This window comes from Calliphora vicina, chromosome 2 (genome assembly GCF_958450345.1).
Source record: "Calliphora vicina chromosome 2, idCalVici1.1, whole genome shotgun sequence".
NCBI lineage: Eukaryota > Metazoa > Arthropoda > Insecta > Diptera > Calliphoridae > Calliphora > Calliphora vicina.
In genome coordinates this window covers 97,535,541-97,679,719 of record NC_088781.1, presented here as the reverse complement: position 1 = coordinate 97,679,719, position 144,179 = coordinate 97,535,541, and the positions used below count along the sequence as shown (strand labels likewise).

The 144,179-nt window shown below is 31.1% G+C and overlaps 6 protein-coding genes across 8 annotated transcripts in view; 3 read left to right on the top strand and 3 right to left on the bottom strand.

The window, feature by feature from the left end:
* The window catches only part of LOC135951755 (uncharacterized), a 4,330-nt gene extending 2,228 nt beyond the window's left edge, over positions 1–2,102 (bottom strand). Inside the window, exons 1-2 of one of the 2 annotated variants that reach the window (XR_010575993.1) lie at positions 837–2,102; positions 626–784 (exon numbers count right to left, since the gene is read on the bottom strand). Coding sequence is in view for 1 of the 2 variants with exons in the window: in XM_065501454.1 (XP_065357526.1) it covers positions 640–1,680 (1,041 nt within the window). In the remaining variant the exon portion in view is untranslated. Of the gene's footprint in view, positions 1–625 lie in introns of both variants that reach the window. The other variant, XM_065501454.1, reaches the window with a different exon arrangement.
* A 23,202-nt stretch (positions 2,103–25,304) lies between these two features.
* Ufd4 (ubiquitin fusion-degradation 4-like) lies at positions 25,305–65,498 on the top strand. Of its 2 annotated transcripts, XM_065502622.1 has the most exons (10): positions 25,305–25,695; positions 35,099–35,170; positions 47,016–47,155; positions 47,220–48,954; positions 51,112–51,379; positions 53,741–53,959; positions 54,600–54,635; positions 56,617–61,334; positions 61,402–62,402; positions 63,520–65,498. In XM_065502622.1, the coding sequence occupies exons 3-10, from the start codon at positions 47,016–47,018 to the stop codon at positions 63,800–63,802; spliced, it is 8,400 nt and encodes a 2,799-aa protein (XP_065358694.1). In that variant the 5' UTR covers positions 25,305–25,695; positions 35,099–35,170; the 3' UTR covers positions 63,803–65,498. The 2 variants fall into 2 exon arrangements, with proteins under 2 accessions (XP_065358694.1, XP_065358695.1); XM_065502623.1 differs by lacking the exon at positions 54,600–54,635.
* Positions 65,499–83,994: 18,496 nt separating this feature from the next.
* On the top strand, positions 83,995–88,181 carry Mdh1 (malate dehydrogenase 1). Its single transcript, XM_065502676.1, has 2 exons — positions 83,995–84,136; positions 86,772–88,181. Exons 1-2 carry the CDS (start codon positions 84,134–84,136, stop codon positions 87,768–87,770), a joined length of 1,002 nt encoding a protein of 333 aa, XP_065358748.1. The 5' UTR covers positions 83,995–84,133; the 3' UTR covers positions 87,771–88,181.
* Positions 88,182–90,613: 2,432 nt separating this feature from the next.
* LOC135951748 (ubiquitin thioesterase otubain-like) lies at positions 90,614–91,954 on the bottom strand. Its single transcript, XM_065501448.1, has 3 exons — positions 91,777–91,954; positions 91,358–91,657; positions 90,614–91,297 (listed from the first exon to the last, which is right to left on the bottom strand). The coding sequence occupies exons 1-3, from the start codon at positions 91,852–91,854 to the stop codon at positions 90,887–90,889; spliced, it is 789 nt and encodes a 262-aa protein (XP_065357520.1). The 5' UTR covers positions 91,855–91,954; the 3' UTR covers positions 90,614–90,886.
* Positions 91,955–96,129: 4,175 nt separating this feature from the next.
* REPTOR-BP (REPTOR-binding partner) lies at positions 96,130–98,165 on the top strand. Its single transcript, XM_065500636.1, has 4 exons — positions 96,130–96,290; positions 97,532–97,613; positions 97,683–97,804; positions 97,924–98,165. The coding sequence occupies exons 1-4, from the start codon at positions 96,240–96,242 to the stop codon at positions 98,023–98,025; spliced, it is 357 nt and encodes a 118-aa protein (XP_065356708.1). The 5' UTR covers positions 96,130–96,239; the 3' UTR covers positions 98,026–98,165.
* Positions 98,166–113,687: 15,522 nt separating this feature from the next.
* LOC135950741 (uncharacterized) lies at positions 113,688–136,820 on the bottom strand. The gene is made up of 3 exons (XM_065500273.1): positions 136,724–136,820; positions 114,482–116,107; positions 113,688–114,367 (listed from the first exon to the last, which is right to left on the bottom strand). Exons 1-3 carry the CDS (start codon positions 136,818–136,820, stop codon positions 113,916–113,918), a joined length of 2,175 nt encoding a protein of 724 aa, XP_065356345.1. The 3' UTR covers positions 113,688–113,915.
* Positions 136,821–144,179: the final 7,359 nt, after the last annotated feature.

The window sequence follows — 144,179 nt, the reverse complement described above, 5'->3', positions numbered from 1 at the left end:
TGCTTTGATTTGCAAATATCTGCGTCATGTCTGACAACAATTCACATTAAAAACGCTTGACATAAACACATGATGGCGAAATAGTTGTTGTAAATTCAATACATATTCTAAAAAAAAAAACTTTTAAGTTAATCTTAATTTTGTTGGTAATGTTCTGCACAGTACTGTATATAATTTTCAATGCTCAAGTTAAACATTATAAATGTTTTCTTTTAACAACATACATATGATTTTAAATAAACTTTTTGCTAACAGTATTCTGGATACAATTTAACTTTGTTCCAATTGAAAAATCAAAAGAATAATTTGTTAGATTCAAATGGTTATCACATAAATTTAAACGATTCTTCTCGAAAGTACATGCATACTAATTTTCTAATTTGTTTCACATTTACACTTTTATGCAGAATTCTTGATACGATTATGTTTTTGCATACGAGAGACCGTATGCAATTGTATAAATAAATTTCTAATACAAAGTTTACTTTTTTAACAAAGATTTTGTTTGATTAATAATAGATAATACATAGTACATATGTTAAATTGCTAAATGTTAATTTTTGCTGGCAAAAAAGAATAAAATACACACATTTGACACAAAACCCCAAAAAAAACTCACACATACATTTTCCTATTTTCTTATATATACATCATTTCAGCCATTGAGGACATCTTTTTTGGGATGTGCACGAAGGTATCAAAATAGCTGGCCAATTCATCAATGGTCACATCATCACAGGAGGCGGCAGCAGCTGAATTTCCAGCCTGTTGTGAACAGGTTGTGCTGCAACGAGAATGATTAGAAGCATGCTCTGGTGACAAATTGCTAACGTTACGTTGCTGTAAACTTGTGCTGATAATACTAGACCCCAATAGGGGAGGCGGCTGTAACAATGGCATGGCGTACGAATCAATTTGATTTTCATTCAAATCTATTATTTCCGGAGATGGCGATGATAGTGTGGCCGTATTGAGTATTGGTCTTCTATTGTTGCGCAATTTATTACTTTGTATTTTGGGTGTCTGTATAGTGGTGAAATTCTTAGAGTTTCGATTACTCAAACTTATTTGGTTGAGTCTTCCACTAAAGTCTACATCTTCTGATAATAGATTGCGACACTCATCAATCAAATCTCGAAAATCGGACATACCTTTGTTAGTCAAAGGACCATCATTGCCAGCAGCAGCTATATTTGGATTACAAGAAGCCAGTAATTTTCTTCTCACATTCCAATGTGGATGTAAGCAAGTCTGTAGAGCTTTTAAAACTGGTTCCCGCAGTAAAACTTTACGATTTCCTGGACCACCCGCCGATGAAGTGACGGACTTTTTCAATGTTTGTTTGAGTACTCCAGTTGGTGCCGTTCGTACGCATTCAGCCGTTTCTGAACCAGTGTTTGATGTAGTATGTTTCAATTCATCCAAAACACTTTCCGAAGCACGGCGATAGCGACATCGTCGACAGTTAAGGGTGGATGTTCGAGTGACGCTTGAAGATTGCGATTGTTGAAATATTACATTTTGCTGGACTTTACTCTCTGGGCCTGTATCTTTGAGATCGTTCTCGAAAAAGGGATTCAACTGAACTGGCAAATTACTATCTAATAATTTAACTTGTGGCAATATTGGTGTAATTTCCAGTTTATCTAGTTCTTCGGGCAACTCATCCTCGGTAGCCATGACAAAATTGGCAATTTATTGAAACCTAATTTTAATATTCTTCAATATTTTGTTCTTGATTTATGCGGATTGTTTCTAATCTTGTTGATGATTTTAGTGTTTCAGTTGGCGTCCTTGAAATATGTGTACAGGAAAAAGATTCTAAATTTTGTAGAATTTTTACAAACTATTGGTGCTCTTTATATGCGCATTTGTTTTTCTTCTTTACAATTTACACTGTTTATTGAGATTTGTTTTTTAGTTGATCAAAAGAATTTATTTTGGAAATGTGAATATTGAAAAACATATAATTAATACATATTTTTATTTTTGTATTCTTTCAATGATTATTTTTTTCTATTTTTCTTAGTTTTTCATTTTCGATACTTTTCTTTTGTTATTTGCTTCGTGTAGTAGTGTGACAGTTACAGGGTTGTATAAGGAAAGCATTAAGTAATCTACTGCGCAATAGGTGGAAAATGTCTATAATGTAAAGTGATAAAAGCGACATCTAGTAGGGATTTTTATTGTTGTTATTTTAATTGTCAATAGAGGGCGTATAATCTAGATAAACGATTAGAGAAGTGTTGCCAATTTCTGATTACATCTGCACACACAAAAATAGTCGAGCTTGCATAGGTAAATTATTTCTATATGAAAAACTTAGTTTGGTTAATCTGATGGAGTACCATTCAAAACTCAAAGTGGAGTACCATTATCACTCTGAATTTTAATAACAAGGTTTAAGCGTTCCAGCTTCCTATATGAAAATATAAGTCGACTAGGGACTTGCTTAAATCGATGTGGGACAACCTGGCAATTTAAGAGTCTTGTGACTCCGCCAACTAAACTAGCGTTTACACATGCAAGTAACAGTTCAAAAAAACTCAACACATTCATACTTTTGCACTAACACAAAACTCTAGGTAACGTTAAATTCCAAAAAAATAGTTTTATTATTTTATTAGATCTTCGAATTTGTTTGTATAGAGTTTTTTACTGTTTAGAATAAAAAACATTTTTTATACACGTTTATAAATTCGCAGAAATACAGACAGACTTTATAATGTACAAGACAGTTGATGTTAACTCTAACAGCGCTTATAAATAATAAACTCGCTGACGACTGCAACCTCTGCCACTTTTTTAGACAATGCCATCTGCATTTGAGTAGCCTAGATTGTTCGTAACGTTCAAACTCGTTTATTCGAATTATGGAGCTTTCGATATTAATGTTAGCAGCATAGTGTTGCCATAATTATAAACAATGCTAATCAACACCATGATATCAACATTGTTGATAAGTAGAACCTTCTACTGATGGAAATGTTTATAAACGCGATGAGTGTTGCTGACAGTTGCTACAGACCGTTAAATTCAAATCGCTAATGCAAATTCGTAGCAATATAAAATATTTTATTAATTATTTGTTGTTCTAATGCTTTAGAATATACAATATTTTTGGTTTTTCCATCTGGTGCATAGACCTATAAGTCTATGGGTCATCCCACTCGCGAACATACAACTGAAAGCTGTCCATGTGAAAAACATGGATTTTCTATATTTAGTACAGAAACTTGCAAAGACTGACCTTGAACTTTATTAACTGACATTGCAAATGTTAGGCGAATAGGAAATTGTAATCGCTTAAAATCAAATGGCATTTCCGAAGTTATCATCGGAATATGTGTCAGCCAGGGATGTTAAAGTTGGTACAATTGTACTTTTTTTGGTACATTTTGACCTTCTAAAGTACCGTGGTACTACCGCGTCTCATTTGGTACAATTTAAAATATTTTATATAAACAACTTTTACAAAAACCACAAGCAATTTGTAAACATAATATCAATATTGATATTGTTAAAGAAATTAAAGAAAATTAATTAAATTGTTAGAAATTAAAGATTATTAAAGTCAACCTTAATAACGAAGTGCAATTGGTTCCATAAATTTACTCCTGGAAATGTTATTTCAAGTAGTATTGTACGTCTACTAGTAAAAATGTTCCCGAATGGGAATTGCAAATTTTGATTCAATCAATAACACAGGTAAACAGCAAAAAAGGCGTGAATAACCACTATATAGATTTGATGCACCATTGCTAATTAAAGCTAGGTACTCTGTTCAAAATTTCGTGCGAAATGCTGTCAAACTACATATAAAATATTTGGAATGAAATATATGCGAAATAATTTCGCAAAAGCAGTACTCTGTTTTTATTGTGGAAAACACGTGAAATACATCTGGCAACCTTATTGTTCCACACGAAATAACATACGCAGCACTTCTTTCGCACGAACAGCTAGCTGTCAAACAGCATGTAAAATTGTTCGCATGAAAAACCATAGTTTTTCGCAAATATGAACAGAGTACTAAGCTTAAGTACAAAAATGGTAAAATTTTTCAATTCTATGGAGTCATTTTTTTTTTAAATTTTTAAGTAAAATTACAAAATTTTGTTAGACGTTTCCTCACATAATTAATGACAACTCAAAAACGGTTAGTCCGATTTTATTAAAATAAATTAGAAAATTTGAGATTTTATAACGGAGTTATAATGACAAATTGAAGCAAACAATATATTTTTACGTGAAAATAGCAAATTTTTTTGTTTTAAAAAACTCATGAAAAATCGAAACTTTGAGTGGAAATTTTACATTTGTTTTATTATTTTCACGTAATAAATATATTGTTACGAAATTGTACTTGAATTCAAATACAACGATTTTAAGGGCTGATTTAAAAGTAGCATAATGCTTTCAAATAACAGTGCTGTAGTAGCAAACTGTAACATATCTGTGGGCATTATTAGATAAAAGCTTTCAGTTGATTTGATCGTAAGTTGGTAACGCTGTATTCGAATTCGAATATTCAGTTAAAGAACATTGTAGAAAGTAAACCACAGATGGCGTATGTATTAGTAAGATATAGAATATTCGAATTTTGACCGTTAAAGAACAATCTAGAGTGCAGATGGCAGTGTTATAAATAGTGGCAGAGGTTGCAGTCGTGAGTGAGTTTATCAGAGACGCTTTTCGAATAAACATCAACTGAGTGCCTTAAAGGGTGTTGTGTTTTTCAAGTAAATTCGTGTACATTATAAATTGTGTCTGTATTTCTGCGAATTTACAAACGTGTATAAAAAACATTGAGTGACTATTTAATTCTGCTGTTGTTGTACATTTGAATAAATAAAGAGTTGTTACAATTTTCAAACTACTAAACGGCTTTTATTTGCAATCAAAAGTATCCGGTTTATTTAAAGGAAATAAACCAAACGTTTTGAAAATGTTAAAACGTAACAATTGGTGTCAGAAGTGGGATTGCAAAATAATAAGCATGAAGTTTGAGGAACTAGAACTTGAACAACTCAAGAAAGAATTGAGTAAGTTGGAGCTACCAACAGCAGGCAATAAGGCAGAATTGCAGAAGAGGCTGATAGACGAATTCAAGCGGCGTGATATTGACATCGGTACTTACGAATTCTAGTATAAGGAAGAAATGGAAGTTTCTACCCGTTCAACAACGAGCAGCATGGATTTAAGCACAATGTTTGCTGCTATGATGGCACAATTTAAAGAATTTCGAGAAATTTTTAAAGTAAATAACGAGAAGCTTCTAGCTGAAGTTAAAGAAACTTTCAGAGTAAACAAACTTCTAACAAAACTTCAAGAATCTTCTAGAGCCACAGATAAGAAAATTCAGAAAGTGTCTGATGTTATTAACAACAGAGTGGATGGCATTGATAAAAAGGTGTCGGACTTGAATAATGTTCAATGTCAAGAAGAGGCAGTTGTAGTGGCTTTAAATGAGAAACAATGTAAAACCAAAATTAAATGTTATAACTGTGGTAAAATTGGTCATATTCAGCGAAACTGTAGAGCACCAAGAAAGCGAACCAGATATGTTTCACCATCAAGAAATAACCAGCTGGCGAATCATCAAGCATTACAGGAGCCACCTTTAAAAAGAGCTAGCACTGAGGCAGAGGATTTGGTATGGGCCCGTGAGGAAGTGGAGGATTGTATAGACAATGGTTTGTTGGTGTTGGAACCAACGGATGTGAGAAGTGGCCATGTAACAATGGAGGCCCTCGTTGAACAGTGCAACGACAGAATGGTTCCCGTTGGAGTGCTTGGTCTGTCCCGCAGAGAAAAGATCATCAGGCCGGGTTCCAAGTTGGGTGAAGGTGCTTCAGCATAAAAAGAAATGCATGAACTCGTTCGAAGACGAATTAAAATGACAAATGACCAAATGAAAACCAGATATAGCTCACAGCGTAATAAGGGTTTGTCATCCAAATTAAGGAATCACTGCAAAGGACCACATAGTGTAGTTAAGAAATTAGACGACATGGTTTATAGAATACGGAAATGTGGAAGACCGATATCGGGAATTAAAGTTGAACATCTGAAACGACTAGCAGCCTATGGGAGAAGTGAATCTATGCCTATTCGGGACGAACAGGCTTAAGCGGGAGGCAGTGTTACGAAATTGTACTTGAATTCAAATATAACGATTTTAAGGGCTGATTTAAAAGTAGCATAATGCTTTCAAATAACAGTGCTGTAATAGCAAACTTTAACATATCTTTGGGCATTATTAAATAAAAGCTTTCAGTTGATTTGATCGTAAGTTGGCAACACTGTTTGAATTCGAATATTCAGTTAAAGAACATTGTAGAAAGTACACCACAGATGGCGTATGTATTAGTAAGATCTAGAATATTCGAACTTTGACAGTTAAAGAGCAATCTAGAGTGCAGATGGCAGTGTTATAAATAGTGGCAGAGGTTGCAGTCGTTAGTCGGTTTATCAGAGACGCTTTTCGAATAAACATCAACTGAGTGCCTTAAAGTGTGTTGTGTTTTTCAAGTAAATTCGTCTACATTATAAATTGTGTCTGTATATCTGCGAATTTACAAACGTGTATAAAAAACATTGAGTGACTATTCAATTCTGTTGTTGTTGTACATTTTAAATAAATAAAGAGTTGTTACAATTTTTAAACTACTAAACGGCTATTATTTGCAATCAAAAGTATCCGGTTTATTTAAAGGAAATAAACCAAACGTTTTGAAAAGGTTAAAACGTAACAATATTTTTGTTTCAATTTGGTATTATAACTCCGAAAGTACTGAGCCGATTGAAATGCAATATATATCGTCACCTAATATGCAAAACAACGTATCATCAAAAAATTCGAAATTGATTTTATTATTGATTACGATTCACTACATCATATTACATACATATGTGTACAAAATTTTAAACTTTTACTATCAAAAATAACCAAGTTATAACCAAAATTGAAACTAAAGTATCATCAAATACATATATGATTTTCTTAAACAAAATAACGTATACGCTTTGAGTAATTAATTAATAAATCGTTTTTACCTTATTTTAGGTAGTATCCTAATTTGTTTTTAATAAATTTGTTGCAATTGAATATTTTTTGCAGTCTTAATGAAAATTTCATGAAGAACCTTTTTTAGTTTAAAAAAGTAGTTGTTAGTAATTAAAATAAAATAAACATAATAAAACTAGCTGACCCGGTGCGCTTCGCCACCCCAATTAGAAGAAAGAAATAGTACTATCAAGTCTCACTTTGTGAATCTAATTGTAAATGTCTAATTTCATATTTCTGGGTCCATTATTATAGAAAATGCAAAATGTGTTCCTAATTTTAAATTTTTATGTTTATTATTATAAAATATTCAAAAAGTACCATTGCAATAAGGAAATAGTACCATTGATTATCACTTTTAAATTCGCATTCACTAAACCATAACCCGTCAAGCTTGAATTTTAGATTTGTATATCATTTCCTATATTATCAACTAATTTTGTTTCTATAATACTTAAGATTTAATAAATTATCACAAAACCGAAACCGATCGGTTTTTAATTTTTTAAAACCGAAACCGCGGTTTTGAAATTCTTCGATTTTTTGGAAAGTCTAGGTCCATTATTATAGGAAATTCAAAAAAAGTACCATTCGAATATATAAAAAGTACCAAAAATCCCCCACTTGTGGTTTCCCACTCACTCGGGTCCATATAAGCTTAATTTCATGGCTTTAGGTTCATTGGTGTAGAAATTACAAAAAGTACCATTCGAATAAAGAAAAAGTACCAAAAAGTCTCCCCTAGAATTCTAACTCACTTAGGACCATGTATGCTTAATTTCATGTTTTTAAGTCCATTGCTATAGAATTAGAATAAACAAAAGGTACCATGAGGTATCCGCTTGAATTTTCAATCACTTAGGACCATATACGCTTAGTTTCATATTTAGAACCATTATATTATAGAAAATTCAAAAAGTACCATTAGAATATAGAAAAAGTACCAAAAAGCACCCACTTGTAGTTTCCCACTCACTCGGTTCCATATAAGCTTTATTTCATGTTTCTAGGTTCATTGGTGAAGAAATTACAAAAAGTACCAATCGAATAAAGAAAAAGTACCACAAAGTCTCCCAATAGAATTATCACTTACTTAGGACCATATATGCTTAATTTCATGTTTCTAAGTTCATTGTTATAGAAAATTCAAAAAAGTACTATTAGAATAAACAAAAAGTACCAAAAAGTCTCCCCCTAGAATTCTCACTCACTTAGGACCATATATGCTTAACTTCATATTTCTATGTCCATTATTACAGAAAATTCAAAAAGTACCATTCGAATATACAAAAAGTACCAAAAAGCAGTCACTTGTAGATTCCTACTCACTCCGGTCTTAATTTCATGTTTTTAGGTTCATTGGTGAAGAAATTACAAAAAGTACCATTCGAATAAAGAAAAAGTACCAAAAAGTCTCCCCCTAGAATTCTCACTCACTTAGGACCATATATGCTTAATTTCATGTCTCTAAGTCCATTGTTATAGAAAATTCAAAAAAGTACCATTAGAATATAGAAAAAGGACCAAAAAGCCCACACTTGTGGTTTCCCACTCACTCGGTTCCATATAAGCTTTATTTCATGTTTCTAGGTTCATTGGTGAAGAAATTACAAAAAGTACCAATCGAATAAAGAAAAAGTACCAAAAAGTCTCCCCCTAGAATTATCACTTACTTAGGACCATATATGCTTAATTTCATGTTTCTAAGTCCATAGTTATAGAAAATTCAAAAAGTACCATTAGAATAAAGAAAAAGTACCAAAAAGTCTCCCCCTAGAATTCTCACTCACTTATGACCATATATGCTTAATTTCATGTTTCTAAGTCCATAGTTATAGAAAATTCAAAAAAGTACCATTAGAATATAGAAAAAGGACCAAAAAGCCCACACTTGTGGTTTTCCACTCACTCGGTTTATATATAAGCTTTATTTCATGTTTCTAGGTTCATTGGTGAAGAAATTACAAAAAGTACCATTCCAATAAAGAAAAAGTACCAAAAAGTCTCCCGCTAGAATTCTCACTCACTTAGGACCATATATGTCTAATTTCATGTTTCTAAGTCCATTATTATAGAAAATTCAAAAAAGTACCATTAGATGAACAAAAAAGTACCTATAGTACAGTTCTCACATTTTGGTACCTAAATATTATCCCCTATTCCTAACACTAACTTCACTCAAATAAATATCAGCTAACTTTAATGTCGATAACTGAAATAATTTAAAATTTTAAAAAAGTACCATTAGGAGAAAAGTACCAATTTCCCTTTCTTACTTACACACCCCTCAAGTTTGAAATTTAAAAATATTCCATTTTGCCAAAATTGTTTATGCTATAGGCATGTATCAAAATATTAAAATCTGTGTTAATGTGCCCAAGAATAAATATGTTTTAAAAAAAGTACCAAACTGTTTACCCGGATTTGGCCCAATATACACCTTGGTACTCGAGTTCCAAATAACACGCTGTTAGTTAATTTTTGTATGAATCCAGGAACCAACGTTAAAAAAAATTATCAAAATTGGCTTAATAATTTCAAATATAATGTATTTTCCCTATTTTATCCCCTTTTTGGTACCTTTTTTATCCCCATTGAGGTGGTACAATTTCATTCAAATAAATTTCTGTAACGTGGTGGGAGCTCATAATAAAATATTCGTATGTCTATGTCAAATTATAGAAAAACTTATTTTATGAAAAAGTACCAAAAATTAACACAATTTTTATCCCTTAAAGGTTTGAATTTCCAAAAAGTACCAAACTTATATTTTTTATTTTTTGTTAATTAAAGAATACGATTTAAAATTTGTTTCTATGTTTATTGGTTTAAAAGATACATAGGGTGCAAAAAAAGTACCAAAATACAGTTTTTACCCGTTTTCTCCCCTAAAAGTTTCGAATTTCCAAAAAGTACGAAACACCTGTCAGCTTATTTTTTAAATGGAGTAACATGCTATTTTAAGTTTTTTTGTATCTTTATTAGTTTTGAAGATATAAGGTTACCGAATTTACCCGTTTTTACCCTTTTTTACCCCCTAAACGTTCGAATTTCCAAAAATCCCTTCTTATCGGATCGTTTTGGGGAGGGAGGAACCCACAGTTAAAATTTCGTGATTCTAGCTTCAGCCGTTTGGGCTGTGCGATGATGAATCAGTCAGTCAGTCAGTCAGTAACGTTACTCTTTTATATATATAGATTAAAGATTAAAAATGTATATATAAACTGCTTTTATTTAAAATAAAAAAAAATATTTTTATTTAAGTTTTTATTTTTTCATAAAAATTTATATTGATGATACGTTTTTTTGTTTCAGAAAATAACAATTCAAAAAAACGTAAGCCGCGTATCTTAAAGTGTGCTTTGAAAAAATATTTTTTTTTCATAAAATATGTTTCTAGAGTAATGTAATTCAAATTTGAAAATTTTGTTTCAATATCTCAAGTAGTTTTCATATTATATCGTTTTTTGCTTCTCCTATAAACTTATGAAAAGTGATGTTACGTCATTTTGCATTTTAGGTGACGATATGTATGTTAAAATTAGTACATAGCATGGGGAAAATTATTTCAAAATTCAATCAATCGAATGAAGAACATTAACTGCTCAATTTTATGTATATCAAACAAAAAACTAAAATTTTGCGAATATGGGCGAATTCACTTAATTGTGTATAAATTCGAAAATAATGGTTTTTATGATATATTTCTCATGTTGTTTCTATTATACGTGGCTTTGTGATAAAGCATTAAACCTGAACAATTTCTGCCGTTTCGATTTTTCATGAGTTTTTGAATACAAAACTATTAGCTATTTTCACGTAAAAAATATATTTTTCCTAATTTGTTATTATAAATCCGAAACTACTGAGCCGATTAAACGGAATATAGGTTATGTATATTTAAATTTTTTTATGTTTATTTTAATAATATCGGAGTAACCGTTTTTGAGTTATCATTACTTATGTGGAGAAACTTATAAAAAAGCACAATTTTACTTAAACATTTTTTTAAAAAAATCCTCTACATAGAATTTACAATTTGGACCATATTTGTAGTACTGGACCACGATACATCAAAATTTTGTAGTGGTTTAAAAATCCTCTAAATTATTTTCCGATTTTGTTGCCTTGTGTAATCAATTTAGAGCTTCAGCTGAAGTCAGTAAAAAATTAAAGCATTTGTAGTTTTTGGTCGGTAGTAGCTAATTTAATCTATGTTAATGTTAAGTTTAGTTTTTTGTGTACAATTGAATTTTTATGTAGATACTTTTTAATAAACTAAAAAAATGGTACCGCGAAGGTCCAAAAAGTACAATTTTTTTTGGAGGGTGGTACAAAATTGAAAACTTCATTTAACATCCCTGGTGTCAGCAATACAACTGTCCCTTTATATATCCCAGTTATAATGGTAACCTAGATTATATTGTTCATTAATTTCTTTACCGTAAGTCGAGTGTCATTACAAAGCCGTGGTGTATTAAAGCAATTCTTAGCGGTTTAGCCTCCTATAAAGTACAAATACGCAAACAATCTTACAAACAACAAATTCACATTCACTTTTATATACTACTAGCTGAACCCGGTCCGCGTTGCTGGCACTCAGAAAACATCTGTTTTATATTGCATCTAGATCTCGATTTAAATATACAGTGTCGGACAAAGTCTGTGATTCAATATTCAATGCTGGTTCAAATGAATTTAAAAATTCAGTACGATAATTGACGGCTTGTTCTTCGTTCATTACTGTGTCAATCGATTTGTATTTTATTGTTTCGCCAGGCAGTTTCAATTGAATTTTGTCACTGAGCTTTTTAACATCATAAGTTTTTGGTGCCAAAATTGTACGTTCCCACAGCCAATATGAATTTTTATACCCTACACCACCATAGCGGGGAGGGTATTATGCGTTTGTGCAGATGTTTGTAACGCCCAAAAATATTAGTCTAACACTTACCTTAAAGTATACCGATCGACTTAGAATCACTGATTCTGAGTCGATTAAACGATGTCCGTCCGTCTGGTCGGCTGGCTGGCCTTGTGCGCAGTGTACAGGTCGCATTTTTAAAGATATTTCGATCAAATTTGGTACATATTAATTTTTCGGCCCAAGGACCAAGCCTATTGAAAATGGCTGAAATCGGTCCATTATTTCACCTAGCCCCCATACAAAAGTCCTTCCGAAATTGGACTTTATCGGTCATAAATGTTTAATTTATATATGTATCTCCACAAATTCCGCTCCAAATAAGTTTTGTATAAACAAAATTCATGTCATCAAATTTGGTTACGATCGGTTCATAATTAGTCATAGCTCCCATATAGACCCGCTTCCGAAAATCACTTTAACGTGCATAAATCTCTTAAAAATGTTGGTATACACATAAGATTCAAGATAGTTAACTTTCATATAGACATAAATCACACGACCTAATTTCATGGTGATCGGTCCATAATTGGTCATAGCTCCCATATAAGGCCCACTTCCGAAAATCACTCAAAAATATAAATTATTGAAATTTTAAAAGAAAAATGTTTTTGCTCTTTTACTTAGTGTAGGGTATTATATGGTCGGGCTTGACCGACCATACTTTTTTACTTGTTGTAGTTGGTTGTAAGACTTGGGAATACCATATCGTCAACGGCTTTAATATTCATTTGGATTTGGCAGAAGTTAAGGAACGAAATCTCATTTGTGGCGGGATAAAAAGTTGAAGGAACTTCGCATCATCATTGAGAAGCGGGAGCAATAATCCAATTATGTGGTACATTTGGCTTTGAACTTTTAGGTGTGCATGAAGCAGACGTCATTTGAAAGCAAAAGTTGCACTTTTAGATATTTTGAAGGAAGTGCTTGAAAATAGGATTGGCGCCGGAAATGTAACTTAGATATTTGCTCAATAATTGGTGGCAGAATAACTTTACCGTTCGAATAGTACTCTTCAATGTAAGCAATGTCATTGCGCCAATCAGTAGGTCCTTAAGATTCATGTAATCATCATACTTGTTGTAATAAAATGCCGGCAACATTAAATCGATTCTTTCTCTTGATCGAGGGAGCGATTGGATTCTAGTCTTTCGATATGCTGTTAAGGTGTCTCTGCAGCTCTCGATGAAGATGCATTGCGACGCATTTGCCGAAGCCGTGATTCTCGTTCTCTTTCCGCTTCTGCGGATCTAGACGTAGAAGCACTTTATTAAAAGTGAAATGCGGAGAGTTATTTAAAATATACTATATGTATACTCTTCACCATGAGTGGCAAGGGTATATATAAGTTTGTCATTCCGTTTGTAATTTCCACAGTTTTCATTTGCGACCCCATAAAGTATATATATTCTGGATCGTTATAGATAGCGGAATAGATATAGCCATGTCCGTCTGTCCGTCTGTGTGTTGAAATTAACTTTCCGAAGCTCCCAAATAACTTACATACACGATTCATACATCAATATCACCGGCACGGTCGCTATTTAAAATCGAGAAAATCGGTCCACAAATGGCTGAGATATAAGGAAAAAACTAGGACAACCTCGATTTTTGACCTATTTTTTACCTATATCTTGATTACTAAGTCATTAATATAGACAATATAGATATCTAATGATAGATATTTCAAAGACCCTTGCAAAAGGCTTTTCTGAAGATTCCGTGAAAATTCCATACGAGTCCATACGGAACATACATACACACATCCATTTTTAAACGACCCTCCGCCCACAGACCAAATATAAAAAATCTGACTATACAGTGTTACACGCTGGGCTATTCTGAAGATTCCCTGAAAATTTCATCAAAATCGGTCGAGCCGTTTTTTATATATATAAGGAGTGAGATCGAAAAATTCTTAACACACGTTTTTCATTACATTTTTTAACCCAAGTATTATTTGAATTTTTTTTTGATCAAGTTACCTTTGAAAAACATGTCAGTTATTATGTGTAATGTCAATTATATTAATTTTTTTGTTAATCTGATTAAAATGAGTGACCAGAAAAAAGTGCGTACTGAAATTATTAAATATTTTCAACAAAACCCAACTTGGTCTTACAAAAAGTTGGCCAAGCATACAAAGGTCTGCCGTCAAACTGTTTCCAATGTTATTAAACAGTACCGGGAGAACTTGTCAGTTGATAGAAAACCTGGTTCAGGTAGAAGGAATGGTCCACATGATGTTTCTAAAGCCAAAAAAATAGAACGCATTTTCAAAAGAGCTCCCAACACATCCGGTAGGAAAGCAGCCCGGTTAGCTCAGTGCTCGGACTATTTGGTACGAAAAGTTAAAGCTAATGCAGGTTTAAAAACATACAAGGCTCAAAAAGTTCCTGACAGCAACGCTACTAAAAATTTAGAGGCCAAAAACAGAGCACGGAAATTGAAGTCAAGTTTTATAAAAAAATATTCTTGCTGCATAATGGATGACGAAACGTATGTTCTGGCAGATTTTTCGCAACTTCCAGGTCAAAAATTTTATGTTGCTGATGCTCGAGGGAATGTTGAAGAAAAGTTTAGGACCCAAAAGCAGACAAAATTTCCCAGAAAGTTCTTGGTATGGCAAGCAATATGCAGTTGCGGCAAAAGAAGCCACTCATTTGTTACAACGGGCTCTATAAATACCGAAATTTACATCAAGGAATGTTTACAAAAAAGGCTGCTTCCATTCATAAGACTTCATAATGTGTCCACTTATTTTTGGCCTGACTTGGCATCCTGTCACTATGGCAAACAAGCCCTTGAGTGGTACAAGAACAATAATGTGGTATTTGTACCAAGAGAGGCAAATCCTCCAAACTGCCCGGAGCTAAGGCCAGTGGAGAGATATTGGGCTCTTGTTAAAAGAGAATTGAAGAGTACAAAAAAGGTGTCCAAAAGTGTGGTAGATTTTAAACGGAGATGGACTACATGTTCGAGCAAAGTGACAGAAAGCACTATAAAAACGTTAATGGAAGGGTTTCCGAAAAAGGTTCAAAATTTCATCACTAGTGATTAAAACTATAAAAATAATTTTTTTTGTAAATTGTAATAATAATTTCAATCAAATAAAAAAAAAATTAAAGCTGTAAGTTTAGTGGTTTCTTTTTTATAAACATATATGTATGTTAAGAATTTTTCGATCTCACTCCTTAGATGGCATTTGCGGTATAATGTGAAAATTTGATTATTCCACGCCCCTCCACCCATAGACCGAAAATCAAAAATCTGACTTTACAGTGTTACCCGCCAGGCTATTCTGAAGATTTCCTGAAAATTTTATCGGTCCAGCCGTTTTTGAGTTCATTCGGAACATACATACCGCCAGGCTATTCTGAAGATTTCCTGAACATTTTATCAAAATCGGTCCAGCCGTTTTTGAGTTCATTCGGAACATACATACATACACACATAAAAACATCCATTTTTATATATATATAGAAGATAGATATACTATTTGAACTTATTCATTATTTTTAAACAATTATTTTTCTATTTGACACATATGTATTTGTTGTTAGTCCAATAAAATGGAGAAAATCTGGAAATATTTGGATCCGCTGTTATCAAAGAACTGGAAATTTGACCTTTGGGTCAAAATAAGGAACATCAGAATTCATTTTAGAGGTCCTTGGGCAAAGTTTCTTATTTTGATCCCTAGAGTACGATTTTCCTTGTCACTAGTCCACACCCCTTGTTCCGATCAGCCCCGTTTTTGGTGAAACTTCATGCACTGATTACAAATTGACTCGTATAGACTTAGAAGACTGTCAAAGTTATAGTTCTGCAGATATTCGAAAATTAGTAGGTGGTGTCACTGCACTCTATATTGCTCTTTAACTGTCTAGAGCTTACTAATACATACGCCATCTGTGGTGTACTTTCTACAATGTTCTTTAACTGAATATTCGAATTCTAATATACGGTTGCAGCAAACAGCGTTGCCATACTTACGATCAATGGTCAACTGAAAGCTTTTTATTCAATGTTAATAATGCCCACAGAGGTGGCATGTTACAGTGTCCATTGACATAATGTCCATGGACATTATGTCACTCCAAAAGATGACATAAAGTCCATGGACATTATGTCATTCCGGTAGTGTCACAATGTCCATGTGTAATGTATCGTAAAGTCCATGGACATTATGACACTTTTGGAGTGACATAATGTCCATGATATTTAAAAAATAATTTATGCATTTATGTTTTAAATTAACTTCAATCGAATAAATTTGACAAAAAAAGAAAGTTCAATAAAAAATTTAACTCCAAAAAATTTTGTTTTAATCAGTTATTTACAAGAAAGGTTTTATTTAGCGAAGCCGCCTGCCGAGTTCTATGGAGGAGAAAGTCCCAAGGCCGCCAAGCAGAAAAACTTTATTTGCAGAAAAACTTTTTTTGCACTCAGTAGCATGGCGAGCAACTATTCGGGGCCGCTCTTAGGGGTTTTCTCCTCCATGGAACGCGGCAGGCGGCTTCGCTAATGAAGCTTTCTAATATATGAAAATATAAACTGTTACTGGGATCTTGATTTGTTCCAAAAATTTTATAAAAATGAGTTTATCTAAAAAAAAATTTGGTCATTATGACACTTTTAAAAGTGTCATAATATCCATAAGCAAAGTGTCATAGTGTCCATGGACATTATGACACTACCAAAATGACATAATGTCCATGGACATAATGTCACTTAATGGGGTGTCATGATGTCCCACATGATGACATGCCACCCCCACAGATATGTTATTGTTTGCTATTACAGCACTGCTATTTGAAAGCATTATGCTACTTTTAAATCAGTCGTTCTAGATGTACGACCTTCATTTTAGATCTCGGGCTCTTTTCTTTCTGTATTCTGTACACCACGTCGTTTAATTTCTTAATCACCTTGTATGGTCCGTCCCAATGGGTTTGTAGTTTTGGAGACATTCCTTTCATACGTTGTGGGTTATACAGCAGTACAAGTTGGCCTTCATTAAATCCCTCAGAATTCGCCTGCTCGATCGTATCTGGTTTTCATTTCGTCGCTGGTCATTTTTATTCGTCTGCGTACGAATTCGTGAAGTTCGTTAAGGTCATCCTGCCATTGGGAAGTGTTTTCATTATTTGATGAGGGCTTAATACCGGATTCTAAATCACCAGGCAACTTGAGTTCTGTCCCGAAGACAATTTTTGCAGGTGTTTGATAGGTCGAGTCATGAACAGCTGACTTGTATGCCAATAGAAATGTTGGTATGTGTTCATCCCAGTCCTTCTGGTGTGCACTGACCACTTTTCTTAAATATTCCTCCAGGGTGCGATTGAATCTTTCGACCATGCCATCAGATTGAGGATGCAGTGGCGTTGTTCTGATTTTTCTTATTCCGTACAAATCGCACATTTCCTTGAATACGGCGGATTCAAAATTTCTACCCTGATCCGAGTCCAACTCCAGTGGCCATTTTCTGAAATAATCCATAACCACTAGAACGTAAAGGTTTTCAGCATCACTGACAGGGAAAGGGCCTGCTACATCCATCGCAATCCGATCGAATGGCGCTCCTGAGTTATACTGCTGAAGTTGTCCACGACTTCTTCTTACTGGGCCCATCGCTGCTATGCATTGTGGACAATTGGCTATCCAATCGGCTACTGCTTGCTGACAACCCACCCAATAAAAACGTTGTCACACCAAGATGACCACCACTGGTACCGTCATGAAACTCTTTCATTACTTCGTTTATTTTAGAGGATGGTACCACAATTAAATTTGTCACTGTTTTACCGTCAGCACTTTCGCATATGCGGTATAAGCAGCCATTTAACAATTGTAGACTATTCCATAGGGCCCACTATGATTTCAGCAGTGGACTTTCGGCCGATATTTCATTGCGGGCTGGCCTTCTGCCTTCTTCTTTTGCCGATATTATTTTTGACAGTATGGGGTCATTTCTCTGCGATACAGACCAATCTGCACTGGACTCTATATGCATTAGTCGAACGTCAATGACACATTCCTTTTTCTCGGCTTTTGCGCAATGCTTGCATTCCATGTTGCAAGGCCTTCTTGAGAGCGCGTCCGCATTGCCGTGTTTCAAACCCTTCCGGTGCTCGATGCTAAAGTCATAGCTCTGAAGCCGCTCAATCCAACGAGCCAGTTGCCCTTCAGGTTGTTTAAATTGCAACAACCACCTGAGGTTGCAAGTGCTGACCATACAAATACTTGTGGTAATGCTTTACACACTCTAATATTGCCAGGATTTCAGGTCGCGTTAAGCAGTAATTTCTCTCAGGCTTGCAAAGTATTCGGCTGTAGTAGCCTATGACCTTTTCCGTTTATCACCTGCGAAAGCACACCGCCTATTCCGTATCCACTCGCATCGCTGTCTAGCACAAACTTTACCCCTGGGATGGGATATGCCAAAATTGGTGCTGTACACAACAATTCCTTTAACTGAAGGAATGCCTGTTCTTGAGTTTCACTCCACAGCAACGCTCGCGACTCTGCGTTAGCTCATGTAGGCTTGCGGCAACACTGGCAAAATTCGGTACAAATCGTCGGTAGTACGTGCAAAGGCCTAGAAAACTGCGCAATTCGTGAAGATTTCTCGGACGAGGCCAGTCCTTTACGGCTCGTATTTTATCCTTATCTGTTGATATGCCGTCTGCTGTTACGCGATGCCCTAAATACTTAACTGCTTTTTGGAACAATGCACATTTCTTTACGCTAAATTTTAGTCCAGCCGCAGCTATTTAAGAACTTCTTCAAGGTTTTTCAAGTGTTCATCGAAAGACTTCCCCATGACAATTATGTCATCGAGGTACTCCAGGCAAGTCTTCCAGTGAAGTCCTTTCAACACATGTTCCATTAAATGCTCGAATGCGGCTGGAACATTGCAGAGTCCAATGGGCATCACATTAAACTGCCATAATCCATCACTAGCACTAAACGCAGTTTTCTCTTTGTCTTTTTCTTTGTGGAGAACCATTTTGTTACAGCTAATGTGTCCAGGGTGTCGTCAATTCTCGGTAGCTGTCTTTCTTGGTAACGTCGTTCAGCTTTCTATAATCGACGCAAAATCTAGTGCTGCCGTCTTTCTTTTTAACTAACACAAGGACTTGAAGATGGTTCGATTACTCCATCCCGCTCCATTTCGTTAACCAGCTCCTTCACCTCACTTCGTTTTGCTAGAGGAATACTTCTGGGCGCCTGCTTTATGGGCCTCGCTTCTTCAGTATTTATTTGATGCCCATTTCCCCACATGTTCTTTGGTAGATTTATTGGCAGGTTCCGGGTTTTTCTCGCAATCGATTACTGCCTCTGCTGGTTAAGCACTCTTACAGGAACTATTTTGTTGTTGCAGGGTTTAACAAGGGCTTTTGCTGTTATAAGATCACTTTTTATTTCTGCTGGTTCTACCAACCACAAACTGTTGTCATCACAATCTTGACATATCCCATGTCAAGGGGTATTTCCACATTTCGCCAAATCATAACTTTTTGTCCCATATCCAAAGTAATGCCGTGAGTAATCATGAAATCAGCACCAATGATTACTTTGTCCACAATATCGGCAACAATAAATACATGATTGACGCTAACATTGGCAATGGTTACTTTCACATTTACTTTACCATAGACTGTGGCTGGCTCCACAGTAGCTGTGCGCAGACTTACCCCACATAATGGTTCAGTTGTGTTCTTGACTAAATCGGGCTTGACGATGGACTGCGACGCTCCTGTGTATATAGTAAAAATGTATCCACTAGCCGTAATATTGCTATTTTTCTGCTGCATTACTGATATTGAGATTGTGGGGCCCTCAGATGTGGGAGCTAGCTCTTGCCCAATAGTGGTAGCTCGTTTTAGTTTAAAGGTGATTCTTGTGACGATTGATGATTTGACGGGTGGTTGTTTCTTGGAGGCGAAACAGATCTGGTTCATTTTCTCGGTGCTTTGCAGTTTTTATAACATTTTATTCTGACTTTGCTATGCCTCTCATTAAAAGCCTACAAGACCCTTTTTAATTCGTCGACTATATTTCTCTCATCTTCAACAATAACTTCGATATTGCGCACCTTGCATATTTGCGGCTTTGAAATTATTTTCGCCGTTTCTTGTGCCAGTGCAAATGAGACGGTTTTAGCAAATGATGGTTTAGGTGTAGCACAAACCACATGTTTTATTTCAGGATCGCGAATGCCACTAACGAATGCCTCTATCTTGATATGGTCCAAAAATGGGTTGTTTTCCCTTGGATGAGTAAGCTGTAGCAAACGTTCGATTTCCAACGCAAAATCTTGTAGCGTCTCATTGGGTTTCTGCACTCTAATTCTTTTTTATGTTCGCCACCGTACTTACGTTGTAGCGCCTCCATTATGTCATCATAACAATTTCTGTTGCTCGCTGGCACGCTTTCAAGAACTACCGCTGCATTTCCTTTTAAGGCCAAAATCAACTCGATAGCTTTTTCTTCGTCTTTCCACATGTTTCTAATGGCAACCGTATCAAACTGGAACTTGAACACATTAAATGGTGTGGTGCCATCAAAACTAGGGGCCTTTATTCTACTAGAGGATTCTGGAATAATTCGTACCGGTCCATCTTGGCATTGAAGATTATTAACCTTTGTTTCTAGATCATGCAGTTTTTGATCAACACCATTTTCTAAATTTGACACCTTTTTGTCAATGACATCCACTCTGCTGTTAATAACCTCAGACATTTCCTGAATTTGCTCATCTGTAGCTCGAGAGGATTCTTGAAGTTTCGCTTCCATTTCAGCTAAGTGTTTGATAGTTTCTTTGACTTCAGCATTAACCTCAGCACGAAGTTTCTCGTTGTAGGCAAGAAGTTTCTCATTGTTGACTCTAGATGTTTCTTGAACTTCTTTAACTTCAGACCTTCTTTAACCAACAACGAGAAGCTGTTAGCTGAAGTTCGAGAAACTTCTAAAGTAAATAACGAGAAACTTCTTGCTGAAGTCTAAGAAAATTCTAAAGCCAACAACGAGAAACTTCTAGCTGAAGTCAAATAAGAATTTCAAGAAACTTCTAGAGTCAACAACGAGAAATTGTTAGTTGAAAATTCAAAACCTTCAGACGAGAAACTTACAGACAAAAAGGTGTCCGACTTAGAAAGTGGCACAGTAACACGAGATAAAACCAATCAAGAGGACAAACAGTGTACAACTGTCGAAGAAAAAGAATGCGTCATTAATGTTCGACTGTTGCTTGCGGATTTCAGTGACGATTGGTGTGTGGCACATAGAAATGACCCCTTACTGGCAAGAATAATATCTGCTAAAGAACAAGACAGAAGGCATTGCCGCAATTAAATCTCAGGTGAAAGTCCATTGATGAAATCATATTGGGCCCTATGGAATTTTCTACAGTTATTAAATGGCTGCTTATACCGAATATAGGAAAGTGCTGACGGTAAGACGGTAACAAATCTAATTGTCTTCTAAAGTAAACGAAGTAATGAAAGGCCATGACGGTCTCAGTGGTAGTCATCTTGGTGTAACAAAAACACTAGAAGAGATTAAGAACATTTCTATTGGGTCGGATGTCAAAAAGCTGTTGCCGATTGGATAGCAAATTGAACACAATGCATATCAGCCAAAAGTCGTGGACAGCATCAGCAGTACAACTCGGATGCCCTATTTGAGTGGACAGCAATGAATGATGAATCTGAGTCCAGGCGGATTAAAATACCCAACAACAAAATGAAAGCCAGATACGAAAGAACTGTGAATTCTGAAGGATTTAACAAAGTCCAGCTTGTACTATTTTATAACCTATAACGTATGAAAGGACTGTCTCTCAAACTACTGAAAGATTCTAAATTTCTTATTTGTCTTGCAATAAAATTAATGCAAAAATGCAATGAAATATTTAAAAAACGTCTTAATAAACTAAAAACGTTAAAACTTATGGCAATGTTTAAAATCTTATTTGCAAATAGTGTCGTTAATCAGGAATTGTTTTCGTGAATTAGCTATTCGCAAATAAAAAATTAATTCACTGTTTATGAGGCAAATTTTTATAATTGCAATATTTTTATTTGCGAATAAGCCGTGCGTATAAACGTAGTATCTCAAGCTAAAAATATCCAAAAAAACTCAAGAATGATACAAAAATAGATTACGCATTGCGCATGTTTTTATACCCTTCACCTTCTTGAGAAGGGTATATATAAGTTTGTCATTCCGTTTGTAATTTCTACATTTTTCATTTCCGACCCTATAAAGTATATATATTCTGGATCCTTATAGATAGCGGAGTCGATTAAGCCATGTCCGTCTGTCTGTCTGTCTGTCTGTCTGTTAGTTGAAATCAATTTTCTGAAGACCCCAGATATCTTCGGGATCCAAATCTTCAATAATTCTGTCAGACTTGCTTTCGAGAAGTTTGCTATTTAAAATCAGCAAAATCCGTCCATAAATAACGAAGATATGAGCAATATGGATATCTAATGATAGATATTTCAAAGTCCATTGCAACGATGTAGATAAGGCTATAGTAAGTTGGACCTACAATGGGTCAAAATCGAAAAAATATTTTTTGACCCGAATTTTTTTTTCATCCAAAAATTTTTTTTGTCATACATTTTTTTTTTTTGGAAAATTTTTTAAAAAAATTTGAAAAAAAACTTTTTTAAAAAAAATTAAAAAACAATTTCGAAAAAAAAAATTTTGAAAAACAATTAAAAAAAATAAATTTTGTTTACCTAAAAATATTTAAAAAAAATTATTTTAAAGTATAATTTGATGAAGGGTATATAAGATTCGGCACAGCCGAATATAGCTCTCTTACTTGTTTATTTAAAAAAAAATAACTGTTCAATGTACTACGTCACAACAGCAATACAATTTTCAATATTTTATTTTGAAAATAAAAATTGTTAAAAAAATATATAAAAACGTGACAAAATTGTGTTAAAAATTTAAAAAGTGTTTATATTGCAAACATGAAATGCATTGTAAAAAATTGCAATAGCACCAACAACTCTAAGGCGTGCGAAATGATTTTTTTTTTATTTCCAACGGACCCAAACATTCAAAAGCAATGGTTAAGTTTTTGTTGACGTGGAAAAGAAATAAACAACAAAACTGCATATGTTTGTATGCTGCATTTTCAACCTAACGATGTTGTAAATAGGTTGCAGTTCGAAATGGGTAAGTACTTACATAACATTGACTTTTAAAAGTATTTATAAAAATCTGTATTGTCCCAAGGGTTCGCTAAAAATAGACTTTTAAAACCCGCTCCATCAATAAAACCAGCCTCATTTCAAAATAAAAAACTATGCGAGAAACGTGCACCTAGAATTGAAAAGAGGGAAAACAAAAAAATGGTTGCATCAATTCCTTTAATTTATACAAAATTTTCACTGTTTTTTATGTTTTACTTTTGTTTTTTTCAAGTACTAGGCTGATGTGACGTACATGCGCAGAACGAAAATTTTTTGAAATACTGAATGCATAATATATTTTCCTATCATTCTTGCAAAAACTAAGCTAACAACAATTTGTAAAAACTTGTTAGTTTCTGTTTGTAAACATTTGATTAGTAATGTCCATTTTAAAAAACATTTATTTTGATATACATATATATGTATGTATATCCCACTAAGCGACCAACACCATCTTAAAGGAATAGACCTAAACTTTCTTCATAGAAAAAAAATTTAAAAAGGGCTTATTTTAAAAAAAAGTCAAACAAGTTTTTGATTTTGCCAAAAAAAGAAATCAAAAATTGTATATCTTGAGTTACAAAACATTTATTTTGATATTTATTCCACTCGCATCCCACTAAGCGACCAAATAAGACTTAAAGGAAAACAACTAAACTTTCTTTTTAGCAAAAAAAAAAATTAAAAAAGGGCCCATTTTGAAAAAAAAGTTCGAATTTGCAAAAACAAAATCAATAATTGTATGTCTTGAGTTAAAAAATATTTATTTTGATAGATATTTGGGTGTTTTATTTATGTTACCCAATTGAACAAATTAAAAAGAACTTGATTTAAATTTAATTGTTTAAATTATTTTTATTTCATTAATTTAATTCTATGATTAATTCTTAGTTTTTTAAAATAGATATAAGGAAATTTACGTTGTTTAGTGTATCGCTGCCGACAGAAAAATATATCAAGGAAATTCAATATTTTATGCAAGTGCATGTCAACATGTGGTTTCTTTGTTTTTGCATATTGTAGCCCGTTTCTGTATTTCTGAAACGATTGAATTGTAACAAAAACAGTGTAAATGAAACAAAATATGTTTTTTCTCGCACAAGTGCTTCTGTATCTTGAGTTTGCGAGAATTGTCTGTCATTTAAATAATTTTCCAGCAATTGTTGGAAGGATGTGAGAAAAAGTGTTTCTGTAACAATATTTTGCGAAAAGTTTCTCACAAGAACTGCCAAAACAAGTCACATTTGAAATTGGTGTGAGAAAAACTAAATTTTAAAAAATATAGATATTTTTAACTTCGTATGTATAAATATGGAACCCAAATCAGCCGAAAATGTAAGTAGCACAGAGTTTGAATAAAATAATTATATATACACATTTAAGTACACAAAAATGTGTTTCTAAATTATTTTTTAAATTCAGCAGTTATAAGCGCCACACTATACTTTTTGTTTTATATTCAAATGATGACAATCAATAAAACACAATTGTTATATTTTGGCATTTTAAATTTTTTAGCCTTTCTCTGTTTTCGTTTTATTATAATTTCTTTCTATCGTTGAAGTTTATCTTGCATTTGACACTTAATTACTGGAAATATTCCAATAAGAACAGAAGGGCCCATTTAAAAAAAGTCAATAAAGTTTTCGATTTCGGAAAAAAATATTAAAATTTTTTTATATTTTTTCGAAAGATTGAAGAAAGAGCTAAGAACAATAGGTAATACATTTCATCCCGATCGGAAGAAATCGATTTCAAAAGTTGCTTCACTTGATATGAAATGCCCCATTTGTCTATATAAACTTTTATATGCATATATTTTAGCATACACTAGAAAAAATGCAAGTGTACCAAATTGCAGGCTATTTTATTTCTGTTTTGTGTACATATTAAGTTTGAGCATACTGTTGCAATAAAATATTTTTGATCAATCTATTATCGACTATTTGACCATTTTTTAGTTAATCGACGTTTCTAATTGTTCAGCAAAATAGAAATATAGAACCCTACAAATCACTACAAATTGTAGCGCCAACTGGTGATGAATGCCGAAACTAAAATTTGACACATACAAGAAGAGTTCATTTCTACTACTATATTTTACAACTCGCGTCAGTGAATAAAGAATTTTTTTCTGTGCTACTGAAAAAAAATTTTCCAATTCGAAAATTTTGTGAAATCGTGCTTTGTAAAAAAGTATTTTAAAAAACGTGTGTTATATATGCGAACTCCTGAAAAATCAATAATCATTGTTAAATAAAAATTAAATACGCAATTGAATTGCAAGGAAGGAAAAACGATTTTCTCTGAAAGTTCCCAAATCAATGGTCTGATAAAAGTCCACATAAGGAAAAGTAAAATAAAAAACGAAAAGAAACCCTATTATACATTTTCTTTCTGCGTTCAATTTGTAACACACATACAAAAATTCGAAATAAATCGAAAAATTAACAAAGAAAATGTTAGAAAAACAATAAATATTGGTGAGTAATTTAAATGGTGACAAAACTGTAAAATAAAGTTATTTATGTTGAATATTGATAAAATAAATAGAACTAGAAAACATTTTAGACCTTAATTATTTCGTTTTTTTTTTCATTTCATCACTGCTGCCACAGTGATACCCCATTGCCCCTTCGCTATGTGGCAGAAAAAATAATAAGTCTCAGTTATTTTTTTTCTTTCTTTACTTTGAAGGGAGAATCAAAAGACTTGATCCCTGTAACAAGTGCATTGCTAGTAAACACTTGAATGTTTTATCGATAATTGTAGCATTTTTAATATACATATGTTCTATGTATGTACCTATAAGCACGCCAATTTGTTTTGTGTTTCTCATATAGAATAATTTTGTATTTAATAACATTTATTTAATAAAGTAAAATTCATTTTTTTATTGGATATTTTTTTTTTACTTGTCTACGGCAATTAAAACACATGTACATACATACATACATAAGTGTGTATATGCAGTATTACAAGATTTATTTTACTTTCTACCCATCCAACGTATGTACATTATATACATATGTATGTCAACTAAAATGCAAATCAACGTAACAACAAAAAAACCAAACTCAAATTTTTGATTGATAATAATGAATATTTTAATAAATAATACAAAAAAATAAATAAATTCTTTGTGCGGAAATCTGTTTTTCATTTTGATTAAAGATCTAATATGATAAATTCATTTTATTATCACTAATACTCTTCAGTTTGGAATGGTTTTATTCCAATCTCTTAAAATCATTGAAATAATGTTACGTTGTTTTGTATTTTAGGTGACGATATGTACATTGTACTTAGTGTGTATGTATATTTATCATTACAATAAGTCAAAATACCGTTACACAAATAATAGAAATTAGCATAACCACACTTATAGAGGTGAGTATTTCCATGATAAAACCTAATAGATTGCATAGATCATATCTAGCTATATTCCTATTTTCGCCTGAGACCCAGTGCAAGATTCCAGTTTTGATCCGTCAGAAATAACTCCGAAATCTAAAATCGTTACCCCGTGCTCTAATGCTAACCTTAACTTTTAAAATCTTGAGACCTTAATTTTAAGTTTCAAAATATAAAAATAATACTTTTATTTTGCACAACACTGTATCTAAACATTTTGTTAATAATTTTTGTAAACTTTCTCATTCATTTAATTTTTCATATACATATAATAACTAAAAAAACATCGACTATCTCTGTAAAACAATGTTCATAAAATAAACGACACATACAAATCATACAGTCCCACTTTCATAATGTCTGGTTAACGATTCTCTTTCTATTTAAAACAACAGTATTAACTCTATCGGCATATCATTAGAATACCAAAAACCAAACATTAATTAGTGTTTTCAATTTTAAAACAGTGTTTTCTTTTGGATTTATGTCAACCATGGTTGGCGAACGAATAACGGTATCGTTTGCTAAAAATTTCAAAACTTCCCAAGCAGAAAAAAGTCGTTGCAATATTGGTCAATATCGTCACAGTATAATGTTGTATCAAATTAGCAATATATTTATAATATTGAAATGATAACACCAAATAACCATATTCCGGATCACATGCTAATTTAAGACGAATATTCTTATTTTGATTTCGAATGTTGCTGACTGCCTTACATTTTCCTCTTAGTACTTCGTATTTATGAAACCTCTGATATTCGACAAAACAAAATAAACGAACGTTTGCTTAGTTTTGTGTATGTCCGTCTGTTTTTATTTTTGTGCCTTGTTTTCGCTGTTAGTTTGTAGTCTTGTTATTATTTTGTTTTGTTTTCGCCATTGTGGAGTACTTTTTTACATCTGCTTGTTTTGTATTTGTCATTAAAAACACAACTTCGAAATATTTTTTTTAGCAGTAGACCAACACTTTGCTTCTTTCCGGAGCTAAAATCCAAGAAAGTGGAATTTTGGAACATATAATACTAATCGCGCTTCAAATCCTAACGGAGACAGCTTTTTAAATATCATTTCAGGGACAGACTGACACATTAGTCTTTCAAAACATATAATAATATTTTCAAACATGGTCATGTGTTATTCTGCACTTGTTTTTCAGACTATTTACCGGAATTATGGTTTGTGTGATTGACAAACAGAAAATTAATGATTGCATATTTTTGTTTGTATTTATGAGTAAATGACTGGCTGACCAATAGTTAAATAAATAACACAAATAGGTATACTGTACAAAAACAAAAGTATTGTATGTTTGTAAACACTGCGCATTATACAAAAATCATATCGTTGCAATATTATTTTATCATATTTTAATTAAAAATGTATGAATATTAACCATATGATATTCAAAAACCATGTAAATTGTGGGAATTGGTACGTGGGCTTTTCTTTAAGCATAATATTGTTAGAATTTATTATGGCGCTGATTTGCTGCTGTCAATGAATGAATTTCAATTCTGATTCTTTCTCATCTCTAGTACTGTATTTAAACATTGATTTTGTTTCTTTCTTTTGTCGTTATTGTGTAAAAACCTGAACAAACATACACACGGTATGTAGTGTATTTTCGTTTGTATATTTTTCTCTTTAAAATTGTTCGCATCATGGTTTTGGTTAATTACTGCGTACACGTCAACGCTAAATGTTTGTGTGTTTTTATATACAGTACGGAGTAAAATTGTGTTTAACAACACAAAGTGTATGAGGTTTCATGATTCATGAGTCTATCATCTGAAAAGTTTTATATTTCTTTCTTTCCTTCAATACAGCTTTTTCTTAAATTTCTGCTGCATGCAACATAAAGCGATTTACTTTTTGCTTTCTATGTGTGCTGTTTATATCATCAAAATTGTACTTATAAACCGAATTTAATAAACACCACCGTTTGTAATACATCGAAATAGTGGTCGCAGACCCACAAAATTATATATTATCTCTGGTTCATTATAAAATTCTAACGATCGGTCCCTCTATCCGTCTCTCTGTTGAAGTTACGATAGGTTCTAGAGGGAAGGACAGAGGAGGATGAAATTTTCACCAATTATTCTCTGTTGAAATGATTGAAACTGAATGAGACTCAGAAAATCGAATAGTTATTTGCTAAAATCTAACTTATGTGTGGAAAAAGTGTTGGATCAAAATATATAAAGTGCATTTGATTGGAGCTTAATTTGAGGATAGTGCGTAGATATTGATTTGATGACTGTGATAAGTATCTTTCCGGTGAATATGTCATTCTCTCATAAACTTATCCTACTTGTTTTGACTATTGTTGGAATCACTTATGATATTAGTGTTTGAGTATTGGACAGTAGTGGTTAGTAGATATTCACCCTTTTGATGACATTGTTTTTCATATAGGTCCCTCTATTGTTTATATCCCTGAAGTTGGTACAACAAGATTTTCCAAAAAACCGAAGAATTTAAAAACCGCGGTTTCGGTTTTAAAAAATTGAAAACCGATCGGTTTCGATTTTTTTCGGTTTTGTGATAATTATTAAATATTAAGTGTTATAGAAACAAAATCAGTTGATAATACTTGAAATGCTTTACAAATTAAAATTCTAGCTTGACGGGTAGGTATTCAAGAGGATAAAGGAAAATTGGTACTTTTTTAACATATTAAATTAGATAGCTAATATAGATTAAAATAATGAGTAATTTTTCGTTCTTCAAAATGGTACTTTTTGAATTTTCTATAATATTGAACACAGAATCAGGAAATTTCTTTGATTTAAAACTTGATGGGGTTCAAGTGTGGAAAATTGGTACTTTTTCTTCTAATTGTACTTTTTATTATATTAAATTATTTTACTTATTGTATCTTCATAATACTTGGCTGATATGTTTCTTAGTAAAGAAATAATGAATATTGAGTTAACAAAAACTATAGTATTTTTTCTATTCAGTATAGAGTGTCCAAAAAACCGGCAAATTTGAAAAACCGGTTTCCGGTTTAACCGAAAAAGTGTGTTTTTGAAAAAACCGGTTTTGATTATTGCCTTTTAAAAAAACCGATTAAACGGTTTCGGTTTTTATCTTCAAAAAAACCGGTTAACAGGTTTATATTAAATTTTTATTTAATATGAAAAAGGTCTCCTTAAATTTATTTTTATTTGTGGACGCTAATAGGAAATGTGTTAAGAATTGTGTACTAAATCTTTTACGAAATATTGTCAAATGCTATAATTTTCTATAAAATAAATCACTATTTTTAAAAATGGTATCAAAGTTTTTCATATTTATGATTGAATGAGCTTTAGAAAATATATTTAATTAAAACCGGTTAACCGTCTTATAAAAACCGGTTTGTCAAAAAACCGAAAGGTTAAAAAAACCGAAACCGGTGGAGTTTACAAAGATGAAAAAACCGGTTGACCGGTTTTCGGTTTCGGTTTCGGTTTTGGATACTCTAATTCAGTACCTTATTCATAAACAATTTTTTAATTTATCAAAGGTTTATACATGATAAAAATATAGAAGGTAGTTTCAATCAACATTTTTTTTTCAAATAAGGTTTTTTGAAGTTTCCTTATTTTGTGAGCATTATAAAAAGCGTTGCCACATTCCTAAAAATGATTTTTATTTTAGAGAAATTTTTTACAAAAAATTTGTAATTTATAATTTAGTATTTAAATAAAAATGTAGTAAGTATGTTGTGTTGGAAGTTAATGGATCAATTCCTAACATTCGCTTACTTATAATTAAAACACGTTGACTATTTTTATAGGTATATTAAGTAAGAATTTTTTTCATTTTTTTATTACTATGAACATATTTTGTATCTTTTAAATGGCGGTTTAAAAACCGAATTCGAAAATATGTTCTCCCAAGATAAAACCTTTTAAAAATTTTTTTATCCAAAATTACATTAGTATATAATTTGGGCTACCTTCAAAGAATTTTCATTAAATTTTAAAAAAAATTGAATTTAAACGTTCCAAAAGGCTTAAAAAACTGGTGTTTGGTTTGTATAATCCACAATAAATTTGTAAGACCCATTTTTGAAATAATGTAACCGGCAAAATTTTCCAAACCGTCAAATTCTATATCATTTAATTTATTAATACTGTCCAAAAACTGCTCAGTTTATTGATATTCTATAATCTATAAGTATAAAATACGATCAAAAGTTATTTGCCTCAATTTGTTCTTAATCATCTATTGGTATTTGATTAATTGGGGTAAAAATTTTTCAAATTAATGAAAATTATGTATTAATTTTTTCACAAACTTCAAAGAATATATGGGAACATTTTTAATTAATATGGTATTACTATTTTAACGAAAACGTCAAAATCCTTAAGCATGTCAGACGTAGAATTTTAAAAAATAAAGAGAGAATGAAACTACCTTCTATTTTTCTACTATGGGTTTATATATCAAATTTTGTATGGAAATGAATATGGGGGTAAGTCTTAAGGCTTCATTAGTCTTTACTTTCCGTAGCTGTTGCGTTCTGTTCCGTTCTGGATTTTACTTATGGCAGTTCGTTGTTCTCTGAAAAAATATATAATTTTTCTTTTGATTTAACACATAATTACTCTTTAAAACACATTAACTTACCTGGCATTCCCATTTCCTTTGATATTTTCGACCAGACGGCTCGTTTTTTCCAAATTTCTATTAAATTTCACAAAATCAATAAATAATTTTTTACTTTATTTGAAAAGCCGCTGTCACTTACAATTACGTAGACAATTTTTGTTTTTAACAGGTTCGTCCGGAACAGAATGGAACAGCACAGAAAAACTAACTACTTATACATGTTTTTCATGTACAAAAGAGAAACAGCTGATTCGGAACGTAACTGAAAGTAAAGACTAATTCTGCCTTTACAAAAATAATAAGTTACAAAAATAAATAAACAGTCATATAAAGTTTAATTTTCAGGAAATACTCGTGTGATCAATATTTTTAAATAAGTTTGTGTCATTCTATATTAACAGGTTTCCTTGCCTAGCCTGCGGAAGGTAGCCTGAATCAATTATTGTAATACAATTTAACAAATTTAAAGAGATCTTAAGACATTTTTACATCGATTTGTTTGTAGAGAACTTGTGTGAATCATTGGATGAACAAGTTTGTTTTTCATTTCTAAATTTTTAATTTTTCTACTGAAAATAGATAAAAAGTAAAAACCGAAGAATAATTGTCGGTTTCGGCCTCGAAAAACCGCGGTTTCTGTTAAAACCGAACACGAAACTCTAGTATCAACTAATAGACACTCAGTGACTAATACAAAATAATATAAATCATGATTTATATTCTTTGTTTGTAGGTTGTACTAAGTACCTTGCATTCTCTTTTATTTGGTTGATTTTTCTGTTACACGTATATTTCTTTTCCTAGTGGACACTAGTTTTTCTAATCAAGTTGCTAATCAACTGATATCAATTAGAGAATCATTTTCTTAATTAATGCGAATAATGTTTTAAAATAGAATATGTTGAAGTTTAAGTTTTGAAATATATAATTAACCAAATCGGGTGAACCAGATAAATGTTTTTATACAAAATTCTCAAAAAATAGTGCCCGTACGTTGGTGGTGTGTATATAATATTCGACACAGACGAATATAACACTCGCACTTGTTTTATTTAAAAAAACACGACTGGATTCGACTTTATTTAAACTAATTTTGGAGCAGTATGCTTAGTTAAGCATACTTTCCAGAATATATTTTATAAAGCTCCGTTAAGCATAGTTTCCCAGAATTTTAATAAAATTTTAAAAGACCATGCTTCATTTTGTAAAAAGATATGACAAACCTTTGAATAAATTTATAAATTTCTTGGTTAGAATTAGGGTTTTTATCCCGGGAATTCCCGGTACAAATTTCCCTGGAATTTTGCCAATTTTTCACTACCCGATTCCCGGGATTTTTAGCCGGGATTCCCGGGAATTAAAAACTGACGAAACTGCAAAGAAAACAAGTTAGAACTCTATTTTTTTTTTTAATAAAAAGGGAAAAGTTTTTTTTACAGTTTTTCGTTTATACCTCGGCAATAATAGACCGCTTATTATTATTATTTATTTGGGGTTTTTCGAATGAACATTTAAAAAAGCATATGGAAAACTGCACGATCTAGAAATAAAGGTGAATAATCTTCAATGCCAAGATGGACCAGTGCGAATTATTCTAGAAAACACTAGTAGAACAAAGGCCCCTACTTTGAATCCAATAATTTGTAAATTTTCTAGATCAACATAAATTTTATCTCTTAACTATTCTGTTAAATGTATTGAATTTCGTAATAATTTTTTTTCAATTCATTTTGAAAATTATTAAAAGCTGAATGAATAAAAAACATTTAACTCAATTTGTAGTAGATTTGAATCAACAATAATTTAATCATTCAAAGTTTGAAAAAATTCTGTTATTAGTTAACTTCAAAATTTAATTACGGATTAAGATTTTAGTGAATTAAGCTCAAATTGAATTAATTAATTAATACGAAGCGCTATATACATATAATGATTATAAAACTAAGTTTTTATATGAAATTTTGTTATAATATTCATAGTATTATTATGTATTTCGGGAATAGCCGGGTACCCGGGAATGTAGAGAAAAATTTTACCGATTCCCGGGAATCAAAAAATGTCGGGAAATTAAAAACCCTAGTTAGAATTCATAAAAGATACCCAAAAAGTGTATGTTATCCTGGCCCTAGTTAACAACAACTTAAGCGTAATCTGACAACTTAAGCAATAATCCTGAAGGGAATATACACGGTAAATATTGTTTATAGCAATAACAAAAATAATCCTTTGATTAATTCTTATCTTATTTTGGGCCAAATACCCAAACTTTTATATAAATAAAATATAGATTCTTCAATTTTAAAGGTAAAACAAATACGTTATCGCTGTTAATTCTTTAACAATACAATAAATCAACACAATAGATTTTTCACTAAATTGTTAATATCTCCAAATAGGATTTCTAGTCTTAAGATGTAATGATAAAATTGAATCGATATTTCTATTGATTTAAATCTTTTGTTCCCCACTGTATATACTTACATACACAGTAGTATATAATTTTTGTCGTTATAATTATAAGTTTGTGTATACAAATGTACGTATGTATATTTATGTATGTATGTATGTGTGTATTAAATATTTCTTTGGACGTTTGTTGATTCGAAAGTCAATAATTGTTATTTTGAGTGTTGTTATTTTTAATGTCGTTGGACGTTTGTTAAAATACATGTTTGTACGTGTATGTACGACTTAATATGTAGTACATATTCACACCAATTTTTTCAACAATTTTCTTATGAAAACATTTTTAAGTTCAAAAAAAAGTTTAATTTTTATTGTGTAAAATAAAAAAAAACTAGACTAAATTAAACAGCTATAACTTTTAGGAAATTAAACACTACAACACCTAAATAACTTACAAACATGATTGATACATCAATATATCGTGAATTCTCTCGGCTCGGTTGCTATTTAACATCTAGAAAATCGAAAACGATTACCTCGTTTTGTTGTGTTTTTACTAAGTCATGTAAATAGATAATATAAAAAGCAGATAAATCTTAAATTCTTAAGTATGTACATATGTATGTTCTCCAAATGTATTTTCTTTTTTTTGAAAATCTTATTCACTAACAAAATAGAGAGAGCTACTTATTTTCTTCTTAACCAAGGGAAATTTATTTACAAATAGTTTCAATTCTTCAACAATTATAACTCTACAAAAAACAACATGGATTTTGTTTTTGTAACCATATTTCTTAGCTGTTAAGCAGCTGACTGCAAAAATTTAAAACGGGGCTGAAATTAAATAAAGACGTTAAATTTGCTTTCAGGGAGTACAGCAAATCATTTTATTTATATTTTTATGTATATACCTATGCATCTTTATTGTTTTATACGATCACTTATTTACTTTTCCACTGTTTTAATTTTTTCTTAAATGAAACAAAAACGTCATATTTAAATGTAAAAAACTTTGACAGATAGAAGTGAGAAAACAATTCGAACAAAAAATAGTCTACTGGCTTTTTAACTTCACCAGTAATGAATTCGCCTTGGTCTTAACAAATATGTAAAACATAGACAAGGAAAATGATGTTGCTTGCTATAAAAATAGGCCCTCAAATGGTTGAGATATAAGCAAAAAACCAGGACTACCTCGCCAATTGTTTAAATATAACTGGATTACTAAGTCATAATATAGACAATATAAATAAGTAATGATAGACATTTAAAAGGCCTTTCCAACGTCGTACATATCGCCATAGTAATTCGGACTTGTACCGGTCCGAATGTAATTAATTTGATTGAATTTAACGAAAATTACAAAGTTTAAATTCTATTTTAGCAATAAATAGTAACTATTACCAACAATAAATAGTAACACACATGAACATAATATATATATTTTCTTTATTTCAGATCAACAAAAAACTCGATTTGATTTGAAAGTCATAAGACTTACATTATACCGGCATAAACTAAAAAAATACGGTAAGTATTTTCTTATTTAAAAATTGTATTTAATGTTTTATTTTGTGAACATAAAAAATTTTACTAACGCCATAATAGTATCAAAGCTCTATACAATCTATAAGTTACTTGCTGAACCCGGTCCGCGTTGCTGGCCTTTAGAAAACATCTGTTTTATATTGCATCTCGATCTCGATTTTAATATACAGTGTCGGAAAAAGTCGGTAATCCAACCTTCAATGTTAATACATGTGGTGGCTGGTTCCAATGAATTCAAAAATTCAGTAGGACAATTGACGACTTGTTCTTCGTTCATTACTGTTTCAATCGATTTGTATTTTATTGTTTCGCCAGACACTTTCAATTGTATTTGGTCATCGAGTTTATTAACATCATAATTTTTTGATTAAAAGTAGATTTCATATGGAAATTTCTTATTCATGCACTAATATGCAAGAGTAAACAAAATTGTTTATCACATACCGAAAAATCTGACTATACACTGTTACCCGCTGGGCTATTCTGAAGATTCCCTGAAAATTTCATAGAAATCGGTCCAGCGGTTTTTTATATATATAGATGGCATTAGCTGTATAATGTAAAAAATTGATTTTTACACGCCCCTCCGCCCACAGACCGAAAATCAAAAATCTGACTTTAGAGTGTTACCCGCTAGGCTATTCTGAAGATTCCCTGAAAATTTCATTAAAATCGGTACAGCCGTTTTTGAGTTCATTGGGAACATACATCCATTTTTATATATATAGATGTAAAATATTGGTATGAGAAAATTCGAAAATCTTCTTTACGAAAGCACCGTATGGACCTAATGTTGTATTTTAGGTATCTAAAACCATATTCAGAAAATTTCCTTTCCAATGATACCAGTTTGGAGCTAATCGGTTGGAAGGTTTTAGAGTCTATAACGGACATAGGTAGAAACATTTTTTGTATTTTATATATATAGATAGATAGATTTGCATAGCCATAAATTATTCGGTACTCCCATAAATGTATATCAAGCTCTTTTAAATTTTTTAAGGGAATATAGCTTACCATTATTTTACATTGTTTCGTGAACTCTGTATTTTGAACTCAAATATAAAAAAATTTAGTCGCGAATAAATCAATTGATATATAATCAATAAATAATTATATTTGTTTTTTGAATACAAATAAAAAATGCAATAAAAATTTAATATAAAGAGATAAACTGACTTTATTTCTATTTTTGGTTATATACACATCTGCTCAAAATAATAGATACACCAAAATTTATTTTTTAAAAACGAAAAAAAATAATGGTATATTGTAAAATTATAAAAAAAATTCAGTCGATTTTTATTTATAGTTAAAAGGAGAGTAAAAAACAAAAACAAAATATTTCATAATTAATAATAAATATTATAAAGTAAATTAAATTTCTTAAATTTCGAAAAATTTGGTGCTCATAATAATAGATACATTTTTAAAAATTCTTATTAAACAAAAGCTAATAAATTTTATCTTAAAAAAATTAGTTTATTATTAAAGTAAAGCTAGTATCCAGTATATCCACCTTTGTTTTGTAAAACTTTCTCCACTCTTCTGGGCATACTGGATATCAAGTTCTGACACTTCTCCAATGGAATCTCGTACCATATTTTTTGCGTTTTCTCCCATAAATCGTCTTTATTTTTGAAAACTTCCTTCGAAAGCCTTATCTTTAATTCACTCCACAAGTTTTCTATTGGGTTTAAATCAGGGGATTGGCTGGGCCAGCTTAAAACAGGTACGTTATTCTCCAAGAACCAGTTTTTAACTAATCTTGAACTATGTTTTGGGTCGTTGTCCTGCTGGAATGTCCATATTAATGGCATATTTTCCGATGCATATGGAAGCATTACGTTTTCCAATATGTCTCTATACCCACTAGCATTCATGGTATCTTCTATTCGGAATATCGGACCAACACCATTCCATGAAAAGCAACCCCAAACCATTATGTTTCCCCCGCCATGTTTTACCGTCTTTTTTGTAAATTTAACGTGGAATTCTTTTCCTTTTGGTCGGCGTACATTTCTTTGGCAGTCGTTTCCAAACAAATTTATTTTTGTTTCGTCGCTCCATAAAATATTTCTCCATTTTTTTTCGCCTTCACACCCGGACCATTGTAAGTGCTCTTTAGCAAATTCTAATCTTGTCTTGATATTTTTTTGGCGCATTAGTGGCACTTTTCTGGCAATTCTTCCCGGCAATTTAGCTTGTAAAAGACGACGACGAACTGTTTGTGGACTGATTTCGTTACATAGCTCCGCAGAAATAGCTTTCGATGATATGAAAGGGTCTTTTTTAACCATAAGGACGATCCGCCTATCTGTTTCTGGACTGGTTTTCTTTGGTCTACCGCGAGTTTCTCTTTTTTGTTTTTTAGATAAAGCATTTTGGACAAAATGTAAAGATCTTCCTATGCTCTTTGCTATTTCCCGTAATGATTTTCCTTGATTTCTCATCGTTTGAACAATTTTTTTCTCATCTTCGGTACAATGATGATTTCGTCCCATTTTCTTCAAAAGAGTCCTATTTTTTATAAAATTGTTGCTAAAATTTAAATTATACTTACTGTTTCACGTAAATAGGAACAAAAAATTGCACAACAAAAAAATTGTATATAAACAAATTACAAATTACTGATGTGTATCTATTTTTATGAGCAAATAATTTTTTGTAATTCAAATAAATTCGTTTTTAAAAATCAACATGAAAGCAAATAGTTGCCAGATTTTTGACTGACATGACATTGCCAGATAGAAATTTTAATAATATGATGTATTCTTAACGCTTGCGAGGAAATTTTCAATGTTACCGCCATTTAAATTTTTTCCAATTAGGTGTATCTATTATTTTGAGCAGATGTGTATGTACAAACCTGACACCATTTGTCATTTGTATTGAAATGGCTTCAATTTCTATTAGATTTTGTTATACCTTCGTTAGATTCCAATTAATTCTGTTTATTCGCAAAAAATAATTTAATTTTTTTAATTTTGAATTGGCAATGTTTTGCTTATTAAATCAAAAATTAAGTAAAAATATTAATTAAAACTTGAAGAACACCCAATAATCAGCCTTATCATGTAAGGCGTAGTCGTTTCATTAATCTAGTAAGAAACAGTCGTTGTCGTAAAACGCCTACGTCTTATATGATAAGGCTGAATATTATACAAAATTCAATTCCACGTAAGGTGGTTTTATTCCAAAAATTTTCGTTTTATTCCATGTGAAAATACTAATAATAATTCCAATTTCGATCGGAATAGAATTCTGTGACTATGAACATCCACGAGTTTTCGGAATAATTTGAATAAATTATAATATAAACGTTATAAATATAAATTATAAATAATCGTTACCACTTAGAGCTAGTTTCTGGGATAAAGATAATCTACATTCTTCATTTAAACCTAAATTAAACTAAAAATTGTGTTTCTCACTTATTGTTTATTTACTTTATAATCTCGGTTTAACTGAGCATCGTTGGTGAGTTAAACCATTGCACGGTGGTCAATTCCGGCCAAAAATTTATAACTTCTTTATTTCTTCATAAAAATGTTTGAAATTTGGTATTTGTATTAAAAATAACATAATCAACCGATCGATAAATATTTCGATGTTCAAGTACAGGGTTTGGTCAAAAAAGCATGGACGTTCTAAAAGTATCAAAAAATTTCATATAAGCGGCTGAAATTTATTCCAAAAATAAAGAATAAAATATGTGATCAAAAAAAATCGGTCATTCAAATTTCGGATTACATATAAGGGATTATGGACGTTTTAAAAGCATCGAAAAAATTAGGTTATTCATGTAAATTCCTGAAATTTAGTCCAAAAATGAAGAATAGCATAAGTGATTGAAAAAAATGGTCGTACAAATTTCGGAATACATATACAGGGTTTGGCCAAACAAACGTGGACGTTTTGAAATTATCGAAAAAGTTAGGTTATTCATATAAAATTTGAAATTTGGTGTACATTTAAAAAAAACACAATTGATCCATCAGTTTATAATTAAAAATAACATAAATGATCCATTGAAAAAATTTCGACATACAAATACATAGTTTGGCCAATTCAGCATAGACGTAAATAACTCTCAAACTTACATCATTTTTGAAATTGACCAAAAAAATACAAAAAAAATTTCTAAAATATGTAGGCACTGAAATCGTTCTGGTTATTAGAATGGCAAATAATTGCAGCTGAAATTTATAGTACTTACTCTTGATACTTTACAGCCATGGTAGGCGTTCATATTGTTCAGGTTTCGATGATTTTCGTCAAACAACCCGAATGTGAACAAAAGAGCGTAAAAATACACACAATTCATTCAGTTTCTTGATGTTGTTGTGGATATTTTATTTTTACCCAAAAGAGCACACAAATTAAATGCCTCTTTTTGCCTAACAATGCTTTACAGTATTAGATGTAATTTACACTTAACCTCTAATAGCCCCTTTAAATTTTTGTTCTGGCCTTTCAAACTTTTTTTTAATTTAGTTTTTATAGATTTTAAACTAGTTCCAAATCATTTCAATTTTATATAAAAATAACATGCAAAAACTCATTAAAAACTACGTAGAATGTTTAACTGCTAACTGTTTTATAAAAGCATGTGCTAATTTGCCAAAAGAACTTTAAAGAAAAAAGCACAGGCTACTTCAATTCAAAAGTAAAAAAATCACATTTTCTAATATTAATTTTACAGCTCTATAAATAACCATATAGTTACTTTATAGCCAAAATAATTATGATACTGTATATTCTGAAGTGTTAAAGGTATTTATAGACGGCAATACTGAGTATTAATATTTGTCAGATACTCAAGTATCATAATATAATTTCATCGTCTAGAAAAAATTTGTATTAGATTTTCAAAAACTACGAATGATTTTTTTGATTTACGGTCGGTATTCAATATTTGTTTAAAACAATTCAAATACTTTTTATTTTCATATGTATCGGGTATGTATTTATAAATACAAACAAAAATGTCAAAAAATATAAAATAAAAATAAAGTTTGCAGAAAAATATCTATCAACAAAGAAATAAAATATTTGTAATACTATTGTGTAAACAATAAATGTTTTTTCGAAACGATTTTTTGAAGTACCGAATGATTTCAATAATATTTTAAATTTGAAAAGTGTTAATACTCAGTATTGCCGTCTATAAATACTTTAAGAAACATTTACCATCAAAATTTTATAAAAATTAAAAAAAAACAAAAATTATAAAAACTAAAATACTAATTTTGTATTCCCGAATAAACTTTTAACCAAAAAAAAAAAACATTTTTGGCCGGAATTTACCACCGTGCTTTGGTATAAAATACCAAAACAGAAACAGATGAAACATAAAATATACAATTCTCTTTCTCTTTCTCAAAGCTCTTTCTTTTGATTTGCTTTATTATCATAAATATAATTTTTAGTATACATTTTATATACTTTAATGTCACTTTTTCTTTTACAAAAAAAGTTATGTACGCGGTTGCTTCTTATAAAATTTTAAGTACTGCCATATTTATATGAAACATTTTTGGGAATACACATGTGCATTCCTGCTTACAAAATTAATCCATTAGTGAGAAACACAATCATTGTTTAAATCCCGGCAACATATGTTTCAGGTTTAATATAACAGCATGTTAAGCTGATTTTAACTGACAAATAAGAAACTAGCTCTAATTATTTTGAATTTGAATTTTTTATATATTTTTGTTTAAAAAGCTTAATTTAATATTTTTAACGCCTTATGAGCTAATTTTAAATAATGAAAACATTAGATCAGATATGTTATTTATAATGTTATTTCAAAAAAGCAAACAAATATGTTAATATCTAATAAATTGTACCATTTGACAATATTTCGTAAAATTATAAAATAATAAATAGATCCTTAAAATTCAAAAATGTAAAATTTCCGAGAATTGTGTACTAACATATTTCTTAGTAGCGTCCACAAAATTGATATAGAATTGCAAAACAATAAGGATTACATTTTAATATTAGTACTTAAAGGTAAATATAAACACATTATGTAAATTAGACATCAAAGTTATGGTTTTAATGACAGGAATGAAATTGCATGTGGAATGAAATTTCATATTTATTGCAATTATTTATTTCATTTTTTTGGACACTAAATACAATGTAGTCAAAACATTTTGAACATCAACTGCTTTGCTACATTAGATTAAACTTTAAGCAACATAAACACTCCGTCATATTCATAAACCATTTTAAAATTTAATGCTTTATAGAACAAAATTTGTTTTATAAAAATTGATTATGAAACAGACAATGACATTTTATCTGAGAAATAGTAAATAATTAACCTGCTGTTAACACTAGCATAGGTTTGATAATTTTAATAAAAAAAATTATATTTTAGCTTAAAGTTTTAGAATTTCTAGGTTCATAATGAGCTATGTTTATTTATACATTCGAAATTTATATTTATTCCTACTGTTCTGCAGAGCCAGTGAGGTGAAATCTGTTAAAATTGTATATAATTTTGGACAGAAAACTTTTAATTTTGTGTTTTATTAAATGATTTGTGCTATTTGAATATGATATTAAATGTCTTTCAAAAGAACTGCAACTTGAATACATTTAAAAAAAAGTTATGATTTTTTATATTATTGATATTTTGTTTCTTTCATAAATCTAAAATTCGAAATTTATCCAAGAAATACATAAAATTAATGTTCCACACTCAGTTGCAATTCACATTTGAGAATAACGTTTTTAAATAAGTTAAGAATAAAGGTATTTTTGAAAATTAATTCCCCTGATTGTTGACTATTTTCAAATCATTATCAAGGAGTTTGATTTTAACTCATTCTCAATTTGATATCAGAAGTTTCTTGGGTATGTATATATATTAGCACAGAGTACCTAGGAATACCATACAGATAGGTTTGTCATACGAGCCACAGTGTAGGAAATGAAAAAAATTGGAAATAAATATGTATCTTCTAAACGGATAGTCCGATTTTCGTAAAATTCCCCATGACTCACTATGGTTCCAAATCAAAATCTTGTTGGACAAAATTATTTGGCGCTCTTTTTATAAAGAATTGGTGTCTCCGATTCCAAAAAAAAAAAATTTGAAAGATCAATATAAACTTTTTTTCAAGTTACAGTAGACTCTAGATATATAAAAATCATTAATAAAAAAAATTAATAAAATACATTTCATCAAATTAAAAAAAAAATTATTTCGGTGGGTGCTGGCGGCTACAATTTTTGTTTACAAATACATTCCCTAGAAGTTTCTTTAAATGATATATACAGTCATTGGACGGGCTTCGGCGGTCTTCTTTTTTGGCAAGCTATATAACTTTCTTAAAAAAAAAATATCAGTATATTTGAGACACAAGTTTAAAGGAAAATGGACAGGCCCATAAATAAAAGATATACACTTAATAAAAGTATGAATTTCTATATGGTAAAACAATTGAGATATATGTAATTTAGTAAAGTAAATTACTAAAAAAATTAACGAAAATATTATTCAAAATTGTTTGTAATTCTGGCGTTCTGTCGAGAAAACGAATTGTCAGCTTCCGAAAAAACTTTGTTTTTCCAAATTCTGAAGATACCGATTTTCATAATTTTGTCCACCTAGATTTTGATTTGGAACCACAGTGTGACTGGAGGAATTGTTTATATTTTGAATTTGAACTTTAAACACTAAGGGCCACAAAGTGGGTATAAATAGAATAGAACCACAGTGTGACTGGAGGAGTTGTTTATGTTTTGAATTTGAACTTTAAACACTAAAGGCCACAAAGTGGGTATAGAATTTACAAGAATAGACATACAAAGCATATATCCTTATAGTTTACGAGGTATTTGCTTTTGAAAATTTTTGGAATTAAAAAGTTATATTTTATTTTTATCTCCCGATATTTTTCAAATATATTTATTTAGTTAACAACAACTTTGTAAGTACATATTCACAAAGAAGAACTATTTCAAAAACAATACTGAGTGAAAAGTTATGTGCATTTAAATTAAAAAAAAATAAAAAAATATTTTTTGCGAATTGTTTCCAAATAAGTACTTACATTAATTTTGAGTTATACAGAAAATACTAACGATAAGGTGATGTGTTAATATTTTTCTCACTTTGGGAAGAAAAATAATTTCAAAATTTGTATTACTGCCAGGTTCAGAGCATTCAGAAGTAGACGTATTTTTTATGTATATTTAAAATTTATGCCAAATTTTCTCTAATCGCATAGCTGCTTTCTTTTGTCTGGCCCCAGTACATTCAACAGAGTCAAAAGTCTAAAAAATAAAATTTTTGGGATTTTTGAAAAGTTTTTTGTGAATTGTGGGATTCTCAATTCCCAATTTTTTTTCCAATTTTGATTTTGCGAAAAAAATACTTTTTTAAATTTTCTATTTAAAATGCAAAATTTGGAGTAGAAATCAAAGATTGTTTCGATATTTAATATCGAAACAAACTTTGATTTCTACTAAATTTTTTAGAATCTTAAACAATTTCATTTAATACTTCACACAAATGGATATAGAATATTTAATTCTACACAAATTGATTTAGTTTGTTTTTAATCACTTCAAATGAAGTAAACAAGGTTTTTCTAAATGCGTATGTATTTTTAGTTTGTCAAATTATTTTTTCAAAATCAAGAAGTGTTTGCCTAATATCAAGGCAGTCAAATAATATAATCTGCCAATCCTATACACAACGAAATGAAATAGTTGATGAGATGGCGAAAATAGCAATTCATATTGGTATCTCCTTAATATCGAGATCACCCATCAGTGCTGGGTGAATTTCGTAATGGCTTATGCAATGATTGGAATGATAAGTTTGTCGAAATCTCTAATCACAATAGCAAGTGTTTTGCTGAAATTATTCCGTCTGTCCTGGATAAACCGTGATATTTTGGGTTTAATATGTGCCTAGGGTTTGGGGTTTACCGGATTAATTAATTTCCCGGGAAACGGGAATTCCGGGAATCCCGAAAGAAAATTATTTTATAAAATTGTGTCATTTTATTAAAAAAAAAAGAAAAACAATACATTACAATTCAATTGTACCCACATAAAACCAAAAAAGTTTGTTAAAGTTTGAGTAAAAGAGCAATTAAGTGGCACAAAATTTTATAAATTGTGAACGTATCTTTATAATTCGATGTCGATTAATATGTTAATGGGATTTTTAATGCACTTTTTAGATTCTTTCTTTCGATTTTTATGTTATATGTATGTCCGTCATAGAACTATTTTTTTAAAAAATTGATTTGTCAAAATTACTAATGCATTCAATAAGTCATTCGACGAGAAAACTCTTTCGCTTTAAACATGTGTTGGCTTTATCGTTATTAAAGCATTATAAAGACAATCAAAATGTATTCTCCGATTGCTACTTGCTGCAAATAAATCTAATTCCCGCTTAAAAATTTCAGCATTTGATTTTAAATGTTTAGGGCTTTCCTTTTCAATATTGATTGAATATTCTAATTGGTTTTTAAAATTTTGCTCCATTTGTATTTCGGAAACCTCATTATCAACGCTTTGAACAGATGAGGGAACATTGTGGTCAAATAGATAAATTTTTAACATTGTGTTTTTATATTATAATTTATCTTATAATGTTGAAGTTTTTAGGTTTAATTTAATTGAATGAACCGTTTTTTGAGAAATCGTAGAATTTTTAGATAACTGCTGTTCATAAAGAGTTTTCATTATAGCATCACCTATCAGAAAAATGGTTTCATTTCGGCTTAATGCTTCTACTGTATCCTTAGTGGTGTTTAAAACCTAAACTAACATTTGGAACAAGCAATTCATCAAGTAGAGTTGTCATATTTAAATAAATTAAAGTATTTTTAATTAACTTTAAATTTCCCGTTATTCCCGGGAAAAAATTTAAATTTCCCGGGAATTCCCGACAATAAGTTTTCGGGAAATCCCGGGATTTCCCGGACCCCAAACCCTATATGTGCCCTAAAGATATTAAGACTATTAATAGACTTCTGTCCATAGACAACAACTAGATAGGTAACTGAGAGCCAAAAACCTAATTCATGAGAATGTATTTCATGTATTTTGTTATTGTATCACCCGTATGTGTGAAAAGAGAGTAATTTTTCCATATATATTACTCTCTCCTTCCGTTCTATGTGTTTATTCTATGCTTCTGTCTGTTTAAAAGGTTATATGTGTAAATAACAACAAATTCTTCAATGATTCTGCCTAAAGTTATTTAAGTTCAGTTGAAAAGACTCCAAACCATTTGATTTTTTAATGCTCGTAATTTAACAATATTATAACTAGACATCCTTTCTTCAATTTAATTACGGTAATTTGCAAGTACTGCTTGGAACCACAAATCTCCAGTTTTACCAACTTTTAATTACGTTTTTTTTACATTCATTTATTTTTATTTTACAATACAACTGAGCCTTATAAAGGCCATATCGCCACCTAAAATGCAAAATAACGTAACAACATTTCAAAAATGTTTAACGTGATGGGCAAAAATTCATTGAAGACTTAAAAGTATATATGATATAAATTTAATTTCCCCATTTTTATAATTAAACAGAATGACAAGACATTTCCAAATTAAAATTTAGTTATTTTTGTTTATTATTTCATTATATATCAAAAATTCGGTTTTGACATTTTGGTTGTTATATTATTTTTCATTTTATGATGCCACTATTGAACTTAAGATAAAATAACTTTTCTAGTGAGACAGCCTGGCAATTTGAATTTTCACTTGCCAACTTGAACACTGAAAATTTTCCCGTGTACGAATAGCCTAATTCTGTTTTCATTATTTTGCCAATTAAATACAATACAGTGGACGTCCAGTAGTACGAATTATATATTGTCAGGCCCTTTCGTAGTACCGAAAAATTCGTATTATTGAACAATTAATTGTTTGTACTTAAACAGGCATGAAAGAACATACTAATATGTATGTACATATAAAAATTTACATACTTATTTAAAAAATCCGTCATTAAACATTGACGTTTATTACTTTTTAAACTGATTTCTACAGCCTTTTCATGAAGACTTCTCAATAATAGTATTTTCGAGGTTTCAATGTTGTTCTCAACAGCACATTTAATACTCTTTTAACAATTGTATTCCATAACGCTTTTTAAATTTTGTTAGCCAACCATCACTGGCTTTGCATTTTAATTGTTCTCCACCGACTGTGATATGGAATTTTCTTTGTGCTAAAAACCACTAGTAAAGTGCTTCCTCCATTTTTTTAAATTCACGACTTGTAAGTCTATACCGATTTTTTAACGAACTCATTGAATTATCCAGCAGTTGCGTTTTTTGTTTAATGATTGTAAATATATTGGATTTGGATAATCCATATTTATTTGAAATTTCAAACAACGATGTTTCATTTTCGTGGTCTGCTATAATTTTTAATTTATCTTGCAAAGAAATTGTCTTTTTGTTACATTGTTTTACTTGCAACGTTTTGACAGTTAAAAACACAAAACACTTTTCAAAATAAAAAAAAACTTCACAATAACTTCGCTAAACGTGGATGACCGCGAAAGAATGAAGTAAAATCATAATAAAAACTTCATTCATACGTAAATAAAACAAAAATTCTTATAACAAACCACCATTCGTACTATCGAATAGAAAAAATGCCCATTTAGTAGTCAATGCAAAAATTTTGCCATTCGTATTATTTGAAATTCGTAATAAAGAGCGTTCCTACTACTTCAAAATTTTTAATTATTATTTTGTTGTGTTTATTATCGATAATATATTTGATTGAAACTTTTCACTTGGGAATCAATTGCAGATGGGAGACGTTGATCCAGAGACACTTTTGGAATGGCTCTCAATGGGCCAGGGAGATGAGCGTGATATGCAATTGATTGCCTTGGAACAGCTTTGTATGCTTCTATTGATGTCTGATAATGTGGACAGATGTTTTGAGAGGTAAGTTTCTAACAAAAATGTTCATGCATTTGAAATTGTATTAAATATAGGTTTTTGGTTACAGTTGTCCGCCACGCACTTTTCTACCAGCACTTTGTAAAATATTTCTCGATGAGTTGGCACCTGAAAATGTTCTTGAAGTTACGGCTCGTGCCATTACATATTATTTGGATGTATCTGCCGAGTGTACTCGTCGTATTGTAGCCATTGATGGCGCCATTAAAGCTATTTGTAATCGTCTAGTAGTGGCAGATTTGTCTTCACGGACATCCCGTGATTTAGCTGAACAGTGCATCAAAGTGTTGGAATTGATATGTACTCGTGAGGCTGGTGCTGTATTCGATGGCGGTGGCCTTAACTGTGTACTCTCCTTCATACGTGATTGTGGTTCGCAGGTGCACAAGGACACTTTGCACTCTTCCATGGCTGTGGTGTCACGTCTTTGCACTAAAGTTGAACCTAATACTCCCTGTATACAGAATTGTGTCGAGAGTCTTAGTACTTTGCTACAACATGAAGATCCTATGGTGTCCGATGGAGCTTTGAAATGTTTTGCTTCAGTCGCTGATCGTTTTACTCGCAAATGGGTAGATCCGGCACCACTTGCAGAATATGGCCTGGTAAACGAATTGCTTAAGCGCTTAAGTAATGCCGCAGGGCCAGTAGGAAGTTCACCAATAACTTCTACGGGTGGAACAACTCCAACAACGGGTGCACCTTCATCATCCGGAACTCAGGGCGAAACTTTGGCTGCCCCAGTTGCTGCACCCATCCAAAAAGCTCAAACAAATGATACCAGTCGTTCATCTCAATCAATATCAACAACAATTTCACTATTGTCCACTCTCTGTCGTGGTTCATCTTCGATAACACATGATTTACTACGTTCTCAGCTACCAGATGCTATTGAAAGGGCCCTCAAAGGGGACGAGCGTTGTGTCCTAGATTGTATGAGATTGGCAGATCTGCTGCTTTTACTACTTTTCGAAGGCCGTCAGGCCTTGAATAGAGTAGGTGCTGCCGGTGGCCAAGGTCAACTGGCCTCACGAGCCCGTCGCAATGATTCCACGGTAGAAAGAACACATCGTCAACTTATCGATTGTATCCGCTCTAAAGATACTGAAGCGCTACAAGAAGCCATTGAATCTGGTGGAATCGACGTAAACTGCATGGATGATGTGGGTCAAACACTTTTAAATTGGGCTTCTGCTTTTGGCACCCTAGAAATGGTTGAATATCTATGCGAAAAAGGAGCAGATGTCAACAAAGGTCAGCGCAGCTCATCTCTTCACTATGCCGCTTGTTTTGGTCGACCTGGCATAGCAAAGGTTCTCTTAAAATACGGAGCTTATCCAGATTTACGCGATGAAGATGGCAAAACTCCATTGGATAAGGCCAGGGAACGCAACGACGACGGTCATCGTGAAGTAGCTGCTATACTACAGTCGCCTGGCGAATGGATGGCAGCCGGACATAGTCTTGTCAACAAAGATGGCAGTGAGGATAATGCAACAATTGAGCCGCGTGGTGATCCCGAAATGGCACCAATATATTTGAAATTATTTTTGCCCATGTTTTGTCGCACTTTTCAAGGCACCATGCTTAGCAGTGTACGTCGCGCCAGTTTGGGTCTAATTAAAAAAATGGTTCAATATGCACAACCTAACGTCCTTAAAGGACTTTGCGATACTCAGCAGGATTCCAGCAATTCTGAGGTACCAGTCCTTGTCACCATTAGCACAAGTGGCAATTTAGGCACCCTACTGGTGGAAGTTGTAGCCAGTGTTTTGGATAATGAGGTAAGTGAAATGAGGCCAGCACACACAATGATTATTCGGTTCATTTACTTTAAAATAAAAAAAAGGAAAATCAAAAACTATACACACACACACACATACATACACATTACTCATTCCATACATTTAGATTCGTTTTAGTTTTTATTTTATTTTGAAGAATTTAAATCTAAATCAAACAATTATATTACTATACTACTATATATATAGATAAGCTACAGTTGGCCAACGCAAAGACTGTCTTTATGCAACGGCATGTTAAAACCTGCTCGTACTACAACAGGGCCAGCAGATCCACGCTTTATAGTGCCCTTGGAGCCAAGAACTGATTATAGGGTAACGAACGATTTCTGTGTGTTTAGGGTTACAAAAAATCATGGTCTCATTTACTATTAATACTTTACCCGAAGACATCTTTCTTGTTGTTGTTGAAAATCCATTTGAAGAAATATTGTTAAAAAGTAATTTGCAATGAGAGTTCTAATAACAAAAATGCATTGCATTAATAGATTCACTTGTTGTGTTAATGGCCAATTAAAAATAAAATTTTGCTTGTATTATGCCTGTCTTTCTCGAAACCTCTTTACATACAAACCAAAATACAACATGCATACATATATGTACTCGTATTACATATTTATTTGTACCCTAACACTGAATTAAATAAAATGCATCATATCGTATCGTACAATTCGATCATTTACACCTAGAAATTTTTTCAAATCGATGAAATATTCAAGTACTATAGAAGCTATTTAAATATTTGAAGAAATATTTACGAACATATGTCATATTTACGAACACATGTCATTAATTGTTCAACGTAAGAACAAACACATTTGGGGCTTTTACGTTCTAAAACACATACACGTAGCGCTATATAATTATTATGTTTTCTTACATACATATGTACATTAAAGTGGGTCGAAACACAAAATTTTTTTAGTGCTCCCCCACTAAAAATAACTTTGACATATTTTTATAAGGATAACCAATATATTTAATTTTTTGCAGCAACCTTTAGTGATCTAGACCATTTTGAAAATTGGTCCTGCTCACTAACGGTTATCGAAAAATACGAAATATCTCGGTAATGTTCTTAGAAATTGCCAAAATTCATTTTCAGGGGGCCACTAAATTTTTTTCTGAAACGAACCACCTTAACATACAAAGGTACGTTCACATTGGACAAATATTTGTGGGAATATTTTTGGCGAAAATTATTTTTTATTTATTTTTATTTATTTTCAAAAAAGTGCCGTATGTATTTATGTATGTACATATAATTAAATTCAATATGAAAAATAAAACTAAATATAACAATATATAATATAAAGAAAAAAATATGAAATACTCTATTACTATAAGCACAAACTAACCGTTAACATAATCGAGAATAATTGTTTGGGTGTCTCTAATAAATTGACATAAAATAATCGAGTATCCAGGTGTTGATTACTGAATACCTACCATTTCCTAAAATAGTCAAAAAGTAGTACTCCATACTTTCAGAGTTGTATTTTTCAAAACAAAAAATTAAAAATCGAAAATTTATCGAAAAGGAAGAATTTAACAAATACTTCCATTAAAAATATTAAATTTAATGAAAACTTAAAAAAAAAAATTATTACCAAATTATAATAAGAATTAAAGGAAATTATACTTCAAAAAGTAGATTTGTAGCAGTTACTTTGTGTTATATTGTGAATCTTTTGCTTAATGTGACCGTACTTTTTGAGGTATTTAATCCGCAACAAACTTATAATTTAACGAGATCATAAATTTAATCATTTCATTTTTTTTATTTATTTATTTTCAATAACCTAGCCTTATCGGTTATAAATTCCTACTTAAAAAATGGTTTACATTAAAAAATTTAAATATAAAATAAATTAAATTAAATAATTATTATAAATAATTTTATATTCATAATTCATTTTATAAGTTTCTTTTTATTTTTTTTTGTGTGAATGTGATTTAAATATATGTTTTTACAGTTTAATTTCTTTTGACTGCTTGATTTGCTTTTTCTCCTTATTCCGTGTTAAATGTATAAAATATATTAATATATATATATTAATTTTTGATTTTCCTTTGTAAAAAAATTTAAATTTTAATGTATTTTTAAAATGTTTGTATGTTGTTGTGTTTGTTTCACAGGACGATGACGATGGACACCTTGTTGTACTTACAATAATTGAAGAACTTATGAGTAAAACTCAAGATGAGTTCTTGGATCATTTTGCCCGTCTGGGTGTATTTTCCAAAGTTCAAGCTCTGATTGAGCCAGATAATGAAAACGAAACAGTGAAAACAACTACAATAACTGCTGTATCAATGACTGTCACAACTGATGAACAAACGCCAGCAGTTGGAGGAGTTGTTACTGCAGGTGGAGTTGCGAGTCAACTACAAAGTTTAACAACAGGTATATATATTTTTTTTAAATAAAATATTAAAGATTTGAGTATAAAAAGAAAAGCGCAATACAAATTTAGGTCAACTCAATATGGATGGATAGCAAAAAACAGTTTATTTCGTTTATTCTACATATAATTTATTTTTAAAATTTTGTCCAATTGTCCAATAATTTAAAAATTTTTTTCTACAAAAATATTTTTGTATTAATAAAACTAATAGTAAAAAATACATTTTAAATTTGATTTAATTTAATTAAATCAATTTTTAATTAATTCTAGCTGTTGTGTTCATATTATTTTATTTAATTAATTAACAGTTAATATTAACAATAATTATTATAATAATCTTTAAATTCGTCCATTTATTTGGAGGTAATGAAAGTGAACATAAATGTCAAAGTAATTTTTTATCAAAAATTGTTTTATATTACGTAACCACTTGGAATATGTAAATGTGATCTTAATTTTAATTTGTAGATTTATATAGTATTTATTCCCGGTCAAATACACATATAAACATAAAATGGTCGATATCTTAAAAACTCTTTAGTGAATTTATAATATTTGGTCAGATTCGTGATCATTATATAATTTTAATATGAAACTGAACTCCAAGACTTGGTACGTCTTTGTTTTAGAAGGTGATTTTACTTATCGTGATGATAACTGGCATGTCAATGTACACAATCGGTTATATATTTGTTATATATATTCAAAGACGCTTTATGAACCGTTTCTACTGCGAGCATAAATACCAGTAAATTATTTGATTTTTTTTTTTTATTTATTTTTCAACAACCATAAGCGGTTATAAATTTCTACTTAAAAAGATAAGATAATGAAAATCATTAAATCCATTTATCAATTAAAAATTAAAAGTTTAGGTTTGTTGCAGATTAAGCAGAACATTAGGTTCGGTTCTGTAATAAAGTTCAGACTAGACTCTAATGTTTTTGTTGTCTTAAACAAAAAATAATGTAGTTCACTGGTGTTTACTCACTTTAGAAGCAGATAGTATATAGGATCACTATATTTTAGATGAAATAATTCGAACATTGCACTATCTTCACAGGGTTACGATTTGGTCGCAAAGTCAACTCCAATGACGAATATATCATGTATTTTATGTGCTAATCAGTTCCACTTTTTTGACTCGATGTTGAATAAAGAGTTACTTTGTTTATAACTATCTGATAGAATTGTTGCTGTGCGAATTTTCTTTCGAGCTCACGCCATGCCAGAAGTTGCAAAAACAATAATAATTATTTAATTATAATCGACACCTTACTATGCTTCATAACGGCCGACGGAAAATTCAACCGTTGAAAGGCAGGCACACTAGTTATATCTTCAGTTCAAAGTTCTGGTATGGTTTTTCGACACACTAACTTATGACCAGATCATCAACTAACGTCTACTTCTACTATTATAACATTAAATCGGCTCGTATTTCAAACCCGTAAGGATCAGTCAGTTATCCTAGGGACAGCGACGATAAATGTAATTAATTCGGCTACGGAATGCTATCTCACTACTGAGAAATTGCGAAAAATATGATTCCATTTCTATCAATATCCAGCCTGTTGATATTCATGTTGCGGCGTATTTATATCCGCATATTAAGTTACTGGAACAGAGAACGCAGAACTTTCTACTAGACCAAGCGTTTTGATCTGATTATTATTATTATTTTCACTATCATAAATTAAACACAAATTAGTTGAACATTTTAAATTACTTTTATATCGTTACCTTAATATAGAAAGGTTTTTTTTAAGTGGAGATTTTTTTTAGCTAAATATGATATATTAGCGGACCATTTATCGAAATAAACGAAAATCTAGGGGGTTATTATGTAATTCTATTCGAATCGAAACACTTTCGAAATACAATGTATAAAGCATACAAATTCGAACGAATTTCTTTTCGAAAGGAGTTGCATAATAACCCCCTGGACTTACAACAAAAACACGAGTTAGGGCCTTTCAATATTACATTCATAATTATTAAATTTGAAATTGGAAAAAATTGCTTTTTGAAATATATTTACGTTTTACATAAATATTATGATGACTTTTTAATAATGCTAAAGAATGAGTGAGCAAATTAATAAAACAAAGGTATTTGTGGTATATTCTAAATGCATATACATATCATTTTATTTGACATTTTTAGAAAGTGATTTGAATGAGAAACTTTTACAGATATTATTAGTTCATGCTTTTCTTTGGTGAATATACAAATCTTGTGAACTTCAATATTTCAAGTAACTTTTTATTTTAATTTTGAGGTTTAGTAATTTTTTGCACCATAATTTCCATTGACATAAATGTACTGTAATTATTAACTTTAAGCTAATCTTGTTACAGATGATGTTATGGAAGACGCTAAAGAAATACTGCAATGTAAAGCCTATCATTGGCATGAATGGAGTATTTGTCGTGGTCGTGATTGTTTATATGTGTGGTCTGATTCAGCTGCATTGGAACTATCGAATGGCTCAAATGGCTGGTTTCGATTTATACTAGATGGTAAATTGGCCACGATGTACTCGAGCGGTAGTCCTGAAAATGGCAATGACAGTTCAGGTATGTAATAAATGCATGTTCTCCACATAAATTATGGACAAACAAATAAATTATTCGTTATTGCAATTTTGGAAATAAAATTAGAATACGTATTGAAATTTTCTAAATTTAATTGCAATATTTCCATAATTTGCAATTTTTTGAAATTTATTTATTATTTGTTCATAGCTTTATGTTCAATAAAATTTTTATGATGTCCCCTTGCAAAAATTAAGTCTAGCTTCAAATTCATCCAACTTTTAATTGGTCTATAATCACATTTTTATTGTGTTTTGTAAATTTTTTTGTATTGTTCTAAGTCATAAAATGGTTTAAAAGAAATTATTAGTGCGTGTGTTTTAAATCAATGTATTCATTAACTTTATTTAGACAATGTTTCGTTATATCCTGTAATATGTTTAATTTATAATTATCTTTATTAAAAATAGCCAATTGTATATGATTGTACGAAAATTATGTCAAAATATAACGAAACTACTGAATGGATCTTTTTTTTGTTTTCAATTTATATTAAACGTATTTGGTTGTTTTGGTTGGTTTTCTTTATGTTTAACTTAATTAAATTCAATTTCCTTTCTAATTATTTTTTATGATTAATTTTACCTTATACTGTGCAATACCTATCTTTATTATATCTTAGGGAGGGGACGTGGCATGGATTCTTCCAATAGTGAAGGTGAGATCTTTATTTGGTTTAAATTGGTTTCTTTCCTATTGTTTCATCTTATGTTTTGCTTTAATATTTTTACTTTGTTAACAATTTTATATATATGTTCTTATTGTTTTAACATCATGTTAGAAAATAAATTATTAACAATAAAATGGCTTGAATTAACACCTAAATGTAGTTTTTTGCTGTTAGAATTAAAATTAAAAATGAATTGTAATTACTAATTATTAATAATAATAATCTCATTCAACATAACACCATATAAATTATTTCATAAACTTAATTTAAATTAACATTTTTTGTAAAGAAGCTAGCACACTTATTCTTCCTATAAATATGTTTTTATAATATATCGATTTGAATTGGTATTGAATTTGAAAGGTTTATTTGATTCAAATCCAGAAAGATATTAAAATAAATTTTTCTCTAATTAGAAATAAAAAAACACGACTTAGGCCAGGTAACTTATCAACATTTTAAACATAGTTAAGGCATAATACTCAATAAAGATCAAAGGTGCGCATGTCTGGCTATCACAGGTGACTTTGGCAGCACCCCGCAGGCGGCCTTGAATATAATCCTAACCCTACTACCTATTGAGAATTATGTTGAGAGTGTCAGAGTGAGAGTCTTCTTTGGTAAAACACTTGCGGGCAGGTCACACTAGGATACTGTATGAGGCAGGTTTTATAGGTCAGGACATTATTCCATCTGGAATCTCTGAATATAGGGTCGTGACCTTCAACTTCGGTGCAACACCCCCAGTAGAGTTTCCAGTAGGGATAATTGGGTTGGATCCGATCATCTGTTCGATGGGTGCGCAGTTTTCACTGACGAATCCAAGATGGACTCTAGAACAGGGGCCGGTGTTTATTTGGTCGACAATGATATTAAGCGTTCATATGGACTCTCTAACGAGTGCAGCGTCTTCCAGGCAGAGATCTTCGCGTTCTGGAAAGCAACAGAGTTGATAAAAGCACACGTCAATAGAGGGTCTGTAGTGACTATATACGTGGACAGTCAGGTGCACCTAAATCCTGGATCAGTAGGACGGATTGCAAAGTGTCCAGGGCCTTGTGGCCAAAACTGAATGCAAATGCAACCAGAACACTAATAGAGTTGGATAGGTATAATCTCAGGATTCACACACACTTCTAAGAGAGGAGCTAGAGACAGTAGAGCAAGTGCAACTGTGCAACTGGTTATAGTGTCACAGACTTAGGTGGCTAGGAAATAGGCAGTGAACTGAGCAACATACTAGGTTTCATTAAGTTACGTTCTACGATTCCAAATCCGTAACAAGATCTTTCTTTTCACCATGCGGTTTTGGACTCTTCTTATATTCTTAATATATCCTCACAGTTATATATATTGAAGGGAATCACAATGGACCCCAAGGTCTCCGAGTGGAAGTGCACATAATGTACACCCCTTCCTAACCTAACCTAAGGCATAATCAAAGTTTAAATATATTTTTTTCATCCAAAAAAAAAAAATTAAACATTGATTATGCTTAACTATATTTAAAATTTTGATAAGTTGATAACCCGGCCTTAAATATTCATTCATTAAAAGTCTGATATTTGATATATCAAAATGACCAATCGGCTCCTTGTATTGCGCATTCATAATTAGTCTTTAAAAACCGTTGAGTGGGGTTTCATATACTGTCAAATTGTTATCGCATTTAGTCTCGGTGAACAGTCTCCCACAATATTTGTGTTTCTCGACATGTAGACTTAGCCTTTCCTTTCGAAATAGTTTACTAATACATTTTAGACAACGTAAACAAATCGTATAATATGGCAAATGGGTTTGAATTTATTTATAAATAAATTATCTTAATTAAATAAACCTTTAAAATTTCTTTTCATTACATATCTATAATTTCAAAAGACGATATCTTATTGAAAACAATTCAAATATTAAAACTATAAGAACACATAAAGTTCTTAAAAATAACTTAAAAAAAATGCTTTAATTTTAGAAAATCGTGGAGAATTTTTGGAAAAACTCTTACGTGCTCGCTCTGCGGTACGTCCTGGCACTCCATCTCAGCCCATTTTGCCAACGGTCAGCGTATTACGTCTAGTTGTTGGCAATTGGGTATTGCAATCTCAAAAACAGAGTCAGTTGCAAATACACAATACCGAAGGTCATCAGGTTACAATATTGCAAGATGATTTACCTGGTTTTATATTTGAAAGTAATCGTGGCACAAAGCACACATTCACAGCAGAAACCACATTGGGACCAGATTTCGCTACGGGCTGGTCTACAAATAAGAAAAAGAAGATTAAAACTAAAACTGAAGTTCAAAAGACTCAGGTTAAAAATATGGCTCGTGATATTTACAACAAATACTTTAAGGCTGCCCAGGCAGTTCCACGTGGAGCTGTGGCCAAATTAACTAGTATAGTGAAAAGAATTGAAATTGCCCTGGAAGAGCAACGTTTGCCTGGTCAGACCGTTTGGCAAGATAAATTACGTGAAGCCCTGAATGAGTTGTCACAACTTCTGCAAGAGGACGGTGTTGTTAGCGCTTATGAAATGCATTCATCTGGTTTGGTACAAGCCTTGGTTGCCGTACTCTCTAAGAACTACTGGGACAATGGATTGTCTCGCACTAAAATGAATAAATTGCAAAAACAACGTGTTGCTATATTTAAACAGTGTATTCTAGAACGCAACGAATTAAATACAAAAACTAATAATACCGCCTCCATTTTAGTCCAAAAATTGGTAGCCGTTCTAGAAAGCACCGAAAAACTTCCTGTCTTTTTATATGATGCCCCTGGTCCTGGATATGGTTTACAAATACTTACAAAACGTTTGCGTTTTCGTTTGGAACGTGCGGCTTGTGAAACTACACTTTTCGACCGTACCGGCAGAACATTAAAAATGGAACCTTTGGCCACAGTCGGTCAACTATCAAAATACTTACTGAAAATGGTTGCCAAACAATGGTATGATATGGATCGTAGCACATTTTTGTATTTGAAAAAATTGCGGGAACACAAACAAGGCATGGTATTTAAGCATCATTATGATTTTGATGAAGAGGGTCTAATATACTACATTGGTTCGAATGGCAAGACATGCGAGTGGGTAAATCCTGCTCAATATGGTCTTGTTCAGGTTACATGTTCCGAGGGTAAAACTCTGCCGTACGGAAAGTTGGAAGATATTCTATCTCGTGACAGCATTTCAGTAAATTGTCATACCAAGGATAATAAGAAAGCTTGGTTCGCAATCGATTTAGGTGTTTACGTAATACCCAATGCTTATACACTACGCCATGCACGTGGTTATGGGCGTTCTGCTTTGCGTAATTGGATGTTGCAAGGATCTAAAGATGGCGTTAATTGGACCACTTTAGTTACACATGCTGATGACAAGAGTCTTGTAGAGCCCGGAAGTACATCAACTTGGCCAATAGTATGTGCACCTGATGAGAATCAAGGTTTCCGTCACATACGCATTCAACAAAATGGTCGTAACGCATCTGGCCAAACACATTATCTGAGTTTAAGTGGTTTTGAAATTTATGGTCGTATAGTCAGTGTATGCGATGATATTGGTAAAGGTTCGAAGGAAGCTGAAGCTAAAATACGACGTGAACGTCGTCAAATTCGTGCTCAATTGAAGCATATAACCACGGGAGCACGTGTCGTGCGTGGTGTCGACTGGCGTTGGGATGATCAGGATGGTGGCTGCGAGGGCACTGTAACCGGTGAAATTCATAATGGTTGGATAGATGTAAAATGGGATCATGGTGTTCGAAACTCGTACCGCATGGGTGCCGAAGGAAAGTACGATTTAAAACTGGCCAATAGTGAAAATATTTCAATGTTTGAAGGTGGAACAGCAATAGCCCCCATTGCAACTAGCAATAGCAGTAAGAAAGGAATCTCCTTGAACTCAAGAAAATCAAGTTCAACTCCTTCGCTGCCAGAAGCAACTGAAATTAATCGCAACTCCGAAGGGCCACCAGATCAAGCTGCATCAGCAGACAATCTTGCTTGGAAGCAAACAGTGGAAGCTATAACAGAAGACGTATTTTCATCGGCCAAATCTCAAATGCTAGCCGGTGGTTCTGGATCAGGTGTCGCTGGCGATGAAAACCAGGGAATTCAAGGTAAAAATACATCATCAGGTGCGGGCGGAGTGCCAGTGGGCAATACTTCTACTTTACTTAGAGAACGTGACAACATTACAGATCTATCAACAATAAACAATTCAATGCAAGCAATAAATGCAAATGTAGCATCTGATCTTGCTACAATTACAGAAAATTTAGCTATGAGCGATAATCCTCCACCCAGTGGATTGGCTACCATCACTAGTGCTGCTACAGGTTTTGGTACTTCGAATGCAAACAGTAAAAATGCTCTGGCTGCAATATTTGGCAATGTTAGCTCATCAGGTTCAGGCTCTGCTACGGCATCAACATCATCCTCTTGTGAAGCTAACAATAAGATGAATGCCAACAACTCGGCCGCAAGTGGAAGTATTAGTAAAGGCCTTTTAGTTAATTTACGCTCTGGCTCTTCAGCTAGCCAACGTGTTTCCCAATTCTCGTCTGAGGCCCTCGAAATGATCGATAAAATGCGCGATGGGGTTGATATGTTACGGAACAACACTAATAATATTTTGGCATCGGATATTCTGTCATTGCCAGGAACAAATTTACTTGCTGCTGCGTGTGTGAAGTCAAATAATCCTAGAACTGGCGATATGACTGACAACTTGAGTAATCTTAGTGTTGATTGCCCTGGTACAGCTAATGATACGACAGTTGTTGTCGAGAAGAATTGTGGTGGTAATGATACGCACGTGGAAAGCGGCGTTTATAATGAACCTTCAGGCGGTGGCACAGATGCGGGCAATGATTCACAGGCATCTGCACAGAACAGTGAAAATAATGAGAGCGAAGTCTCTGTGTCAGTTTCCAATCAAATGAGTGTCAGCGTACCAAATTTGACTACCACTTCGGCATCAGAAACACAATCGCAGTCGGAGACATCTACTCATACTGGTTTATTGGAGACATTTGCCGCTATGGCACGTCGACGTACGTCTCAAGGAACTAATTTACAAAACAATCAAATTATGAACTCAACAAATGCAAATTCAAATGAACGAAATAATCAGAATTCTGGCGGAGGCTCGAATTCTTTCTTCCCCAGAGGTCCAAATTCCGTAACGAGTTTGGTGAAACTTGCTCTTTCGTCAAATTTCCATTCTGGTCTTCTCAGTACAGCACAGAGTTATCCAAGTTTATCTTCTAACAATGCAGCTAATACGGCAGGATCGAATGCTAATTCTGGCACAGGAAATACTTCGGCTGGTCAACAAGGACAAGCTTCTATAAACCCAGCACTTACCATGAGCCTCACTTCAACATCTAGTGACAGCGAACAGGTTTCTTTGGAAGACTTTCTTGAAACCTGTCGTGCTCCAGCCTTATTGGGAGACATGGACGATGATGACGATATGGACGAGGACAACGATGATGAAGAAAATGAGGATGAATACGAAGAGGTTGGAAATACACTTTTGCAAGTAATGGTGTCACGCAATCTTTTGACCTTCATGGATGATGAAACATTTGAAAATCGTTTGGCTGGTGTCACTAAACGTAAATCATGGGATGACGAATTTGTTTTGAAACGTCAATTCTCCGCATTGATACCAGCATTCGATCCCAGACCTGGTCGTACAAATGTCAATCAGACATCAGAAATAGAAATACCTACCCCCGGAACGAGTGCCGAAGCAGCCCGCACAAGCGAGCAGGAACCGATTCAACAACCAATTTTGGCTTTGTCTCTACGTGGGCCTGGAATTGGAGGTGTTCCTGATGTTGAAATTGAATTGGCCAACAATGATTGGACGATTTTCCGTGCAGTTCAAGAATTATTACAAGCTTCTCAACTAAGCAAGATTGATAAGTTCCGCAAAACTTGGGAACCAACATACACCATTGTGTACCGCGAGCTACAACCCACCCATAACCAAGATGCTACTGATGCAGATGAAGGAAACAACACCCCTGTTGTATCCTCCAAAAGTGGTGCATCCACATTGTCGCCAAATTCTCCAGTACGAGGTGAATTTATTACATCGGAAAATGTTAATTGCACTGTAGAAGATGTATTGCAACTCTTGAGTCAATTGAATACTTTAAATCAAACAATTAAGGAAGCCACTGAATTGAACGAAGGCTCTACTAACAGCAACACCACAATCCTACCAGTGGACATTTTCATGAGTAAGAAAATCACAAATAAATTGCAGCAACAAATTCAAGATCCATTGGTATTATCGAGCAATTCCTTGCCAATTTGGTGTGAAGACCTGAATCAGTCATGCCCGTTCCTGTTTCCGTTTGAAACACGACAACTATACTTTAATTGCACTGCATTTGGCGCTTCTCGTAGCATTGTTTGTCTTCAATCTCAAAGGGACGCTACCCTCGAGAGACAACGAATGCCAGGTTTGAGTCCACGTCGCGATGACCAACATGAATTCCGTGTAGGAAGACTTAAACATGAAAGAGTCAAAGTTCCTCGTGATGAAAACTTGTTGGAATGGGCCATGCAAGTCATGAAAGTACACTGTAATCGCAAATCTGTTCTGGAAGTTGGTTTTATGGGTGAAGAAGGTACAGGTCTTGGACCTACTTTAGAATTTTTCGCTCTTGTAAGTTATAAGTTTAATATTATTTAAATTCACACAGAAAACTAAATTAAAATTCTTTAACTTTTAGGTTGCTTCTGAATTACAAAGATCTGACTTGTGTATGTGGTTGTGTGATGACGATCCATCACAAAGAAGCGAGCTAATAGAAAAAATTGAAAAGGAAGGGGAAATTTCATCAGCATCCCTTAAAGAAGCCAATAAACCTATCGGTTACTACGTTAATCGACGTGAAAGTGGTCTTTTTCCAGCTCCATTGCCTCAAGACTCTGAAGTGTGCGATAAGGCATCAAAACATTTCTGGTTTTTGGGCGTATTCATTGCAAAAGTTCTGCAAGATATGCGATTGGTGGATTTACCTCTATCAGACTCTTTCCTACAGCTATTGTGTCACAACAAAATCTTATCTAGTTCCACTCCGCATAAAAGTTCCAACACCGCTTCAGAAGATTTAATGGCGACATCGATAATGTCAGAAGATTCCGAATTAGCAGACACTTGTTCCAAGTTACTTGGTACCGATTATCGTTCCGAGACCAGATGGTACGACGGAATATTGTCATACGAAAATCTTGCCGAAATCGATCCCATACGCTATGAATTCATCAAAGAGTTGCAGGATCTTTTAGCTCGCAAACAATCCATAGAATCTGATCTAAGCCTTACAACCGAACAACGTCAGACAGCAATTGCTAATCTCAAATTACATAGTAAAAATGGCACAGAAGCTAATCTAGAAGATTTAGCTTTGACCTTTACTTATTTACCAAGTTCATCTGTTTATGGCTATGAATATGCCGAATTAGTACCGAACGGTGTTGACATCGATGTAACTATCAATAATTTAGAAGAATATTGTGAGTCCCTGATAAGCTTTTCCCTACAAGATGGAATTGCAAAACAATTGGATGCATTCCATCGTGGTTTTTGTGAAGTTTTCCCCCTACAAAAGTTGGCAGCATTTAGTCCAGCCGAAGCTCGTATGATGATATGTGGTGAACAGCATCCACAATGGACCAGAGAAGATCTCATCAATTATACAGAACCGAAATTGGGTTATTCTAAGGATAGGTAAGTAGATTGTTTTAATTTGAATTAAGAGTGGCTCTTTTAAATATCAAACGAAATGTATTTAAGAGTAAACTTTGGTTTATTCAGAAAGTGGTATCCTAGAAGTGGTAAAGTCATTAATTTGCACTGATTCCTGACTACGCAATGCAAATTAGTTTGAGAGAAGTCGAAAATTTAAAGTATATCGTCTTCGCGTGTATTAGTTGAAATAAGTTGGTCCATCCAGAAATTATTCTTTTGTGGATGGTTCAAATATTATTACGTTTTTTAAATCATGTAAATTAATATATTTATTTGGAGGTATTGATAATGGACCGGAATGTATGGGTTTCTTTTCAATATGACTTGTATATGGTAAAAAATATTTTATATTTTACGCTAGAGTTTGGTTGATATAAAAGTGACATTGGTTCAAAATACCTTAGGATTGTTATTAAGATGACGTATATACAGTATTATTCCGAATATCTAGAAAACACTTTAGTAAATTTAAAACATTTTGTCATAATTTTCACGAAAATCTAAGATATTAGACCATTGTTAACAATAGATTTGCTTCGTATTCTAGTGTTACGATGTGTGTACACTGAACCAAATTTCTTATGAAAATATCCTTCACTGGCAACACTTGTAAAATAACTCATGTTCGTTTTTTAATTTCGGTTTCACATGTATAAGAAACTCACACATAGACGGTGCCCCCGGGCGTACTGCTGGAGACCAATGTATTAGACCATCTGAATGCATTTTTGATCGTTTATTTATTTATAAATTTTTCGGATAATCTGTAACTAGTCAATATAGCAAATGTATTTCAAAGGCATTTTCACGCAATGATCGACAATGTCCAATTTCGGGCAAAATATCATGAAAATCCTAATAAAGTACAACATATATAAAAGTAGTGTATAAACAATTTGGTCACATATTAAAGAGATATAGGCCAATTTTTCACAAAAAACCGGACGGTCAGGTCTAGCTTTTATATTACATCAATGACACAAACTCTTATTTGTTTTAAATTTAATTTTGTTCAATATACATACATACATATTTCTTATTAAAAATTAATTTTAAAAACGAAACGAAAAATATAATATATATTTATTTCTTTTAGTCCCGGTTTTCTACGATTCGTTAATGTTTTAATGAGTTTGACTGGTCCGGAGCGTAAAGCATTCCTACAATTTACAACTGGATGCAGTAGTTTACCACCTGGAGGTTTGGCCAACTTACATCCACGCCTAACAGTGGTACGCAAAGTAGATGCTGGTGATGGTAGCTATCCGTCGGTGAACACTTGTGTCCACTATTTGAAATTGCCGGATTATCAGACCGAAGAGATCATGAAAGAACGTTTACTAACAGCGACAAAAGAGAAAGGATTCCATTTAAATTAAAATGTGAATAATCAATCAATTATATTTGATTCTCACTTTAATATTTATTATTATTTTTTTTTGTTTTGGTTTGTTTATTATTAATCTTTTATCAATGTAATGATGATGATGTTTGTCTTATGTATATCCTTCTTCAGATTATTATGATATTAATAAGAAATTGTGTTGATAATACTAAAGCAATGAACACAATGAAGAGATGATGCATTTTTTGGCACACCGAAGAAGCATAGAAAACAAACAAGAACTAATAAATTAAGATTTGTTGTTTAAGTTGATCCTACTTCTTCTAATACTATTCACGAAATTGAAAATATGTTGATTTTCATCGTTATGATTGTTTGTAAATTCAAAGCAATTTATTGTTGATTTACATTTACCCCTGCTCTTTCTTTTTTTTTTGCTACATCCCCAAATAATTTGGTTTATGTTGTTTTTATTATTTTTTTTATCATTGTTAATTTTTTGTCTAATATTGTAATAACAACTGTAGTACGAGTATGTTCTATCCTCACTCCAATAAAAGTAAGTACGTGGTGGGTAGAATGGAATTGTTGGACACGATCTGAAAACAAATACGATAATTTTTAATATTTAGTACTAATTACTATAATAAATAAAAAAAAACTTAAAAGCAAAATTTTGTTAACTATTTCAGAAAAACAAAAGCAAACACAACAACATCAAACAAACATTTACTATTATTACTACTACCACTTACCTACTATAGAATAATATAAAATTTTGAGGGCAAAAAATGTTTGTGTTTCTTATAATATATTTTAAACAAACGAAAAAATAATGCAACTTTTATGTAAATATTTGAAATAAATTTAATTTATTCTTATATCTCAAGCTTATATTTATATACATACATTAATAATGATTAAACTTACATACACACACAAGTGAAGAAAAAACATTAAATTAAATTTTAAACAGTTTTTAATAAAACCCCCTGTTTTATTCGAGGATTTAAAAGAAAATACATAACTACCAAAAAATTAAAGAGACATTTAAGAAAAAAAACTTATAGCTAATTTACAACAACATATTTACATATTTTTCACCTTTAGTCATAGTTTTGCAATCATTAAAAATTAATGAAATATTTCAAGTTTATTTTGTTATACGATGCATTCGACAACATAAACGAAATTAAATTCAACAAATATCAATGGAAAGGGAGAAGAAGAAGATAAGATTATTAGTTAATTGCCTTTTAACATAATACATATATAGTTTAAATATGTTTCAATCAGCCTTTACTTCTTTTTCTTCTAATAACTCCCTGTTCATATTACATATATTCATTTAGTATCATGTGTAACATAATATAAAAAATGTATTTCATACCACCATATTAGAACTAATTTGGTAGGATCTTTAACAAAAATAAACTCTCATCCCTTTTTGCTTTTAAGCTTAAATTGATTTAAATTTAATTTGCGTTTTTCTTAGTCAATACACGTTTAAAATTACACACTTAATTTGACCATCTGTCCTTGGCTTGATTTACTTTTTATGTTAACTGAAGTTAGTTTTAAAATTAAATTTTGCAAATAAATGAAGCTTTGCTTTTTGTCTTAATTATTCACCATGTTATCGTATTTAAATAATTTTAGTTGATAAGTGTATTTTTTAAGAGTTACATGAACATGAATCGTATAAATAAATCTTATTAAAATCTCTAAAATTGCCTTTTTTAAATGGATCTGAACAAAAATCAACATGTTCTGTCACTCGCATAACATTTGCCATTGTGACTTGTTATTTTTCCTATAATGCTAGATACAAATATTAGAAAATTGAAAAATTCAGAGAGCAAAACGCGTAAGTTCCAGAACAAGCGATTTGACAATCGTGCGAGTATCAGAACTTATCTGAAGGTTAGGGCAATTAACTGTATGAATTTACAAGACCCAAAACTGCTTATCCATGATTTCTTAGAGGGTTGATAGAATTCAGAGAAATGTCATCTTTGCCCAAACTCATTGAGCTTTGGCATGTTTATAAATGTCACTATCACTTCAATCCAATTAAAGTGCAACTCGAAAAAATACATTACTCCATGTTGCCAACGACCACATAATTCATGGGCATTTTCGACGTTGTCACCATCTTACGACACAACAACTGCTCAGGTCTTATTAGTCATCGCAACTGGTCCCCCAGCTTCATAGCGAGTTGTTGTAATACATAACCAAAAAACATAAGCACAACCCATCCCAATATAACACCACCAAATCTTGTACACACTCCACCTTCAGTATACAACAGTCCACGTCCACTACAATGGGCTTCCGGGAATTATAACATCATTCGGAGGAAAAAAGTCTTCTATAATTTTTTAATTCTTAAAAATTTTTTATATTTTTGAAAAGAGGACATAATTTCCTACACGTTGATATATAATATGTATATCTTTTCCTTTTCGCTATTGTTAATGACAATCCCACAATTCCCAAAAAACTTTCCAAAAATCCCAAAATTGGGATTTTTTGATTTATTGAAGGCACCAAGCACGGGGCTATGAAATCCCTTTGCACAATATTGAAGAACATATTGGGACACACAAAACATGTCTTAATTTTTTGAAAGCAGCTATGCGATTTGAGAAAATGTTATCTAAAGTTGAAATTTATATAAAAAAATAGGTCTACTTCGGAAGGCTCTGGACCACGCAATAATACGAATTTTGATATTATTTAGCTTTTATAATATTTCCCGCGATGTTGAGAAAAATATATATACACTATTTATCTTTTTATTATTTTCTGTATAATTTAAAATTAATGTAAGTACTTTTTTCAAAAAAAAAAATGGCGAAAAAACGACTTTTTTATTTTTTTAAATTTGAATGCACATAACTTTTGACTCAGTAGAGGTTTTTAAACAATTCTTTCCTACTATTATTACTACATGTCTTGTTAATTCAAAAAACTCGGGAAAGAATTGGATCCGTTATTAGCAAAAAACCAGACAAAGGTAGGTAAATAAAATAAAATTTTACTTTTCAAAAGCGAATAACTCGTAAACTATAAGAGATAATATATATATATCGGATCGCAAACAAAAATTTGGCATCAATTTTAATTTTTGATATAAACTTAATCTTATCAACACCTCTTCTATGGCCATGGGAAATTTTATTAAAATCGGGCTATTCGTTTAGAAGTTACAGATTATTTCCACTTTTTTTTCAGATCCCCCACTGTGCGTCGCTACTTGCCCATACCACCTGGCAAATCCAGACAGCATTGAACTCAGACCACATTCCCATCTTCAATCCAGCTAATGAACAAATTGTACAGTTGAAGGCAGAGATTAATAATCTCGTAAATGAACATCGCCGCAACAAATGGTTAGCCCATTTCGACCAATGTACATCTAGTTTGAAAATGCTTTGGTCTACTATTAGAAATCTATCTGGATCAACAAATAATAAAAATCTCTCCGCTGTCACCTTTAACGACATGCAATATACAGATGCCAGGAAATTTGCAATTCAGTTCTGCCGACAATTTGTTTAACGCCCCACAGTGTGGCAAATTTAAAAATAGCGGCCAAAACTCTATAACTTTTAACACAGGCGGAATTTTTTAATGTTTGATAGGTGACTTGTTTACCCTTATTTTGGTATATTAATTTGTATATTAGGTTGTGGCGGAATGTAGTTATGATTTCTAGAAAAGTGATAGTTATTTTCTGAAGAATTATTAGCCATAATTTAAGTTAGAATTTTTTTTTTTGCAATTTGCATTTGAAATTTATAACAAAAAATTTAGTATTTATTGTATTGTATAACATAAAAACCTTTCTGAGTCCATATTTTTGTCGAAAAGTTTTATAAGAAACTAACTTAACCCGGTCCGCGTTGCTGGCGCTCAGAAAACATCTGTTTTATATTGCATCTAGATCTCGATTTAAATATACAGTGTCGCACAAAGTCTGTGATTCAACATTCAATGTTAATACGTGTGGCATTCCGGCTGGTTCAAATGAATTTAAAAATTCAGTACGATAATTGACGGTTTGTTCTTCGTTCATTACAGTGTTAATCAATTTGTATTTTATTGTTTCGCCAGGCAGTTTCAATTGAATTTTGTCACTGAGCTTGTTAACATCATAAGTTTTTGGTGCCAAAATTGTACATTCCCACAGCCAATATGAATTTTTGTAGTTGGTTGTAAGACTTGGGAATACCTTGTCGTCAACGGCTTTAACATTCATTTGGATTTGGCAGAAGTTAAGGAACAAAATCTCATTTGTGGCGGGATCAAAAGTTGAAGGAACTTCGCATCATCATTGAGAAGCGGGAGCAATAATCCAATTATGTGGTACATTTGGCTTTGAACTTTTAGGTGTGCATGAAGCCGACGTCATTTGAAAGCAGAAGCTGCACTTTTAGATATTTTGAAGGAAGTGCTTGAAAATAGGATTGGCGCCGGAAATGTAACTTAGAAGCAGCTCAGGCGGCTCAATAATTGGTGGCAGAATAACTTTACCGTTCGAATAGTACTCTGCAATGTAAGCAATGTCATTGCGCCAATCAGTAGGTCCTTAAGATTCATGTAATCATCATACTTGTTGTAATAAAATGCCGGCAACTTTAAATCGATTCTTTCTCTTGATCGAGCCATTCGGGAGCGATTGGATTCTAGTCTTTCGATATGCTGTTAAGGTGTCTCTGCAGCTCTCGATGAAGATGCATTGCGACGCATTTGCTGAAGCCGTGATTCTCGTTCTCTTTCCGTTTCTGCGGATCTAGACGTAGAAGCCCTTTATTAAAAGTGAAATGCGGAGAGTTATTTAAAATATATATTTTTTTTAATAGATTTCATATGGAAATTTCTTATTCATGCACCTAATATGCAAGACAAAACAAAATTGATTATCACAGATCAAAAATCAGATTTTACACTGTTAACCAAGAAGATTCCGTGAAAATTCCATCAAAATTGGTCCAGCCATTTTTGAGTCCATACGGAACATACATACACACATCCATTTTTAAACGACCCTCCGCCCACAGACCAAATTTAAAAAATCTGACTATACAGTGTTATTCGCTGGGCTATTCTGAAGATTCCCTGAAAATTTCATCAAAATCGGTCCAGCCGTTTTTTTTATATATATAGATGACATTTGCGGTATAATGTGAAAATTTTATTATTCCACGCCCCTCCGCCCATAGACCGAAAATCAAAAATCTGACTTTACAGTGTTACCCGCAAGGTATTCAGACGATTTCCTGAAAATTTTATCAAAATTGGTCCAGCCGTTTTTGAGTTCATTCGGAACATACATACATACCCAACTACAAACATCCATTGTTATATGTATGTAGATATACAAGGTGGCGCAAAAGTAATCCTCCTATCAGAAAATGCTATAAATTTTGCGATTGACCCCTAATGTCAGTTCTGTTTTGACATTTGTGTAGTAAACACATGCGAAATACATGTTAATAAACTTTGGCACAACGTGAATTTCGTCGCAGATGAGTGATGAGGCCCATTTCCATCTTAGCGGGTACGTAAATAAGCTAAATTTACGCTTCTGGGACACCCGCTCAAAGTCACTGTATGGTGTGCTGTTTTCGCTGGAGGAGTCATCGGACCTGTTTTCTTCGAAGACGTCGCGGGCCAAACGGTTACAGTGAATGGTGAGCGCTACAGAGCAATGATCAACGAGTTCTTTTTGCCGCAACTTGATGAATTGGGATTGGAAAACATGTGGTTCCAACAGGATGGTGCAACGGAACACACTGCACGTGCCACAACCGATATGCTGAAGGATGCATTTCCCGTGCGCCTTCTCCCGTTTTGGCGATTTGCACTAGCCAGCAAGATCGCCTGATTTGATCGCTCCAGACTTCTTTTTATGGGGCATTTGAGGTCACGGGTTTATGTCAACAAGCCTCAGACTCTTGCAGCTCTTAAAGACAATATCCGTCAAGAATGTGAGGACCTATCGCCGGAAGTTTTGGCCAAAGTGATGGAAAATGCCATAAAAAGGGCTCAAATGACAATGAACTGTGGCGGCGGCCATTTACATGACATCATATTCTCGACTTGATGTAAAAAAATTAAAAGACCAAATAAAAATAATCCACAAGAAGAATCAAAGTTTTTCTTTTTTTTTTAATTACAGCCGAAAAACATCGGAAGTTTACTTTTGCGCCACCTTGTAGATATTTTATTTTCCAATAAAATTTAATAAATAATGATAACAGTATTAAAGAATTATAATAATAACAAGTATGAAAGTATGGTCCGTCAAGCCCGACAATATAATACCCAAAACTAAGAAAATGAGCAAAATCATTTTTCTTTAAAATGTGAATAATTTATATGGGAGCTATGACTAATAATGGACCGATCGCCATGAAATTAGGTCATGTGATTTATGTCTATATGAAAGTTATTTGTGTTGAATTTTTTGTGCATACCAACATTTTTAAGAGATATATCGCACTTGATCAACAAGAGGGTATTAATTCAAAATTTTAAAATTTTCTGTAGAGGATAAAAACTTTTTGTGGTTACATTTTAAGAGAATTTGAAAATCTGAATACATCATAGTATATAAATTCCATTTAAAAATATAATTACATGTTTTTTGAGTTAATACCATTTTTCTGAAAAAATGTGAACAATTTTATTATAAAAAGAGTCACATTTCGAATTAAAATCATAAAGTAAAACACATTTTATCGACAAAACAGTATCAACTCAAAATACAACCAAATTTAAATAAAACAATTTGATTATTTTTCAATTGAATAAAGGCTCAAATCAAAATAATACCATTTTTATGAAAATATGGAATGCATTTCTATTTCAACTTTTGTATTAACTCAAAATAATACCTTTTTGTTGATATAAAAGTAGTCACTACATTATCACTAAGATGATCTCAAATGTGTTTTCGAGATGAAAGAGTAATCGGAATACGTTGAAATGTTTACAGTAGATAGATATTGATGTTGTTAGTTGATTTCTTGCAAAAAGTAAAATTTTAAAAATGTGGAGTTGATCAAGTGCGATATATGGTGGCATCATACTTGAGTCAGAAAAATTGATCAAGCTCAAAAAGAGCAAAAAAGCGCAAAACGAAATAGGTATGTTAATAAAGGGGTGAGTAAGTACTTTCAAATGGCTCTAGGCTTTTTACGAAATATTAGGAATTCCCTAAGGTTCTATTCCATCAAAACTTAAGTTTATGTAAAATTTAACACATTTTTAAAAATAAAATTCCTTCACTCCCATTGAAGTCGAAAACATTCAGGGTTATTCCTGTTCTCACTTTCACCATTCACCTTATTTTTGAAAGTACAATTACAACAATAGTATTTAATTTTCTCAGAATTTCTTATTATAATTATGTACACGTAATTTGTTTAACCTTAATTATATAATTTTCGAAATTTTATTTTATATTATATTGTTGTAATTATGCTTTCAAAAATGGGGTGAATGGTGAAAGTGAGAACAGGAATAGCCATGATTATCTCCAAATCAAAACCCTCTAAAGCTCTTGGTCCTATTGGCATCTCAATGCTGATGTTAAAGAATCTTGGTGAAGTAGCAATTGAATATCTCACCCAGCTTCTCGAACTCTCGATACGCCAGTTTGTGATTCCTGATATTTGGGAAGTTGCGCGAATTATTCCCATTCCAACGATGTCAAACGCTGGTCTCACTTCCTGAACCACCCCAAGATGTTTCGATGGCGTCGTACGCAGGTGACTGTACAATATTCTCAAAAAATAGCGTGTAAATCAAATTCGCGTAAAACGAGGTCCTAATTTAGAACGAAATGCTTTTGTGGGGCCAATAATTTTTTATTTCGCGTAAAACAATACATCAGTCACATAACAAAAAATAAATTGGGACCTAAATATCGCGTTAAATAGAAAATACATATCGTCACCTTAAATGAAAGCGGACGTAACTACATATAAATTCAAAGTCGAGTTTTTGATTGATTGAACAATTGCCAAGAATACTCCATTATTATTGATTTTATAACGTATCCTGTAAAAACAATAAAAAAGTAGTTACGTCCGTTTGCATTTAAGGCGATGATATACTTTAAGTAAACATATTTTATTTGTACTTTTAAAAACTTACTTAAAACAAAAGTAAAGTAAAACAACTCAACTAAAAAAAATATTATCGAAAATTAAGGAAAAAATTTCAATTAAAAAAAAACAAAATATTCTAATACATAAAACAGATCAAAACATAACAAAAAATTCATGAAAATTAACGATGTTTTCAAAAAAAAATCTGTTATTCGCTTGTGCTTTTTTTCGTTTCTTGTTGTTTGTTGCCGCGTTATATAAAAATCGTGTAAAAAAGTCGCGTATTTGAAAAAAAAATGGTTGCTAATTTGAGTTCGCGTTATATCAAATTCGCGTAAATAAAGTACAGCGTAAATGAAGGCTTACCTGTATCACCAAAAAAGTCTCCGTACAGTTAACTATTTTAAGGCAAGGAATCCTAATATTAAACTTAATTGCATTTAATATGTGGTAGGTCCTCCTTTCTGAGCAATTGCTTCATTTTAATGGCTGTGAATGGAATGGACCAGCTTTGTTGTTGTCAGGGAATCCAAAAATAAGTAAATTTTAATGGATAGAAGGAAAATTATTATTAACTTGCAAAATGAAGGAAAAAAATCTAACCGAAATCAAGGATATTGCAAAAAGACCACGCTCTTCCTTTCAGTACATTATTCAACAGTTCAAAAACACCGGAACAATGGCAAATAAACAAAGAACTGACCATCTAAGAAAAATAGACCACCACTTAGAGAGAAGAATTGTACGATTTGTAGAATTTAATCCAAAAATGAACATGTGTAATTGCGGGAAACTTGAAAACTAGTGATGAATTAACGGTAAACCCCCAAACTGTAAGAAACGCTCTTAAACTAAATGGATACAATGTAAGTCGAGTAAGCCGTAAGAAGCCCCTTGTTCGAAAAGTAAACATGAAAAAGAGATTGGATTACGCTATCGAGCATATTGATAAAGATTTTTTATTTTGGGATCGAGTTATTTTTAGCTATGAAAGTAAATTGAATGTTTTTGGTTCTAATGGAAGAAAAATGGTATGGAAAAAGCCAAATACTGAAATGGATCCGAAGCATTTGACGCTAACCGTAAAGCATGGAGGAGGTAACGTAATTGGTTGGAGTTGCATGGCTTCATCTGGGGTGGGAAATCTTTTTTTTATTGAAAAGACGATGGATAAATATGCATACCTTAATATATTAAAAGAAGACTTAAAACAGAGTTCTGAAAAATTAGGCTTGGGACGTTTGTATTGCTTTCAACAAGACAACGACCCCAAACACACCTCTAGATTAGTAAAGGAATGTCTTATTTATTGTCCAGTAAAAAATATCAACACAAAAAACGTTTAAAACATATGGTTGCAAATGCAAACAAAACTAAAAAGTTGAAAATTAATACAATTTACATGTTTTGCAAATAAAAGAAGTAAAATAACACAAAACAAAAGTTTTAAATTGTTTTATAATAAAATACATCTTATTTTTACAAATTGTTGTTCACGTACTTTTTTTGATTATTTTTCAGACTGAGAGTAATTTATTTTTACTCTCTAAAATAAAGTTACTGGACATTTTTTACTGGAAGTACGCGAACACACCTATTAACGAAGTAATAAAAGATAATATAATATTAAAAAAATCACCTGGAAATGATTCAGTTACTCCTACTATGATTAAAAACCTACAGAGTGTGACAATAATTGTGTTGTCTATAATATTCAATGCGATCTTTAAACATGGAGTTTATCCGACAAATTGGAAATTTTCTCAGATAAAATTGATACCAAAGCCAGGTAAAGACTTGACCGTACCAATCTCCTATAGATCAATAAGCTTACATCCTTGCTTATCGAAGCTATTCAAAAAAGTGTTCCAAAGGAAACTCGAAGCTATTCAAAAAAGTGTTCCAAAGGAAAATCATCCCAATTTTTTTTTGTTTTGAGTTTTAAATCATATGGCGGTGTATACAACACACAAATTGCCAGGTTATCCCACTAGCGATTTATTTTATGCGATGATAGGAATCATCACTGATTCTGTGTGACTCCGTAAATAAACTTTGGAAGGCGTTGTCAAACGCCTACTTCCACAGATTACTTTGGTGTACGTGAGGGGTTGTGTTCTAAATAATTTGGAAAAAAAGAAAAAAACTTGTAGTACAATCAAAGTAACGAAGCCATTTTGCATTCCTTAATGATGCCATTTTTAAATGAGAAAAATATAATCCTAGTTCATCAATTAGGTTTCCGGGAACGCCATGGAACAGTCGAACAAGTTAATCGTTTAACCGGAGAGATAAGAAAATCCTTTGAATTAAAGAAATATTGTTCAGCAAGCCTTCGATAAAGTATGTTTGCTGCCACCATGTACCCATAAACTATTGGAATCTTATCTATCGGACCGTTTATTCATAGTTAAGTACAACGATTGCGTGACGAAAGAATATATGATTGGAGCAGGAATACCACAAGGAGGTGTTCTTGGACCTACCCTCCATTTGATTTACACTTCTGATTTGCCTACGAACGATATATTACCTATTTCTACATTTGCTGACGACACCGCAATTATTGTGGAAACATGGTTAAACAAATGGAGAATACGAGTAAATGAGTTAAAAAGCTAACATGTTAGTTCACACTGAGGAGAAGATGCTGCGCACCTGTCACACTTAACAATGTTAATATACCTCAGCCCGATTATGTTACATACCTTGGTATTCACTCATATAGAAACCAAGAGACTTCACATGAAGTTAAAAGTATCTAGCCATCACTGGTTAATCAGTGATGGCTAGTGATAAGCCTGGACTATAAAGTCACAAAATCAATTTGGACATATGGAATCCAATTGTGGGGAACTGTTAGTAATACCAGTATTGAACTTATACTGAGAGCCCAATCTAAACTTCTTAGGACCATGACGGGTGCATCATGGTACATAAGAATTGAGAACATCCACAGAGATCTAGAAGTACCATTGGTAAAGGATGAATTTAGAAGCGTCCGTGAGATATACATATATCAAAAAGTTACAAAGCCACCTGAACCCGCTTGCTAGACTTAGAGCTAAACGCAGTCGAGACTTCGCTTTGCAATTAAATATTCTGTTGGAATTTGTGTTTCCGATAGATTTAATAGTATGTACACAAGAGTGGGTCAATTTTTTTTCTCGACAAAGCGGTTATCAAAATCGTAATCTACGATGAATTCTAAGAAGTTTTGCCAAAGAAACCATGGGTCTAAAATCATGATGGAGCTTCCCATTTTTAACGCGAAAATTTTCCTTTCGTATTTTATAGTTTTGTTTAAATATGCTATTGAGCCTTTTAAGAAACTTGAATGTTTGGGCTTTTTTAAAAGGAAAGAAAGGCAAAAAAGATTAATCTTTGCAAATGGAGAAGAATAACAATAAACTTCACAAGAGGAAGGTTACAAAATCTCATATTGTGGTTGAGCTAGAACCTAAAACCGATCTTTTGGGTCACAGTGGGGGACAAGAAAAATAAAATAGGTGCAAATAAATTTGTAAGTTCCAAACCGATAATCCGATTTTAATAAAATTTCTCACGACTATAGAGGAGTTGTTACTGAGCTTAAGTTTTAAATTTGGACTTTCAACAAAAAGGTGGGGCGGAGCCTCAAGGCCCAAAATTGGGGTGTCTCGGGTATATTAAAAATTAAAATGATGCCAAATTTTTGTTCTCTATCCGATTGGAAAGATTTGTACATATGTATGTAGAATCTACAAGAAGAGAGCTGCAAAACATATTACTATAACTATATTTTATACTCTATAGTTTACGAGATATTCTCCATTGAAATTTAAAATTTTATGTTTTTTACCTGGTCTGTATTTTTGCAAATAGCTGATCCAAATCTCTCCCGATTTTTTTCAAATATATAAGCCCATAATCATAGTCAGAAATAAAGTATATTTTTATTTGTTATGCTAAACGTCAAATTAATATCAAGAGAATTATTTATCAGGTATACACTTAAATTGTTAGTGTCAAGACAGAATTCTCAGTGCTTGAACATATTTTTATGGATCAAATGTTACATCGTCTTGATGGTAACTCATTTTTACATTCAGCTCAATCAGGGTTTCAATGTGGCTATGGTTCCAATACACTTCTTGTTGGTTTAATGGATTCAATACGAAATTTTGTAGATAAAGGCAAGAATGTTGTTCTTATCTCTCTTGATTTATCGAAAGCGTTTGAGAGGGATACATTCAAGACTTGTGGTAAAATTATTGCGGCATTTTGATTTTTCATTTTTGGCCTGTAAGCTTATATATTCTTATTTATATGGTAGAAGCCAGTAAGTCTCGGCTGGAGACTCCAATTCCCCAATACTCCGTGCAGTAAGTGGTGTACCCCAAGGGTCTGTTATTGTGCCATTACTATTTATGTTGGACTTGAATGACCTTCTAAAGATAGGAAATGGTCTGCCTTGTAGGCTTTTTGTCTATGAGATGATGTTCAGTTTCATTACTATGCCATTGAGAAGGTTATATTCACTTGATATATATTTTCCATTTTCTATTAGAATGCGTGTCGCTAATACTTTATTAATATTTTGCTTTATAAATATTTTGTATTGTATAGAACAGAGATCGAAAATAACTCGTCCATATATCAAAAACCCAAATTGTGATTTATATTTTTGTGATAAAAATCACTGAAAATAAAATGTTATAAAATGATTTTAATTTAACCCTTAAATACCTGAAATTGAAATACATGTAATAATGCTAAAATAATTTTGGTTCTAGTATGTTTTTGGGCTGATAAGCACGAATCTATTTGCCAAAAAGTTGATCCTGGAAAGCACGAGGAGCAAAAAGAGAAAGACCGTCTATAGACGGTGTCAGTGGTTTAACGAAACAAAAAGTATAAAAGAGTTGTTATACTTAATTTCAAAAATGATCAATTTTATTTCAAATTATTGCTTAAAACAGAAAAAAACTTAATTTTAATAGCCTATATGTTATATTAGGGATATAACTTTTGACATTTTTTTGCAAATATGCAAATTGGCATAGCATACCACGGTATTATTTTTTCGCGGTTGTTAAAAAAGTTCACGCACCAAACGCAATAAAGTTTTTTATTAAATTTTTTCAATTATTTTGAAAAACAATATATTTTATTTTAATAATAACTGCTGACATACTTCAAAAGATAATTTTTAAATAAGGGAAGTATCCCTCACGCAAAAAAAAATATGAAATTATTTATATATTTTTCACAGAAAAAAAATTTGGTTTATTTTAGAAATTGGTGTTGGTGCGTGATGTTTTTGATTCCAAATGACCTAAAAAAATTATTTTCATTACTAATACAACATTGGCCATCACGTGGTGATATGCCAAAAATTTCGCCAAAATTAGTTATATACCTAATGTTATATTAAGCTTAGATATGGTATTCTTTAAATCAATGTTTTGCTTTTCAAAAACATATGTTAATATTACACATAGTTCAAAACGTATGTGTATCAGATTTTTTACAATATTTACACGATTTTGTGAATGGTACTTGCTTTGAGTTAATTTCGTTTAAACTGGAACTAGTAGCTACTGCTATAATTGCACTATATGCTGGCATAATTTCATCGCATTTATAATCTGGATCTTCAATATCGTCATCGAAATCTTCATTAGTATCTTTGAAATCAACATAATTTTCAATTGACTACATCAAATCTGCTATTTCTTAATCACTCAATCATAAAAGCTTAATTTTTAAGACAATTTTTCTAACTTATTAGTAAAGAAGACTAAACAGAATGTTAAATTTTTGAAAACACCTACATCTACAGACGGTGTTTTCAAAAACCACAATTTGTCAATAGAGCAAATTAAAATTATATTTTTTTAAAGTTGAATTTTCACAAAAATCACAAATATTTTTTTTGTATTTTTTCACTAAAATTCAGATTGAACCTGTTATTTCTGCCAAACTTATTTATTGAGCGCGCCCAAACTGGTACCGGTTGATAGGTATTTTTATACTGAATAAAAAGTCTTTAGTTGTAATGTTGTAAAAAATTCAGATTTTACAATAAATTGAATTTTTGGAAGACCTTCTATAGAAGATCTTAGGTGTTAAATGGTTTGGTATGACCTTTATTCGTTTTTGTTGTTTTTTAATGGTTTGGTGTGAGATAAACAATTCATTTGTTCTTGTTCTCAATAACTGTTACTTTCTCTTTTATTTACATACAAAACATATTATTAGTAATTATTAACAAATTATGGAAATAATATTGTTACGAAATTGTACTTGAATTCAAATATAACGATTTTAAGGGCTGATTTAAAAGTAGCATAATGCTTTCAAATAACAGTGCTGTAATAGCAAACTGTAACATATCTGTGGGCATTATTAAATAAAAGCTTTCAGTTGACCATTGATCGTAAGTTGGCAACGCTGTTTGAATTCGAATATTCAGTAATAGCAAACTGTAACATATCTGTGGGCATTATTAAATAAAAGCTTTCAGTTGACCATTGATCGTAAGTTGGCAACGCTGTTTGAATTCGAATATTCAGTTAAAGAACATTGTAGAAAGTACACCATAGATGGCGTATGATCTAGAATATTCGAACTTTGACAGTTAAAGAGCAATCTAGAGTGCAGATGGCAGTGTTATAAATAGTGGCAGAGGTTGCAGTCGTGAGTGAGTTTTATCAGAGATGCTTTTCGAATAAACATCAACTGAGTGCCTAAAGTGTGTTGTGTTTTTTTCAATTGAATTCGTGTACATTATAAAGTGTGTCTTTATTTCTGCGAATTTATAAACGTATATAAAAAAACACTGAGTGACTATTTAATTCTGTTGTTGTACATTTTTAAATAAATAAAGAGTTGTTACAATTTTCAAACTACTAAACGGCTTTTATTTGCAATCAAAAGTATCCGGTTTATTTAAAGGAAATAAACAAACGTTTTGAAAAGGTTAAAACGTAACAATATGATAAGTATGAAGTAATGAAGTCTGAGTAACAGAAATGAGATTTTTTTAAATTGTTATTAATCTTTTGATAAATTTTATATATTTAAACGTTGATTTGCATCAAATATATTTTTGCGATTTATTTCATGTTCGCAAATAAAAGTCACAAGCTGACCTTTACGAAAAAAATAAATTATAAATCACTCATCCAGATTATTTGTGTTTGTTTCTTTTCCGTTTCTCTCAACCCCAAACCTAAAATGTTCTCGAATAAATCACTCTCTCAGTGATATATCACAAATGTTTAGAAATTACAGTTTTAATTTTAAAATAATACTTTTTATTTTTGTAAATTTCTAATTGTTTTTTTATTTGTAAATTTCTAAATTTATCAAAGGTATGTAAAACAAATTTTGTATGGAAATTTTGTTTTATAAATTTATTATGAATATGGGGGTAAAAATTTAATATACCCTTACTAACGAAATTAACGCGATGATATCACATGTTATAAGATGTCCGCATAACAAAATCAACAATTTTTAAAAATTCAAAGTAATATAAAAAGTCTCTTTAGCTATAAGTCCCCTTTTACAATGCCTCTTCAACACCTCGCCCACAAACTTTGTCTACTTTTCAATTTCTGCATTGTAAAAGGGGACTAAGGAGAATACCAAACAAATTGACCTTATATGGGAGCTATGGTCAAATATTGACCGATATTCACACAATTTAGTAGTATCATTTGTGAATATACTACCAATCTCTGTAAAATTTTAATTCGATAACGATATTTTTCAGATATTTATGAAAATTAATGTATTTTTTGGAAGCGGTCCTTATAACTTTAAACTCAGGGGTTTATAGATTACCGCCTTCGCTAAAATCACTTTTTCTGTATATTAAAATTTTCTGAAGTACTGTCATATAAATTCAAAAAGGAATTTTTGGTTTACAATGTTAATAAATAGTTCCATATTATAAATCACATTAAAGGTATTTTGAAGCACTATTCAATGATACCCATAATGATTAGATCAGAAAGTTTTAACATTTTTGTGCTTATAATTATGAGAGCTATAAACACCAAAAAAATTATTAAAATGCAAGCTGTTTCGATGATCTTGATTTATGCCGAAAATACTTCTATACCAGAGATCGAAAATAATGGATTCACTTTCATTTCAATGGTAAATTCTCATTCGCAGCCATTTAAAAATAATTGTTTGTGATATATCACTGAGAGAGTGATTTATTCGAGAACATTTTAGGTTTGGGGTTGAGAGAAACGGAAAAGAAACAAACACAAATAATCTGGATGAGTGATTTATAATTTATTTTTTTCGTAAAGGTCAGCTTGTGACTTTTATTTGCGAACATGAAATAAATCGCAAAAATATATTTGATGCAAATCAACGTTTAAATATATAAAATTTATCAAAAGATTAATAACAATTTAAAAAAATCTCATTTCTGTTACTCAGACTTCATTACTTCATACTTATCATATTGTTACGTTTTAACCTTTTCAAAACGTTTGTTTATTTCCTTTAAATAAACCGGATACTTTTGATTGCAAATAAAAGCCGTTTAGTAGTTTGAAAATTGTAACAACTCTTTATTTATTTAAAAATGTACAACAACAGAATTAAATAGTCACTCAGTGTTTTTTTATATACGTTTATAAATTCGCAGAAATAAAGACACACTTTATAATGTACACGAATTCAATTGAAAAAAACACAACACACTTTAGGCACTCAGTTGATGTTTATTCGAAAAGCATCTCTGATAAAACTCACTCACGACTGCAACCTCTGCCACTATTTATAACACTGCCATCTGCACTCTAGATTGCTCTTTAACTGTCAAAGTTCGAATATTCTAGATCATACGCCATCTATGGTGTACTTTCTACAATGTTCTTTAACTGAATATTCGAATTCAAACAGCGTTGCCAACTTACGATCAATGGTCAACTGAAAGCTTTTATTTAATAATGCCCACAGATATGTTACAGTTTGCTATTACTGAATATTCGAATTCAAACAGCGTTGCCAACTTACGATCAATGGTCAACTGAAAGCTTTTATTTAATAATGCCCACAGATATGTTACAGTTTGCTATTACAGCACTGTTATTTGAAAGCATTATGCTACTTTTAAATCAGCCCTTAAAATCGTTATATTTGAATTCAAGTACAATTTCGTAACAATATTATTTCCATAATTTGTTAATAATTACTAATAATATGTTTTGTATGTAAATAAAAGAGAAAGTAACAGTTATTGAGAACAAGAACAAATGAATTGTTTATCTCACACCAAACCATTAAAAAACAACAAAAACGAATAAAGGTCATACCAAACCATTTAACACCTAAGATCTTCTATAGAAGGTCTTCCAAAAATTCAATTTATTGTAAAATCTGAATTTTTTACAACATTACAACTAAAGACTTTTTATTCAGTATAAAAATACCTATCAACCGGTACCAGTTTGGGCGCGCTCAATAAATAAGTTTGGCAGAAATAACAGGTTCAATCTGAATTTTAGTGAAAAAATACAAAAAAAATATTTGTGATTTTTGTGAAAATTCAACTTTAAAAAAATATAATTTTAATTTGCTCTATTGACAAATTGTGGTTTTTGAAAACACCGTCTGTAGATGTAGGTGTTTTCAAAAATTTAACATTCTGTTTAGTCTTCTTTACTAATAAGTTAGAAAAATTGTCTTAAAAATTAAGCTTTTATGATTGAGTGATTAAGAAATAGCAGATTTGATGTAGTCAATTGAAAATTATGTTGATTTCAAAGATACTAATGAAGATTTCGATGACGATATTGAAGATCCAGATTATAAATGCGATGAAATTATGCCAGCATATAGTGCAATTATAGCAGTAGCTACTAGTTCCAGTTTAAACGAAATTAACTCAAAGCAAGTACCATTCACAAAATCGTGTAAATATTGTAAAAAATCTGATACACATACGTTTTGAACTATGTGTAATATTAACATATGTTTTTGAAAAGCAAAACATTGATTTAAAGAATACCATATCTAAGCTTAATATAACATTAGGTATATAACTAATTTTGGCGAAATTTTTGGCATATCACCACGTGATGGCCAATGTTGTATTAGTAATGAAAATAATTTTTTTAGGTCATTTGGAATCAAAAACATCACGCACCAACACCAATTTCTAAAATAAACCAAATTTTTTTTCTGTGAAAAATATATAAATAATTTCATATTTTTTTTTGCGTGAGGGATACTTCCCTTATTTAAAAATTATCTTTTGAAGTATGTCAGCAGTTATTATTAAAATAAAATATATTGTTTTTCAAAATAATTGAAAAAATTTAATAAAAAACTTTATTGCGTTTGGTGCGTGAACTTTTTTAACAACCGCGAAAAAATAATACCGTGGTATGCTATGCCAATTTGCATATTTGCAAAAAAATGTCAAAAGTTATATCCCTAATATAACATATAGGCTATTAAAATTAAGTTTTTTTCTGTTTTAAGCAATAATTTGAAATAAAATTGATCATTTTTGAAATTAAGTATAACAACTCTTTTATACTTTTTGTTTCGTTAAACCACTGACACCGTCTATAGACGGTCTTTCTCTTTTTGCTCCTCGTGCTTTCCAGGATCAACTTTTTGGCAAATAGATTCGTGCTTATCAGCCCAAAAACATACTAGAACCAAAATTATTTTAGCATTATTACATGTATTTCAATTTCAGGTATTTAAGGGTTAAATTAAAATCATTTTATAACATTTTATTTTCAGTGATTTTTATCACAAAAATATAAATCACAATTTGGGTTTTTGATATATGGACGAGTTATTTTCGATCTCTGTTCTATACAATACAAAATATTTATAAAGCAAAATATTAATAAAGTATTAGCGACACGCATTCTAATAGAAAATGGAAAATATATATCAAGTGAATATAACCTTCTCAATGGCATAGTAATGAAACTGAACATCATCTCATAGACAAAAAGCCTACAAGGCAGACCATTTCCTATCTTTAGAAGGTCATTCAAGTCCAACATAAATAGTAATGGCACAATAACAGACCCTTGGGGTACACCACTTACTGCACGGAGTATTGGGGAATTGGAGTCTCCAGCCGAGACTTACTGGCTTCTACCATATAAATAAGAATATATAAGCTTACAGGCCAAAAATGAAAAATCAAAATGCCGCAATAATTTTACCACAAGTCTTGAATGTATCCCTCTCAAACGCTTTCGATAAATCAAGAGAGATAAGAACAACATTCTTGCCTTTATCTACAAAATTTCGTATTGAATCCATTAAACCAACAAGAAGTGTATTGGAACCATAGCCACATTGAAACCCTGATTGAGCTGAAGACGATGTAACATTTGATCCATAAAAATATGTTCAAGCACTGAGAATTCTGTCTTAACACTAACAATTTATGTGTATACCTGATAAATAATTCTCTTGATATTAATTTGACGTTTAACATAACAAATAAATATAACGTCGACACCTTATGTAGCTTAAGCTAAATATCTCTGAACTTTTGACAAAACAATTTGAGTGGAATTTTCAAATTTTTCAGGAGAGCGGAAAAACTGTTGAATTTATCGATCAATATTTTATTATTTGTCCTTGAAGAACTTTATTTTTTGTCTCAAATTATTATACAATGGATAGATAATAAAATAATTATCGATAAATTCAACAGTTTTTGCGAATTAAGTTGTTTTGTTAAAAACAAATCAACAACAACTCCAAATAAATTGATTTGTTCTTTTATGATATCTCAGAAACTAATATTCGTAAGAAGAAGCAGATTAGTGTAAACGGAACAATTTTAAACGACAGCGTTTACTTTTTTTTACCAGTCTGCGTTAACACTGTAATGTTGCTGTAAATGCCAATGTTTTTATTCGAAATCACATTTTGTACATCGTATTACCAATGTAAAATATTTATTGTATTTAGGAAATGTATTTCAACCATCTAATTTTTTAAGTGTAAATTCTTGAAAAAAAACGGGATATTTTTTACCCTTTTATACAGAAAAATACAACACTGAAAATCAATTCTGTCGGCGCCGCTAGTCGGCTCCAAAATTTTTTAAGTTAATAATTTTATATTTTCGTACTACAAAAGTGTTTGGATCATCAGCATTTACTCAACCGCTGAGGCAGTGCAACATAAATTTATCTTTTCATTTTCTAAAGTCTGTTCAACAGGAATTTCAACTAATAAAAAAAATGGTGAGTGCAAACTTGATATTAATTATTAATATTTTTTATTTATTAATGCAATATTGTATAATATTATTTCTGTTAAATTTTTCTGGAGAAATAACTTTCATTTGACCTTTGTTTATTGTGCGATTTTCTATCAAGTATCAAGATACCAGTTATTGTATTTTATTTTTTTTAAATGCACTGCCGGTATAGTATGCATTTTAAATTCATTTCAATGAACAAAAAAACAAGAAGAAACAACTGATTTAAATAAAAAGAGTACTACACTATACTAAACAATTTGGGGGGTATTTTACAGTATCCATGTTTAAATTTTGTTTTTATTGTGCCACATGAATTCTCTATGACAAGGGGTGGGGGTAGGGGTTCATCATCATTATTGGCAAAGGAAATAGATGTGAAGATTTTTATATTAAATATAAAAATTAATGATGTTTGGCACACGTTATGTAGTAGTTTTTTCTTTTTGTTTTTAGTTTTAGTCTATTTTAGATTAAACAAACAACAAGATAATAATTTAAGTAAAAGTCTGACCATCCATCTATACCTCCATGTGTTATTTGGTCTTCCTTGTTTACTAGAAATAATATTTATGAACATGTATATAAATAAATACGTATATTATGCATATATTCATATGTATAAATATATAAATGTAGATATTTTATATGGGGAGGCTTGTCGTATGATTTTCACAGAATATAGCAACAAACTTTTTTATATTAATATTTTTAAAAACATCTAAAAAAATAAAGTTGTTTACTTGCTCGTGTTTTAATAGCTCAATAAGTGAACTTTATATTTTTGATTTGATTGAAATATTCTTTGTCTAGTCCAAAGTTTCACCTTGATAAACTTGACTGTGCCCATATATATAGATGTTTGTTATTGTATGTGTATTTTTGTATGAGAAAGTCTTATCATTTACTATTTATTTTTATATATCACCAGAACCTATAGGTAGATGGGGGTTTTGTTTGTAGAATTATAACAAAATATTTCTGATTTCTTTTGTAATTAGAGAATAAAAGCAAATATGAAAAATAATAAACTCATACATCAAAATGTTGTATCCGTTCATCTTTTTAATACTCATTACGTATTTTTCGTATGCATTTTTTATAAACGTTGCAACATTTACTATTTATTTTTATATATCACCAGAACCTATAGGTAGATGGGGGTTTTGTTTGTAGAATTATAACAAAATATTTCTGATTTCTTTTGTAATTAGAGAATAAAAACAAATATGAAAAATAATAAACTCATACATCAAAATGTTGTATCCGTTCATCTTTTTAATACTCATTACGTATTTTTCGTATGCATTTTTTATAAAACGTTGCAACTATCACATCATATTTTTTATTCATTATAATCCCTACTTGACAAATTGCAATTTTTATTAACATAGTATATGCATACTTTTGAACAATAATGTTCTAGGTCATATTTATTTTATTGTTTGCTTACTATTACTAATAGTTCATACAAACACCAACCACTTATCATATGAAAAATAATCTAATCTGTTGTTACTGTTAATTACTAATTGATCCTAAAAGTGTTTATGATCGCGGCAAAAGATTTCACATAAAAGAGATTTGGTATACGTTTATTTTCATTAACATAATTGTTATGAAAATGTAGAATATCCATAAATTATAGGTATATCTTGAAAGAACATTGGAAATAGGTATAAAAAAATTAGCTGAAACATGTTTTAAAATTTAAAAAAAGGGTATGACTTCACGGCCCACTTTTTCTTAATATTCTTGTTTATATATTCTTGATTTCTGTCAACAAAACATTAAAATTTTTATTAATCGGAAAATATTCAGCTTTTCAGGAGGAAGATAAAAAGTCTTGTTTCGTGGTACATATGTATTATTTTGTTTAATTTTCTTTCTTAGTAGTTTATCCTTATAAACAACTATGTGTTGTTATACATAGACCACCATAGTTCGATAAACTGTGGTACATTTGGACCAATGAAAATGGTTAAAATAGGTACCTGATTTTATCCAGCCACCATACAAATGTTTTCACGGAATTAGGGTTTAGTTCTTATAAATGCCATAAATACGTCGGTGTTCATATGAATTTCAATCTTATATTAGTAAAAATAACACCAAATTTTGCGATAATCGTTCCATAATTGACCATAGCACCCATATAAGCCCCACATCCGAAAATCATTTTAACGATATTGAGAAAAAATTCGACTCAAATTAGACAATTGGCAAAATTGAATGCATTTCCTAATAGAATTCGGAACATAAATCATATTTCTTTACATAAGTTAGACTAAATTTACTTACGTATCTAATATGAATCTTTCTTATTGCATATTATAAATTTATTATTGGTGATTGTTGCTGCAGTCAACCTTGATTGACAATATCTGTATATACTTTCAAATTATAAAATTTAATTCCAAATAATTACAAAATTACTGTGAATTTTTGTAGTAAATTGTAATAATTTCCAAACATTTCACGTTCGTGAATTGCACCACAATTAATATGTCTGCCTATAATTTATCTTAGCGGATGCAAAAGAAACATTTACATAGACACTCCAAGTTAATAAATATAAATAATAAAAAAAAATATTATTTAAACTCTTTTCATTACAGGCTGAACCAATTCGTGTTGTTGTTACCGGCGCTGCTGGTCAAATCGCCTACTCCCTTCTTTACATGATTGCTCGTGGTGAAGTTTTTGGTAAGGATCAACCTTTGATCTTGCACTTGTTGGACATCCCACCAATGGTTGGTGTTTTGGAGGGTGTTGTTATGGAATTGGCCGATTGTGCTTTGCCTTTGCTCCGTGAGGTTGTACCCACCACCGATCCCGCTGTTGCCTTCAAGGATGTTTCTGCTGCCTTCTTGGTTGGCGCCATGCCCCGCAAGGAAGGTATGGAACGTAAGGATCTGTTGTCCGCTAACGTTAAAATCTTCAAGGCTCAAGGTCAAGCTTTGGACCAATATGCCCGCAAGGACGTTAAAGTTTTAGTTGTTGGCAACCCAGCCAATACCAATGCTGTTGTGTGCTCCTTCTATGCTCCCTCAATTCCTCGCGAAAACTTCAGTGCTATGACTCGTTTGGATCAGAATCGTGCTACCGCTCAAGTAGCTGCCAAGGCTAAAGTTCCTATTAGCCAAGTCAAAAATGTCATTATCTGGGGCAACCACTCCTCCACCCAATTCCCCGATGCCAGTCATGCCGTCGTCAGTGTTTCTGGTGCCGAAAAGTCTGCTGTAGAAGCTGTTGGTGATGCTGAATTCTTGAAGGGTTCCTTTGTTGAAACCGTCCAGAAGCGTGGTGCTGCTGTGATTGCTGCCCGCAAAATGTCTTCTGCTATGTCAGCTGCCAAGGCTGCTTGTGATCATATGCACGATTGGTGGAACGGTACCGCTGCTGGTCACTTTGTTTCAATGGGTGTCATTTCCGACGGAAGTTACGACGCTCCCAAGGATGTCATCTACTCCTTCCCCGTCGAAATCAAGAACAAACAATGGAAGATTGTTCAAGGTTTGTCCCTTGACGATTTCGCCAAATCAAAAATGGCCATCACCGGCAAGGAATTGTTGGAAGAGAAAAACGAAGCTATGGCTGTCTGCAATGCTGAATGACTAGCTGGCCCCAAAGACTCCAAATTGTAAGTGATTTGCGGATAAGTTCAGTAGCAATTTAGTTAAAAATCACAATTACACCGCAATTATAGAGTTAAGACCGTGTAAATTCCCTAATTCGACCTATGCGTAACACCTATTTGATTACAACTCTCATAAACTGTCCTCTCGTATGATCATTCAATCACTCATAAATGTTTTTCTCGTTTCGTAGACGATTCCTAGTCGTCTGCTACAAAAATTTGTTTACTTAAATTTAGTGATATTCGTTTTAAGTACAACGCATTTAGATTATGAAATTAATACCCAACTTGTAATTTCACACGATTGTTGTTTAACTTTTTCTACATCACAAATTAAATTTGTGTATTATAAAGTTAATATGATAAATAAATAACATTGAAAACAAAATGGTTAAACTTGTTTCATTTATAGGAAGAATGTGTTAAAAAAAAATAAATGTCGTTAGTGATATGTATAACTAAATTATGGGTTCATTGTGTTGTTATTAAATTTAAATAAATGAAAGTTATCTTCCTTATATTTTTTAATACTTGAGAATATCAGTACAAATGTTTTTAATTTATGTATGTCTTGTGGATGTTTAAAATATGTATAGTGTGTGTAATAGGGTGGGCCGATTTGTAAGGACAAACTTTGCCTTAATATTTAAGCAAATAATACTAATAAAATTTTAGCTCAGAAGAATATGATATTAAATTGCTGATCCCATTACTATTAGTTAATTTTCAAATTATATATTGATATTTTTTATTTTATGTATGATCAAATTGTGAGTGTAGTATAATTGGAACCGATTACGGCCTATTGGCTAGGATTCTATAACTGAATGAATAAATAAATTAATAAAAAAAATGTCATATTGAAAATGTCGATGAAAGTGATATTAAGGATGACATTGATATAATGAATCAGATGAACAACATGATATTACTTGATTAAGAGGAAAACATATTCTCTTACAGTATTTAAAAAATTGTATTATTCGAACTAATCGATTAATTTTAAATGTGTGATCGAATTATTCGAACAATTTAAAATCTCTTATTCGTATTATTCGAACAAAAGAAAAATCTAATAATTTGGAAAATTAAAAAAAAAATTTCCTCAAAGCTTAAAGCAATTGGACATAAAGGTATGTATACACATTTAAAGTTTTGTTTAGAATATATCAATGGTATAAAATTTATACCATTGATTTATACTATAAACAATAAAAAAAATATACATTTTGAGATAACTTATTTGTCGTTTTTCTCCATTTCGAGTTTTTGGATATGTGCAAAAACCAAGGTACCGTTACACCTAAAATAACATTCAGATAAACTACCGTTACCGCTAAGCTTCTGTTACCGATATAATCGTAAATACTGTTACCGTTATTCTATAAAAATGTAATTTGAAATTATACGATGAAATTACCATTATCATTAAAATGCAGTTACCGAAATAACAGGGGCTACAGTTACCGCTAAAATACAGTTACCGAAATAAGCCAATAATCTAAATTAGCTTTACCGTTACTTTTTTACAGCTCTGAATCAGCCAACCTTCGCAAACAATAATCCGACGAACAGTAGAACAGCAACATAACACTCTTACTTGTTTTAGATTGAGAATATATTTGTCTGATTTTAAGATAACTTCTTAACAGTATAATTTAATTATTTATTAATCCATATTGTAATACAAAAGCCATCCGGCAAAAAAAAAAACGTATTACACAGCAATAAAATCCTGAGTAAATACAGATATTCAGCCCAATTATGAAAAAAAAAATTACTCGGGAGTTTTTTTAATTTTTAAGAAAATTAAATTGATTTTATTAAATCTTTGCTTTCATATACAATAGCCCAATAAAGTCTACATACAGGAAAAATGATTGTGTTACTTTAATTTAAAACTTTTTTTTATTTTTTTTTTAATGAAATATATAATAATACACTTATGTCGATTTTAGCAAAAAACAAAATTCGAGTTATTGATACTGAGTAAAATAACGTTCAAAATATTTTGAACATTAAAGCCCAAAAAAAATCGTTATTGGACTCAGAATCAAAAATTCTAATAAAGGTGAAATTTTGGACTTGATAGGAAATGTTGCTAAACCCGACTTAAGTGATGTTGGTTTATTTTTTTTTAGCATGAATTTATTTTTTTAACAAATATATTTCATTACTTTTAACTTACAAATACAGCTTTCAATATAAAAAATTTATTTGAATTCCTGTATGTAATTTTATTGGGCTACTATAGATTCCAAATATTTATTGCACTTTTGTACAGAATCAATTTAACCTATACATTATTCAAAGCAATATAAAGTTATTACTAAAATTGACATCCGAGAATTTTTCAAGATGACTGGATTTCAGATTCAAACCACATAATTTGTCACTAATGTCAATATTTTCTTAGAAGTTTTCATAGCGATTTTTTACATAAGACACTGGAAAAACAGTGTTTAATCAGATTCTACAATATAAAAAAAGTAAGAAAATCAACATTCATTCATATTTATTTATACAAAAAGGTAAAATGTGATCATAAACGCCAAATATGCTACATTATTGCAAAAACTAATAAATGCAAAAATATGCTCTTAAGTCAAAATATGCACTATCAAATCGATGACAAAGTAATGCACGGCTCTATAAAACGAGATAATTTTTTTTCTGTCGATTCGTTGGTGTATGAAAATTATGTTTGGCTTCAAAAACCAAAACAAAAGTGTACAAATAAATAGCTATTATGACATCTTATCGAAAATTACCATTTAACTCTAGTATACATAAGGAAAGCAAATAACACTAACATGCATATAAAAATTCACAATAAAATTAGTTTTATTTAAAATTACAAATAATGAGGTGTATTTATTTATAATTTTAAAATAGAGGTATGACAATCGATTATATCGATAATTTGATCAATAATTTGATCAATAAAAGATGAAATTTAAAACCTCATTTCGACACACGCTTAGAGGGTTATATAAATATTTTTTTTTTTTTTCATTTAAAAATGTTTCAACATCCGATTTAAGCACAATTTTATACAATTAGATCGAAGGCATTTTTTTATCAATTCATTATTTATTTAGGATATAGAATGTCATAGTGACCAGGCCTATAGATTAAGAACACCTTGGGAGTGGTACCTTCAGGAAAATCGTGAGCCTTGACAGTACCACCTTCTCCCCGATCCATATATTCAACACGTACGCCTACACCCAAAGCTGAACATAGAGCAATGATGTGAATATGATCCGATTCTTTGTACATGGGTTCCACCTCTTGATGTCGAAATTCTTCAATAGTAAAATTTCCCTCGATAAAATTCTGATAGAAATCCGCTTCTTCTTGTAGTTTTCCCGACGTAAGTAATCTCAAATAGACGACCACATAATCAGAATAACCTTGATCATTAAAAACTTTGTGCAATTGTTCATTTATATCCACCGCAGCAGTTCCTGATGGATCGACTCGTTTAACTACCTCCATAAACTGCAACGATAATAATTAATAGGTTCAAAATAATTGTTTTATTAATTTATAGAGTCCTACCGTTTCATGAAAATCTTCCAAAGTAAAACTGGGAAATCCCAGTTGCACTAATTTTTCTTTGGAATCCTCAGCCAACTTACGGAATTTGTCATAGTCTTCTTTGCTTGAGATCAAATGTTCTAAGTATGCATACGCAAATGCCCTAAAAAAGCAATTGCCATCCGGTCTTGTACGACGCATAAACTTATATTTACTGGCCAAATCTTGTATCTTAGAGGTAAATACCACATCTCCCAAGTACTCTACATTTAAACAGGTTACCGGCAGTTGTTCACTAACCAAAGGTATGGATTCACTTATCTATGGAAAGACACATATACACAAAAAAAAATGCAAAATGACAAACAAAATAACAAAAAAAGACAAGAATTAGCGGCTTGGATGATTTTGCGGAATGGACTAAAAACATTTTTACACACCTCTTTCTCTATTTCCCTCTGCTGTTGCATGATCAATTCGTCTCTATTGATATTATCGTTTTTTTCTACCTTTTCCATATTTGTTTATTTATTATTTAAATCGTTTCACAAAACAATATAATTGCAATTTTTCACAAATTAACACAATTTGTTCGTGCCTATTTTTTAACCAGAGATGCTTATTTTGCGTAGTAGCTAGAGTACATACTAACGGGATAAAATACTTTCAGGGCTTGGGAAATATACTATTCATAATTTATTAACATTGTGGACCAAATATTACGTTTAAATTTTTATGACAGTAGTTCAGAAGAAGTATTGTTTACAGCCCAGTCCCAGGGATCTTGATTCCTTCCAAAAATAATACGTATTACCGTTACGGGTTAAAAATATAATTGCGGCAATAATACATCCTTCGGGAGGCAACGTGCCCCGAAGGTTGCTGATCGCATTTAGAATTTTTGTTTTTTAACTTGCTTAAGTACACAAATTAAAATTCTACTTCAGAAATATTAATTGCCTTGATTTGTTATGTCATAAATCAAGATCTACTAAGATTCTTGTACTATAGAAACTTTTGATATACAGAAAAAATATGGTTACGTATTTACCTTTTAAAAAACGATGGTTTTTTTCCTTTAAATACTTTTGATTGCAAATAAAAGCAGTTTAGTAGTTTAAAATTTGTAGTGTATGGGCTGGTGTGTCTGTCAAACGTCTGTTCATTGTTCATTGAACAAACAGAAAACAAAATAAACATAAAGAAACAAGGTGGCCAGATTGCCGGCGGCGCTGGTATGCTCGCGTTTGCCTGGCTGGGAACTCGCCGGAGGGGGTGGTCCTTGCCAGCAATCCGGATCGAAAACACACTATCACAAAAATCATACCAGCAAAAGTATATTTAAGTTAAAGGGGCTCGAAGTAGTTTCTCTTGTCCTTTTTCTCTTTCCTTTATTTCCCTGCGTACCTATCTACCGAACAATTTCTTCTCCTGGCTGATGTTGTTGCCAGGAGATAACCCACCCACTCGGGATTGAATCCCGCCATGACATCCTATCGTAAGAATGTCCCAAACTTTCCCCGCAAACAATACCTTCCCTACTTACCGCCGCGTTTACTGAAATTTAGTAAATCATTTTAAAAAAAAAACTTGAAAAATAGCAATTTCATTTAAACATTATAAAAGTTTCGGTTTATTAATAAAGAATGAATTTATACAAACAAAAAATGAATTATTAACAAAATTTACTTTAGAAATAAAAATGTACAAAAATTTTGTTTTTGTTTAAAAATTTCAAATTTTAGCTTTAAGATTCAGTTTTAAAAATTTAGCTTTAAGATTTTAGTTTTAAATTTTAAATTTAAGATTTTAGTTTTAAATTTTAAATTTAAGATTTTAGTTTTTAATTTTCTTTTCTTAGATTTTAGTTTTAAATTTTAATTTTTTTTTGCTTTTAGTTTAATTTAATAAAATTTCTTTTAATAATAATAATTTATAATGTATCTTTTTAAATCTAGCGTTACTGCTTTCCCGCTCTATTCCCTGGCGGCCAACTAATTTTGCGGAAGAATCTCCCGGGTGAGGATAGGGTAGATGGATATTTCCTGTCAGTGACGTGTCTAAATGTCTAAGTGGTTCGAGGTACTATTAATATTTAGAATTCTCTAATTCCTTTTATTTATTTATTTATTTATTTATATATATTTATTTATAAAATTTTTTTTTTGTATAGGAGAATTACCTATATAAGATTTAGGAAAATCTTGGGTTAATTAACCTCGCGACTCACTGTTCCCTAGGCCAGAGCTCTAACCTAACTCGCGCACGCGTGGTTAAGGTTCACACGCGGGATGGACTTTGCGATACTTAAGACTTCCTATTTTTTTATATAAATATCTCACTAATCACCTTTTTTTTTATTTTATAAATATTTCTTTTTTTTTTTCTTATTTTCTTAAAGAAAAGGAACCGAATTGAACGTCCGTCTATATGTCCCGGTGTATTTTACTGTACTTCGTCGGAATATCACCAAATATACCCTAGCACCCCAGGCGTGGTGGTGCTAATGCTGCTGTTCCCACGATGGATGGAGTCCTGTTGAAGTGGCTGGCGGTTTCTTAGTTTTTTTTTTTTAATTCTTTAGTTTTAAAATCATTTAGTTTCAAGATTATTTACTTTTAAGATCATTTATGAATTTTTCTTCTTTTTAACTTCCAAATAAAAAAAATTTACTTCAAAAATATAAAAATTGTTAAATAAATTTGCGCCACGAACTCCACCTTCTTCCTTCTTTGGCCAGTACGATTAAAAAAAGAACGAATTTCACTATCTTTCCTTCCTCGAAACCTATCTTTTTTAAGAAAATGGCCGAGATTTTTATTTCAGCCATCTAAATTATATATTCTTTTCATTTGTTGTTTACAATCTTTCCAATTGTCAAAACACAAAAAAAACTTTAAAACAAAACCCTTTTGTCATCATCAATTCATTATTAGCTCTTCTTCTTTTTTCTAGTAGCTTTTGTCTACAGGGTGCACACTACAAATTGTAACAACTCTTTATTAAAATTTAAACAACAACAGTTTAAATAGTCATTCAGTTTTTTAGTACACACACGTTTATAATTCACAGAAATACACACACGAGTAGCATCATGATTGTTCGAGTAGCATCATGATTGTTCTTAACTAGAATATTCGAATTCTATAGAAACAATGCTAATAACTGCCAGCTATCAACATTGTTTATAAGTAGAAGCTCATACTGATGGACATGTTTATAAACATGATGAATGTTGCAGGCAGTCATTAGAGACCGTTAAATTCAAATCGCCAATGCAAATTCTTAACACTGTCCCCCACTTAAAATTCAGCTGATCGTTCTAGATGTACGACCTTCATTTTAGATCTCGGACTATTTTCTTTCTGTGTTCTGTACAGCATGTCGTTTAATTTCTTAATCACCATGGACTAATGGGTTAAATCCATCAGAGTTCACAGCTCGATCGCATCTGGCTTTCATTTTGTTGTTGGGTATTTGTTGGTTCACAATGATAATAAACAGTACCATATTATATATCATATTAAAGATATTTTGAAGCACTGTTCAATGATACCCATAATGATCAGATTATTTTCCAAATATATGAGAAATTTACTATTATATATATTGACTTTAAATACCTATAACTCTGAAGCTAAGAGAGTAATTTTTGTGCTTATAATTATGAATGCTATCAACACCAAACAAATTATTAAAATGTTAGCTGTTTCCATCTTGATTAATGACCATATTTTCATATTTTAAAGTTTTAAATATTGCATACAGACCCAGTCACCACTAAATTAAAGAAAATGTTCGCATGCTTATTATTTACCCACAGTTCAAATCAAATAATAACGTTTGTAGTGTATGTTGTTTGAACATTTTTAATTTAAATTATTTTTCATTTTGAAGGTTTTTTGAAATGTTTGTAATTTATTTTATTGGAAGGAAAATATTTGAAAACTATATTATGATAATATCGTTTTCAATAATATATGATATCATAATCGCCCCCATAACTTGGGGGTTTCACGATCATGTTTTGCCTTTAAAGTTTAAATACACTCACACTTGTTTACTAATACAGTCACACTTTTATGAATTGAAACGAACTTGCTAAGGCGAATTCATACAAGGTGGTGTCAGTTCTACAAAAACAACGATTGGTCTTAACAAATGTCAAAAAACCAAAATGAAAAATTAAACAAATAAGTATTTAAACTTAATATAGTGTAGATAATTGAATAGTGAGGGCTTTACTTATTTATGTAAACAATAAATATTTTGTTAATAATCTTAGAATATGTAGATATTTAAATATAAAAATAAGTTTTGACAATTGTTAGAACCAAAAAGCGAAAAAAAATATTATCAGCTGTTTGACTGACTCCACCTTGTATAAATTCGCCTTGGAACTTGCATTCAATTTCTTATCAATAAAAATAATTAGCAGTGCAAAAAAATGTAATCAGCTGTATCCTTGATTGAAAATTGAAACACCAACTTGAATGAGAAATTGAATGCAAGTTCGTTTCAATTCTTAAAAGTGTGAGTGTATTAGTAAAAAAGTGTGAGTGTATTAAAACTTGATCATGTAACCCCCAAGAAAAGTAAATCCTGCCTATTAAATGACAGAACAAAATTGATTGAACTAGTTATTTTCAAAAATCACAGATTCTGAATTTTATATAATAAAGTAACTTGTCTCAGTGTAGTTTTTGATTTATAGATATGGCAACACCAAATATTTTCTATCGCATTGCCAACATGACTTTTTATTTACCTTTATATTTATTTATGTTGTGTAAAAACAAAGAAGATTAGTGCTTAGTAAGGAGAACATCAATAAAGAAGTGAAATATTTAATACTGTGTAATCTAAATAGAAATTAAGTAATAAAACGTTGAAACTAAATAAAATGGATTGCGAAGATATGCAAATGATAATTTCGGAAGAACCAAATCTTTCAGTAAGTTTCCAAATTTATAAACCAAATCTACAATATATTTATAGAAAATAAACATTCTTTAACATTAATTTTGTATGTATAGTTATTTTAACAAAAAAAAAAATAGCCTTGACTTTGTCAAAATGTGCTTGCTACAATTGAAAATAGTTAATAAACACCATCAAAACGTTAGTTTAATAATTTAATATTTTATTAGAAAATAATTCTGGGTACAGTTTGATGCGATTGTATCTTGATATTACGCAGTAATTTTTCTTATTTAAATCGTTGTTCATATGGGGGTTGTATATGTTCCTATTGCTAAATTAAAGCATCTTATGTTTGAGTTGAATGAATAATTTTGAAGTCTTAAGGGTTGTTCAACAACAATAAACTTTTCAATGATAAAAAGATGTTCAAGTTTGTTTCTTACTTGTTTACAAACATTAAACACACTGATACACAAAAAGTGTTTATATATTTGAGCAGGGTCGGAAAAGTTAAAACGAATGTAATTTTGTTGTTTATTTTGATATAAAACTGAAATGTATCCTACCTGCGCTTCACATTTTGATCTCAAACTATTTTTTTTTATCAACTATTCATGCATTCCTCTATTATATACAAATTCCAATTCATAATAACCCCATACTATGGGAAGTATTCTTTAGTTTAAACAAAAAATATAAAAATTTTGTAGGCTATAAAATATAAATCTCCAAAACCTTCATGGATTTTACTACACACTAGTGAATGGTATGAATGGTTAATAATCGACTTTCGACTTTCCGATCAACCATTTTCATTACGATTTTTACAGTCGATTAATCGAACCCAATAATCGATTTTTTAATAATATATTGGAAATTTTAATGAAAGCAAAAAACGTAGAAAATACTAAAAATTCCGGAATTTTATTTCTATTTCGATTAATCGTTATCAAAAATCGATTTCAACATAAAAATCGGAGTATATAATCGATCACGAAATAATCGTTTTTAGACCCTGAAAATCTATTTTCGACCATAATCGTAATCGATTTACCATTCACTACTACACACCTATGTATATGTCTAACACCCAGTAACACGAAGTCTGGTTATGTGTTAACTAATAGTTATACTGACAGTTTTCATACAAAAATAATATTAAACGACAGTATAAATATTAGTTAGCACCTAACCAGACTTCGTTTTAATGGGGTTAACATAAATAAAATACATAAATTAAATAATATTCGTTTGTTTATATTGCAATTTTAGGAACGCAAAGAGGGTGGTAAGAGGGGACGTAAGCCAGGACGTAAAGCATCAAATGAGAAAGTCGATATGAAAGCAAAATTGGGTAAGTTCTATAATGCAAACAATTAATCGAGGGTAACTTAAAGCAACAAATATCAATTTGTATTTAAAGAACGCAGTCGTCAAAGTGCAAGGGAGTGTCGAGCTCGGAAAAAATTACGTTATCAATATTTAGAAGAACTCGTTGCTGATCGTGAAAAAGCTGTGTTAGCTTTACGTGCTGAACTGGAGCGTGTAAGTCAGTACAAAACAATTTTATAAAATATAAATATATGATTGCCCCAATTGGCCAATCATACTATTGCTCTGCGATTGCTATGTTCATAGAAACTGATTTATAATTTTTATTTTAGTACAAACAATGGAGTTCTGAATTAAATGAAGGCCGAATACCAAATGGTTTTCAACAATTGTTGGAAGAAGCTGGAATTCTTAAGAAAGAAGTTATTGTTTGATAATGCTATTACTAAATGTTATTTTTTCTATTCTATTTTAAAAATTTATTTAATAGATGTTATAAAGATATATACATACATATATTTTAACTATATAAAATAAGTACAAATAAAAGTTCTGAAATAATGAATAATGGGAACTATTTCGCATGTTTTCGTTAATGTCTATATTTAATACTAGTTGAAAAGCCTGTCCATGCCAGGCAAAAATCATCAAAGTCGAAAAATCCAAACAGGGTTTAATAAATAAAAGATTGTAAAGAATTTTTTTAATGGTTTTTAAAAAATATGAAAAATTTTCATAAGTTAACAAAAATTAATCAAAAAAATTCATTATAGACAATATTCTTGGAGAATATTGTGGAACTGCCCTTACGAAGCATTCCCTGCTTCTCATCACTTTCACTCTAACATCATGTAATCTTGCTCTAGAAAATGTAAAATATATTTGACCATGTCTAAAAACTGATTTAGGCAGATAGATCCCCACCTTTTCCAACGTCTGACCTTGTGCTTTATTTATTGTTATAGAAAATACCAACTTTATGGGGAATTGTGTTCCGCGCAAAACGAATGGGAGGTCTGGATTAATAGGAGTCAGGTCAATCCTCGGAATAAATTCGGGACTTCCTTCGGCAGTGCCTGTCAGGATATTTGCACATATGAGGTTTTTCGAAAGTTTGGTCTCCTGCAATCTTGTGCCATTGCAGGTGACCCGTATTTAAATTCCGCAGAAGCACCGACCTTGAGGTTTAATTTATGAGGCGGGAATCCAGATGGTGAAAAGCTGTTCAAACACTCGACCGAATAGTTTCCTCTTCCGGCTATGATATCACATTCTATTGTGTCAATACTCAAGTATATGGAATGCTCGCCATCTTGTTTGTTTGCATCCCTTGCTCATATAGTCTACGGCGCACAGTGGCTCATTTTCGTTTTTCATCGGCCAAAACTCTGTAACTTTTGAACTGATAGAGATATTTGGTGGACAGATAACTTCTTGAATTTTTCTCCAGTTTTAATTTCATTAAAATCGGTTCAGCAGTTGTTGCGCAATTTAAGGTTAAAGTTGAACTTTTAATTTTTTATAGCATTTAGTATGAAAATGATAATTTTTTGCTTTTTGAATCAGCTATACTTATTAAAAAAGTTATCAGCAGATAAAAACAAGTAAGGAAGTATGTTCGGATAAGCTGGACTATATAATACCCTACACTATAATTTATTTTCGTGAATGATTTTCGGAAGCGGGTCTTATATGGGAGCTATAACTAATAATGGACCGATCGCCATGAAATTAGGTCGTGTGATTTACGTCTATATGAATGTTATTATTATTATTTATTAATAGCAAATTAAATTTACATATCAATATAACAAGAAATTAGGAAACTGGCTACTGTGGCCTTCGTCCTTAATGAATGTTATTTCTATTGAATTTTATGTTTATACCAACATTTTTAAGAGATTTATGCTCGTTAAAGTGATTTTCGGAAGCGGGTCTTATATGGGAGCTATGACTAATATAAATATGACTTATATAAAACTTATTTGGAGCAAAATTTGTGTAGATACATATATAAATTAACCATTTATGACCGATAAAGTATAACTTCGGGAGAACATTTGTATGGGTGCTAGGTGAAATAGTGGACCGATTTCAGTAATTTTCAATAGAATTTCAATATTTTTATCTAATTTTTTGGCTACCTTAGTTTCAATGTGTTTACTATTGAATGGCATTAAAATTTTTGAAATCGGAGTTAACAAAAAGTTGGACTTCTGGCCGATGAAATTGAGATATGAGCCACCGTGCGGCGCAGCTTCCAGGGGAATGGAAGCCCGACATACAATGGTGGACCATGTGATCAAAAATTGAAACATATATAGAGTAATACAACAAAAATCAATTTCTTTTAATATATCATCCGAACCAAAGTCCCAGATAGCATTTGGAAGATTGTTTTTTCAAAAATCACCAAAGCGAGACTTTTTCAAGTAGTTTTGGTGATCAAAAACTGATTAATAAGTTGTACGCTTAAAAATTATCGAAAATGATGTCCATTAATGATTAAAAAGTAATTTATTTGAAAAACAATAACAAATTGTACATCAATCTTAATATGATTGTTTACAAATATTTTTTTTAATTATATTTCACGCAGTTGGAAGATCAAAAATTACTAAAATATGATACGAAAATAACTCCAAAATTAACAGCAAATCGACTCAAAAATTACTCCAAAATGAATAGCAATTCGACTTAAAAATTATTCAAAAACGAGTGAAAATTGATCAGAAGAGGGGCTCATAAAAGACGCATCAAGAAGAGTAGGTACCATTTTCTCCCGACAAAAGTATCAATTACGATCAGAAAATGAGTGCATATTTCAATTTTTGCAGAAATTATGGAATAAAAAGCGGAAAAATCTATTTATAAAACCTTTCCAGATCAAATATAATTCAAATAATTTGAGAATTGTTTAAATTTTTAAATTTAATTGTAATAAAATTTTGTTATAATTTTTAAGGTCTCTTTTTTCAACTCTGTGTCACAAAGTATACAGATGCGTCAAATTTGACAGTTCAAAAACACTAAAATCAGTTTTTTTTTGAAATTGTTTCGATAGAAAGAGAAAACAAATTTGCGGTTTAATACAGACAGTGTGTTAAAACAAACAACTATATAAATAAGCACAAAACAAAACCAGTTGAAATTGTTTCGAGCGAAAGAGACAAATATATTTTTTTTGCCGTGTCGCCTCTGTATACTTTGTGTCTGTGTGTTTGAGGAGTCTGGTGAAAGTGGTTTGAAACCCAATACATATAAATAAAATGATACCAATACATTCTTATAGTTAGGTTTTTTTGACAGCGTTTCACTTCTTGTTATTATTCTTTGGTCTGTTATATAAATTAAATTCTACCACAAATAAAATTATGTGTCAGTAATTAATAATTTTTTTTTTCATTTGAGCAAAATTAACGTGTTTCGGGAATAAAAGTTTCCTGCAAAGTGTTCAAAAAATTCGTAAAATATTAACGTCTTACGCCTGCAACTGTTTCGTACAAGATTAAAGATAAAATGCAAACTGTTTCTTTAATCTAGTACTAAACTGTCGTAGGCGAGTGACGTTTACGACAACCACGATAAGGGTGATTGTGTAGAAGTGTAATAACGTGATTCGGCCGTTATTTAGTCGGAAAATAGTAGTTAAAATTTCAAGTACTTTGATGTGTTTAATTCTCTCACAAGGGTGTAGAATTCACATGGTACCCGTATATTTGAGAGAGTAATTTTTAAAAAATAGAGAGTCGTACTACTTGGTATCAAGGTTGCCAACTCTTCAGCTCAGAAAATGGCTAGATTTTGAATTAAAAATGGCTAGAAATGGCTAAAACCCAAAAATAACTGAATACAAATTCATAAATATTACATTTCTTGCCCCCATTACCACGAAGTCTGGTTATGTGTTACATTTACACTGACAGTTTTCAAAAATAATTTTTACCGACTTCGTGTTAATGGGGTTTAGCATATTAACCCCCATTTTCTCAATCTCCGGTTATCGTTTTTCGTAACGATATACTTCCAATTAATAGAATTTTTGTATGAGAACTGTCAGTATATCGTCACCATAAAAAATAACCAGAGATTGAGAAAATGGGGATAAGGATTAATATGCCTGATATGTTTGCTTTGAAAACAATTTCGAAGTAAAATAAAATCAATAATATTCTCATCAAATCATCAATAGACGAATTTGTTTAAAAAGTTTCTTTGTCATTTGATAAAAAATATTGTTTTATTTTTAAAAAATTCCAAAAATGATTAAAAAAAATTATAAAATAAAAATGGCTAAGACAAAATAAAATGGCTAGATCTTCCGGCTAGATTAAATCTAGCCATTTTTTTATGGCTAAATGAAAATAAAATCGCTAGATCTAGCCGGAAAATGGCTAAATTGGCAACCTTGCTTGGTATACTTTGATCCGAACCATGAAAGAAATTTTAAAGTTAATTTTTCTCAAAGTTGACTTTATTTTAAAATAGAATTTTTATTTTTTTCGTACCATAAGAAATATTTTAAATAAAAAAGAAGCTTCATTATTCAAGACCGATTGGTTGAAATATAGGAGATATATCAGCAGCCATATCCACACTGAATGTAACATACAGTGTGAGGAAGAAAAGACAGAGACTTCAAGCCTCTAATCTTTTCGGACTTGGATCACTCTAAGTGCCAAATTCCTCCTAAACCTAAAATGTGTATTTCTAATACAGAAATTAATAAACTCCTCCTCGAAAAGAGTAGATGTAGAAGAGATTGGCAACTCAACAGATTCCCTTCTGCTAAGCAGAGGCTATCCATTGCAAGTAAGAAATTAAAAAGAGCCCTTCAGTCTGAAAAGGATCGCAGAAATCGAAACTATATTGAAAGTTTTACAAGTACTAAGCACACAAACTTCTCCCTTTGGAAGGCAGCTAAGAACATTAAGCCACCGGTAGAGGGTCAAAGTCCGATAAGAAAATCTGATGGTTCCTCGACACGTAGTGCAAAGGATAAAGCGCCGTAGTTTTCGCAGAACACTTAACCCTCTAATGCTTAAGCATGCCTCAAGGCACTCATCGCAAAATGTCAATAAATGCAAATATAACCCTAGGTCTCCACGTAGCAATTTTTATTGCTAAGTAATGTGTTCCAACCAAAACTCCCATCAAATAATTTTGTATTGGGGGATTTACCTGTTCGCATAGAAACAGACTCCGAACTAATCAATGTTAGTATAGAAGATGTTCAGAAGAAGATCATAAAGGACAATCTTAAACTAAAACAAGTAAGTAAAAGAGCAAAAACATTTTTCTTTCAAAATTTCAATAATTTATATTTTTGAGTGATTTTCGGAATTGGGGTTATATGGGGGCTATGACCAATTATGGACCGATCACCATGAAATTAGGTCGTGTGATTTATATATATGAAAGTTTACTATGTTGAATTTTGTGAGTATACCAACATTTTTAAGCGATTTATGCACGTTAAAGTGATTTTCGGAAGCGGGTTTATATGGGAGCTATGACTAATTATCATGTATACATACATGTATAAATTAAAAATTTCCCACTATGGTGGTGTAGGGTATAAAAATCTCCAGGTTATGATTTAATTACACCTTCCATGATTGGAAACCTATCAGATGTGGCAATTATTGTGCTCACAGTATTATTCAATGCGATCTTGCCTCTAGGAGTATTTCCGAATGATTGGAAAATCTCCCAAAGTATAATGATACCCAAGCCAGGAAATGATTAGACATTGACATCATCCAACAGACCTATTAGCTTATTGCCTTGTTTGTCTAAACTATTTGAGAGTATAATCCAAGGGAAAATTTTAACATTCTTAAATAGTCAAAACATTATCCCAGATCATCAATTCGGATTCCGTAAACATCACAAAGTACTGTTCGGCAATATTTTTAGATGTTGCCCAGGCTTTTGACAAGGTATAGCATAAGGGTCTAATACACAAGATTAAATGCCTACTGCCTTCTAGTACACACAAAATACTAGAGTATTACCTATCGGATCGCTTGTTTAGGATAAAATTCGGCGATTATGTGACAAGCGACTATGCGATCAATGATGGTGTACCTCAGGGAAGTGTTCTAGGACCAACCCTGTACTTATTATACACCTCAGATTTGCCTGAGTCCGAAGAATTAACCATTTCCACCTTTGCAGATGACACTGCAATTTATTTGTTTTTTATTTATTTATATTTCAAATATGCCGCAAGCCCTTGGGCCAAAATTAGCAGGACTACAACTAAACCAATTTAATTACATTAATAAAAGTATTAATACAAAAATTTATATAAGTTATAAAATTATTGAAATAAAAGATAGAAAAAAAAGAATATGAAGAAATTCCCTAGTATTTGCACAAACTTATATATTATTAAAGAAAAGAAAGATTGATAGCCCATGGTAAAACAAACAAATTAAAATTATAAATAGAGCGTATTCAATTAAAAAATTTAGAGCAATGCAAAAGTGACGTGTTGTTAAATATTGACTCTTTTAATAGTTTTACCTGTTTGATTGTACCATAGTCAGCTCCGACTAGCAAAATATCGATTCAAAATTATTTCATAAATTAGATAGAAAAATCAGAAATTTGACAAACTACATACTTATATGAAAATCTACGATCCTCATATGAAATCATTGTATTCCATAATCTAGATATAGTCACACAATACGAACGACTCATAACGAGTGAGAAGTGTCTAGGTATAATCATCGTGTGCGTTCTACGAGAATTACCAAAAACAAATTTTTGTAACAGGTAAGAAGGATTTCCATATTTAACTGTCTTATAGAAAAATAAAATTTTTCTCATATTTATAAAATGGTAAAATTTGCATCCAAAAAATTAGTTTTTGGTATTTCGAAACATGTACCCGAACACTTAGACTGTAAATATATCGAATTACCCTATTGAAACATCTCCGTAGTCTTAAAATATTTGCGGCAGAAGTGCCCGAGTAAACCTCCAAACAATATAGAAAGTGTGGAAGACAATTCGAAACAGCAACCCGATGTCTCAAAGGCCACGTAATGTTAAACAAACTCTAGTAATAACAAGATTTACATGTTTATTAAATGAAATGTCTTATATTGGGACACAATCTCCAAAGGAACATCCAAATTTCTCGAAAAAATCATTACTTTACATTTCACAGGGTTCAATTCAAAAGAATTTTCTCTAGACCATTCCACTACATGACCAAGATCCTCATTAATACGGGTTTGAAACATTTGCAAATCAGAAATTTGTGAAGTTGCCAAAAGTTGAATATCATCAGCGTAAGTATAACAATTTAAAAAAGATAATTTCAGAAACAAGTCATTAATATACAACAAGAACAACAAAGGTCCCAATATAGAACCTTGTGGAATACCTCTACTAAGGCACTTAGACTGTGAAGTTAAAGTCCCTACTTGCACAAATTGATTACGGCCACATAAAAAAGAATAAATAAGACCCCTTTCACACTAGGCAATTTAGTTGCGCAAGTCTCTTGTGTTTGTAGATACCAGAGGTAATGTCGGGTTGAGGAGAAGAAAATTTTGCATGCTTTTTTGTTGTTGAGCAAGAGACTTGCGCAACAAAATTGCCTAGTGTGAAAGGGGTCTAAGTCTGCAACCACACGAGCTAAAACCATATTGATTAAAAAGTTTTCCTACCAAAATATTATGATTAACAGAGTCAAATGATCTCCGAAAATCAAGAAATATCAAAGCACTCACGTTCCCATTATCCAAATTTATTCTAACGGTCTCAGTTATATCAAGTAACACTGCTGTAGTATTATACCCTTTCCTAAATCCGGATTGATAATCATTTATCCTTCTTGACGTATCCAAATAATCCAACATCTGCTGCCTCAAAATAACTTCGAAAACTTTCGAGAATATTGGGAGAATACTTATTGGTCTATAATCTGTCATATCCTTTGGAATTGGTATAACTCTACAAACTTTCCAAGTGTCAGGTACTACAGAGGTGGTTATAATAAAATTTATGAGATGTGTAAATTGTCTTGATATTGCTGGGAACATTAACTTTAAAAATTTAAGAGAAATTCCATCCGCCCCAATTGCATGAGATTTTATTTGGTTAATTGCTGCACATATTTCATTCTCAGTAACATTACTGAATGAAAAACCTTCAACGTTGTGCAGGGACATGGGATGAAATGCAGAATCAGTTGACGATGGCTGAGACATACAGGAAAAGTCATTGAAATCATCCAAATTTAGTGGGAAATCAATCCCATTATCCTCAAGTACCCCAACAGACCTTAATTTCCTCCACAACTGTTTCTGATTACAGTTAGAAAAATAGTTAATGCCCTTCTAATGCTCCTAATTTTTCTTATGATCGATTTCAATCTGTTGCGACAAATGCGAAAATGTTGGAAACTTTCAACAGTTTTATTTATAATATAGGTACGATAAGCCTCATTCCTCTCACGTTTTGCACTCTCAATACGAGAGTCATTGAATCAAGAATTGACATCATGAGGAACAAAACGGAGTAAAGGAACACTGTCATCAAAAAAATTCTTCATAACAGCATTAAAATAATTAGCCTTTCCATTCACGGTTACATCGCAATAAAATGGTGAAAAATCAATGGAACCCATTCCCGAAAAACATACTTCCATATCAAGACTATTGTAATCCCTATAGAAAAACTCACCAGAATTTACGAAATCTGTATCATAGAATGATAAGAATTAAGTGCAGGAACTTGAAACTGATTCGAATTTCCGACTAAGTCTATGTTCGAGACCAAAAAATAATCTATAAGTGATGTAGTCAGATTGCGAGTACAGAAGTGTGTCGCATTCGATCATTACGATAAACTTTAAAGCCTGAAATATGAACTGCGTTATCAGTAACACAATTTTTATACCATGTCTCTGTAATACCAAAGGCATCAACTAAACAATTTTCCATCAAATTCCTAGTTTCATAAAATTTAGTTCCATTTTCACTAGGAACTAAGCTCTGAGCATTAAAATACAGAACATTAAAATTTCCCTGGTCCAATGTTGAATTGATAATTCCACTATCGAGAGCTATATCACCTAGGTTATCAATCAAATTCATAATTAATAATAAATTTTAGTTTTGTGCAAATAATAGGGTTTTCTTCATAGTAAACTAAATTATATTTGTTATTCATTCATTTTTTTTTTAATCCTATATCGAGATCATATTGAAAAATTAAATAAACTAAATTTTATAACACCGTGATACAATTTTACATTTTTTTTGTTGGACTTGAACGAAACTATACACATATGAAACCTGAGATCATATATAGTAGAACTGCGTTTTCAGTTTTTCATTTTGTGATCTTTTCTCCCTTTTAAAGGACTTCAAAGTTTTAAGGATATACAAATTTCAAAAAAATTATTTAAATAGTTCTGATGAAAGGGGACAATTTCTAGAAGTAGATAATTTTTTTTATTTTTACTTTTCAGGACGAAAAGTTGTAAAAAATGTCCATTGAAAAATGTATCCTTTTATATCCTTGAGAATTTCCAATATATTTTTCTAAAAAAAATATATGTTGAAACCATGCATATATTTTAACACATGCTTAAATTTTGTTCTTATAGCTTTATAAGTTAAGCCTAAACAGAAAAAAACATTATTAAGTTCATTAAAAAAAAAATAATTTTATCGATACAGCAATTAAGATTACAAAAATATTAGATAGTACTTTTTGGACTTGAACAAGTCCACATACACATGAAACTGGAGATCGTATATAGTAAATCTGCGTTCTCAGTTTTTAATTTTCTGATCCTTTCTTCTTTTTAAAGGACTTCAAAGTTTCAAGGATGTACAAATTTATAAAAAATTAAATAAATATTTTTATAAATGTTTGTCAAATAAAAGAAGACGGTCACCAGAAATGGAAACAATATTTTTTAATTTTTCAGGACAACAAATTTCAAGGAAAATCCTTTAAACATTTTCTCTTTCATGTCCCAGATAATTTTCCTACTAATTTTAAAAAAGGGTTGAGTCTAAAAAGTTAATTCGTTTTTATTTATCAGGATACATTGTATATAAAAAGTTAAATATCTTATGTAACATCAAGCATCTAGTAATTTTGAATTGACACGTCAAAATTCTTATAAATAATTTTTAATAAGTGGTTTTTAAAAAGTAATATGGAATGTCCTAATAAAAACAAATTTTGTGTTGTTTGTGGTTTATTTGTACCTTTTAATAAAGGAAAAAATGTAACAAAGGCTTTTGTGGATAAGTATGAACAATATGTTTTAATAAACATGGTTCCGAAGGCATGGTATATACTAGAAGTTGTGTGTAATTATTGTTACAAGGGGTTACTACGATCTAAGCAGTTCCCAATAAAATATGTGTACCCAGTAATTTGGTTAAAGCGGAGTGAGCATTCGCGCGATTTGTGTCACTTTTGCCGAAATCAACCGAATACCATCAGGCTGAAGAATCAAGATAGGGAGAAAATCGTTTACCATAAATTTGATTCAGTGCAGCCCGCGGTACTACGTTCAACATCAAATCCAAAGGCTCCATCGGAAGAGGTTCGCACAATTCCATGTGATGATTTAGAATTACTGAGTATCGGCTCTAGATCAGAACTTTATTCGGAATTTTTACCAATAGGAAATATGCTAGCCGATCCATCGCCGCATTTTATAACCCAAGCGGATTTTGATGATCTCGTGCGTGACACAAATATTTCGCAAAGAAGTGCTGAAGTATTAGGTTCCCGATTACAACAGTGGAAATTGGTTTCTGAAGATTTTCGGGTAACATCAGTCCGAAAGCGTTCAAACGAGCAATCATTTGACGCATGTTTCAAAGTGGATGACCAAACTGGCATCACTTACGCAGATGATGTTGAAAAACTTTTCGATGTTAAAGAAAATTATGAAAATATAAGCGCTATTCTAAAATTAATAAATTATGACCGACATTGTTGGATGATTTGTTCTGACCTGAAAATAGTTGCCATTTTAATGGGTTTAAAAAAAGGGTTTGCCAAACACCAATGTTTTTTGTGTCTTTAGGAAGGTCGGCGCAAAGATCTTCATTACACCGACCACAAATGGCAGCCTCGTATTGTTCATCAGCTTGGACAGGATAGCATTGAGAATATTCCGCTCGTGCTGTCATCAAAAATAATACTTCCACCACCGCTACACATTAAATTGGGACTTATAAGAAATTCTGTTCGTGCACTCGTTGACAGTGCAGCTATGGTGCACTTGAAAAAATTTGTTCCCAAATTATGCGAAGCAAAGATTGACGCCGGTAGGTTCGATTGCTAAATACTTATATTATTGTATTACCCTAAGTAATCTTTTATACTTTAAGGTGTTTTTAATGGACCCCAACTAAAAAAATTGTTAAATTGCAAGGAATTTCCAAACCTTCTATCACCTATTGAGAAAAATAGTTGGAGGAGTTTAGATACCATAATAGAAAATTTCTTAGGTAATAGAAAATCTGAAAACTACGAAGAAATAGTCCGCAATCTCGTTCGCAACTTCTGTGAAATGGGTACCTAGGCACCTAGATTTTTTCACCGATAATTTGGGTCATTTTAGTGACGAACATGGGGAACGATTCCACCAGGACCTAGCAATTATTGAAAATCGCTTTAGAGGAAAGAGCACTTGTCGCATGCTCGCTAAATACTGTTGGTCGATATGTCGAGATTCACATACTCCATACAAGCGGCAGAGTAAACGTATTAATTTTTCTCCATAATATATTTTTATATTTCTTCTTTCTTTTATATCTTTATTTAGTATTTAGAATAGCTTAAATATTTTTTTTATTATATAAATTTAATTTTTTTATAATAATTGTTCCTGCTGGTACTAATTGGGAATTTGTTAGAATTATACTAAAATATGAAAGAATAAAATTTAAGTAACTCTTTTGTTTCATTTCCAATGATTGTGTTTTTTTATTTGATACACATATTGACAAACATTTATAAAAATATTTATTTAATTTTTTATAAATTTGTACATCCTTGAAACTTTGAAGTCCTTTAAAAAGAAGAAATGATAAGAAAATTAAAAACTGAGAAAGCAGATTTACTATATACGATCTCCAGTTTCATGTGTATGTGGACTTGTTCAAGTCCAAAAAGTACTATCTAATATTTTTGTAATCTTAATTGCTGTATCGATAAATGTTTTTTTTTTAATGAACTTAATAATATGGATACATTTTTCAAAGGACATTCTTTACAACTTTTCGTCCTGAAAAGTAAAAATAAAAAAATTATCTACTTCTAGAAATTGTCCCCTTTCATTTGATATCCATATAAAGAAAAACTAATGAGCAGAACTATTTAAATAAATTTTAAGATATTTCTATATCCTTAAAACTTTGAAGTCCTTTAAAAAGGAGAAAAGATCACAAAATGAAAAACTAAAAACGCAGTTCTACTATATATGACATAAGGTTTCATATGTATATGGTCCAGTTCAAGTCCAATAGTATGTAGATATTATTCAGCCACTGTTTTGTTGCTGTTTACCGGCTTATTTGTTTCTTTTACATCTTTATTTTCGTAGTAATTTTTGTTATTAATTAATTTCTTTAAAAACAATTTTCACTTTATTATTTAATTACTTGGATTACATTTGTAAAATTTTACTTCAAGTCTAAAATAATATAGTAAATTTAATTTTTCTTTGCGACCGCAAGAATTCTATTCGCTCTGCATGGCAGTATAGCCAATTTCTATCTAGGCTACTTACAGTAACTCAAGGCTGCGTAGAGCTGATTTATCACTCATCTAATTTTCCAAATATGATTCTCCACTGAGAGAACAAATGTGTTTAAGTTATGAAATATTTTCTTTGAGTTTATTATTCGAAATATTGAAATATTACACCAGTATAAGATGTTTAGATTAGTGTGAGTTACTAAAACCACATACTATTGAAATCACTTCAAATAGTCACCCTTAACATGTGGTACTGCTAATATTTTGTATGTGTCATTACTGGGAACTTAAAAGTTATGTAACTGAAGAGTAGAAAATTGTAGTTAATATCAGGAAACATAAAATATGGCTCCATTAGGACTATCCACATGACCAATACTACTTGTTATATATAGATATGGCATATAAGGTATTAGCGGTATAATGTAAAAATTAGATTTTTACACACCCCTCCGCGTATAGACTTTACAGTGTTATCCGCTGGGCTATTTTGAAGATTCACTGAAAATTTCATGAAAATCGATCTAGCCATTTTTATACCCTACACCACCATAGTGGGGAGGGTATTATGCGTTTGTGCAGATGTTTGTAACGCCCAAAAATATCAAATTAAAGTATACCGATCGACTTAGAATCACTTTCTGAGTCGATTAAACGATGTCCGTCCGTCTGGTTGGCTGGCTGGCTGTCCATGTAAACCTTGTGCGCAGAGTACAGGTCGCAATTTTGAAGATATTTCGATCAAATTTGGTACATATTACTTTTTCGGCCCAAGGTCCAAGCCTATTGAAACTGGCTGAAATCGGTCCATTATTTCACCTAGCCCCCATACAAATGTCCCCTCGAAATTGGACTTTATCGGTCATAAATGTTTAATTTATCTATGTATCTACACAAATTTCGCTCCAAATAATTTTTATATATACAAAATTCATGTCACCAAATTTTGTTACGATGGGTCCATAATTAGTCATAGCTCCCATATAGACCCGCTTCCGAAAATCACTTTAACGTGCATAAATCGCTTAAAAATGTTGGTATACACACAAAATTCAACATAGTTAACTTTAATATAGGCATAACTCACACGACCTAATTTTATGGTGATCGGTCCATAATTGGTCATAGCTCCCATATAAGGCCCACTTCCGAAAATCACTCAAAAATAGAAATTATTGATATTTTAAAAGAAAATTATTTTTACTCATTTACTTGGTGTAGGGTATTATATGGTCGGGCTTGACCGACCATACTTTCTTACTTGTTATATAGTACAAAAGGTACTTTTTTGGACTTTTTACAAATTGATTTTTTGGTATTTTTATAATATTTGGATTGAAATCTTTTGAAAAAATCAATTTCTTAAAATTTTTAAATTTTCCAAAAAGTACCTTTTGTTCTGCGGCTCCTCATATATAGATGACATTAGCGGTATAACGTAAAAAATTGATTTTACCACGCCTCTCCGCCCACAGACCGAAAATCAAAAATCTTACAGTGTTACCTGCTGAGCTATTCTGAAGATTCCCTGAAAATTTCATCAAAATCGGTCCAGCCGTTTTTTTATATATATATTAGGGTGTCCCAATTATTTTTGGAAATTTGGAACGCATACCTCTATTTTTTTATATGTATATATACATTTGATGACATGATTTTGCAAAAAAAAATTAAAAAATTGTATGTCTTGCGTTACAAAATATTTATTTTGATAGATATCCCACTCGCATCCCACTAAGGGACTAAAAATATCTTAAAGGAATGGACCTAAGCTTTCTTTTGACTACAAAAAAAATTTTAAAAAAAGGGCCCATTTGGAAAAAAAAAAGTCAAAAATTGTAAGTCTTGAGTTAAAAAATATTTATTTTGATAGATATCCCACTCGCATCCCACTAAGCGACCAAAAGGGTCTTCAAGGATAATATCTAAGCTTTTGCTTGACCTAAAAAAAAAAATTAAAAAAGGGTCCATTTTGAAAAAAAAAAGTCAACAAAGTTTTTGATTTTGCAAAAAAAGTCAAAAATTTTATGTTTTGAGTTACAAAATATTTATTTTGATAGATATCCCACTCGCATCCCACTAAGCGACCAAGTAGGTGTTCAAGGAAAATATCTAAACTTTATTTTAAGAAAAAAAAAAAAAAAAAAAAAGGACGTGTTTTAAAAAAAAGTCAAAAAAGTTTTTGATTTCGGAAAAAAAATATTAAAAATATTTTATTAAATTTTTTTAATTTTTTTTTTCGAAAGATTACATAAATAGCTATCTAAACTATTTGGGACACATTTTGCTAAGAACAATAGGTAATAAGTTACATGGATAAGAAAAAACCCCTGTTTGACCAAATTGTCAAAATTTTACCCCCTATAACTCAGAGAGTTCTCGACCGATGTTGTTGAAAAATTGTGTCTGAGTTACTATCCAATAGAGCTAACCTTGGTGCAAATTTCATCCCGATCGGAAGACATCGATTTCAAAAGTTGGTTCACTTGACATGAAATGCCCCATATATAAAACTATAGTTAAATATAAAATTTTGTCTTTCTATCATGATTGCAACCCGTGCCGACTTGCGATTTAGCTTTGAGGTGCAAGGGGAAAAATGCAATTTTTTCAGTTTTACTAAAATCGGAAAACGTCAACTCTTAAATCGATAAGGTCAAAAGTCAAACTTTTCAATATTTGGAATTTCTCATGGAAAAATAGCGAAATGTTATATATTTTTGTGCCAATTTTGATGAAACATATGAAAAATATAACATAATGTCTAGTATTGACAATACCGATTTTTTAATAACTTTAACATTTTTAACCAATTTTTGTGCAAACTTCGTACTTCTGGAGACCAATGTTTTAAAACCAAAGACTTTTTTATATTTTTAATGAAGTTTACATTCTTAAAATTAAATAATTTGTTCTAGACGGGAATTCCCGGGATCCCGGGAAATTCAAAATTAATCCCGATATCTCGGGAAATGAGAAAGTGCGGGAAAAGAAAAACTCTAATGTAAATACAAATCAATTCAGAAACATATTATGTAGCTCTGATATTTCCAATCATTCACGAGATAAACTTCTAAAGGTCTTTGATTTAGTAGAGTTAAAAATATTACAATTAAAGTCTCCCATAATGATAATACATATGTATTAGAATAGCTATCGAAAATGACAAAAAAATGTTTAGATTTACAAATTATATGATTTTTTGCCTTAGACTCGAAGTATATTCATATGTATTGAAATACCACCTGGTCTCCTTGGAAGACCATTGCAATCCGTACAAATTTCTTTGGTTAGTTATTTCTCTCACGACTCACAGAATAGAAAAAATTTCCAAATGTTTTTGATTTTCTTGTAAATATTAACAAAATTTTTTTATTATTATAAATTTCTTAAAATATACCCACATCTATAGAGTATTTTTAAGGCCAATTGTATTATTAAATCAAAAAATTACACTATTTCAAATACATACACTTAAATACTACAACTTAAACACAAAGTAAACATTTTAAACTAAAAACTTTAACGTACTTATGAAGTTCATAATGAACTTTCATCATGATGATTAATTGCCAGATGCAGCTAAAGAGAAACCGAGAGGCTGTTGGAAAGGCATGTGATGATATTGAAAGAAGTGAAGAGGCAATGCAATGGGTTGTAAAGGCGACACAACTTGATAAGAATTGGTCGAAGCTTGCGTTTGCATGTCCGAATACGGCACTGACACCGATGCTGTCTCGCTGGCGGCAGGTTCAATATCCTCAACATTTATTTGGAATTTTGGACTTGATTTAGGCGGAATGGAAACCTCAATATTGCGGCTTTCTTGAATGCAAGGTTCTTGAGAAACCGATAAAGAGTTTTGTTGTTGCTGCGACTGCTGTTGTAGCTGCAGCTGTTGCTGCTGTTGGTGTTGCTGTTGATGCTGCAGCTGTTGCTGTTGTTGATGCTGCAACTGTTGCTGTTGTTGATGTTGCTGCTGTTGATGCTGCAACTGTTTGATTTCTTGCTGTTGTTGTTGAATTTTCTGCTGCTGCTGCTGTTGTATTTGTTGGTGTTGCAGTTGCTGCTGTTGTTGAATTTGTTGGTGTTGGAGTTGCTGTTGCTCTTGTTGCTTTTTGAAACCAAAATTATGAATTTGTTGGTGCAACAACTCCGCACGAATCGCAGATGACTGTTTTTGGAGTTCATTTTTTTGATGGCTGGTTATTCTGGGCTTGTGATTTGATGGGAAAACGGATAAGTCGTGAGCATGATGATTGTAATGTTCAACCGCATGGCTGTGCTCGTAGCCCTTGTGCTCATGATCTATGAAATCATCGTCGATGTGTTTCTGATTTGAGTCATCTTGTTTCGCACGTTCGAATTTGAAGGGTTCTTTTGTGTGAATATAAACTGGAACTTTCTTTTCTACTTCAACTTTATATGGAGCTGGTACTACCTTTTCCACTGGATATGGAACTGGCTTTTCAACGTGAATAGGCACCTTAACTTCCACGGGATAAGGGACACGCTGTATCACTGGATATGGTCTTGGTACGGCAACAACTTGATTTACCACCTTTTCCACCGGATACGGCTTGGGTACATGAACTATTTTCTCAACAATTTTCTCCACTGGAACATGAACTATCTTTTCCACAGGATATGGTACCCTTTTTTCCACTGGATATGGTACCTTTTTCTCAACAATTTTTTCGACCGGCACATGTACAATCTTTTCTACAATTTTTTCAACCGGATATGGCTTTGGAATATGAACAATTTTCTCGACAATTTTTTCAACCGGCACGTGAATAATCTTTTCCACTGGATATGGTACTTTCTTCTCTATAATTTTCTCAACTATTTTCTCCACCGGATAGGGTACCTTTTTCTCCACAATCTTTTCAACTGCATATGGTTTGGGTACATGTATGAGTTTTTCCACTGGAACTTTAATTATTTTCTCAACGGGATAGGGCTTTGGCACATGTACAATCTTCTCAATGATCTTTTCTACAGGTATGTGAACGATCTTCTCTACGGGATATGGTTCTGGTATTTTCTTGATGATTTCTTTGACATGATTGTGATGATGATGGTGGTGGTGATGTTTTATCTTAATTTTCTTATGCTTTTCTTCTTCCGAATGATAATGTTGAGTTTCTTCTGTTATGGGGTCATTAAATTTTTGTTCGGCTTGAATTTCCAATTGTTCTGTAGACTCAGCCGTTTGATTGTCCGATGTTTGTTCATGTTGTTCAATGGGAGTTTCATCTTTTTCCTCAATATGTTCGTGGGTCTCTTCAAAGGTATGATATACCTTTACTTCCTCACTGGGTTCGTTGGAATAATTCTTTAAATTTTCGGAGACCTGGTTGTGTACAGGCCTTTTATGTCTGGGTTGCAACTTTAGAAGAACATGCTTTTTGCGACGGTTTACAGGTTTAATTAAAGCTGTTTGTCGATACTTTTGTGAGCCACGTTTGCCGCGTGGAACATTGGTATTTGAGTCAGGATGAACCTTATACTCGATCTTTCCAGATTCTTGTGCATTTAAATCACTACCAGATGTAGATATTGTTTGCTCTTCATAATTGTGATGATGAACTTCGTACTCATTCTCTTCAGTGTTCGAAATATCGCTCCTTCGCCTTTTTGCAAGCGAATTGTCGGCGAAGAGAAGCAAAATGAGTAGCACCGGCAGCCCGAATTGCTGTATAAATAGAGACAAAAATAATTTGTGTAAAATATTTGATAAGATAAAAACTCTTTCTTAAACTATTGCACTAAGAGCTGACTTGAAGATCAAATACCAATTAATTATCAGATTAGTTAATCTAACATTAATCCACTTTAATGTTTTTGGTTTTTTAATTAAACTTCGTAGTATTGCCATACACAACATCAGAAAATGTAACATTTTATTATAAAAACAGTGAGTAATTTATGATCCATAAGAATAATATGTAGGTAGCTGTGTTTGTTGAGAAAATATATTCGTAAGTTTATGAAAAATCAAATTAAAACAAAAAATATATTCACATATTTTCAAGTCTCTTAAATATTCTTATTTATCCAAAATTTAAACTTTTGCAAAATACAAACCTGTACAGAAAATTATATGTCAACTTCAAATAAATGTTTTATTAATAACTAATGTTTTATTAATAACTATATCATGTATGCCTAATTTTAAATTTTTATGTTTATCATTGTAAAATATTCAAAAAGTACCATTGCAATAAAGAAATAGTACCATTTATTATCTCTTTTGAATTCGTATTCACTAAACCATAACCAATCAAGTATCAACTTATTTTGTATCATAACACTTAATATTTAATAAATTATCACCAAACCGAAACCAATCGGTTTTCAATTTTTTAGAACCGAAACCGCGGTTTTGAAATTCTTCGGTTTTTTGGAAACTCTAGGTCCATTATTATAGAAAATTAAAAAAAGTACCCACGAGAATAAAGAAAAAGTAGCAAAAAGCCCCCACTTGTGGTTTCCCAATCACTCGGGTTCATATAAGCTTATTTTTCATGTCTTTAGGTAATTGGTGAAGAAATTACAAAAAGTATCATTCGATTAAAGAAAAAATACCAAAAAAGTCTCCCTCTAGAATTCTCACTGACTTATTGCCATTTATGCTTAATTTCATGTTTCTAAGTCCATTGATATTAAAAAAGAATTAAAAAAAGTACCATTATAATAAAGAAAAAGTACTATGAAGTATCCGCTTGAATTTTCAATCACGTAGGACCATAAGAAATTACAAAAAGTACCACATGTCTCAAAAGATTAAAATTTGTGTTAATATGTCCAAGAAAAAATATGCTTTAAAAAAGTACCAAACTGTTTACCCGTATTTGGCCCAATATACACCTTGGCACTCGAGTTACAAATAACACCCTGTTAGTTAATTTTTGTATGAATCCAGGAACCAATGTTGAAAAAATTATCAAAATTGGCTTTATTCAAATAAAATGTATTTTCCTGATTTTCTCCCCTTTTGGTACCTTTTTTATCCCCATTGCGGTGGTAAAATTTTATTCAAATAAATTTCTGTATCGTGGTGGGAGCTCATAATAAAATATTCGTATGTCTATGTCAAATTATACAAAAACATATTTTATGAAAAAGTACCAAAATTTTATCCCTTAAGGCTTCGAATTTCCAAAAAGTACCAAACTTATATTTTTTATTTATTGATAAGTAAAGAATACGATTTAAAATTTGCTTCTATGTTTATTGGTTTAAAAGATGTCAAAAAAGTACCAAAATACAGATTTTACCCGTTTTCTCCCCTAAAAGATTCGAATTTCGAAAAAGTACGAAACACCTGTCAGTTTATTTTTTAAATGGAGTAACATGCAATTTTAAGTTTTTTTGTATCTTTATTAGTTTTGAAGATATAAGGTTACCGAATTTACCAGTTTTTACCCTTTTTTACCACCTAAACGTTCGAATTTCCAAAAATCCTTTCTTATTGGATCGACTGAAGCTCTTGATTCTAGCTTTAGTCGTTTGTGCTAGTTTTTTACGTCAATTAATAAGATAGTTTCGTGTGTTTAGTAACAGAAATTACTATAAAAATGGGAAACTTTAGAATATTTAATAAAGGGTCGATTATTACAATATTAAGTACAAACAAGTAAGAAAGCATAGTCGATCTAGCACAACAAAATTATACCCTACAACGAAAAGATGATCACCCCTATCGCGAATCAATATTCCACATGAAATATTTTCCCTTTTCCTTTTTTCGTTCATCAACTTTGTTCATGTGAAAAAATTCCCCTTGTTGTGGAATTTTTAGATGGAATTTTGTAAACAATAAACAGCTGTTACGAACAAAATTAACTATTGTGAATGAAAAGTTCATGGGAATATCACGATAGCAATTTTCCCTTCGAGGGAAATGGATATTTCATGGGAACAAAATTTCACATTTTATTGCCGATAGGGGTGGATTATTTTATTTGGATAATGTGATTTTCAGAAGTGGGGCTAATGGAAATGGAATTGTTAACATTAAAACTATTTTTGAATTTACATGTGTCGAGTTTTTTAATTTTTTAAAAACTGGGAATGACAAAAATGGAATTGTTAACCACATTAAAAAGAATGATAAGTATTTGTAAAATTTTTGAATTATTAAAAAAAAATTAAATATAATTATTTAATAATTATATAAACAACTAAACCAAAATGTACAAAAAACAAGTGATATTCAGTATTAAAAATATTATATATATGAAACACAATTAAAAAACCTGACTAATTTTAAATTATTAATTTGTTGTAAGTAATATTTACGATCGAATTTTTTTGATCTTTACTGAAGAATGTGTTATTTTATGATATTTAATGAATTTAAGGACGTTTTTGAGATGCTTTTTTTCAGTGGTTTATTTTTTTGCCAATACAATATCTGGCTACCCTTATATAACTAAGATATTTATGAGAGTTTAACCATTTTCAGATAGGGTAGTTGTATTGGGGCTAGTGGAAATAATGGACCAATTCAATAGACTTCGTCCTTGGGGTAATAAATCAGTGTGTGCCAAATTTTGTCGAATTATCTTTGAAATTGTGACCTGTAGTTCGATAACAAGGTTTACATGGACATACATACATCGCTTAATCGATTCAGCACGTTACAAACATCATCACTAACCAAATATACCAACTATGGTGGTGTAGGGAATAATTATAAAGTTGCAAAATCAAATATATCAAAAAATATGAAAACCCACGGTATTCATATTTTGAAATACATACTTTTTATTCAATCGTAAAGTTGATTTTATAATTAACTAGTTGACCGCCCGACTTCGCCCGGTAACATTTACTAATGTTAGTTCTTCAAGTTTCTCCAACCCACATACACCTACCTGCCTTTTCTTATTTATTTGCAAATAAAATATCTAAATTTGTACTGCATACTTTAGGGAGCGAAATTTTGTTTTAAAAAATAAAATACCACCACTGAGTATAATTAATAAAACTCCATTATCATGATAATGGAGTTTTATTAATTATAATTTGCAAATTTCATAAACATTTATATAATTTTATTTATATAATTTATTTATTTAATCATGGATTTTAGAATGTTTATTTCTGAAAAGAAACTTTGTGCACTAATGATTAATAAAACTAAATTTTAAGAACAAAATACACTAATGAGGTCAAATTTATTGAAAGAAGGTATCAAATTTAATTTAATGTTTGGTAAAATCATCACTACGTTTATAATGAATCTTTAGTAAGTTTTAGCTTAACTTCTAGAATTATGAGGAATTAAGGCCCTAATTTTGTAAATCACGTCACCAAAGTGATATTTATATGGAAAGCAAAAACAAAATTTCAAAAAATTTAAAAATTTGTTTTTGTTTTATATACAAAATTTTCAAATTATGAAAGGCAAATCAACGCTTGAATTTTCGTGCGTTTGTTCTGTTAAGAATTTGTATATAAAACAAATTTTTAAAATTTTTGAAATTTTGTTTTTGCTTTCCATATAAATATCACTTTGTGACGTGATTTACAAAATTAGGGCCTAAATTTTCATTACGTGTAATTTATTCTGAAAAAATGTTTAAGTAAACTCATCGTCCTCTAATATTTACAATCATTGTAATTCTTGAAAAGTTTAATATAAAGAGGTTAATATTGTTTAGGTTTCACATCATACCAAATGTATTGTATAATGTATACACAATGAATATTAAAATTTCACCAAAATATGAGACTTTTTAATTTTAATCCCATATTTTAAAAACCGATTAACCGAGTGATATAAACCGGTTCACAAATGTGAACCATTTCGATATTAACCACCACGATATTAATTAGTTCACATTACCGAGACTTCACTGTTGGATGGTAGCTGTCAAGAATATTTTGATCAAATGTAATAAGAGATGATGTTGGTGATTGAAGACGAAATGTCTTTTGTTATTTTCGAGAGTTAGTATATGTAAAATGATAAGGGCGTTTTCAAAATGCAAAATCAATATTCATACGCTAAACTTAATTTAATCTACAAGTAAAAAACCTGTAATAGTTTGTTATTTTTTAATTTATGTTTTTTATGTTTTAGTTTTTGCAAATAGTTTTTGCAAGAAACAAATTGTTTTAAAACTCCCTGGGTTTCCAGTGACATAATAAGTTCTTAATACTAAGTGGCTGATATTAAATACATCAGAGTGCCAACAACTGTTGTACGTTTAAAAAATTCTAGAAAAAAAATTTAATAAAAAATAATTTAAACTCGGGTGTGCCGGGGTAAACCCTATTAAAAAATTTTAGACATTTTCTATTTTTTATATGTATTATATAAAATTCTGCCCACTGTAAAGGGAAGCTTTGCTCCTCGGCGCACAGAGGGATGGCTTCATACATTTTTTGGGAAAAATTGTAAGGAGTGGTCGTAGAGCGCTGAAATTTGACACCGAGAATTATATGGACCAAACTAAGAAAAAAATAAAATTTTATCAAAATCGACCACGCCCACTGCCCATACAATCCAAATCGATTTTTTCGCATAAAATTTTACCTATCCAAGTAAAAGTCTAGAAATTTGTCTAGAAGAACTCGGCATGAGTTTCAATAAAATCGGTCACACCCACTGCCCACGACATCCATACATAGATAAGAATTTTTGGATATTTCGTTTATTATTCGACAAAAGATTTTAAGTTTTCATCCTGTTCCGAAAACTATTTTTTTTTAATCGAAACAAGACACTCTCAACTTTCATTTTGGGCAACATTTTTTTTCCATGGAAAATCAAAAATAAAATAATTTTTAGAGACTTATATATTTGGGCATATCTTCTTAACGGTTTATGATATCCCCATTTTTTTTTATGGAGAAATGTTATATTTTTCAAATATGTTAAAGGTAAGTGGTATTATTAGGAAAATTATACATATATAAAAAACTGAATTGCGTGAAAATATAAGTAAATTTCTGCTTAACACCCTTGCATGGACTTTACTTCAATTTTTTAAAATATAAAATAAAATTTTTCTTAAAACTATAAGTGTACATTGCATCTTTAAACATTTCTCTACAAAACAACATCATTTGATTTTTGAAATTGAGTGTTTGAAAAATTGACTTTTTGACACCAAAATCCCTCTGTGCGGCGGTAGCGTCAGCTCCGAATTTTGGAATTTTATATGAAAGGGATCTATCTATATAACATAGCATTAAAAAAAACAGCCAAAAGTTTTACGCCTATCACTAATACAAACTTAAAATTTAAATGCCCAAACTTTTTTTAGTTTTAGTAAAAATATTCACATTTTAATAGAAATTTCCTTCCTTGAAATGTGTAGTTTTCTTTTTTACCCAAAACTTTGACCAAAATTTCTCAAACGCGATTAACTCCTTCAATTGTAGTAACAGTGTCAAAATTAAATTCATACACCCAGAAAATATTTTACCAGGCAATTTGGTACTAGCTCGGAAATTTCTGAGGACACGGATACATTTTTTCTGTGGTGAATTGGAGTGAGATTTTCTTCTTTGGTTTCTATTAGCTATTGAACATTGTATTTTAACTCAATATTATTAACTCATCTCAATATTATTAAAGCTGGATATAGATAATAATTGAAATATTAAAAGATTTTACCAAAGTTCCTTTCATTACTTTATCGTAAAATGTTGATTGCCTACATATTTATTTCAAAAACCCAACCAGCTCCTCGGATTAGTAACAATTTTATAGTAATTATATTGGTTGTTGATCCGATTTCAATAAGTTTCATCAAATTAAAATTACAATAAATCAATGTTTGTGACCTTTGACCTCCAATATTTCGATTAACCTATATTTGACTATACATACTATAAATCTACTAAAATACTTAAAAGGCACAATGTATTCTCAATTAAAAATAAATTTTTTTAACAAGCTTTAAAAAGAAGAAAATAAACTTTAAATTAAATCAAACCCATACATTTATTACATTAGGGACAATACAAACAAAAATTTAACGAAAAAAACATAATTTTGAACCTTACATAATTTGATTTCGATATTTGCAATACATTGTATACATGTTTTCCATGTCCAAACAAAATTTTAAGTTCTCAAGAAGTAAAATTGCTAATAATGTTTGAACTCATATCGCATTCTTGATTCAGCATTGGAAATCATTCTTAGTCTGCTTTTACACAGGGCAAGTTTTCTTGCCGCAAGTCTGAGTTTATAGGAGAGAGAGAGTCAAGAAGAAGGAAGTGTGGTACACACTTGCTTGTACTGGCAAGAGACTTGCTTCAAGTAAACTTGCTGTGTGTAAAAGCAGACTTAGCAATTCTATTATTTACATCAAACCTTTTGAAAAAAGTTTCCACAAATTGATGTTACAGAAGATAAAGGGTGTTTTTTTGTGATGTGTGTGTGTGTGATGAGATTGTTACTTCGAAATTAATAACCGCTTAGATGACATCATTACTTTTTGCATAGCCTAACTACAGAAAAGACAAGGGGCAACGACTATAAGAAACTATTTTAATTGGCGGTGATTTGGCGAATATAAGCTGAAAATACCCATTCACCACGCACGACGGATATCCAAGGCAATTTACTCATTAAATATATATTTATGTTCAGAGATCTATTTAAACTGGCAAAGTCACAATTGTATGGAATTCGGGATGATGCAGAAGAAGGCCTTAACAAAATGAAACGGAAGTTCAACTAAAAAAAGAAGAAAAAGAATCTGGAGAAGATGATTGCGATACCTCCCCTCCGATGGCTCTGAAGATGTTGAAGGTCCTATCCGAAGCAAGAAAAAGATTATGGTTAATTGTGCAGAAGTAAATGAAAAATTTTTGTTGAATAACATAAGCGCTTTCGTAACTGTGAAAACTATAAACTTTTTTTAACGCTTCAACTTGCCGCATGAATTTCTACGATATCTGCCGGAAACGTGACCATAGCGCAGAGATTATAAGCGAACATTGAAAATTTTCGAGAAAATTCACGTTCTAAACGACACCGCGGAAAGTAGCGTGAAAATGATGGAGGACTACAATAAAATATTGTGCAGGAACGTATGGTACATATATTTTTTTCGGCCCAAGGACGGAGCCTATTGAAGCTGGCTGAAATCGGTCCATTATTTCATAAAATTCTTTCATATAGACATAAATCACACATCCTAATTTATGGAGAATCGACCACCTTAATACATACATAAATATATCGTTTTATACATTGAACAAAATATTAAAATATTTATACAGGTTTTATATATACATACATATTTTTTATGAATTTTAAAAATGTTTGTTTTTGAGCGAAACTAATAAATCTAGCACCAAAAATCCAATTTTATCTGAATTTATGCAAACAGTTAGTGGACAGTTGTGTGGTACTTTTAAAATTTGCACTTTAAGGGGATAAACTGGGCGAAAACCCAGTTTTGGTACTTTTTTGTATAGGTACTAGAAATTAAATTTAAATTAATATGTATAAGGGATCAATTTAAATCCCTCTTTTTGGTACTTTGCTTTACAAAAATATTTTTATGTACATTAATATGGTAAAAAGTATTAATATTTATTATAAACCCCTCAACGCTTTTCAAATAATTTTTAAATAATTCCCAATACTGTTAAATTGGGCATAGTTCGGAACAATTTAAAAAATAGCTTCTCATCGTACAATCACAACCATATTTGTATGGTGGTACTTAATATATTGTTACGAAATTGTACTTGAATTCAAATATAACGATTTTAACGGCTGATTTAAAGTTGCATAATGCTTTCAAATAGCAGTGCCCAAACTATAACATATCTGTGGGCATTATTAACATTGAATAAAAGCTTTCAGTTGATCATTGATCGTAAGTTGACAACGCTGTTTTCTGCGACCGTATATTCGAATTCGAATATTCAGTTAAAGAGCATTGTAGAAATTACACCACAGATGGCGTATGTATTAGAAAGTTCTAGACAGTTAAAGAGCAATCTAGAATGCAGATGGCAGTGTTACAAATAGTGGAAGAGGTTGCAGTCGTTAGTGAGTTTATCATAGACGCTTTGCGAATAACCATCAACTGAGTGCTGTGTTTTTCAAATGAATTCGTGTACATTATAAAGTGTGTCTGTATTTCTGCGAATTTATAAACGTGTATAAAAAAAAATTTAGTGACTATTTAATTCTGTTGTTGTACATTTTAAATAAATAAAGAGTTGTTACAATTTTCAAACTACTAAACGGCTTTTATTTGCAATCAAAAATATCCGGTTTATTTAAAGGAAATAAACAAACGTTAAAACGTAACAATATTTTTAATCGAATGAATCGTGACAATATCGGATGGAGGATGAACTCGAAGAACATGAGTTCCAAGTGAATACTGAAAGAGTTTATCATGCCAGGCCTAACTACCTGGCAGACATGCAGGATAATGAATTTTTCAAAATATTCCGGCTGTCGATGGCCACATTACACAGCTGATTTATGTAAACATGTTGTCACTTGAAGGCAGGGTTCCCAACTTTCACATCTATTTTGAGAGGTATTGCCATCTGAAAATAATGTTTTTGGTCGATATATTGAGAAAACCAAAATTGTTAACGGACAGTTTATCGGCCTAATAAATTTATGTCGTCATTTAGTAACAGGCAGTTTGTCGATACATTGAGAAAACGGGCCTTAATGTTTAAAACATATTTCACTAATTATTTAATCAGCCCAATTATGAATAAAAATTCCCCGGGAGTTTTTTCCCTTTTCTCATTTTTCCTATTCAAATTTAATGGAAAAAAACTCCCGGGGAACAAACACCCTCTGAATTTTTTATTCATAATTGGGCTGAATATGAATTTATGTTATTATGCATGCGCATTAAACAAAACATAATTTTAAATAATGTTGAAGATTTCATGTTCCATTGAACTCATTTTTGCACATTAGAACCGAAAATCGATGTCAGTTACATTGTTTTTTCGAAAAATGGAGTTACCCGGTTTTTCCAAAAAAAAATAATTTTTTTTAAATAATTTTTTATTTTTTCCAGTTTTTTAAGAAAATATGTATGTAGTTACCTTGTTTTTTCATAAAATGCATGGAGTTAGCAAATTTTTACATAAAAATAACTTTTAAATGAGAAACTATATCAAAATTTCGATCTGACAGAGTGATAGCAAATGAAACGTTGTTTCTGCTTTTGGTGTTATCTCAATTTTCTCAAAAAGTTGAGTTACCTAGTTTTTCCAAACCACCACAGATATATAAAACACAAAGGCAAAGAACCTTTGGCCGCACCGTGCGATGTATAGATCCACTAAGATGGGATTTTTGGAAATTCAAAATTTTCACCAAATTAAAAAAAAAAATTTTCTAAAGTTGTTTTTTTCATTTTTTGAAAAAAATATTTTTCGAATTGTTAAAAGGTTATTCGGGAATAAAAAATTAGTATTTTAGTAAAATTGTTTTATGCCCAATTTTTAATTTGATAAATTCACTGAAATTTATTGTTGGGGGATAAGCTAGTTCCTATGCGCATTTCACTGGTTGCATAGGCCAGATCATCAGGAAACCTTTTCCCAAAAAGGCTTTAGAAAAACTAAAGATATTATACAAATAAAACTATAGAGTTTTTGAGAATTACAGACACTCAAGCTTTATTTGTAAAAGTATCAAAGCTTAAACAAAACACCAACAATAAACCGTGATTTATCTTTTCTTACATTTCCTTACTACAATTGGTTGGTTTCTTGCCGACACAAACTGTAGTGTGTAAGTGAGTAAAGAAAAAACATTGTTTTCACAAGAAAATCAAAATAAAGCGAGTTGCGAATTGTTTTTTAAAATTTTTTTTTTTTAATTTTTTATTGTTTTTTTTTTAATATTTAGCGAAAATAAAACTTTTGGTGAAAAAAATTCGGCTTAAAAAATATTTTTCGAATTTTAATTTTTTTTTTAATATTTAGCGAAAATAAAACTTTTGGTAAAAAAAATCGGTTTTTTTTTCCGATTTTGACCCATTGTAGGTCCAACTTACTATCTATCATTAAATATCCATATTGTCGATATTAATGACTTAGTAATCCAGATATAGGTCAAAAATCGAGGTTGCCTCTGTTTTTTCCTTATATCTCGGCCATTTGTGGACCGATATTAAATAGCAACCGAGCCGGAAGAATTCCGGAGATATTGATGTATGAATCGTGTATGTAAGTTATTTGGGGGCTTCGGAAAGTTGATTTCAACAGACATACACGGCTTAATCGACTCCACTATCTATAAGGATCCAGATTATGTACTTTATAGGTTCGGAAAATTATATTTTGGAAATTACTTTATACATCCAAAGTAATCTAGCGTGAAGACAATTGACACTTAAGTGTCTAAGTAATGTGGAGTGTAGTCACTTTAAATGTTTTGTGAATAATTCGTACAAACTGGTTTTTTACAAATTGTGTTGATATAATTCTCATACAGTTTATTTTTATTTTTGCTTAAGTATACTGATATCACATGTAACATATGAAGTCAATAGTCACTTTAGTGCCTCTTAGTAACCTATGGTGAAGTCACTTCAAACTTTTTTTTGTACTGCACTTTATTTTACCCACCAGAAGCGTTGACTACTTTCGATCAGCTATCTGATAGTCACATTGTAATCAAAAGGGTCAATTGACCCCCTGCTTAGGACATGCACATGTTAAAATAACTAGTCAAGTAGCTGATCAAGTAACCAGTTACAAAGCTAGCAAGGTAACTGACGCTATGTAACCAGTATGTGAATCCAATGCGTTGCCTACTTTGGTCCAGCTATTAGACAGTCCCATTGTAATCAAAAAGAGACAATTGACCCCCTGCCTAGGACATGCCCGTGTTAAAATGACTAGTCACGTGGCTATTGAAGTAACTAGCTCCCACCCTAAATGATGGGTAAAATCACTAGTTCGGTACTGTCTCCTAGAACTGCTGGGTCTCGCATGAGCATTGATAGAAGCAGGTTGTGTTACGCTTTTATGCATGTTTATTTCATTATTTCAGCTATTTGTTATTGTTTTTGCCAGAGAATAATTCTCAACTCATACAACTACAATATCTAAAAACTGTAGTGGTGTGAGTTTGCATTTCGCTGTTTTAAGGTGATAAAACGGGCGAAACCCAAGTTTTAGTACTTTTTTGTATCCCATATCCAAGAGATTAAATGGAAATTTGAACGTATAAGGTCTCAAATAGATTCCTCTTTTTGATACTTTTTTTACAAAAATATTTTTTATGTATGCTGAAAAAAAATTATTATAATCATCCTTGCATTGAATGATACAATAATAATTGAACAAAACCATTAAATGTAAGTGATTTTGTAATTTACTTGGGATATTGAAACATAGCGCATAAAATCACTTTAATTAGCTTTCGTTTTTGTTATAAAATAATAAAACTATTATTCACTTGTTTGAAGTTTTAAACAAAAAAAGTACAGAGGTACTTTTTGAAGAGTTATGCAGAAAGTACGCGTACTGCTGAAAATAATACGTCTGTCAAGTCAACATACCATATACAGAAACTATTAATAATTTATTATTAAACACTTTTTCCATACAAAATTCCTGTTTTTTCAATATGGTGTTATATTTTGAAATTTTATTTTTCAATTTAGCAAGAAGTCATAATTTTGAACTGAAAAGGTTTACTCTACAACCTTCATGATTCGATATATACTTGCGTAATAACTGTGGTAAATTTCATTGAAAGCAGATCATTCATTTCCACAAAACAAACATAACACAATACACTGTATATGAATATCTTCTAAGATTTGGGTTTTGTATTTTTATTAAATTTAAAGTATTTAAATAGTTACTAATTGATTAACATAACCAATTTATAGTTCAATAAATTATTTTCTTTGTTCAGTGTTTTTTTTATCAGTTAATCACATCACTTGTTTGAATTATTCATAACATTTTATGTGTAGGCCATTACATTCTCAATTTCACAATTCCTCAAGGAAGTAAGAAGTAGACAAATATTCGTATTTTGGTTCCATCTTACCAATAACTTCATAATTGTATCCTTTAAGTTGAAGTTTTAGTTGGGTGTGTGTGTGTGTTGTTGCTTCCGCTATAATTGACGATGTATTTTATTCCGTTATAATCCGTTGGCTGTTCGTGTTAAGTCTAAACTGAATTATGCAGCTTAAATGCTTCAATATTTATAACTATTGCAACATTATTATTTGTTATTTTTTATTAAACATTTTTAGTAGAGTTTGTTTTTTGTTTGTTTTCTTTTTCGCACTTTATTTGTGTGTTATTTTTCTTATATGCACTTTTATGTATGAGGGTATGAAAGTAGAACAATTAGTTAAAAATTGTGTTTAATTTTGTTTATAAAACGTTTTGTTATTTCTTTTTCTTTTATAAACAAACACTCAATACTCTGGTCACCCAAGTGTAACCCCGTAAAACAAATTTGAAAAAGAAAACTAAACTAATTTTTTTCAAACGGAATTTATTATCTTTACCCAGTGGTACTTTTCTACAGCTATAACATTGATTTTTTTGTGCAATGTTTTGAAAAAAGAAATACATGCAACTTTGTCAGAATTTATTTTTCGATAAATGTAAGTGCGGACGAATGCGTAATATGAAGTTCAAATCCATTTGCATTCTACAGAATATGCATTTTCTAGCCCTACAATTGTTCAGTCCGGCTTTATCGAATTAATGTTATTACTTGTACTAACAACTTACTAAATTTTACATGAATGTACACTAGGGTGGTCCTTATATTGGATTTTTTGGGATCATTTTTATTTGCAAAAAGTCTTCTATGTATATTAGGGTATTCAATTAATCGGGTTTCCGGTTTAATCGGTTAATCGTGCAAATAATTAATCGGGGTTTAGATTTAATCGGTTAATTTTAAATTATTCGATTAATCGAATAATTTCTATTTAAATTATAAAAAGGACAAAAATATTAAAAATAAACAAAACATAACAATTTAACCAAAAAATAAATAATCGACTTGGAAAAAACTCTCACGCTGATTGTAGATGTTGGAGAAATCGAAAGTAAGGCACGAAAAAGAATATCCAATATCTCAGTTATTTTTTTTTTAGTTTTTTCAAAGCATATAAAATCTTCCATTTTTGTATTTTATTAGATTTTGAATACTTATAATAATTTCAATAAGTTCTGATAAAAAACTCGTTTTAGTAGTGTCTCAAGTTTCGTCTACTATCATGTTCTCATCCGACAAATACATGTAAATTAAATATGTCAGTTGTTATACTCAATAAACATGTTTCTTGGATGATCGAAAAAAAATATGTAATTTTTTTTTGAATTTAATTTTAATTAAAACGGAGAAGGAAATACAAAAAAAAATATGTTAAAAAATAAATTTCGGTTAATCGACACAAATTAATCGGTTTATTTGTTATTTGAAAATCGGCAATTTTGAATTATTCGAACAGTTAACCTACCAAAATTGAATACCCTAATGTATATACATACATTAGAGTGCTCCAAGATTGTATGGACGAAAAAAACTTTATAGGTACAAGCCGTCCCCCCCTCTAGAATTGTTCTATGTATTGTAGAAACACGTTGTGTAAAATATTAGGATGATAGGATAACGTTAACTGGAGGCGCAACGACGTTGAAGTTTTAAGGTGCATTTACAAGGGGAAAATATGCAATTATTTCAGTTTTTGTAAAAATTTTGCCATTAAATAATGACCAGGGCAACCAAAAATATGCAATATCATATTTTTTGCTATGCGTCGTATAAACATATGAGTTAGTTATATATCCGTTTCAGACAATTTTAAGAATTTTGGCATCGATTTGTTAGTGCATATTTTTGCATATTTTGCTCTTTATTGCATATTTTTCGTTTTATAGCATATTTTTGCATATTTAACTCATAACTGCATATTTTTGTTGCATATTTTCTTTTATTTTTCATTATTTTAGTTTCCTGATATAATTTTATTGTTTGTATTGTAATTTTTCATTTCTATATTGTACTATTTTGTTGAAGTCCAATGATAATTGGTCTAAGCTACTTAAATACAAAAATAGAGTACCCATAATCGACTTATCTTCATAGAATTTTCGTTGACTTAAGGGTGCTTAGTTTCCAAATATTTCAATTAAATTAAAAATATACACACACAAATATTAAAATTTAACAAATAGTAAAAAATTAAAAGAAAATTCCAAAATTGGGCAAAATGGGCAACTTCAAAACAAATTTTTGGATACATTTAAAAGAAGGAATTTAAGACAGCTTGATACAGTTATGGTTGGGCATTAATAGTTTACCACTAATGTGAAATTGAATAAGTATTCAACAGATGTTCAGAATATTAAGATCCATCGAAAATCTCGCGTTCAAAACCCGTTGATATATGTATTTATATAACTTGTAAAAAAAAGTTATTAATAAAACAATATATATGTGGATATCGATAGACGATATAATGGATAAGAAAGGAAGAAACATGGGAATTTTGAGTCACAATGATAAAACTTGAATAAAAAGTTGTTTTATATTTTTTTAATTGCAGTCATTCCACTATTGTAAGGCTTTTTATAATTATATTTAAATTTTAGAAGCCGTATTCAGATGTTAATCTAGATACATGATGAATGCTCCAAAATCCATTGCAATTTTTACCAAGAAATGACAGGCTATTCATAGAGTTTTTGAAACATTATTTAAATGGTTAAAAAAATTTTTAAAGCTTCATATAGAATGAGGATGATTATGTACATCCTCAGTAGGGATCCTATAAACATTTGGACACATGGATTGAGAAAGTAAAATATTATGCCACTAATTACTAAAAAAAAGTTTGAAGTATTAGGCAGTTTAAAAGATGAGACAAATCAATTCTTTAGATCTAAAACAAAGATTTAGTTTAAAAATTTTAAAACTTAAGTAAACACATAGTAATTTATTGCTAAATATAATAAAATGAATTGAATCAAACTATTTTTATGTAGTGCCAAATTCACTAAAATCGAAATTTAATCCTATAATAACCAATTTTAATTTATGAGCTCAATATTTTATTTAATTCATATATATTTTTTAATGAAATTTTCAAATCAAACAATAACCAACTATTTTTAAGTGCATATTTTTTATATTTTAAGAGCATATTTTTCGGTTTTAAGTGCATATTTTATGCGCATAAAACACTTTTTTTAGAGCATATTTTTGGTTGCCCTGATAATGACTTTTACAATTTAATTTAAAAGAATCGAAATGTGTACGTAATTGTCGTTATAATAAGATATAAAAGACAAAAATTGGTGAAAAAATGTTAAAGTTATTAAAAAATCGCCAGGCCATTAACGTGACTCAGGCCACTAGAACAAGAAATTTATGAACAAAATTAACATATTTTGAGAAATATTAAAATAAAAGCTTATTTTTACTTAAAATATATCCATATTTACTTGTATATGAGTTTTTGTCCTCGTGTTTTTTTAATAACTATAACATTTTTTCACCAATTTTTGTCTTTTATATCTTATTATAACGACAATTACGTACACATCAGAGCTGTAAATGAATCATTCTTTTTTGATTTTAATTCATTATGAATTAGCTAAATTTTGAATTAATTCATTGAATTGAAAAAATGAATTGAATGAAATTTGAATCAATTCAAACGAATTAGGCAGAAATGAATTTCAATTCATTTCCAATTCAAATGAATTTGTAAAAATGAATTGCAATTCATTTACAATTCATTTGAATTGAATTGATTTTGAATTAATTCAAATGAATTAGAAAAAAGAATAGCAATTCAAATGAATGATTCAAAAATGAGTTGCAATCAATCAAATTCAAGAGCAGATCTCTAGGGGGAATGAAAGATTTCTCCTACCAAAATGAAAATATCCAGTACAAAAATTGAAAAGCCTTGTCCTGTATACGCGCCTGATCAATGAAAACATGGTGTTTGGAGTTTATTTATTCAAGAAGAACTGATTTTTATTTTGAAATACGCTGAACGACAAAACATATTTAATATTCAAGAAGCAATTAATAATTTTTGAAATTTTGTGACCCACGACCACCCAACAACAAACTTTTTGCTAATATTTATATTATATTTATTTCAAAAAAATAAAACTGTCTTCCAAAAATAATCAAAAATAAGGAAAACTAACAATGTATGTAGTTCAAAACACAATTGAGTTTCATTAATAAGGCTAATTAGATTTAATTAGAATGCATCATTCACCTTAAACAACAATAGCTTTTCAAAATTATCATCTGAAAGAAATCCACGTTTAGGGATGTTTAGAATAGAGGCGTACGAAAATAATCTTTCAACACCAGCTGACGATGGTAACGGCGCATTATATTTAAAGGAAGACTTTTTAACCGTCGATTAATTATACTGCATACTTAATGACATTGAAGAATCTGCTAAATATGCTGCGAATTTCGCGTCGGAGTTGGAAATGAATTGCTAATTTGTTTTTTAATTCGTTTGAATTAATTCAAAATCAATTCAATTCAAATGAATTGTAAATGAATTGAATTAATTCAAAATCAATTCAATTCATTTGAATTGGAAACGAATTGCAATTCATTTTTACCAAATTCATTTGAATTAATTCAAAATCAATTCAATTCATTTGAATTGGAAACGAATTGCAATTCATTTTTACCAAATTCATTTGAATTGACTCAAATTTCATTCAATTCATTTTTTTGTGTGAATGATTCGCGAATTAATTCAAAAATGAGTGATTCATTTACAGCTCTGGTACACATTTCGATTCTTTTAAATTAAATTGTAAAAGTCATTATTTAATGGCAAAATTTTTACAAAAACTGAAAAAATTGCATATTTTCCCATGTAAATGCACCTCAAAACTTCAGCGTCGTTGCGCCACCAGTTAACGTTATCCTATCATCCTAATATTGCCAAAATAGGGTGGCCCTTAATGAACGAAAGTTGGATTTTGGCCATTCTCACCCCCAGTTTGGTGAACATTAGTAAAAAAATCATCCTGAACAAATTTTAGGTCAATCGTTTGGTGTTAAGACGTGCCGCTAGCCCTCTATAGTTTTGAGATGCATTTACAAGGGGAACAACTAGAACGAGAAATGTAGAAACAAAATTAACATATTTTGATAAATATTAACATAAAAGCTAATTTTTACTTAAAATATTCGCAGGTATGTCCAAAAAAATAAAAAAATTTTAACGGCAGTTTCAAAACTCCATTTTCAAATTTTTAAAAATTTTGTTAATCAAATTTCAGAATTTTTTTATCATCTCATTGGGATTTATTAATATCAATTTTTTCGGCCCAAGGACGAAGCCTATTGAAACTGGTTGAAATCGGTCCATTATTTCACCTAGCCTCCATAAAAATATCCTCCCGAAATTGGATTTTATCAGTCATAAATGTTTAATTAATATAGGTATATACACACAATTCCTTTTCAATAAATCTTATGTATACGGAAGTCAGTCACCTAATTTTAATAAGATCGGTTCATAATTAGTCATAGCTCCCATATAAGGTCCTCTCCGAAAATCACTTTAATGAACATATATCTCTTAAAAATGTTGGTATACACAAAAAACTTTCATATAGATATAAATCACATGACCAAATTCCATGGCAATCGGTCCATAATTCGTCATAGCTCCCATATAAGGCCCTCTTCCGAAAATCATGAAAATAAATTATTGGAATTTTTAAGAAAAATTATTTTGCTCATTTTCTTAGTTTAGGGTATTATATGATCGGGCTTGACCGACAGTACTTTCTTACCTTTATTATATCTCTCTACTACTATTATCATTATTTATTCAATTTTATTGGAAAATAAAATATTTGTAATAATAAACATTTCTAAAGAAATTAAAAATTTTATTTAAAAGGTATTAAGTGTTTTGGGTCATAAACTATTAACCATAGACAACAACTAGATAGGTAACTGAGAGCCAAAAACCTAAGTCTGTTGTCAAAAACCTAATTCATGAGAATGTATTGCATGTATTTTGTTATTGTATCACCCGAATGTGTGAAAAGAGAGTAATTTTTCAATGTATATTACTCTCTCCTTCCGTTCTATGTGTTTATTCTATGCTATTAACCCTCTAACCGGCCAATTTTATTTTGAGGTAAAAAATATACCAGGTTGTTGTTTGAATAAAAAAAAATTACGTTGGAATAAAAAAAACAAAAGACCTGTGCACATTTATTTATTTATCACAATAAGTAAATTGTTTGTCTCTTTACATATATTTACCGTTATAACGGGAGAAATAAGCAAATAAAGCAGCATTACATACATTTAACATACCCCGCCTTAAGGCAGCCTTGCCGGTTAGAGGGTTATAAACTAAAGCATACTTTTAGGCAGCTTAAAAAAAAGTTGATTTCTAAATTTATTTATTTGAGCTAAAAGGGTGATTTGAATGCAAAACACATTTCTTGGGGTGATGTCAACAACAATTTTAATGGTGAAGTGCTATCGATATGGCATCAAGACGAATCTATTTCGGTTACTAGAATTTGTGATGCATACTCAACATATCCCGGCGGATCCTCTCATTTAGACCACTTTTATTAAGCACAAATTATATTGATAATTCTCACCAAAATTATAAGACATCTACACTTCCAACTTTTTCGTATCATATTCCTTTGGGACTTCAGATATGCATTTCAGATATTAACTTTATTTTTGAAACTCCAACATGTTTTGTGTCTTTTAAAGAAACAAACTGGAATGCATTCAAAATGGATTTAAGTAGTAACCTATTAAATCACTTCCCCCCAAAACAATAGAAATTTAACTAATGATGAAATAGATTATTTTATAGAGGAATTTAATACTTCAGTGAGTTTTATAACGGAGATAAATTCTAAAGGGATTGAGAACAGAAATCGAAAATATATTGTTTCGGAGAAAGTAAAAAAGTTTTTGAAAATTAAATATAACTGGCAAAAAGATTTAAACAACCCAAAATTTACGGATTTAAATTCTCTTTTAGACATTTCTAAATTAATAAATAATTAAAAATCGTGCGGTTTGGATGATATATCAAATTATATAATTAGGAAATTTTCAGCAAAGGCTTTTGAATATCTTACCATATTGTTTAATAATTGTTTAAATAATTGCAATTTTCCCCTTGTGTGGAAAATTGCTAAAATCGTTCCTATTCCAAAACAGAAGGGTAATAGCGATGTTAAAAACTTGAGACCAATTTCATTACTTTCTAATATAGGGAAGTCATTTGAAAGAATTATTAGGGAGAAAATGGATATAGCCTTAAATGCTGCGTATATTCCTGGGGGTCAATTTGGGTTTAAGAAAGGTAATTCTACGTTGCATGCTCTTCTGAAGTTTCACTCTGAGGTAATACAGAATTTGAGAAGAGGTAAATGTACTGTTGCAGTGTCACTTGACATCGAAAAAGCATTTGATAAGGCCTACCAAGATGGCATATTATTCAAAATGATAAGGATAGGTTTTGATTCATCAATTATAAAACTTTTTCGGAGCTTTTTCGATGACAGAAGATTTTGCGTACAGATTGATAGTGTGTTATCATCTCAGGGTGGCGTTTCTTGTGGTGTTCCGCAGGGATGTGTATTGGCGCCTCATTTATACAATGTTTTTATATATGATTTTCCCCATGAATATAATGATTTCAAAGGAATACTTTATGCCGACGATTCATTGCTTTATGCTCATTTTGAGTCACCTCAAATTGCACTCCAACGTGTTTCATTGCACCTTAAGAATGTTGATGAATTTTATTCTCATTGGGGAATAAAAATTAATGCCTCGAAAAGCAATGCAATCTGTTTAAGAAATGCGTCCGGGAATTATAAATATACTGTTGTTCCGGAGAGCAAGAATTTGAAGTTAATATTAAATGGTTCAACACCGTTAACTTTAATAAACTTTTAAAATTTAATAAACTTGTTGTTTTTAATATGGAGAAGGCAAATTGTGTTAAGGGTGCATTTTCAAAACTATAATAGCAAATTCTTGCCAATTAATACTAAATTACTTTTATTTAATGTAAGTATTCTTCTGTATGCATTTCCAATATGGTTCAGCATTTCAAAAACAATGATTAGGAAGATGGAAATTTTTGAAAGGCATATTGTACGAAAGTGCATAGAGAAGAATTTCAAAGCTTATAATAAAAGGTTTTCAAATAAATTCATTTACGAGGAGGCAAAAATACCTCCACTTTCTTTGCTCTCGATTTGACGAAACGCTTTGTTGACAGACTGTCATATTTTGAAGGCAATGTAATGCAAGATATTCTGTCAAACGAGCAAGGATTTAGTTGGTCAAACACTAATTACCTCTCCACTGTTGGAATTCTACATGAACCACTAAATCATTTTCCAGGTCTAAACTTCTACTCAAGTACATCTCCCGGAATACATAGGGGGTGAACATTATTTTTAATTATTTTTTTTTGTTTTGTTTAATTTTATTGTTTATTTAATTTTTGTTTTGGTTTTAATTAGATTTAAGATTTAGTTTTTAAGTTTTTTAGTTTTAAGTTCAATAAATGTAGATTTAACTCTACTCGTATTGCTAAATGTCGGGAGCAAACATTGTTTCACACAATATTAATAATTAATTTTACATATAAAAGTAATTAGTTTTCTAGAATTTTGATAAGCTAGTCGCATGACCAAATGAATACTCATGAAATTAAAATAATACGCTATAGTTTTAAGTTTTCTTATAATTTTTAATGTCGTAAATCTTGTAATATGAAAAAAAAGAAGTCTCGTAAAAAGAAAGAAATCGGTAAAAAATTCAATATACAATTTTAAAAATTTAATTATTCCTTTCAAGGATATATATGAACAAATCTGATAAAATACCTTTTTGAACCTTGAGCTCAGGTGTTATGTCAAATATTTTTAGAAATGGTATTTTAAACTAAAACTACGTTTTTCTGTATACAAATGGCGCTACTCTAATGTTAATACATAATTGAATTAAAAAGTACCAATGTACTTTTACACATTCGCATAATTTATCACCAAACATTACTCCAGTATTACAAAGTTGTAATGAAGCACAAATAAAAGCAAAAGTTTTTTGTTTCTGTTTTTTTTTCTTCTTGGTGGATTTGGTTTGTCTTTCAAGTGCAAGGTAAATTTAACAGTGAATTAAAGTTTAATGCTGCCGTTTTAATTAGTTTCCAGCCGCATCTTTTACCGCAACGATCGCGTGTTACAGAGTTGTAATAAACACTACCCACACTCGTACATACATGAATAAATGTATGTTTTCGTTGAGCTACTTAAAAATTGTAATAAAAGCCGTTACATAACAGCAGTTACTTATTTTGTTTATGTATTGAATTTTAATAATACATATACATATGTACATAAATAGAAAAAAACCAACATAAAAATACAAAATTCAAGTAATTAATAATACGACAAAACTATGAGAAGTGTTTTAAAATTAAAAAGAAATTCGTATAGATACACACCTACAAACAAAAGAGGGCAGACTGAAAATTATTTACGAAACTAAAAAAAAACAATATAATTTCTGTTAATGTATTTTTTATATTGAACTAAAGCCACGTTTATAAATTTTTTATATGTGTTAGGTTAAAAGAGTATCAATTAATTTGAGTAATTCACAAGCCCATTGCAGTTGATCTGTACTGACTCCTGTATCTTCCTGTAGCCCCCTTATCATCAACGGCATTGATATTTACATCATTCGATACATTCAGATAAGTTTAGTCAACTTCGTGTAAACTTCTGGAAAAAAATAGCCAAAACAATTCAGACGATTGCGTGGCATTGCATGGTATTGACTGTAATAACATCTTCGCACATTCGAATCTTCATTAGGACATGTCTAAGCCGATTATGTCATGTAATAATTTCTACAAACATCCTCAATTCAGATGTATTCATTTATAATATTCTTTTCAATGCCCTGTTGCACATAGATTCTCATAAGGATCGAAGATCGAAATATATCCGAAATATTCGAAGTTAATATATTGACTGCCTCAAGAACCGCTCCGGACCATGATAATTCATGCGATAATTAAACTTTTAATATTAATGTGACCTGGTAACCAGCTCTCACTGTAAATGTCTATTACCATGTGCCTTTATAGCTCTCAGACACCTCAAATATTTCTGCTTGAAGTTTCCCAGTCTAGAGCTAAAGAGTGAGCCAAAAAAGCTTATATTTGTATTAACTTAAACCATTCAATATAAAAATCTCAAAAATACGTAAATTTATTCAAATATTGTACAATTCATTAAATATTAAAATATTGGCATAATACTTGGAATTTATAAATTTATTCACTTTTTCCGGAAACCCTCACATAAAAGATTTTTATAGTTGATTCCATTACCTTTTTGGACGAGGTGGTGGTCCACTTACTCTTAAAATCGAACATCTCCTGGGATACCTTTTATGTGTTCTTTAATTCTATCTTTACAAGAGCGCAATACCTTTCCACAGGCCGAAGTTCTGGACGGTTGGGTGGATTTGACTCCCGTGGTACAAAATTGTAATTATTGTTTGAATACCACGCAAGGGCATTTTTTCCATAGTGACATGATGCCAAATCGGTTCAGAAATGTGAAGGCACTCTGTGCGGTTTATAAGTTAGTAAGAAAAAACTAAAGAAATTAGGTGTTTTGGGCCATAAATTATTATAAACTAAAGCAGCTTAAACAAAGGCAGCTTAAAAAAAATTATTTCTAAATTTATTTCGATTTTTTTTAATGTTTTTTGCGATTTTGATCTTGAAGATGAAGTTTTTTTGATTTTATAAATTCAGAGAGTAAATTAAAATTCCGAACTGTTTGCAAGATATGAGACTGAGCAAACGATCACTTTTTTGCAAAAATGTCACCGAGGACCCAAATTTTTACACGTTCCCATTGTACGACATAGAGTGTTCTGTTTATATGTCTTCATCTTTTGAAAGTTACCAAAAAACATTTTACAAGCGGATTGGATTTTAATTGTGTTACAATCCCAAAAGTGTGTGCAATGTGATCGTCTAAAGTCGCTTTAAAGTCCGACAGTGTACTAAGTTCAAGTTTTAAAAAAATTGAGAATTTAATAAGAAACGAGATAATAAATTAAAAACTTTTACAATTACATATTTAGTTTTTTCTCGTTATTATACTCTGGTATGCAAAGTGCTAAATCCATTTTGTGTTATGCAAATGTGCAAAGTCATATTCTTTGTTACTAAATATATAATAGAGCCAAGGAAGGCGAATTCATACAAGGTGGTGGCAGTTCTACAAAAACAACAATTGGTGTTAACAAATCGTTACCTTAAAATACGGATGTCGTACAGACGGTTTTGAATGTTTAACATTAAATTTCTTCAAAATGGCCCTATGGATTATCTCCAGTTTTGGATTGAATATAACTGGAATATTTTATTTTCATAATCCCAAGTCAAATTTATTATAATTACAAACGCGTTATTAGCCTGTTTGCTTCAGAATACATTTAGCGTATGTTACATTTTTTCACAAGTTATTTTCTTTGAACGTACGACAAAAAGCCCACTGGAAATACATAATTTGATAGAGTAAAATTTAAAATTTCGTAATAAAATCTAAATAAAAATCTTAATGAAAACCAATGAATGCGAATAATATAATATATTGGTCAATTCACAAGGTCTCCTACCATGTCATAATGTCCAAATATTTCACAATGGTTTAAAAATGTTGGTATAGCTAAATATGTCCTAAAATAATACTACTCTGTATGTTTATTGTGTTATCGTAACCAAATAGCAGAGACTTGCGCCGATTGCCGAACGCCTAAGAATCGACCTCCTAGTCGTCAAATATGAGAACATTATAAGAATTTGATATAATAGATGACCTTGAGAATTGACCATAATAATTCTTCAAAAAAATTCCGATCACCCTCTGCGGAAAAATAGCAGATCATGCTTTTAAATCATTTACTTTGTTGACATCAAGTTTTTTGGGTTTTAATATTGTCAATTTTATTTGAAAGACGTTATCCGGCATCTCTCCAACTATGCGTCGCAAATTTTCTTTTTTAACAGTTTTATAAATCAATTCATCCTTACCATACATCAGTCTATAACCGACTTTACTGAAAGGAATGCATTTAAAATTCCTTGTGTCTGTCTTTAACGTAAAATTTTGAAATCAGTTCTATCCATTTCTAAAATTCTATGCTTCGTTTTTACGTAATCAGTATTCCTTACCATATGTGCTAATGCCGTTTGACTTGGGATTTCTAAATCTTTTAAATAATTGTTTTTAACCATTTTAATAAACTAAACAGTTACTTCCTTTATTATTATTTTCTTTATCAGTTATTTTCTTTACTTTTTCATTAAAAAAAATAATAAAAATGTATGACGTACAACAATTGCATTTTCAATATGAAAAGTCATCATTGTGCATACAAAAAATGTCGTATATCTATTTTTGGTGCACATACGACAAAATACATGCTCAGAATAATCAAATTTTGTGACTTACGATGAAATGCATGCTGAATATCTCGGTAGTTATACAATTTGGGATAAAACTGATAATACCATTTGAAAGAGCTTGCGAAGTGTAATAAAAATATGTGATAATCTCAAAATCGAGAAATCAAAAAACAAAAATGAAAAATTAAACAAATAAGTATTAAAACATAATATCTTATATATAAAAAGAAGTGTACATTTTGATGTCACCACTAACTGCGAAAACGGGTCGACCGATTTCTACCAAAATTTCAGGATACGTTGGGAATGGTCTGTAGATGGTTTATGTGAAGTTTGCACGAAATCGGCATAGTGGTACCGGAGATGGCTGGACCGATTTTTATCAAATTTTCAGTGTATCTTCAGATTTTTAATTTTCGGTTCAACCTTCAATGTTTCAGTAGCATAATTGGGGCTTGTTCTTCGTTCATTACTGTGTCAATCGATTTGTAATTCATTGTTTCGCCAGTTAGTGTCATTAGCGGTATAGTGTAAAAATTTGATTTTACCACGCCCCTCCGATTGGCACTGACTGGCGAAACAATGAAATACAAATCGATTGACACAGTAATGAACGAAGAACAAGCTCCAATTATGCTACTGAAACATTGAAGGTTGCAAACTGGCGAAACAATGAAATACAAATCGATTGACACAGTAATGAACGAAGAACAAGCCCCAATTATGCTACTGAAACATTGAAGGTTGGATCACAGATAATGTTTCTCCGCAACATAAACGCGCCAAAATTATGCAACGGAACACGATTGACCATCAAAAAACGTTCACCAAATTTAATTGAGGCAACAATCATCGGTGGCAGATTAAAATGCGAAGACGTAATGATTTCACGCATACCAAAGATTTCCAACGACAAAGGCATTGCTGGCTTACATTTGGAAAATTCATGTTTTCCAGGTTTGCTCCCGAGCAAATAAAAAAAAGAAAAGTATATCCCCTTATATATATAGTCCTTAAGATGAATTCATAAATATAATATCCCATTTGCCACTGTACTTATAGATATCTTCTACAACATTGTCAAATGACTACCTCAGTCTTTCGGGTGCGATGTCAGGTCGGGGGAGTCCGTGATTTTTTTTTTTTGTCCGACACTGTATATTCAAATCGAGATGCAATATAAAACAGAATTATTGTAAGGGCCAGCAACGCGGACCGGGTTCAGCTAGTAGTGTAGAAAATTGAATAGTGATGGCTTTACTTATTTATGTAAAAAATAAATATTTGGTTAATAAGCTTAGAATATGTAGATTAGAGTGGGTCAATTTGTATGGAGCAAAAAAATGCAACAAGCGGTTATCAAAATCGTAATCTACGATGAATTCTAAAAAGAAACCATGGGTCTAACATCAAAACCGAGCTACCCATTTTTAACGCGAAAATTTTCCTTTCGTATTTTATATTTTTGTTTAAATATACTAACATTTTTTAAGCCTTTTAAGAAACTTGACTATGTTTGGGATTGTTCGAAAGGAAAGAATGGCAAAAAGATGAATATTTGCAAATGGAGAATATTAACAATAAACTACACCCGAGGATGGTTACAAAATCTCATATTGTGGTTCTGCGACAACCTAAAACCGATATTTTGGGTCACAGTGGTTGAAATGGAAAATAAAAAAGGTGCAAATGAACTTGTGAGTTCCAAACCGATAATCCGATTTTAATAAAATTTGCCACGACTATAGAGGAGGTGTTGCTAAGCTTAGTTTTGAATCTGGACTTTCAACACTAAGGTGGGGCGGAGTCTCAAGGACCCAAATTGGGGTGTCTCGGGTATATTACAAATTAAAAATGATTCATCTTTTTTTTGCCTTTCTTTCCTTTCGAAAAAGCCCAAATATAGTCAAGTTTCTTAACCCTAGAAAGATAATCTTATTCATGCGTAAAATTTACGCATGCGTTTTGGAAAGCGAAATTTTTGCATTTTGTTGATTAATTTAAAATAAACTAATGTTGATTACTTTTTCCAACACAGTTTATATACATATATTTATTATCAGAAAAAACAAAAGAATAATTCAGTAATTAACAAAACTATTTTTGAAAGAGTATGCGTAAATTTTACGCAGATTATCTTTCTAGGGTTAAAAGGTTCAATAAAATGTTAGCATATTTAAACAAAAATATAAAATACGAAAGGAAAAGTTTCGCGTTAAAAATGGGAAGCTCCATTTTGATTTTAGATCCATGGTTTCTTCGGCAAAACTTCTTAGAATTCATCGTAGATTTCGATTTTGATAACCACTTTGTCGAGAAAATAATTGGCCCACTCTAATGTAGATATTTAAATATAAAAACAAGCTTTGACAATTGTTGGAACCAAAAAGCAAAAACAAAAGTTATCAGCTGTTTTACTGAATTCGCCTTGAGAGCCAAGCTTGTTTAAATTATAATTAACCCAATGGGTGCCCCGCTTGATAGTTTTTTCCACTAGCACAGTGTTATTAGTTTATTCATTTAATTTTAACCAAAAAACATAAATCATAAATTTTTTAATATTATTTGTTTTTATTTTAAATAACGATACAATTAAAGAACAAATTTTATAAGAAAATGTGCCAAATCCACTAAAAAAATACAAAATGTGCTAAATCCCAAAAAAAATTATTTGTAATTATAAATCACACCAATTAGGAAATAAAACTGCATTAACAGATTTAAAAATTATTTAAAACAAAGAATTTTAGAAGATCTTTTGTGCCCCTTTAAAATTTGTGAAAAGGGAATTACTACCTTTTGCACACTAAGCTAACGACATGCCTTTCTAAACTTTTCCTTCAGATTAGCAGCATTAGAGATTTTCCTCAAAATTAGAGACCATTAAGTTCTTTTTTTCCTCCCTTTGCCTTTTAGAAAAAAACTGTATTTGGTATGCTGACAATTTCTTTTGTAAAATATTGTAGGAAACCGTGAATTGGAAACTTTACGTGAAACTGTTTTAAAAATACCTTTCAAATTACTCTCGTATGCATGAATGTGTCTATTTGTAGTTATCCCGGTACCACATGGTTGGTTGAACATATCGCTTCCTAATCCAAATTTGACTGCTGTCGAACACACTCCTTATGTTTACTACAAACCATTTTTATTTTTATTTATTTATTTTTTATTATTTTTTTTTTTTGCTATTTTCAGACACAAAAAGTATTAACAAATAAATGTGCCTGTGTGTGTGTGTGTGATAATTAAGGAGGAATTAAATTAGCACACAATACATACAACTACATAAGTATCTATAGTATTTGGTTTTT

Coding starts and splice junctions, on each gene's coding strand:
- LOC135950741 (XM_065500273.1), bottom strand. CDS start 136,820: ATGTTCACCCCCTATGTATTCCGGGAGATGTACTTGAGTAGAAGTTTA. Junction 116,108..136,723: donor AGAATTCCAACAGTGGAGAG/GTAATTAGTGTT, acceptor CAATAGTTTAAG/AAAGAGTTTTTATCTTATCA. Junction 114,368..114,481: donor GTTGCACCAACAAATTCATA/ATTTTGGTTTCA, acceptor AGAAAATTCAAC/AACAACAGCAAGAAATCAAA.
- Ufd4 (XM_065502622.1), top strand. CDS start 47,016: ATGGGAGACGTTGATCCAGAGACACTTTTGGAATGGCTCTCAATGGGC. Junction 54,636..56,616: donor GGATTCTTCCAATAGTGAAG/GTGAGATCTTTA, acceptor CTTTAATTTTAG/AAAATCGTGGAGAATTTTTG. Junction 62,403..63,519: donor TTGGGTTATTCTAAGGATAG/GTAAGTAGATTG, acceptor TATTTCTTTTAG/TCCCGGTTTTCTACGATTCG.
- REPTOR-BP (XM_065500636.1), top strand. CDS start 96,240: ATGGATTGCGAAGATATGCAAATGATAATTTCGGAAGAACCAAATCTT. Junction 96,291..97,531: donor CGGAAGAACCAAATCTTTCA/GTAAGTTTCCAA, acceptor TTGCAATTTTAG/GAACGCAAAGAGGGTGGTAA. Junction 97,614..97,682: donor CGATATGAAAGCAAAATTGG/GTAAGTTCTATA, acceptor TTGTATTTAAAG/AACGCAGTCGTCAAAGTGCA.
- LOC135951748 (XM_065501448.1), bottom strand. CDS start 91,854: ATGGAAAAGGTAGAAAAAAACGATAATATCAATAGAGACGAATTGATC. Junction 91,658..91,776: donor AGAGGGAAATAGAGAAAGAG/GTGTGTAAAAAT, acceptor GTCTTTCCATAG/ATAAGTGAATCCATACCTTT. Junction 91,298..91,357: donor TGGAAGATTTTCATGAAACG/GTAGGACTCTAT, acceptor TTATCGTTGCAG/TTTATGGAGGTAGTTAAACG.